Source organism: Lygodium microphyllum, chromosome 2 (assembly GCF_053477565.2).
Source record: "Lygodium microphyllum isolate KBCC chromosome 2, Lygodium_microphyllum_v1.1.10, whole genome shotgun sequence".
Taxonomy (NCBI): domain Eukaryota; kingdom Viridiplantae; phylum Streptophyta; class Polypodiopsida; order Schizaeales; family Lygodiaceae; genus Lygodium; species Lygodium microphyllum.
In genome coordinates, this window is record NC_141136.1 from 29478434 (window position 1) to 29622612 (window position 144179).

Here is a 144179-nt window from a genome sequence, read left to right on the forward strand (position 1 = left end):
GCACTACCAAGAGAGAACATGTATCCACTGGTAGATCTTCTCATTCATTGCTGCATCCCAATGAGGATGACCAACAGCCTCCTCAAAATATGTGGGCTCAATATCCTCAACTAGCATCACCATATAAGCATAATGGTGAGCTGCATAACCTTCAAAACCAAATCTTTTAACAGGATATTTGACCCTGCTAGATCTACGTACCACTAGATCACTCAATGGAGCCTTTACATTACTATGAACTCTCTGTACACCTGGTGTCCTGACAGAAGGAATACCAAGCTCATCATCCAAGCTCTCTGAGCCACTGGAGTCTCCATCAAGAACTACATCAATGCCATTTGTCACTTTATTCTTTCCTTTGTCTTTACCTGTAGTGCTACTAGATGCTTCTGAAGATGTAGAGGTACTCCTTAGTCTCCCACACCAAGAACTACCAGATGATTCTTTGGTCCACTAAGAGTCCTTGATTCTTGCTTTTCAGTCTGCACATGGGTGTCTGATCATCATCATCATCCAATGCATCACCACTAGATGCATACTAACTGCTCATTTCATCAAAGATGACATCCCTACTCACTCTGAACTTACATGTGACAGGGTTATAACAGTGATATCCTTTCTTCTCTAAAGAGTATCCAATAAAAGCACATTTTTCTGCCTTTGGATCAAGCTTCTTCCGTAGCTCATCTGGCACATGAACGTATGCAACACAGCCAAATACCTTCAAGTGCGATACATTAGGCTTCTTTCCAGTAAAGCATTCTTCAGGAGTCATCCCATTAACTGCAGCTGTGGGAGTTCTGTTCATAATATAAACAGCTGTATAAATAGCCTCAGACCAAAAATGCTTTAGCACATTCTTTTCAGCCATCAAGGCGCGTGCAACTTCTGCAATATGCCCATTTTTGCTTTCTGCAACCCCATTTTGCTGTGGGGTATATGTGTATGTGAACTGTCTCTTTATCCCATGAGACCTCAGAAAATCACTGAACTCATTCGAGAGGTACTCTCCCCCTCCATCTGACCTCAAGCACTTTACTTTCAAGCCTGTTTCTCTTTCAACTGCAGCCTTGAAAGTTCTAAAGTGATCAAACGATTCACTCTTTTCCTTCATAAAATATACCCACAGCTTTCTAAAACAATCATAAATGAATTTGACAAAGTATGAATTGCCTCCAAGAGATACATTTTGTTTGGGCCTCCAAATGTCTGTATGCACAACATCAAGGATATTTCTGCTTACATCTCTGTCATGTGAAAAGGGTTGTCTTGCCTGCTTACCAAACTGGCATGCTTTGCATACCTTATGAAATTCTGCACCTCTAAATGTAGGCAAACCTGTAACCAATCCTTTGGACTGCATTAATTTCAGCCTTTGTACATTTGCATGTCCAATGCGTTTGTGCCAAATTTCAATATCTGCAACAACACTTTTCCTTTAGCATACATAGCAGCATTCATAGTAGGAATTCCAGCATCCAGAGTAAATATATGTCTAGCTCTACTTCCCTTTGCTATCAACATGCACTTGTCATTGAAGTCTTCTACAAAGCAACCCTTTGTATTAAATCTGACTTGCAACCCTTGCTCTACCATTTGACCCACTGACACCAAGTTCTTTATAATAGATGGCATATGCAATATATTTGAAAAACTCTTTGTCTTACCATCATGCAAGGACAAGGGAGCTTTTCCAATGTGTAAAACTGGGTGGCATGAATCATCACCGGAATCATCACCCGTCTGCACATAACTTGCATTTTGCAAATCCTGTATCTCTCCAAACCATTCTGCATGGTTGGTCATATGATTGGATGCACCTGAATCAATATACCAAACATCATCATGTGTTCCCTTTCTTGTAATAGCATTCAACATATGCTGCATAACAAACATACATTCATTTTTGTCTTCATTCTCTCGTGAAGATGATGCATAGTTTCCTTGCTGCAACTTACCACTGTGAATATCATCTTTCTTAGCATAACATTGGGCTGCAATATGACCTGTTTTGCCATAGTAGTGACACACAATACCAGAGTTTTTAGAACCTCTCTTCTACCATTCACCTCTTCCTCTAAAGCTCCCCTTGCCTCTAAAGTTACCACAACCTTCTAAAACTTGCATATCTCCAAATTGCTGATTCAATCTCTTTTGCTGGTTGTCACTATCATGTCCCGTACCACGGCCTCTTGAAGAGAACCTGCCACGTTCCCTTCCTGAACTGGAGTAGAAATCTTGGACCTGTTCACCACTTCTTTCAGATATCTCACTCTGCATGTTGATCTCTTCAGTGGATCATAAGGGAGACCAACTCATCAAAATCTGGAAATGGCTTTCTGACATATAGGGAATTTACAAAAGACTTCCAAGCCTTTTCATTGTTAAATCCACCCAAGGTAGACGACACCAAATCATCATCGTCGGGCACTGCATCAATCACTGCCAATGCATCTACAATGCTCCTTACCTTTAGTGCGTACTCATTGATAGACATCTTCCCTTTTTTCAATGTATTCAACTCTTGCTTGAGTTGAATATTTCGTGCCTTTGTATTTACAGAAAACATACTTTCAAGTATGGTCCAAGCTGTGTATGAGTTCTCTGCATTTCTAATATGTCCTAGCATATTATTTTCAATTACTACAGACAGCCTTAGCTAACTTTGGCTATGATGTCTATCAAGTTTTTTTAACATAGACATGCTACATGCGTCTATTAGATAGCATTCTAAACATTGCCCAAACACAAACCTTTCACACAAGAGTGAACATAGATGTGATGGACTAGACTTATCTACTAGCTAACTTTGGCTATGATGTCTACCAAGTTTTGTGAACATAGACATGCTACATGCGTTTAGTAGATAACATTCTAAACATTGCCCAAACATAGATATAACAAATGTGTAAACTAGTTGATATGTTATATAGTGGCTAACTAAATAATAAAAACATGACAATCAATATCACTCAAAAAACACGAATATGTTATATTTCCTCACCCGTGGAAATATGTGTGTTGCTAGACAAAAGCATCATTAGGACATCTCACTTTGCAGAACTTCCAAAGACAACAAAACTCAATCATGTATTGTGCTAAGATAAACAAAAATACTTTCTATCCTCCTTTTTTCTTTTCTATGCTCCCACCATACTTTGAAATGCTTCCTATGAGGTGTTAATTTTTTGGAGACATTTCAAATCACATACGAGGAAGGTATCATCCTCATCAATGTCTATATCCATAGCTCCAATGGCAATCATGTAAAAGTGCCCTTTAAGAAAATGTGTCAAGTACTTGAAGCATACCTCATCATCATGATCAATTACCACACATAGGCATCCACTTTACATGGCTACATTCACGTAAGGTGGAGTTCAACCTACATGGTCAAGTCTCCATCCCTTTGGAGGCTACATAGCCTCCATAAAATACAATACATTGTTGGAAGTCACTAGCAAGAAGCAACACACAACCTCCATAAACTACAATAGTACATTGTTGGAAGTTACTAGAAACAAGTAATACAAACCACTATAGCCATTTTTCCATACAAGGAACCATCAAACCACAAAAATTAAAGCTATTATAGCCATTTTCCCATACAAGGAATCATCAAACCACAAAAAATGGGAGCTCATAAATCACTCAAGAATAGAAACTCCTTACAAAAGACCATGAAACTCTTCTTACAAAAACCTTATTCTACTGTTAATTTATAGAATGTACAATGGAGTGTGTGACTTTTTTACATCAACTTGTAACAAGGCAAGGGTGACTAGATTCTTAAATGAAAAACTCCCCTTTCAACAGAAACAGCCGGTACACCATAAACCACATTTGGCTAGGAAGGAAAGTCCAAGATGAGTATTCACTCATCTTAGAAGGATCATAAAAGCAAATCTACACTTGGAGGTCCTTACTCAATGTAATGTATTACATGAATCATGCTATTGGGTAAACTTGTAGAATAAGGTATTACATCAATTGTTTCATCGGGTAGGCTTGTAGGGACTACTATTTGAGTAGAGATTCTAATTACAATAAACCTATTGTAGGGCAAACAAGTCTCAAATATAACCTCAAAATAAATACCATTTACATGCACTTTTTGGACCCATGGATCTAGACATACTACATAAAACATAGACTTGCCTTTTCTCGGGAAGGACACTTTCTTCTTGAGACGTTAAAATGAACTCCACTTCTTACGCACCATTGTAAGTTGCAAGCTAGGGTTAAAGCACCATCTCTATATCTACTTATAGAAATTAGTTCACAGATCCAAAAAAAATAATGAATAAAAAGATGAACTTTCTTCAATTAAGCCTATGGAGTAGCCTTATCAACCATAACCTTTATACCATGCTTATAAACCTTCGACATAGGATCTTTATCTCCTCCTATGAGTATATATTGCTTTGAAAGAAGGCCTCCAAAGGTTCAAGCCACAATCATTGGACTCAAGAGGAGAATGTGGAACATGAGCTATTGAGCTCGAGAAAGTTACTATATGTATATCCTCTACATCATGTGCATTCAAGGCCTATTTATAAATATCCTTATTTGTGAATTTCCTTGAATAAAATATAATCCTTTTCTATTCAATGTGTAAATAAAGCCTTTATCTTATACCCTTTTGTATGTAAGAAATGTATAAAAATGGTATTTTAAGAATACATTATTTTGAACCCACATCATGCACACATATGTTCATGAGTAACTTACCCGAGATCTTGAGAAACAATGGGATGTCACCTTGGAGCACGTTGAGGTGCTTCAGAATCATCATTGTGAAAATTTGAATATGTGAAGGCAAAAGCAAAGTATTTATGGAATCACATTTGACATCTATCTATAATAGACGATGAAGTGTGGTATCATGCCTTCCTCCACTTCACCTTACTCGGGACTCCTCAATTCACACACGAAGAAGTCCTCGCACTTGAGATTGAGCATTTTTTGCTAAATTCATAGTGTAGAAGAAGCCCGCTATGGATCACAAAGATCGGTAGCAACAGAACATTACAGCCCATCACTCGAACATCAAACTACGCTTTGAGGTGGAGTAACTTATAGGAAAGCTAATATAGGTAGAGGACCTATCCTCTAAGCACATCATGTGCATTCACTCTCTCAAGGATAGTGCTACTTGCCAAACTGGCTAGATTGAACATCATGAGCAGTAGGTCGTGCTAGTAAGAGTGGAGCAGAATCGACTTCATCAAGCCATTCATATAGATGCCTACTAACTAGAAATTCTAGCTATTTAACTCTTCTTCGATAATATCCCAAACCTCCACACTGAAATCGCATGGATCCTTAGCTCCATTAGCACCATTTGAACTACAATCTACTCTAATCCCTACCACCACCATTATCACCTCCAAATCCTTGCCCAACCCACCCCCTCCTCCATTTCTGCCTCTACCACACAATCTGCCACTACTAGCTTCGCCCTTGGCCCTGACACTTGCACATGTAGTTGTACTCTAGGATGGACCCACTCTAAAAGATACAGAAGAAATCGAAGGATGAAGTCTTGTGAATTTCAGTCCATGGTGCATTCCATGTATTAGGCATAGGAGGATAGCACAGATTGGTGGTGGAGTAAGTGCCAATGAAAGATGACAATAGTAGTGCAACAATGAAAAGTAATGGTGTAGCTCAGGGTAATGGGAGGACTTCAAGCCACCGCAAGTGAAAGAGCTATATAAGGGGCACAAAGGAAGTGAAAAGGTTTCCAATTGACACAATCACAATGCCAATTCACCCCCATATATATGACTCTACGTACACATAGACACACACAAAGTTAGTTCCATTGTTGTGTTGTGATCACATCCATGGTTATCTAGCTTGTGCATTTTACTTTCAAGTGGTTAATCCTTTGAATATATCCATACTTTTGAGTCTTGCCATTTCTTGATGTTTTCTTTGAGAGATTCCATGATGCCTTGTGTGGACTATGTAAACAGATTTATTGGAATATATGAGTAGTCCCCCATTTATTGTCAATATTATCCATGGTCCTTTATTTAATATATTCTTGTTGATTTGCCTTGATTGATACATCTTCGATGTTAGCATATCTTTGTATAGGGTCTAAGTATGTTAGGACTTTGAGGTCTTGTAGACCTGGTGGAATTTCATTAAACTTTGATCTAATTGCCTGCATCAAGACTTGTACCAGATGGATGTAAAAATATATTTTCTACATGGAGACTTGCATGAAGACATTTATATGCAACAACTTAAGGTCTTTGAGAAAAATGATAGGGAATACCTAACATGCAAGTTGAGGAAGAGTTTGTATGGACTTAAGAAGGAACCTAGGGAATGGTATCATAAGTTTAATGTCTTTATGCATTCAAAGGGTTACTTTCATAGTGATATGGATCCATTTCTTTACATGAAAAATGCACGTGATAGTAGGCTTATCATTTTGGTACTATATGTTGATGGTGTATTGATTGCTAGAACCACTCGTGATGATCCAGAAACTTTGAAGAATCAACTCAAGAAGATCTATTAGATAAAGGACATAGGGCAAAGCCTCACATATACTTGGCATGCATATTATGCATAATCACTCTAAGGGACTTCTGTACTTATCACAAAAGAAGTACATTCATAAAGTCCTTAATGATTTCATATGTAGGTCGATAAGCCTATTGGGTGCCCTTTATCTTCTCATATGAAGGTTAGTCATAGAAAATTTTCCCAATCAGATGATGAAAGGGTTGAAATGGCCAAGATCTTTTATGCATCCACAGTGTGGTTTAATGTGTACCATGATAGCCATTTGATCTAATGTAGCATTTATAGTGGGAGTATGGAATATCAAATGACTACACTTGGCAAGAAACATTGGGACATCTTGAAGAGATATCTTAAAGGCACTACAAATATGTGCATTTTCTATGGTAGGCATGCTACAAGAGTTGTTTGTTACACTAACTCAAATTAAGTAGGATATGTAGATAGTACAAAGTCCAATGGTGGTGCTTCTTAGATGACTAGGGTGCAAAAATGCATAGCTTGGTCTACTACCTAGAAGGCCCTACTAAGGCTTACAAGGACGTTTCAACACCCACCGTGGCATGGATGAGAATTCCCGAATTTCTAGCACTAAGGAGGGTCATCTTTTGTATGTGGCTAAGGTCACTTGTGAACTACTGACAAGATGACTATGTTTGATAACTACAAGGGAAGAGGTCACATGAGGATGATGACAAGGAAGTATATGCCATCTAATTAGGGTGGAGATGAGGGGAGTGAAGATGAGCTATAAGTAGATGAGGATCATGTTTCCCTCAATGGGGAGCCACACTCTAATTGGGAGGAAGGAGAAGAAAGACCACACTCTAATCACCAATGGAGAAAGTGAGAGAATGAATGTTGAAATCAACTCCATTTTCTCTTCTTTTATCTTCTTATGTTGGTCTCTTCTTGGGGTGTAATCAACAAGCATGTTGGCCTACCCTTCAACACAATATTAGTGAGTTTGGGATTCTCAGGCCAATTCCCGTTTTTTGAATACTGAAAATGTGGCATTCGGATAACATGCCCATAAGTTTCGCAAAATCATATGATCTGACCTATCATTGGAAAGCCCTTAAAAAATGGAATCTATTAAGCTATAGAGTGCTCAATTTAGAGTTATAGTGTTCAAGTTATGACAAATCCAAAGATTTGACCACATGTCCCAAACTTATGGAAAATTCCCATATTCCCTAATATGGTGTTCTTCAAGATTGTGTTAATTTGGCCAATAATTTTTCTAATGACATAACATAAGAAAAAATTTAAATTATGTATTTCTTAATTTAGTATTTAAAGCAATTTTTATGACGATATGAATTTGAGCATTTCGAATTTATACTATAGATGTAACATATGTCACAAAGAGACATCGTCATTTTGAGTCTCTACCTTCTATTATCAACAGTACCATAAAGATGGAGTTGTGACACTTGTGGTTTAGCCATCAGAGTTGGCCACCTGATAGTAATTTGCACCAGGAAAATAAGATTTATTTAACAATATATGCTTTGAATATCAGTGAAATCTATGCTTACATGCCATGGGGAAATGCTCTTTAATCATGTGTATGCTTGACACTATGGGGCATGTATGGATATGCTCTCCTTTTGGCCTTGAGCTTTAATTCTAAGCTCTCTTATATTCATATCTATAGATGTTGCATGGTCTAGTGATCTCTTATTCATAGGCTTGGATGTTGATTCTATTTACTTGCTCTAAGATATATCATTTGGTACCTTTTCGAATGTTATGGCATGCATGTATTGAGCTTCCTTTTCTCTTGGATACTTCACTTTACTTCCAATGGGAGAACTTTCATATTTCATCTCAAAGCTTGGGTTTGAGAGATTGCACAAGTCTCTCATCTATACTGATTGGTTTATACCAACACCATCTTTGTAGTTATTAATCACTATGTGAGTTTTTTCACTTGATTTTTTGGTTGCCTAGTACTTCCTCTTTCAGGTACATTATCAGACCCATGGACACATGCTTCCTTGGTACTCGAATGTTATGATAATGCTTTGAGACGCTAGTTGGATTTTTAAGAGCTTGATTATCTCAGTTCTGAAAAGGTTTATTTCTATCATAATAGTTTGGACAACAAGCATACAACAGTGGACTCTATGCTTTGAATGCCCATTGTGTCTACATGATATTATAAGCATGCTATATGTCTACAGTGATGTCTAGGATTGATGTAAAAATCCAAATACAATTATAACATGCTTTGGCACTTGATTTTGAGTTACATTTGATGTACTTGGACTTTGGTTGGTTGCTTTGAGCTTCCGTACTTACTCACTTATGGGTATTGAAGCTTCAATTGGACACTTATGCTCCCATATATATTTGAGATGTGCTTCAACTTTCCAGATGCTTTTGTGTATATCTGTTGAGCTTTGCCTGCTCACTTTGCATTCAAGATTCTCTTCTAGATGGAGATGCTTATACTTAATTGGCAGAGCTTTGCTCTTTGAGACAATCCGACTCTTGGTTCATGTATATGTTCTCTTGTATGCTATCGGATGCATTCATCTCCACTTGGTGGGCTGATTTTATTTTCTCTTTTCTCAATAAGTTTTCATTCAACGACATTGCATATTTGTTATGTATTGAGCAACATTGCTCTTTGCTCACTCATCATGCATTTGGCCTCGGGTAAGCTACTTATGAGTATATGTGTGCATCACGTGGGTTCAAAATAATGTATTTATGCTCACTCAATGCTAGTTGCATTCCTTCTATCTCAGTTGCTACTCAGATATCTCTCGCAAAGTAGGCTTGCTTTCTCGGCTTTGTGCCCACATATATTGATGTCTTTATTTCAACATTGCTATAATTGCAGTTTTTAGCATTCGTTTAGAGAGTACACAAAAACTTTTGGTACTTTTTTCTTGCAATTGGTGGGCATATCTAGTCTCATTAGTTCCCACCCTTCTGGATTTGTTTTGCAAGCTATTTTGTTGAATTTACTATAGCCCATACTCTTGCTATTTGTGCTATCACTTGTAGTCATTATGGACAGTTCATATGCCAAGAATGCTATTTTCAATCTTCAAAATCTTGATGGAAATAGCTTCCAATATTGGACGACATAGGTATGCCAAGTGTTGGTACAAAAGAGGCAAGTTAAACCATTGAAGTTAGATAGCATAAAGCGTGAGATTTATGATATAGAGGGCTAGGAAAAACTTGATTATCTATGCAAATCTAGTGTCATTTTATCATTATCAAAGTAGGTGTATTTTAATAAGATTGGGATTGAGAATGGTGCTTATGCATAATAGAAAAAAAATTGATTTTTATGACAAACAAGGTCTTGCATCTCAATTATACTAGTTGAAGAGACTTGTAAACATTCACATGAAGGAGGGTACGGCTATATCCACTCATTTGAATGAAGTTCATTCCATTTTCAGCCAACTTATATCACAAGGCATTCAAATTAACAATAATATCAAGTCCTTTTTATTGCTTGTTACACTACCTGAGTCATGAAACACCTTTCATATTGCTATGAGTGCTCACCCTTCTAAGGTTGGTTTTAAATGTAGTGGTATAGAGAGTTCTATACTAATAGAAGAAGAAACTAGAAAAAACATTGATAAAAACATGTACTTTTTATGCGTTAATGATTAGAGGCAGAAATTTTAGTAATCACACTAATAAATATGGTAGAGAATCCTAGCCTAATAGGGGAAAGTCTTAGTCTCATAGGCAATCTTGCAATAAGTTTCGCAGATGTAGGTTCTCTTTGACATGTAATAAATTACATGTTACCCCACATGAGGATCGGTTTCATAACTATTGTGGTAATACAGGTTCTGTTGTGAGACTATGAAATGATACTACATTAGATATCATTTGCATTGGGGATGTTAGACTATAGTTTGATTCAAGCAGCTCTTTTGTTTTGGATAATGTACGTCATGTACTAGCTAGCAATCTCTATTCTTTGATTGTATCTAGGTTTATTGACCATGTATTGGGTGTGATGGATTTACCACATGCATTTTTAACTAGCTACACTCTCTTACAACAAGTGAAAATATAACTCAAATCTATGAAAGAGAAAAAAGATCTTATAGTAGCATCCATTTTACAAACCTCAAATTGAATAGTTAGATTCCACATGAAGGTAGCCTTCAAGGGATTAAAAGAAACAATTGGGAGGAGTCTCACTATTATAGTCAATCAGGTGCACGAGAGAGCTAATAGAGCTTATCATGAAATGCTCCAACAATTACTTTTACTGACTTCTCACATTCCCTTCACAAAGATTCCCATGTGAATAATCAACCTTTCACATTGTAGAAGCATATTTCAGCTTCAATTTCTTCATTGCTTTCTTACGCTTCCATTCCCATTTAAACCTTTGACCTTTTCTCAAGAGTTGTATTGTTATTGATTTTGTCATGAAATTCCTACTTGGTGATACCAAGTACCTCTTCCAAGGTAAATTCCACCCAATTGTTTAAAATTCACTCTTCAAGAACCTTCTTGAGATCCATGGCTATCCCAATATTAGGTTGTAGCTTATATCCTAGCTATTTGCCTTTCTTTTTCCCCTCTTGTTTGCTATCTTGTTTCGGTTGAGGCCCAACATCTTCCATAACAAGCTCCGAAGGTTATTGATTTGCAGCTTTAGGCTACTCCATACTTCTTTTTGTCACTCTCTTAGATGTCCCTATATTATCTTCATCTTTCTTCCAGTTCTCTTCCACAAGTATATGTGTGTTTTGCACTTTGCTAAATATGCAGATATTGAATATGCATCTACTTGTGATTCCTAGCTAGTCATGTCATGAATGTTTTTCCCTGCATGAGACATTTCACTATCAGTACCTTTCCTCTTTTTAGTTACATGCACATCATGCGTCCATATTGCAACCTTTGGACCAACCATCTTGTCCATGCATTCTATCCAATTGTAGACCAAAAGTAGCAACATGTATACTGGCATAAGCATTTTGAATGGCCAAGTCTTTCAACAACTTTTGCATATATTTCCTTCCAAATTTCAAAGCAAGAGGAAATCCAATTTCTTGTGCATGGATCTTGCCATCTTTTGGTGGGCATATCTAGTCTCATTAGTTCCCACCCTTTTGGATTTGTTTTGCGAGCTATTTTGTTGAATTTACTATAGCCCATACTATTGCTATTTGTGCTATCACTTGTAGTCATTATGGCAAGTTCATATGCCAATAATGCTATTTTCAATCTTCATAATCATGATGGAAATAACTTCCAATATTGGACGACATAGGTATACCAAGTGTTGGTACAAAAGAGGCAAGTTAAACCATTGAAGTTAGATAGCATAAAGCGTGAGCTTTATGATATAGAGGGTTATGCAAAACTTAATTATCTATGCAAATCTAGTATCATTTTATCATTATCAAAGTAGGTGTATTTTAATAACATTGGGATTGAGAGTAATTCTTATGCATAATAGAAAAAAATTGATTTATGAGAAACAAGGTCTTCAATCTCAACTATACTAGTTGACGAGACTTGTAAACATTCACATGAAGGAGGGTGTAGCTATATGATCCACTCATTTGAATGAATTTCATTCCATTTTCAGCCAACTTGTATCACAAGGCATTCAACTTGAAAATAATATCAAGTCCTTTTTCTTGCTTGTTACACTACCTAAGTCATGGGACACCTTTCATATTGCTATGAGTGCTCACCCTTCTAAGGGTGGTTTTAAATGTAGTGGTGTAGAGAGTTCTATACTAATAAAAGAAGAAAGTAGAAAAAACATTGATACAAACATGTACTTCTTATGCATTCATGATTAGAGGCAGAAAGTTTAGTAATCACACTAATAAATATGGTAGAGACTCCTGGCCTAATAGGGGCATGTCTTAGTCTCATAGACAATCTTGCATTAAGTTTCACAGATGTAAGTTCTCTTTGACATGTAACAAATTCCATGTTACCCCACATGAGGATTGGTCTCATAACTATTGTGGTAATACATGTTCTGTTTTAGACTGTGAAATGATACTGCATTAGATATCATTAGCATTGGGGATGTTAGACTATAGTTTGATTCAAGCAGCTCTATTGTTTTGGATAATGTACATCATGTACTAGCTAGCAATCTCTATTCTTTGACTGTAACTAGGTTTGTTGACCATGTATTGGGTGTGATCGATTTACCACATGTATTTTTAACTAGCTACACTCTCTTACAACAAGTGAAAATATAACTCAAATCTATGAAAGAGAAAAAAGATCTTATAGTAGCATCCATTTTACAAACCTCAAATTGGATAGTTAGATTCCACATGAAGGTAGCCTTCAAGGGATTACAAGAAACAATTGGGAGGAGTCTCATTATTATAGTCAATCAGGTGCAGGAGAGAGCTAATAGAGCTTATCATGAAATGCTCCAACAATTACTTTTACTGACTTGGTCCATTCCCTTCACAAAGATTCCCATTTGAATAATCAACCTTTCACATTGTAGAAGCAGATTTAAGCTTCAATTTCTTCATTGCTTTCTTACACTTTCGTTCCCATTTAAACCTTTGACCGTTTCTCAAGAGTTGTATTGTTAATGATTTTGTCATGAAATTCCTACTTGGTGATACCAAGTACCTCTTCCAAGGTAAATTCCACCCAATTGTTCAAAATTTGCTCTTTAAGAACCTTCTTGAGATCCATGGCTATCCCAATATAAGCCTGCAGCTTATATCCTAGCTATTTGCCCTTATTTTCCCCCTCTTGTTTGCTATCTTGTTTCTGTTGAGGCCCAACATCTTCCATAACATGCTCCGAAGGTTATTGATTTGCAGCTTTAGGCTACTCCATACTTCTTCTTGTCACTCTCTTAGATGTCCCTACATTATCTTTATCTTTCTTCTAGTTCTCTTCCACAAGTATATGTGTGTTTTGCACTTTGCTAAATATGCAAATATTGAATATGCATCTATTTGTGAGTCCTGGCCAGTCATGTCATGAATGTTTTTCCAAGCATGAGACATTTCACTATCAGTAGCTTTCATCTTTTTAGTTACATGCAAAGCATGCGTCCATATTGCAATGTTTGGACCCACCATCTTGTCCATGCGCTCTATCCAATTGTAGACCAAAAGTAGCAACATGTATACTGGCATAAGCATTTTGAATAGCCAAGTCTTTCAACAACTTTTGCATATCTTTCCTTCCAAAGTTCAAAGCAAGAGGAAATCCCATTTCTTTTGCATGGTTCTTGCCATCTTTGCAAAATATGAGCTATCATGCCAAGGCCTCTTGATAAGCAATAAAATCCTTCATTTCATATTGCAAACTATCACACCACATACATCTTTTTCCAATTCTAGGGACTGCTACCTATCCCCTTTTCCCTTGTTCTCTCTCATCCAATTTTGTGACCTTCAATTGAATATCCCACATGCCTTTAACCAATTGATGTAATACATCTTTCATAATACTGGAAACAATAGGTGCAGCCATAGGGTTAGCGACATAAACAAGTGGTTTACTAGATACATCATTTATTTTGCTCCTAATAGTGGGCAAGCTAGATAAACACAATATTTCCCTTTTTCTATGTTTTTGCACTAGTGTACTAGCAACATCCGTAAGATGACTCCACTCTGTTTTAAGCCTTGTCTCTATAGTCTAATCATCTAATAAATAGTCAAGATTCTCTTGAAGCTCTAGATTTGTCGCTTATAGAAACAATTCAATTTTTTGACTTGTAAGAGCTTGTTATTATGCAAAATCTAACTGCTCAAATTGACTTTCAAATTCTCTTAATAACTCTACAGCCACAAGACCCTTATTGGGTTTTAGAACCTATTCTTGGAAAGTCTTGCAAGTAATCAAACTAGTATCTCCAATGTTCAATTCTTCCTAGAGTGTCTACTTGAAAGCAACCCAATCATCAACATCCTAATTTACAATTTAGTAACTTGGGTTTCAATTCATGTACAATGACCCATACAAAATATTGGCTCTATGCAAGTCAAGCTATCCCAAATAACTCCATATTTTGAACATAGTTATACAAATATGCAAATACATTCATGCCATATTAAACAACTTCATATCATGCTCTATTGCTTGCACAACATTTAGTGAACATTTCTTACGGTAGTTTGTGTTTGAGCAAAAGCCTGCACCACCTCTAGTTGTTGTTGTACTTGCATAAGCATGTTCATATTCTACAATAACTACTCCAAAACATCACTAGAAAGTGTGCTTGAAGGTTCTCCCATGTTGCCTTTCCTTTCGACAACTTGCCACATCGGGTGGGTTTATGAATGTCGAAGAGGTTTTTGTCAAAACGTTGTATCCACTGGGGATCAAAGAGAGAAGGAAGTAGGGAATTGGAGATAAAATAGAAGTAAAATATAGGCAAGAGATTCAAATTAATCCCAAGAATGCTAGAAATCAAGTTGTCTTCAAGACATGTGCATACATTATGAACCAATCATAAAGCCTTTTACCATGTCTATCAACGTCTTTATATAAGATAAAGGCAAAGCTCGATGATTCAAACTCTATATGGATTACATGTAAACTTTGTTGTACATCCAAGGCAAAAAGTCTAAACAATCAAACTTTCAATAGGTTTACATGATTTCTTGGTAGGAGAAACCAAAGTACCTATCCCAGGAGCACTATGTATTGCTAAAACCTGAGAAAGGAAACAAAAGCATTGTATAAGACTCCAAACACACTTCAGCCCTATGTATTCGTGGTGATTACAATGATGGTTTGATGGCTAAATTCCCAGACAAAGGGTTCTTGGATTAGCTAGACAATGTCTACGACTACTCGAAAGTAATCTCCAAGCACTAGATGTCTTGAGGCTCCTTGTCATACTAAAAATGCGTACCAAACACTAGCTTCTTTCCTATTGCTCAAATGGAAAATGTGATGGTTTTCTTGACTTTGAAAGGGGGTAAGACCGTGGGATACTTATTTAAATTCTCCTAGATCACTCCTTCTCAGCTCTTCTTGTGTCCAGAGTGTTTTTTGCTGCTTGAAAATTGTGATTGCCTACCACCACGTGCTTCAAGAGTTGTTCTCTTATTATGAGATTTTCCAAAATTGGCTAAAAAGACACTTGATTTTTGTATATCACTCTACTCTAAAAGTTTACTAAACCTTTTGAGTATCTCTACAAGAAATAATGGCTAGAATATCAAAAATAGACTAAAATAGTCAAAAAATCCCGCATTTTTGAACCATTCATATTATGGACACTAATAATAATGAATAATATGAAATTGAATCTCTAGATTAATAAGAAAGTGAGATGGTGATACACCCCAAGGTTTTTCATAGTGTGTTTGCATAGCGGCATGACAACGCAATCTCAATGTAATGGAGTGGGATTTTGGGACTCCTAATGATCCCCATCCAATCAACTCTGTACAATATTATCTAATGATGAGTGTACAAACTATGTATCACTCCTACTATAGGAGTTTAGGGATAATTTGAATGGAGATATGGTGAATTGAAAGGGATTATCCCTACTATTTTCATGCACATGATCCCATTGAAAGAAGGTGGTAAGCCAGTAAGGCAAAAGGTTAGAAAAATGCCGTTTGAGTTGAGAGAGACACTCTTCTTAAGGATTTTAAACTTCCACAGAGTATAGTTTGTACCATCTAACATACCTTTATTAAAGATTGGTTGACAAATCATTAGTGTTTGAATAGGTAGTACAACACCACTGCCTCTAGAACTACTTCATGTGACAGAATCGCTCTTGTGGAAGTCAACATTGCTCCTGCTTGCTATCAAAGCCTTTGTCTCTCATGTACTCTTCAATCTCTAAACTCCCCTTGGTCCTAATACCCTATAAAAATTACACGGTGCACCAAACAAATAGATTTTGAGCAAGAGATAGAGAAAGATAGTACAAAACAAATAAGACGAGAACAAAAATTTTCTTTAACTCTAAACAAGCTGATACAAAGATGGCTATGTCCACCTGTGCACTTCTAATGTGAAGCTTAGATGGATATCTAGATAGAAGATAGGTGAAGAGCTTAAGGCTAGCTAGAATAACTCTGATTAAGTGAAAGGATGGATTATGAAGGTTGTGAAGGGGTCTACCTTCTATATCCTATGAAGGGGGTCATGATGGATGACCTTCCACATACACCAGTGTCTATTAACCTTCCATGTGCACATGTGTCTGTTGACCTTCCATGTGCACATGTGTCTATTGACCTTGCATATGTACATGTATCTATTGACCTTCCATATGCATGTGTATCTATTGACCTTCCATGTGCACCTCCACTAGTTTGCTAAGGGCTACTTCTAGAGGTCTCAAACCCGAGATAGGGGTTCTTGATAACTTCCTTATCTTGCAACTTGATGTAGTGTGCCTTGAGTTGCTAGCAACTTTAATTAATCTATCTAACACAAAGGCTAGACCTACAATGGTCACCTTTTGGCCACCCAGCACATAGATCTTATTTGACATATGAGTCAAGACCCACCAATGTCTAGGCTCACACATGGCTTCTCCTCATAATGGGGGCCTTACAAATTGGAGTACTGTGGATCATTGGTGGAACCTTATGAGGGTAGGGCATTGAGGCTATCTAACACAAGCAAGTAGCAACATACCCATCAAATGTGAAGTGCAGCCTTGGAAGCCACTCATGCCATCCCAGTCCACCTTTGCAATAGAGCCCTCCCCCCTAACTACAACAAGCTTAACTTCAAGTCTTATTGTGCTCTATTGATGTAAACATCCTACAGCCAAAAACATAGATGAGAGGAAGCTTTGTAGGCAAATAGTTAGCTTGTTGCCTACTGTTATTAAGAGTACCATCCAAATTGTCCCAAACTGTGCATCCTACCTCTATTGGCATCTCGATGGAATTTCATCCTAAAATTGCCTAGTTCTGCCTCACTCATATTGTAGCAATAATCTGTTGGCATTAGTAGATTCTCATGCTTCAAAAGAAAATGAAGATGTAGCAAGAGAATGTGGCACATGTAGTGTCATGTTGGGAAGTAGGGATAGGATTATTATTGCACACCTTCTAGCATGTCAAGAGGCCCATCTCGTATACCCTTTTGTATTTAAGAAATGTAAAAAAATGGTATTTTAAAAATACATTATTTTGAACCCACGTCATGCACACATATGTTCATGAGTAACTTACCCGAGCTCTTGAGAAACAATGGGATGTCACCTTGGAGCACGTTGAGGTGCTTCAGAATGATCATCACCAGATTTTGAACATGTGAAGGCAAAGGCAATTTATGGAATCACATTTGACATCTATCTATAGTAGATGATGAAGTGTGGTATCATGCCTTTCTCTTCTTTGCCTTACCGCGGACTCCTCAATTCACACACGAAGAATTCCTCGCACTTGAGATTGAGCATTTTTTGCTAAAGTCATAGTGTAGAAGAATCTCTCTATGGATCACAAAGACACAAGATTACAGCCCATCACTTGAACATCAAGCTACGCTTTGAGGTGGAGTAACACATAGGAAAGCTAATATAGGTAGAGGACCTATCCTCTAAGCGCATCATGTGCATTCACTCGCTCAAGGATAGTGCTACTTGGAAAAATAGCTAGATTGAACATCTTGAGCAATAGGTCATGTTAGTAAGAGTGGAGCAGAATTGACTTCATCAAGCCATTCATATAGGTGCCTACTAAATAGAAATTCTAGCTATTTAACTCTTCTTCCATAATATCCCCAGCCTCCACACTGAAATTGCATGGATCCTTAGCTCCATTAGCACCATTTCAAATACAATCTACTCTAATCCCTACCACCACCACTATCACCTCCAAATCCTTGCCCAGCCCACCCCCTCCTCCATTTCTGCCTCTTCCACACAATCTGCCACTACTAGCTTTGCCCTTGGCCATGACACTTACACATGTAGTAGTACTATAGGATGCACCCACTCTAAAAGATGCAGGAGAAATCAAAGGATGAAGTCTTGTGGATTTCACTCAATTGTGCATGCCATGCATATGAATTAGGCAAAGGAGGATAGCACAGATTGGTGGTGAAGTAAGTTCCAATGAAAGATGACAGTAGTAGAGCAACAATGAAAATTAATGGTGTAGGTGAGGGTAATGGCAGGACTTCAAGCTAGCGCAAGTTAAAGAGCTATATAAGGGGCACAAAGGAAGTCATAAGGTTTTCAATTGACAAAAACACAATGCCAATTCACCCCCATATATACGACTCTATGTACGCATAGACATACACAAAGTTAGTTCCGTTGTTGTCTTGTGATCACATCCATGGTTATCTAGCTTATTTATTGTACTTTCAAGTGGTTAATCCTTTGAATATATCCATACTTTTGAGTCTTGCCATTTCTTTATGTTGTCTTTGAGAGATACCATGATGCCTTTTGTGGACTGTGTAAACAAATTTATTGGAATATATGAGTAGTCCCCCATTTACTATCAATATTATCCATGGTCCTTTATTTAATATGTTCTTGTTGATATGCCTTGATTGATACATTTGCGATGCTAGCATATCTTTGTATAGCGTCTGAGTATGTTAGGACTTTGAAGTCTTGTAGAGTTGGTGGAATTTGACTAAACTTTGACCTAATTGCCTGCATCAAGACTTGTATGAGATGGATGTAGAAATAGCTTTTCTACATGGAGACTTGCATGAAGACATTTATATGCAACAACTTAAGGTCTTTGACAGAAATGATAGGGAATACCTAATATGCAAGTTGAGGAAGAGTTTGTATGGACTTAAGAAGGAACCTAGGGAATGGTATCATAAGTTTAATGTCTTTATGCATTCAAATGGTTACTTTCGTAGTGATATGGATCCATTTCTTTACATGAAAAAGGAACGTGATAGCAGGCTTATCATTTTGGTACTATATGTTGATGATATCGTGATTCCTAGAACCACTCATCATGATCTAGATGCCTTGAAGACTCAACTCAAGAAGATGTATTAGGTAAAGGACATAGCGCAAGCCTCACATATACTTGGCATGCATATTATGCATAATCACTCTAGGGAACTTCTCTATATTGAAGTTCAGAGAGAAAGAGAAGGAGACAAAGGCATAGGCACCAGGGCAGCAGACATGCTCCCTGTTAGTTCATTCTCCATTATCCACATACAGTCACACACTAGTCAACTGTATGTACCGCACACAAAAAGATCAACTGACCTAGATCTAATCATGGTTAAGTCAGTGTGACTTAACCTTATTCACTAAGGTAAACAAAATGAGCTTGAGTCTCAACACTCCCCCTCAAGCTCAAGTAGGATACTTGACTCCAAGTAACTCTCTGAAATACACAAACTTATCTTTACCTAATGACTTGGTAAAGATATCTGCAACTTGGTCTTCTGTCCTCACATGGACCAAATCAATGTCACCTACAATCACTTTTTCCCTGATGAAGTGATAGTGTACCTCAATGTGCTTAGTCCTAGCATGATAGACAGGATTACTGGCTAGGAGTACACTACTCATGTTGTCACAATAGAGTGTGACAGGCCTGACTTCCTGCATGCCCAAATCATCAAGAAGTTTCATGAGCCATGCTGCCTCACATGCAGCTAGTGCAGCACCTCTATACTCTGCCTCAGTACTAGAGAGTGCAACTGTAGGTTGCTTCTTACTGCTCCAACTGACCATACTACTACCAAGGGAAAATCCATACCCACTAGTAGATCTCCTGTCATAGATACTTCCTGCCCAGTCAGCATCTGTATATCCTGTAAGCTCCAAAGGCTTATCATGCTCATAGAATAGACCATAATCTGATGTAGCCTTTACATATCTCAAGATCCTCCTCACTGCATCCAAGTGTGGCTTCATAGGCTTCTGCATGAACTGACTAATCAGTCTAACTGAATAGCTAAGATCCGGTCTAGTAATGGTAAGGTAAATCAGGCTACCCACCATTTGTCTATACATAGTGACATTCTCAATCTCATGTCCAACATTTGCAAGTAGCTTAACATTTTGTTCCAATGGAGTGCTCAATGCTTTGCAATCCAACATACCATACTTGGTTAACATATCCTGTGCATACTGCTTCTGCAACAACCAAGTACCATGAGATGTAGAGATAACCTCAATCCCAAGGAAATACTTTAGATCTCCCAAATCTTTGACCTGAAATTCAGCATGTAACATTTCCTTGATCTCTCCAATTCCTGTGACATCATCACCTGTAATGATTAAGTCATCCACATAGATGACTAATACTACATAACCAGCTCTTGTCTTCTTTGTGAATAGGCTATGATCAGCCTTGCCCATAGTAAAGCCAAGTTTTTGTAAGCATGCACTTATCTTAGCATTCCAAGCTCTAGGTGCTTGCTTCAGCCCATATAATGGTTTCTTCAATCTACACACATATGTAGGAAAATCTGGATGTGTATAGCCCTCAGGCTGATCCATGTATACTTCCTCAACCAAATCACCATTGAGAAAAGCATTCTTCACATCCATCTGATACATACTCCATCCTTTAGATGCTGCCAAAGCAATCACTGTCCTCACGGTTGCCATTTTAGCAACAGGACTGAATGTTTCCTCATAATCAAGACCATATTGTTGTGCATACCCTTTTGCCACAAGTCTTGCCTTGTACCTTTCCAATGTGCCATCTGATTTGCATTTCACTTTGTATACCCATTTGCAACCAATGGCCATTTTTCCTTCAGGCAATTCAACCAAATCCCAAGTGTCATTTTCAGCCAATGCTGAATATTCCTCATCCATTGCCTTACACCAATGATCATCCAAAATAGCTTCAGAAAACTTTGTGGGTTCCTTGAAGCTAGTGACTTTTGCCATATATGCATAGTGTCTCACTGTGTAACCACTGTATGTAAGCCTATCCATAGGCTTCCTGACTCTTTCTGATCTCCTCAACTGAGGTGCAGTATGAGACTCTCCCCTCTCATGAGGTGGTGTATATCTATGTCTCACACCAGGAGTCACAACTGATGGAATACCAAACTCACTATCCAAGCTGTCAGTACCAGGTGAATCATAACCACAGGTGAGTGGCCTAGTAACATCATCAAGTTTTCCTTTGCCTTTATCCACATCTCTCCCCCTCACTGACATACCCGTGTCAGTGGACAAAGATGCTGAAGTCCTCAATCTACCTGTCCAAGGACTAACTGACGTAGTTGCATCTTTAGAAGGCCCAGAAATTGCTGCACTTTCATTTGTACCTGCATGTACATAAGGCTCGTGATAGCCATCCTCATCATTCATCACAGTGATCTTCTTCTCATGCCATGATTTTAGCTCATCAAATACCACATCTCTTGAGATCAATGTCTCATGAGTAGAAGGATTGTAGCATTTGTACGCTTTCCTATCTTGTGCATACCCAATAAAAATGGCCTTTTCTGCCTTTGGATCGAGCTTGCTCCTCTTTTCATCTGGAACATGTAATATGCCAAGCATCCAAAAACCTTAAGATGGCTGATGTCTGGCTTTATCCCATAAAGCCTCTCATAAGGAGTCACCTCATGTATACCTGCTGTTGGTGTACGATTCATGACATACACTGCAGTCATTACAGCCTCTGCCCAATATGCATTTGGTAGGCTTTTCTCATTCAACATGGCTCTAGCCGATTCCATGATCACCCTGTTTTTCCTTTCTGCCACACCATTTTGTTGTGGTGTGTACCTGCATGTCAATTGCCTTTTAATTCCATGAGCTGCCAAGAAGTGATCAAAGTCTTTAGAAACATATTCTCCACCACTATCAGATCTCAAGCATGAGATATAGCAAGCCAATTCTTTCTCCACATGTCTCTTAAAATCCTGAAAAACATCCATGACATCACTCTTGTGCTTTAGCACATACAACCATGTGTACCTACTATAGTCATCTATGAATGACACATAGTAACGTGATCCCCCAAGAGATGCATTCTGTGAGGGTCCCCATACATCAGAATGTACAAGCTGTAATGGTCTAGTAGTAGTGCTTACATGCCTCATAAATGGAAGCCTTGATTGCTTTCCAAATTGACAAGACTGACATACATGTCCCAATTCCGCATGCTTGAACTTAGGAAGTCCAAGTACAACTTGTTTATGCTGCATATTCTTCAACTTTTGAACATTTACATGTCCAATCCTTTTATGCCATATCTCAATGTCCCTTATTGCAGCATTTTCATGTGAGTACATAGCAGCATTCAATGCTGGAATTTTCGTATCCAATGTAAACATCCTGCCATTTCTTTTGCCTTTAGCAATGAGTTTGCATCCTTGACCATACTCTTCAATGTAGCATCCATCTCTATTGAATCTAACTTGTAGATTTTGTTCAGCCATTTGTCCCACAGAAAGCAAGTTTTTGGTTATGGAGGGTACATGCAATACATCATAAAGACTCTTTCTCCTGTCACCATGCATCATCAAGGGAACAGTACCTGTATGCATAATGTCATGTTGCGTATCATCCCCTGTGCAAACATATCCATGAGCACCTTCTACCAATGTGTCAAACCACTCTCCATGAGGAGTCATGTGGTTAGATGCCCCTGAGTCTATATACCATACATCATCTGCTTTGTCGTGTACAGGCAACCCTTTCTTCACATGTTGCATTGCAAACAACCTGTCATCCTCCTGCATACCACTAGAAGCAGCATAATTACCATGTTGCTTCCCTCTTGCTCTCTGATCATTTTGCTTTTTGTAGCAATCCTTAGCTACATGCCCGTATTTTCCACAATAATGGCAATCCTTATTTGTATTTGATTGCTGTCCATAACTCATTTGAGGCTGCTGCCAAGTGCCTCTTCCTCTAGGTGAATAACCTCCTCTTCCACGAGCATTTGAGGCACCTCTATTTGCTTGAGGCTGCCTATTTTGCCATCCAGTAGCTTGCTGTCCACGGGCTGCATATGCATTTCCAGCACCTCTTCCTCGAAAATTTGATCTTCCTCTTCGACCTCTACCTCTTTGATTTGAGTAGAAGACACTATCCCTACTGTTTTTAGACCCACTGAAACTTGTATTAAGTCCAAGTTTCACTTCTTCATGCAAAAGAAGTGCTACAAGTTCATCAAAGTCAGGCTGCTCCTGACGCACTGAAATGGAAGTATCAAACTGCTTATATTCTTGTCCAAGTCCATGGAGGGTAGTGGCTACCAGATCATCATCCTCAACTTCAGCTCCAATTGATCCTAGTTGTTCTGCAATGGATCTGATCTCACTGACATAGTCCTCAATAGACCTTCCATTCCTGGATATGTGGCTGAACTTTTGCTTCAGTTGTGTCTTTCTTGCATGAGTAACATGCCCATAATTCTTCATCAATAAGTCCCAAGCAGCTTTTGGGGAAGTACAATTTGCAATTTGCATAGCCTTTGTGTCTGACACACATAGTGACAACCAATGCAAGACTTTGCTGGACTTTTTCAACCAAGTCCTGTGTGCCTTCAATTGATCTTGTGTTGGAGGTCTATCTTTCGGTAGCTTGGGCTCATCTTCAAGACCTGTGACTAGATCCCAATATCCTCTTCCAATCAAAAAATTAGACATCCTAAATTTCCATAGAACGAAATTGTTATAGTCCAGCTTCTCACCAACTATCTGAGTGATAGTATCCTTCTCTCCTGTGTTTGCCATTTTAAAGCCTTAAGTTTTGCAAAACCAGTCAATTTTCCAAAAAATGCCAGCAGGCAATATACTTCAATAACTTGTAGTGCAACCAGTTTTTAATGTAAAAATGCATGTGCTTCTGTTTCCATTCAACTTCAGTTACAATGCATCAACAACTTTGCATAAGAGAACATCAAGTACAGATATTAAAATTTCACTTGATACATTCACTGTTGCTGCAGAATTTGTCTCCAACAAGGCTCTTACATGCATCAGCAATGGGTCTGTACCCACTGCACCTGCAGATATTACCCACTATGGCAGATTTGCAAGTATCCGTATTTAAAGTGCCAGACTGAGCACTGTTCAGCCAAGCATACATGACATGTATATTTCAAGTGTGCACTGAGAACCATGAGAAAAACTGCAATTCTTTCTTGCTCTGCATTCTTCTCTGAGTTCCTGTGCTCTTTCTTCCCTTCTCCCCAGAATGCAGAACGCGGAAGCTCTAGCTTCACAGATCTTTAACGGCCTTCCGTGAGAACGGTGCCCTTTGGGCTTACCAGTTTACCCTTTAGAGTTGCTTACAGTTTTGCTGGTCATGGACCAAGTGAAACAGATCAAGGTCATACATGATAAGTCTATCTGGGTTACCTGTCCTGGTCCAAGGGAGGTGATCGAGCATGCTGTGTTATTAAATATGCCATTTCTACAGGGTGACCAAGAAGCATGCACCCTGCAATCTCTGAGAAGCCCTGCTCTGTCAATGGAAAGAGGAGCCCAGGCAGTAAAATTTGCATTTATTTGAGCAATAAGGGCCCTTGCCGGTGACGATGGCCTGGACGAAGAAGCCGAACATGGAGAACATGAATTCTTCTTCACTTCTGCTACTACTTTTTGCATCAAGCTCTGCCTTCATTGCGCATTCTTGGGCACGAAGAAGCCACCCCCTGGCTTGCCATGACCCAAACAGAGTATGTTCAGCCTACCTCTACTACTTGCTAGCCTCCAATGAATCAAAGGCAGATGTTGCAAGCCTCTTCAATGTTGGGCCACAAGACTTGATCACAGATCCATTTAACAGAGGCCCTAACGGACAGGGCCTGTACATCCGGGTGAACTGCTCTTGCTTGGCTTCTAGCTACCAGGCCAATGCATCATATAACGCAACAACAGGCACCACTGTGGCGTCCATCATCAGGGACGAATATGCCAGACTCGCATGGGCAAGGAACTTCTCAGCCACGGTACCTGCTGGAACCTCTGTGCCCATTTCGCTCCTCTGTGGCTGCTTGGACAACACCCGAGAGTATGGGTCCTTACTTAACTATGTCGCACAACCCCAAGATAAGCTCTCAAAGCTCTCCGCTCATTTCAATTCATCCATTGAATCCATTGTGCCTGGCGAGCCAGCAGGAGCGGCAGAAGCCTCAGGAGCAGCCGATCGGGGAAAGCCAACTGCAACCAGGATGTCTACCGTGTCCCCCGATCTGCTCTGGCAGCTCGTCAAGAAGAACAACAAGTTCCTTGTGAAGAGGAACGGAAACTCCAATGCTTCTGTGCAGTTCACTAGCAAACCAAATAACCTTTACAATCTGAATAGCTTCAAGTATTCAGGGCTTGCAAACAAGAAGACTGTGTCTATTAGAGGAGCTGGGGACCTTTCTGTAGAGCTTGCTACAACAAAGACCAGGAGGACTAACAAGCCCAAGGATTCTGTCAACCGGTCCCTTCTGAAAAGAGATTTCCGTCGCATGGCCACTGTTGTTGTGAATCAGGTGTCTGAGAATGGTTATCGTCCAGACCTTAAGAATGCTGCCTTAGCTAGGCTAAGCTCTGATACCATATTAAAGTTCAGAGAGAAAGAGAAGGAGACAAAGGCATAGGCACCATGGCAGCAGACATGCTCCCTGTTAGTTCATTCTCCATTATCCACATACAGTCACACACTAGTCAACTGTATGTACCACACACAAAAAGATCAACTGACCTAGATCTAATCATGGTTAAGTCAGTGTGACTTAACCTTATTCACTAAGGTAAACAAAATGAGCTTGAGTCTCAACACTCTACTTATCACAGAAGGAGGACATTCATAAAGTCCTTGATGATTCCATATGTAGGTCGATAAGCGTATTGGGTGCCCTTTACCTTCTCATATGAAGGTTAGTCCTATAAAATTTTCCAAATTAGATGATGAAAGGGTTGAAATGTCCAAGATCTTGTATGCATCCATAATGGGTGGTTTAATGTATATCATAATAGCCATTTGATCTAATGTGGCATTTATAGTAGGAGCTATGGCATATTAGATGACTACACTTGGCAAGAAACATTGGGGAATCTTGAAGAGATACCTTAAAGGCACTACAAATATGTGCATTTTCTATGGTAGCCATGCTACAAGAGTTTTGTGCTACACTAACTCAAATTAAGTAGGACATGTAAATTGTAGAAAGTCCAATGGTGGTGCTTCTTGGATGACTAGGGTGCAAAAATGCATAGCTTGGTCTACTACCTAGAATGCCCTACTAAGGCTTGCAAGGACATTTCAGCACCCACCGTGGCATGGATGATAGTTCCCAAATTTCTAGCACTAAGGAGGGTCATCTTTTGACTATGGCCAAGGTCACTTGTGAACTACTATCAAGAAGACTATGTTTGATAACTACAGGGGGAAGAGGTCACATGAGGATGATGACAAGGATGCATATGCTATCTAATTAGGGTAGAGATGAGGAGAGTGAAGATGAGCTATAACTAGATGAGGAGCATGGTTCCCTCAATGGGGAGCCACACTCTAATTGGGAGGAAGGAGAAGAAAGACCACACTCTAATCACGAATGGAGGAAGTGAGAGAATGAATGCTGAAATCAACTCCATTTGCTCTTACTTTATCTTCTTATGTTGGTCTCTTCTTGGGGTGTAACCAACAAGCATGTTGGCCTACCCTTGAACACAATATTAGTGAGTTTGGGATTCTTCGACCAATTCCCATTTTTCGAATACTAAAAATGTGGCATTCAGATAACATACCCATAAGTTTCTCAAAACCATATGATGTCACCTATCATTGGAAAGCACTAGAAAAATGGAATCTATTGAGCTATAGAGCGCTCAATTTGGAGTTATAATGTTCAAGTTATGACAAATCCAAAGATTTGACCACGTGTCCCATTCCCATATTCCCTAATATGGTGTTCGTCAAGATTGTGTTAATTTGGCCAATAATTTTTGTAATGACATAACATAAGACAAAATTTAAATTATGTATTTTTTAATTTATTATTTAAAGCAGTTTTCATCATGATATGAATTTGAGCATTTCGAATCTATACTATAGATGTAACATATGTCACAAAGAGACATCGTCATTTTGAGTCTCTACCTTCTATTATCAACACTACCATAAAGATGGAGTTGTGACACTTGTGGTTTAGCCATCGGAGTTGGCCACCTGATAGTAATTTGCACCACGGAAATAAGATTTATTTAACAATACATGCACTTGCTTATGGTAGCATATACAAAGTTTTGAAAATGATAGTATCACCATGCATTTTCACTTTTGATATTGGGATGGGTTATAAGAGGGCATGCACACCAAGAGGATAAGAAAAAGCTCCATGAAATGATCATACTCAGATATTTTGGAAGATGGACTTATGCTCAAGGAACACACACTTTATGAACACTGTATGTAAAATCTAATGCATTACATATAATTTAAGAGTGCAACATAAGAAATGCTTGTATATTTTTACTTGATGTCAATGCAATGTATTAATCTTTGATAGAAATAGGTCAGAATATTGACGTTTTCCACTTTCTTTTACTATAGTGCACCATCTCAAAAGTAATTGTGTAATATTTGTAGCTTTTACTCCAGTTTTAGATATTATGCATTAAGGTTATACATAAGCATGTACAAATTATAGTCTTTGAAATCTCTCAAACTAATGCAATGCATCATTCATTTTAAAGATGTTTTAAAATTCCACAAATTCTATACATAATATAAATAAAAATATAACTAGGTTAAGCATATAAGGTAAATACAAGGAGTGGGGATTACTAATGAGCTAAACTTGAGTATATGTTGTGTTTTTGTTTGCACCTGCAATTGTATTAATGCCATGCAATAAGTTAAATTATGATTTTATTACAATATAGAAAAAAGTGAAGAATAATTTATTATTTTATTGAATTAAAAGAAAGACAATGAAGATGACACTTTTTTACACTTTCTTTTATTTATACTTCAAAATCTCAAGGTCATTTGCATAAGCTTAAAATTTTGGAAGCTAAATGTATGTGTGTGCGTGTGTGTGTGTGTGTGTGTGTGTGTGTGTGTATAGCATATCATCATAATTATACACTTGGATAATAAAACTATAAATTCTTAGGAAAGAACTTAGGTAAGTTACATATAATTTTGATCATTTATATATCCATTGAAGATAAAAAGTTATGAAAGAAGGGTATTTATGAAGATCCTTAATAAGTTTAGATTGTGTATCACAATCTAGGCTAGGTTGTTCAAATATTGTCTATAAAGTAGCGCAAATACCGGTAGCAACACAAGATTACAGCCCATCACTCGAACATCAAGCTACGCTTTGAGGTGGAGTAACTCATAGAAAAGCTAATATAGGTAGAAAACCCATCCTCTAAGTGCATCATGTGCATTCACTCTCTCAAGGATAGTGCTACTTGGAAAACTAGCTAGATTGAACATCTTGAGAAATAGGTCATGCTAGTAACACTGGAGCAGAATCAGCTTCATCAAGCCATTCATATAGGTGCCTACTAACTAGAAGTTCTAGCTAATTAACTCTTATTCCATAATATCCCCAACCTCCACACTGAAATCGCATGGATCCTTAGCTCCATTAGCACCATTTGAACTACAATCTACTCTAATCCCTACCACCACCACTATCACCTCCAAATCCTTGCCCAACCCACCCCCTCCTCCATTTTTGCCTCTTCCACATGTTCTGCCACTACTAGCTTCGCCCTTGGCCTTGTCACTTGCACATGTACTAGTACTCTAGGATGCACCCACTCTAAAAGATGCAAGAGAAATCAAAGGATGAAGTCTTGTGGATTTCAGTCCATTGTGCATGCCATGTATTAGTCATAGGAGGATAGCACAGATTGGTGGTGAAGTAACTGCCAATGAAAGATGACAGTAGTAGTGCAACAATGAAAAGTAATGGTGTAGTTGAGAGTAATGGCAGGACTTCAAGCCAGCGCAAGTGAAAGAGCTATATAAGGGGCACAAAGGAAGTGAAAAGGTTTCCAATTGACACAATCACAATGCCAATTCACCCCCATATATATGACTCTGCGTACACATAGACACACACAAAGTTAGTTCCATTGTTGTGTTGTGATCACATCCATGGTTATCTAGCTTATGCATTGTACCTTCAAGTGGTTAATCCTTTGAATATATCCATACTTATGAGTCTTGCCATTTCTTGATGTTGTCTTTGAGAGATACCATGATGCCTTGTGTGGACTGTGTAAACAGATTTATTGGAATATATGAGTAGTCCCCCATTTACTATCAATATTATCCATGGTCCTTTATTTTATATGTTCTTGTTGATATGCCTTGATTGATACATCTGCGATGTTAGCATATCTTTGTATAGGGTTTGAGTATGTTAAGACTTTGACGTCTTGTAGAGTTGGTGGAATTTCATTAAACTTTGACCTAATTTGCTGCATCAAGACTTGTACCAGATGGATGTAAAAATAGCTTTTCTACATGGAGACTTGCATGAAGACATTTATATGCAACAACTTAAGGTCTTTGAGAAAAATGATAGGAAATACCTAATATGCATGTTGAGGAAGAGTTTGTATGGACTTAAGAAGGAACCTAGGGCATGGTATCACAAGTTTAATGTCTATATGCATTCAAATGGTTACTTTTGTAGTGATATGGATCCATTTCTTTACATGAAAAAGACACGTGATAGTAGGCTTATCATTTTAGTACTATATGTTGATGATATATTGATTGCTAGAACCACTCATGATGATCTAGATGCCTTAAAGACTAAACTCAAGAAGATCTATTAGATAAAGGACATAGGGGAAGCCTCACATATACTTGGCATGTATATTATGCATAATCACTCTTAGGGTCTTCTCTACTTATCACAAAAGGATTACATTCACAAAGTCCTTGATGATTCCATATGTAGGCTCATAAGCCTATTGGATGCCCTTTACCTTCTCATATGAAGGTTAGTCATAGAAAATTTTCCAAATTAGATGATGAAAGGGTTGAAATGGCCAAGATCTTGTATGCATCCACAGTGGGTGGTTTAATGTATACCATGATAGCCATTTGATCTAATGTAGAATTTATAGTAGGAGCTATGGCATATCAGATGACTACACTTGGCAAGAAACATTGGGACATCTTGAAGAGATACCTTAAAGGCACTACAAATATTTGCATTTTCTATGGTAGCCATGCTACAAAAGTTGTGTGTTACAGTGACTCAAATGAAGTAGGACATGAAGATAGTAGAGGCTAGTCATACATTATGTGTGCTAGTTGTATACATTTGCAAATTTGTGCCAATTGATCGACATACTCAAGGCATGTACACCTAGATAGATAGAGAGAGGGACACGCACACACACACACACACACATAAATATATATATATATATGTATATATAGAGAGAGAGATCTTTGAGTTGTATATTAGATAGTGACTTGAGAGGTTACTTTTGATTCCCATAGGTTAATGTATGTTTGGGATGGGATATGCAAGTAAAACCTCAATTGTATATGTATAAAGATATAAACTTTCTCTCATGATTATGTTTGACATTCCCTTTTATTAGGCTAGACCTTCCTTAAAACGTTTGAACTAAGCTTTTATGTTAGCTCGGCACGCCGTTGTGTTTAGATCACCCTTTCTGTTACCTGCAAAATAGCCTTTTGTGTACGTGGGCGGGGGCGGCCTCGACCAGCCCGGGTTCCTGGGACTCCCTTCCACTCCATAACGTACCGACACACTTACTGTTAATACGAACTGTCTGAGGGGAATGACTCATGGCCCGCTAAACTACATCTGATGCGTGCCCCCTTCGGTGATGCGATACGTCACACCGCTTCGTGCCATGCATAGCCGCTCTGCTTTCCCTATATAACAAACAGGACGAGCATAGGGTACTACAACCGCAGCCTGCACAAACCCTCATCATCGACGTACCTGACGCATCGACTGAGCTGCTTCCGGCTAACCAGCAGTCGGCACGTCGAAAACACACAAGAAAATGAAGAAGAAGAAGAAGAAGAAGGAGCAGGAGGAGGAGGCAATCTCAGCGATATTGGCATGCTGAAGCCAACGCGGTCTCGACGTTAATGGCGTTGTTCTCTTATTAAAATAGCGGAACTTGACCATATCGAGTTTCCTCCAACTCTCGAAGCCTGATATCGTCCGTTTCCGTTATTTTTGATAGTATACAGCGCCATTGCAAAGGTGGAGGTCCCTGGCTGTATTCTCATCGTAGTGTGAATTCGATTATCCTCGGTGCCTAGAAATCTCTAGTTGTGTCAACTTTACAATCTAAAAGCCTCGAGCGAGTCTTTTCTAAAAGAGCATCATGTGTTTATGGTGGATGAATAGAAATGGTTTCAAGTAGTATTCACATCCAATCTGTGTGTATATTCTTGCAAGAATCTATTGTGTATATCATGCATGCACTTTGATGGGAGGATATTTAAAAGGGAAAACTAGCACAGGTAGATGTATGTTAAAGTGTGCATGAAAAAGAAGAATGTAAAATAAGTAGAGTATATTACTACAAGTATGCTGAAAGAATAACTATTTTTCACACAAGAGTGAACATACAGGAACCTTTCACACAAGGCTCTACATCTATGTATTGGACCGGACTTGTCTACTTAGCTAACTTTGGCTATGATGTCTACGAAGTTTTTTTAACATAGACATGCTACATGCGTCTATTAGATAGCATTCTAAACATTGCCCAACCACAAACCTTTCACACGAGTGAACATAGATGTGATGGACTAGACTTATCTACTAGCTAACTTTGGCTATGATGTCTACCAAGTTTTGTGAACATAGACATGCTACATGCATCTAGTAGATAACATTCTAAACATTGCCCAAACATAGATATAACAAATGTGTACACTAGTTGATATGTTATATAGTGGCCAACTAAATAAAAAAAACATGACAATCAATATCACTCAAAAAACACAAACATGTTATATTTCATCACCCATGGAAATATGTGTGTTGCTAGACAAAACCATCATTAGGACATCTCACTTTGTAGAACTTCCAAAGACAACAAAGCTCAATCATGTATTGTGCTATCATAAATAAAAATGCTTTTTATCCTCCTTTTTTTCTCTTCATTATGCTTGCGCCATACTTTGAAATGCTTCCTATGAGGTGTTAATTTTCTGGACACATTTCAAATCACATACAAGGAAGGTATCATCATCATCAATGTCTACATCCATAGCTCCAATGGCAATCATGTAAAAGTGCCCATTAAGAAAATGTGTCAAGTACTTAATGCATACCTCATCATCATTATCAATTACCACACATAGGCATCCACTTTGCATGGCTACATTCACATAAGGTGGAGTTCAACCTATATGGTCAAGTCTCCATCCCTTTGGAGGGTACATAGCCTCCATAAAATACAATACATTGTTGGAAGCCACTAGAAACAAGCAATACAAACCACTATAGCCTCCATAAACTACAGTACATTGTTGAAAGTCAATGTAAACAAGCAACACACAACCTCCATAAACTACAATAGTACATTGTTGGAAGTTACTAGAAACAAGGAATACAAACCACTATAGCCATTTTTCCATACAAGGAACCATCAAACCACAAAAATGAGAGCTACTATAGCCATTTTCCCATACAAGGAATCATCAAACCACAAAAAATGGGAGCTCATAAATCACTCAAGAATAGAAACTCCTTACAAAAGACCATGAAACTCTTCTTACAAAAACCTTATTCTACTATTAATTCATAGAATGTACAATGGAGTGTGTGACTTTTTTACATCAACATGTAACAAGGCAAGGGTGACTAGATTCTTAAATGAAAAACTCCCCTTTCAACAGAAAGGACCGGTACACCATAAACCACATTTGGATAGGAAGGAAAGTCCAAGATGAGTATTCAGTCATCTTAGAAAGATCATAAACACTTGGAGGTCCTTACTCAAGGTAATGCATTACATCAATCATGCTATTGGGTAAACTTGTAGAATAAGGTATTACATCAATTGTGTCATTTGAGTAGAGATTCTAATTACAATAAACCTATTGTAGGGCAAACAAGTTTCAAATATAACCTCAAAATAGATACCCTTTACATGCACTTTTTGGACCCATGGATCTAGACATACCACATAAAACATAGACTTGCCTTTTCTTGGGAAGGACACTTGCTTCTTGAGACTTTAAAATGAACTCCTTCTTACACCACCATTGTAAATTGGAAGCTAGGGTTAAAGTACCATCTCTATATCTTCTTATAGAAATGAGTTCACGGACCCATAAAAAATAATGAATAAAAAGATGAAATTTCTTCAATTAAGCCCATGGAGTAGCCTTATCAACCATAACCTTTATACCATGCTTATAAACCTTCGACATAGGATCTTTATCTCCTCCTTTGAGTATAGATTGCTTTGAAAGAAGGCCTCCAAAGATTTTACTTTGACAATGGTTTGAAATTAAGGTAAGAAATAAAAAGGAAGAAGACTTTGTCTACCATCATACTCTAAAAGAAAAGAAAAAGATGATGACTCATTATATCATATCATCCTCATGCCCCAACCCAAGCTATTAAAGCATACTATATAGATTTTTTAGCTCACTTGGAGTATTTGGCTACTAATAATTCCATCGCTAGATATAATACATGCAAAGCATCCACTCATCATTCCATTTGGTGAGACTCCTCCATAGCTTCCAAATTGAAAGTGTTAATCCATTGAGATAATAATTATATTGCATGTTTTATCATAGCAATAAAATGGAATGAGTTGCTAAATCATTCTATGGCCCTATCCATAGTCATGCCTAATGGCCCAACTATCCTTGGTATATGCTTATTAAGGCTTGTTGCAAACAAGCCTTTAATCAACTAAGGCTTGTAAAATTTAACTACGACTAGATCTATATCTTTGTCACATTCAAGCGAAGTTCTCTCCAAGAATTTAAGTGTCTTCCCTTCCCAATTCCATTAAGCATCAAAGACATTATTGTGCTACTTTAAATATATAGATTCCTTCATCATTTCATGAGCCCTAGATTTTGGTTTTGAAAATTCCTAACAAAGACACGGACTCCAAATTTGAAAAAGCCTAGCTTTTTTTATTTAAAAAATTCTTGTTTTGTCTACCTCTCTCATGCTTGAACCCTTATCTATATAATGTTTTCTATTAGGCCACACTGTGCACTAGATATCATTATACTTTTCCATTTTAAAGTGAATATACGCAATGGTATGTATCATTGTGTACTAGATCTTGTTGTAATACCTCCCTGGATTATGCAAGGAGTAGATTTGATCACTTAACTAGTAGTCTCTCCCAGCTTCAAAAAAACATATAAGCACATGCTACTACTATATTATGATGTATTCAGTAATTTTACTATTGAAGGAGCTCACATATCACATTTGAGGCTCTTGCTAATGTTATTGAAAGCTAGCACATTCAAAACTAGACTCTATGCATACAAAAGTGTCTAGAAATAGTTGGTTAGATGTAGGAAAATGGGTTTTTAATAGCCAAATTAAGTGGAATATAGAAAATCCTTATTGCTTGAAAGAGACTCTAGCCAGACAGTTCACTCTTTGTAAACCAAACATGTCACCTATGAGCTAAGAATCGTGGAAAACCCCTATCTAGGACTTGTGCAAGAGTCATATGACCCCACCCCCCTTTTTATACTTATATGATGTATCAATAAAATTTACTGTGAATTCTCTTTTTCACATATAAGATTGTATATTGTGTTTACTTCTTCCTCATATTGAATAATATTAAAAGACTAGAATATTTCTAATTTAAAAATTATGCATTGCACTTTAAAGGTGATACATTGTCGCATCACTCCAAATGTAGTATTTCATGATGGTGCATTGTCTTGGACACCAAAAATGTAGCATTTAAAAAACATAACAAATAAATCATCTTTCCCCTACCTCATTCATCTTCCTCCCCTCCCCCCATACCCCCTATTTTTATGGGTGAAGGGGAAAATTAATAGGGCCTATCCCTAATGTATATCCTTATACACTTTTTGAAAAAGAAAACCCTCCCTTGCACTTACATGGTTCCTTATGCACTTTTTGTGGAATAAACCCCTCTTTGGCACTTACAGGGTTTCCTAGATTATCCATGGCAAACTCCTCAAGAAACGCTATAATTTAAATTAATTGAATTAGGCTATGAATTCTCCCTTGACTATTGGAAAGCTCTTTGTAAATATGTATAATATGCATGTTTGCTCTTTGGATCCTAACTAGGAAGGTAGATAGAGAATAAAAACCCTCATTCATGCCCACAATGACCATTATCAGTGCTATCATTATATGCTCAAATGAAATTCTTTTATATAGGATCATCAAAGTATATGGAAGTAACTCAATAACCCGTAGTCCAAATGTTGCGGATTAAAGGCCACATGTGTCTAGCAAACTACATTTACCTTATACGTAGTGCCCACACAGTTGTAAACTACAAGTGGTGGCTACCCACCACTGTCATCTATATTCCTTATTCTTTACTATGATAGAATAATAAAGAGAAAGCAGGTCACACATTGTGACTGTTGAAGTTTCCACACACTAGTCTTACTCTTTTTCATTCAAAGCTCCATAGCCATTCCTCTTACTTCCCCTTGTGGTCTTCTCTCTCTCACTCTTTCTCAACCTTTCAAACTAATATTAGAGTAGGAATTCAAGGAGCTTCACCCATTCTACTTCAGCTTGGGAAAGAGAGCTTCAACCCCAACTTCCATGGCAGCTAGAGCTTCAATCATCTAAGGAAAATATCAAGTCCCCACCTTCTCCAACTCATTTCTCATCTTCAGCACAACCTTTGATCAGTGCCTAGTAAAGTCAAAGAGTTAGGGATAGTAGGAGAAGTCCCTAGAAATTATCCCGCAATTGATCATATATTTTTAGGGGGCTTCCCTACTCACTTCCCCTCACACATTTGGCTCGACAACTCTTCTAATTCTTATCTAGCTATTGAGGACTTCTTCTAACACTTTTGACTCTAACTTTGGGCATCATTTGAGAATACAAACTTACTATTCACAATTTTGGATAGCAAAGCATTTGAATGTTTATGCTTTACTAATGCTTATTCACATAGGTTTTAATGTTAGGATGATATATTGATCTTAAGGATGCTCTACAAATTGAATAGAGCTGATCAGTTTACTCAGCCATTGAAGGGATCTTTGTTCTCATAAATAATGGATAGAAATCATATGCTTTGAATATCAGTGAAATCTATGCTTACATGCCATGGGGAAATGATCTTTGATCATGTGTATGCTTGACACTATTGGGCATGTATGGATATGCTCTCCTTTTGGCCTTGAGCTTTAATTCTAAGCTCTCTTATATTCATATCTATAGAGGTTGCATGGTTCAGTGATCTCTTATTCATAGGCTTGGATAGTGATTCTATTTACATGATCTAGGACATATTATTTGGTACCTTGGGGCTTTCGAATGTTATGGCATGCATGTGTTGAGCTTCCTTTGCTCTTGGATAGTTCACTTTACTTCCAGTGGGAGAACTTTTATATTTCATCGCAAAGCTTGGGTTTGAGAGATTGCACAAGTCTCTCATCTATACTGATTGGTTTATGGAGACACCATCTTTGTAGTTATTAATCACTATGTGCTTTTCTTCATTTGATTTTTTGGTTGTCTAGTACTTCCTCTTTCAGGTACATTATCAGCCCCATGGACACATGCTTCCTTGGTACTCGAATGCTATGATAATGCTTTGAGATGCTAGTTGGATTTTTAAGAGCTTGATTATCTTTGTATTGAAGAGGTTTATTTCTATCATAATAGTTTGGACAACAAGCATACATTGGTGGACTATATGCTTTGAATGCCCATTGTGTCTACATGATATTTTAAGCATGCTATATGTCTACAGTGATGTTTAGGATTGATGTAAAAATCCAAATACAATTATAACATGCTTTGACACTTCATTTTGAGTTACATTTGATGTATTTGGACTTTGGCCAGTTTCTTTGAGCTTCTGTACTTACTCACTTATGGGTATTGAAGCTTCAATTGGACACTTATGCTCCCATATATATTTGAGATATGCTTCAACTTTCCAATTTATTTTGTGTATAAGACTTGAGATTTGCTTGCTCACTTTGCATTCAAGATTCTCTTCTAGATGGAGATGCTTATACTTAATTGGGAGGGCTTTGCTCTTTGAGACAATCCAACTCTTGGTTCATGTATATGTTCTCTTATATGCTATTGGATGCATTCACCTCCACTTGGTGGGCTGATTTTATTTTCTCTTTTCTCAATCATTTTACATTCAGCGACATTGCATATTTGTTATGTATTGAGCAACATTGCTCTTTGCTCACTCATCATGCATTTGGCCTCAGGTAAGTTACTCATGAATATATGTAAGCATGATGTGGGTTCAAAATAATGTATTTTTAAAATATCATATTTATATATTTTAAACATACAAAAGGGTGTAACATAGAGTGGTTATTTACAATATTAATAGAAAAGGGTTATGCTTTATTCAAGAAAAATTCCCAGATAAGGATATTTATAGATAGGTGCTGAACACATGTAATGTAGAGGATATACATATAGAAACTTCCCCAAGCATTTGGTAGATCTCTGTAGTTTCTCTTGAGATTTTCTACATGCATGATACATATGCTTATGGGATGTATGATCTACTGATATTTTGAGTTTGTGATAGTCTTCAATACCACAGCTTTATGCTCACTCACTGCTAGTTGCATTCCTTATATCTAGGTTGCTACTCGAATATCTCTCGCAATGTAGGCTTGCTTTCTTGGCTTTTTGCCCACATATACTGATGTCTTTATTTCGACATTGCTATAATTACAGTTTTTAGCATTCGTTTAGAGAGTACACAAAAACTTTTGGTACTTTTCTCTTGCAATTGGTGGGCATCTCTAGTCTCATTTGTTCCCACCCTTTTGGATTTGTTTTGTGGGCTATTTTGTTGAATTTACTATAGACCATACTCTTGCTATTTGTGCTAACACTTGTAGTCATTATGGCAAGTTCATATGCCAATAATGCTATTTTCCATCTTCAAAATCATGATGGAAATAACTTCCAATATTGGACTACATAGGTATGCCAAGTGTTGGTACAAAAGAGGCAAGTTAAACCATTGAAGTTAGATAGCATAAAGCGTGAGCTTTATGATATAGAGGGTTATGCAAAACTTGATTATCTATGCAAATCTAGTATCATTTTATCATTATCAAAGTAGGTGTATTTTGATAACATTGGGATTGAGAGTGATGCTTATGCATAATAGAAAAAAAATTGATTTTTATGAGAAGCAAGGTCTTGCATCTCAATTATACTAGTTGAAGAGACTTGTAAACATTTACATGAAGGAGGGTGTAGCTATATGATCCACTCATTTGAATGAATTTCATTCCATTTTCAGCCAACTTTTATCACAAGGCATTCAACTTGACAATAATATCAAGTTCTTTTTCTTTCTTGTTACACTACCTGAGTCATGGGACACCTTTCATATTGCTATGAGTACTCACCCTTCTAAGGGTGGTTTTAAATGTAGTGGTATAGAGAGTTCTATACTAATAGAAGAAGAAAGTAGAAAAATCATTGATACAAACATGTACTTCTTATGCATTCATGATTAGAGGTAGAAATTATAGTAATCACACTAATAAATATGGTAGAGACTCCTAGCTTGATAGGGGCAAGTCTTAGTCTCATAGACAATCTTGCATTAAGTTTCACAGAAGTAAGTTCTCTTTGACATGTAATAAATTCCATGTTACCCCACATGAGGATTTGTTTCATAACTATTGTGGTAATACAGGTTCTGTTTTAGACTGCGAAATGATACTGCATTCGATATCATTAGCATTGGGGATGTTAGACTATAGTTTGATTCAAGCAGCTCTATTGTTTTGGATAATGTACGTCATGTACTAGCTAGCAATCTCTATTCTTTGACTATATCTACGTTTGTTGACCATGTATTGGGTGTGATCGATTTACCACATGTATTTTTAACTAGCTACACTCTCTTACAACAAGTGATAATATAACTCAAATCTATGAAAGAGAAAAAAGATCTTATAGTAGCATCCATTTTACAAACCTCAAATTGGATATTTAGATTCCACATGAAGGTAGCCTTCAAGGGATTACAAGAAACAATTGGGAGGAGTCTCATTATTATAGTCAATCAGGTGCACGAGAGAGCTAATAGAGCTTATCATGAAATGCTCCAACAATTACTTTTACTGACTTGGTTCATTCTCTTCACAAAGATTACCATGTGAATAATCAACCTTTCACATTGTAGAAGCAGATTTAAGCTTCAATTTCTTCATTGCTTTCTTACGCTTCCGTTCCCATTTAAACCTTTGACCTTTTCTCAAGAGTTATATTGTTAATGATTTTGTCATGAAATTCCTACTTGGTGATATCAAGTACCTCTTCCAAGGTAAATTCCACCCAATTGTTTAAAATTTTCTCTTTAAGAACCTTCTTGAGATCCATGGCTATCCCAATATCAGGCTGCAACTTATATCCTAGCTATTTGCCCTTCTTTTTCCCCTCTTGTTTGCTATCTTCTTTTTGTTGAGGCCCAACATCTTCCATAACATGCTCCGAAGGTTATTGATTTGTAGCTTTAGGCTACTCCATACTTCTTCTTGTCACTCTCTTAGATGTCCCTACATTATCTTTATCTTTCTTCTAGTTCTCTTCCACAAGTATATGTGTGTTTTGCACTTTGCTAAATATGCATATATTGAATATGCATCTATTTTTTATTCCTAGCGAGTCATGTCATGAATGTTTTTCCATGCATGAGACATTTCACTATCAATAGCTTTCCTCTTTTTAGTTACATGCAAAGCATGCGTCCATATTGCAATGTTTGGACCAACCATCTTGTCCATGCATTCTATCCAATTGTAGACCAAAAGTAGCAACATGTATAGTGGCATAAGCATTTTGAATAGCCAAGTCTTTCAACAACTTTTGCATATCTTTCTTTCCAAAGTTCACAGCAAGAGGAAATCCCATTTCTTTTGCATGGTTCTTTCCATCTTTACAAAATATGAGCTATCATTCCAAGGCCTCTTGATAAGCAATAAAATCCTTCATTTCATATTGCAAACTATCACACCACATACATCTTTTTCCAATTCTAGGGACTACTACATGTCCCCTTTTCCCTTGTTCTCTCTCATCCAATTTTGTGACCTTCAATTGAAGATCCCACATGTCTTTAACCAATTCATCTAATACATCTTTCATAATACTAGAAACAATAGGTGCAACCATAGGGTTAGCCACATAAACAAGTGGGTTACTAGATACATCAACTGTTTTGCTCCTAATAGTGGGCAAGCTAGATAAATACAATATTTCCCTTCTTCTATGTTTTTGCACTAGTGTACTAGCAACATCCGTAAGATGACTCCACTCTATTTTAAGCCTTGTCTCTAGAGTCTAATCATCTAATAAATAGTCAAGATTCTCTTGAAGCTCTGGATTTGTCGCTTATAGAAACAATTCAAAATTTGACTTGTAAGAGCTTGTTATTATGCAAGATCTAATTGCTCAAACCAATTTTCAAATTCTCTTAATAACTCTATAGCCACAAGACCCTTATTGGGTTTTAGAACCCATTCTTGGAAAGTCTTGCAAGTAATCAAACTAGTATCTCCAAGGTAAAATTCTTCCTAGAGTGTCTTATTGAAAGCAACCCAATCATCAACATCCTAATGTACAATTTAGTAACTTGGGTTTCAATTCATGTACAATGACCCATACAAAATATTGGCTCTATACAAGTCAAGTTATCCCAAATAACTCCATATTTTGAGCATAGTTATGCGTATATGCAAATACATTCATGCCATTAAACAACTTCATATCATGCTCTATTGCTTGCAGAGCATTTATCACAATAGTTTTTGTTTGAGAAAAAGCCTACACGACCTGTTGTTGTTGTTGTACTTCCATAAACATGTTCATATTTTACAATAACTACTCCAAAACATCACTAGAAAGTGTGCTTGAAGGTTCTCCCATCTTTCCTTTCCTTTCGACAACTTGCCACATCAGGTGGATTTATGAATGTCGAAGAGGTTTTAGTCAAAATGTTGTATCCACCGGGGATCAAAGAGAGAAGGAAGTAGGGAATTGGAGATAGAATAGAAGTAAAAAATAGGCAGGAGATTCAAATTAATCCCAAGAATGCTAGAAATCAAATTGTCTTCAAGACATGTCCATACATTATGAATCAATCATAAAGCCTTTTGCCAATTCTATCAACGTCTTTATATAAGACAAAGGCAAAGCTTGATGATTCAAACTCTACATGTATTACATCTAAACTTTGTTGTACATCCAAGACAAGGAGTCCAAATAATCAAAATTTCAATAGGTTTACATGATTTCTTGGTAGAAGAAACCAAAGTACCTGTCCGATGAGCACTATGTATTGCTAAAACCCGAGAAAGGAAACAAAAGCGTTGTATGAGACTCCAAACACAATTCAGCCCTATGTATTCATGGTGATTACAATGATTGTCATACTAAAAATACGTACCAAACACTAGCTTCTTTCCTATTGCTCAGATGGAAAATGTGATGGTTTTGTTGACTCTAAAAGCGGGTAAAACCTTAGGATACTTGATCTAAATTCTCCTAGATCACTCCTTCTCAGCTCTTCTTGTGTCCAGAGTGTTGTTTGCTGCTTGAAAATTGTGATTGCCTACCACCACGTGCTTCAAGAGTTGTTCTCTTATTATGAGATTTTCCAAAATTGGCTAAAAAGACACTTGCTTTTTGTATATCACTCTACTCTAAAAGTTTACTAAACCTTTTGAGTATCTCTACAAGAAATAATGGCTAGAATATCAAAAATAGACTAAAACAGTAAAGAAATCCCGTATTTTTGAACCATTCATATTATGGACACTAATAATAATGCCTAATATGACATTGAATCTCTAGATGAATAAGAAAGTGAGATGGTGATACACCTCAATGTTTTTCATAGTGTGTCTACATAGCGGCATGACAACTCAATGTCAATGTAATGGAGTGGGATCTTGGGACTCCTAATGATCCCCATCCAATCAAACTCAGTATGATATTACCTAATGACGAGTATAAAAACTATGTATCACTCCTACTATAGGAGTTTAGGGATAATTTGCACAGAGATATGGTGAATTCAAAGGGATTCTCCCTACTATTTTCAAGCACATGATCCCATTGAAAGAAGGTAGTAAGCCAGTAAGGTAAAAGGTTAGAAAAATGCCTTTTGAGTTGAGAGAGACATTCTTCTTAAGGATTTTAAACTTTCACATAGTATAGTTTGTACCATCTAACATACCTTTATTGAAGATTGATTGACAAATCATTAGTGTTTGAATAGGTAATATGACACTACCACCTCTAGAACTACTTCATGTGCTAGAATCACTTGTGGAAGTCAATATTGCTCTTGCTTGCTATCGAAGCCTTTGTCTCTCATGTACTCTTCGATCTCTAGAGTCCCATTGGTCTGAATACCATGTAAAAATTACACAGTGCAGAAAACAAATAGATTTTAAGCAAGAGATAGAGAAAGATAGTACACAACAAATAAGAGGAGAACAAAAAATTTCTTTAACTCTAAACAAGCTTATAAAAAAACGGCCTTGTCCACCTCTGTGCTTCTAATGTGAAGCTTAGATGGATATCTAGATAGAAGATAGGTGAAGAGCTTAAGGCTAGCTAGAATATTTCTGATTGAGTGAAAGGATGGATTATGAAGGTTGTGAAGGGGTCTATCTTCTATAGCCTATGAAGGGGGTCATGATGGATGACCTTCCATATGCACCAGTGTCTACTGACCTTCCATGTGCACATGTGTCTGTTGACCTTCCATGTGCATGCACTTGTGTCTATTGACCTTGCATATATACATGTATCTATTGACCTTCCATATGCATGTGTATCTATTGGCCTTCCATGTGCACCTCCACTAGTTTGCTAAGGGCTACTTCTCAAGGTCTCAAACCCAAGATGGCGGTTCTTGATAACTTCCTTGTTTTGCAACTTGATGTAGTGTGCCTTGAGTTGCTAGCAGCTTTAACTACTCTATCTAACACAAAGGCTAGACCTACAATGGTCACCTTTTGGTCACCCAGCACATAGACCTTATCTAACATACGAGTCAAGACCCACCAATGTCTAGGCTCACATATGGCTTCTCCTCATAATGGGGGCCTTATAACTTTGAGCACTGTGGATCATTGGTGGAACCTTATGACGGTCGGGCATTGAGGCTATCTAACACAAGCAAGTAGCAACCTACCCATCAAATGTGAAGTGCAGCCTTGGAAGCAACTCATGCCGCCCCAGTCCACCTTTCCAATAGAGCCCTCTTCCCTAACTACAACAAGCTTAACTTCAATTCACATTGTGCTCTATTGGTGCAGACATCCTACAGCTAGAAACATAGATGAGAGGAAGCTTTGTAGGCAAATAGTCAGCTTGTTCGCCATTGTTATTAAGAGTACCATCCAAATTGTCCCAAACTGTGCATCCTACCTCTATTCGCATCTCGATGGAATTTCATCCTAGAACTGCCTAGTTGTGTCTCACTCATATGGCAGCAATAATCTGTTGGCACCAATAGATTCTCATGCTTCAAAAGAAAATGGAGATGTAGTAGGAGAATGTGGCACATGTAGTATCATGTGGGGAAGAAGGGATAGGATTATCATTGCACATCTTCTAGCATGTCAAGAGGCCCATCTCGACTTTGCATACTCCATTCGGAACCAACTCCATATTCCTATATGGACAAGTGGCAATAGTGGTGATGCCAAGAGGCATATTACACGGTGGATTCCGTGCCATGGTGGATCTCGTGAGGTTTTACGGTGGATTCCGTAAACTTTGTTGACTGGGGCTCATACACAAAGTGGATTCTTTGTGCGAGAAGTTGATGGGGACGCCTATCCTTTCCAGGCGTTTTGTTAATTTAGTGTGTACATGGGTGATTCCATAGCGGGTGATTCCGCAAAATACATATTAAATTAATAAACGTTTATGAGTTTAGAGTGTGCACTCGTGATAAATTAAGGTTAGGATTGATTTCTAACCAATTGATTTATTTATGTAGCTGAAGACTGCTAGGTATTCACTTTTGTCGGTTTAATTGTATTATTTTACTAAGGATTGTGAATGCTTTAGTTGATATGTAGAGATAGCAGCAGTGGCGAAGGAAAGCATTGGAGGATAGCGTGTATTCGAGCTATCACTTATATTTTGATGGGCGCATACCTTAGGCATGGCACCTATATTTTGTCGCGCCTATTTATTAAGGCATTATATATTTATTTATTATTTTGTATGCACATGGGCGCACGATTATGATATTTGTATTTGGGCATTGTACTAGGTATGCCCGACTCTTTGGGCACCCGCCTATTAGCTTTATTTCTATTTGGCACTAAAGCAAACTCAAAAGCCAAAAGCGTGCTATTTTGTAATTGGGGCTATTATTTGAGCTTGAAGATGATTAATACATAAAATACATGCTTTATGGAGCACTCACACAAGGCATGGGAGGAGATTGCACCTAATTGGTCTTTTGTTCATGTCGTGCATGCTTTCTACCTTGATTTTTGTGCAAAAAGTAGAGTTCTTTTGTTCTTGGGGACCTTCCGACACTCACTACACGAGCATACAGCATCCGATCTGTGCACCAAGTGGCTATTAATGTTGATGACTCCTTGCCCATCTATTGTGACATCTTGTAAGAGCTGCAAGAGTCTTTCTAGAGGAAAATATGTGAGAAGCTAGGGATGAAGGGATGTAGTGACTTTGGGCTGCCTTGGTGGATCCATGTATCCAACTACCATCTCTACCATTTTGTGATGATGATGATTTTGATGCATATGCGCAAACCCAACCTCTAACACAGTTGACACTGATTGTCCCTTCCTAGCTAGCCATTACTCTTTAGTAGGTGCTCGCTCTTCTTCGGCCTCTATCGCCTCTCCTCCTACAACAAGGTTAGTGGCCAAACTCTAGTAGGAGGCAAAGGTTTCCCAATATGTGCCCATAGAGATTGGTGAGGCAATAGTAACGTTGATGCCCATTTTGGTTGCCACAAATAATATAGCTTGTGGTAGGATGGGCCTAAAGCATATCTTAGTCCACAATCATTGGACTCAAGAGGAGAATGTGGAACATGAGCTCTTGAGCTCGAGGAAGTTACTATACGTATATCCTCTACATCACGTGCGTTCAAGGCCTATTTATAAATATCCTTATTTGTGAATTTTTCTTGAATATAATATAATGATTTTCTATTCAATCTGTAAATAACCCCTTTATATTATACCCTTTTGTATTATGTAAGAAATGTATAAAATTTGTATTTTAAAAATACATTATTTTGAACCCACATCATGCACACATATGTTCATGAGTAACTTACCCAAGCTCTTGAGAAAAAATGGGATGTCACATTGGAGAACTTTGAGGTGCCTCAGAAATATCATCTCCAAATTTTGAATATGTGAAGGCAAAAACAAAGTTTTTATGGAATCACATTTGACATCTATCTATAGTAGACGATGAAGTGTGGTATCATGCCTTCCTCTGCTTTGCCTTACCCCGGACTCCTCAATTCACACACGAAGAAGTCCTCGCACTTGAGAATGAGCATTTTTTGCTAAAGTTATAGTGTAGAAGAAGCCCACTATGGATCACAAAGACCGGTAGCAACACAAGATTACAGCCCATCACTCGAACATCAAGCTACGCTTTGAGGTGGAGTAACTCATAGGAAAGCTAATATGGGTAGAGAACCTATCCTCTAAGCGCATCATGTGCATTCACTCTCTCAAGGATAGTGCTACTTGGAAAACTAGCTAGATTGAACATCTTGAGAAATAGGTCGTGCTAGTAACACTGGAGCAGAATCGCCTTCAGCAAGCCATTCATATAGGTGCCTACTAACTAGAAGTTCTAGGTAATTAACTCTTCTTTCATAATATCCCCAACCTCCACACTGAAATCGCATGGATCCTTAGCTCCATTAGCACCATTTGAACTACAATCTACTCTAATCCCTAGCACCATCACTATCACCTCCAAATCCTTGCCCAACCCACCCCCTCCTCCATTTTTGCCTCTTCCACACAATCTGCCACTACTAGCTTCGCCCTTGGCCCTGTCACTTGCACATGTAGTAGTACTCTAGGATGCACCCACTCTAAAAGATGTAGGAGAAATTGAAGGATGAAGTCTTGTGGATTTCAGTCCATTGTGCATGCCATGTATTAGTCATAGGAGGATAGCACAGATTGGTGGTGAAGTAACTGCCAATGAAAGATGACAGTAGTAGTGCAACAATGAAAAGTAATGGTGTAGCTGAGAGTAATGGCAGGACTTCAAGCCAGCACAAGTGAAAGAGCTATATAAGGGGCACAAAGGAAGTGAAAAGGTTTCCAATTGACACAATCACAATGCCAATTCACCCCCATATATATGACTCTACGTACACATAGACACACACAAAGTTAGTTCCATTGTTGTGTTGTGATCACATCCATGGTTATCTAGCTTATGCATTGTACTTTCAAGTGGTTAATCCTTTGAATATATCCATACTTATGAGTCTTGCCATTTCTTGATGTTGTCTTAGAGAGATACCATGATGCCTTGTGTGCACCGTGTAAACAGATTTATTGGAATATATGAGTAGTCCCCCATTTACTATCAATATTATCCATGGTCCTTTATTTTATATGTTCTTGTTGATATGCCTTGATTGATACATCTGCGATGTTAACATATCTTTGTATAGGGTTTGAGTATGTTAAGACTTTGAGGTCTTGTAGAGTTGGTGGAATTTCATTAAACTTTGACCTAATTGCCTGCATCAAGACTTGTACCAGATGGATGTAAAAATAGATTTTCTACATGGAGACTTGCATGAAGACATTTATATGCAACAACTTAAGGTCTTTGAGAAAAATGATAGGGAATACCTAATATGCAAGTTGAGGAAGAGTTTGTATGGACTTAAGAAGGAACGTAGGGAATGGTATCACAAGTTTAATGTCTATATGCATTCAAATGTTTACTTTCGTAGTGATATGGATCCATTTCTTTACATTAAAAAGGCACGTGATAGTAGGCTTATCATTTTGGTACTATATGTTGATGATATCTTGATTGCTAGAACCACTCATGATGATCTAGATGCCTTAAAGACTCAACTCAAGAAGATCTATTAGATAAAGGACATTGGGCAAGCCTCACATATACTTGGCATGCATATTATGCATAATCACTCTAAGGTCTTCTCTACTTATAACAAAAGGAATATTTTCATAAAGTCCTTGATGATTCCATATGTAGGCTGATAAGCCTATTCGGTGCCCTTTACCTTCTCATATGAAGGTTAGTCATAGAAAATTTTCCAAATTAGATGATGAAAGGGTTGAAATGGCCAATATCTTGTATGCATCCATAGTGGGTGGTTTAATGTATACCATGATAGGCATTTGATCTAATGTAGAATTTATAGTAGGAGCTATGGTATATTAGATGACTACACTTGGCAAGAAACATTGGGACATCTTGAAGAGATACCTTAAAGGCACTATAAATATGTGCATTTTCTATGGTAGCCATGCTACAAAAGTTGTGTGTTATAGTGACTCAAATTAAGTGGGACGTGAAGATAGTACAAAGTCCAATGGTGGTGCTTCTTGGATGACTAGGGTGCAAAAATGCATAGCTTGGTCTACTACCTAGAATTCCCTACTAAGTCTTGCAAGGACATTTCAACACCCACCGTGGCATGGATGAGAATTCCCAAATTTCTAGCACTAAGGAGGGTCATCTTTTTTCTGTGGCCAAGGTCACTTGTGAACTACTGAGACAAGAAGACTATGTTTGATAACTACAGGGGAAGAGGTCACATGAGGATGATGACAAGGATGCATTGCAACACTCTAATTGGGAGGAAGGAGAAGAAAGACCACACTCTAATCACGAATGGAGGAAGTGAGAGAATGAATGCTGAAATCAACTCCATTTGCTCTTCCTTTATGTTCTTATGTTGGTCTGTTCTTGGGGTGTAACCAACAAGCATGTTGGCCTACCCTTGAACACAATATTAGTGCGTTTGGGATTCTTCGGCCAATTCCCATTTTTTAATACTAAAAAAGTGGCATTCGGATAACATGCCCATAAGTTTCTCAAAACCATATTATGTGCCCTACGATTGGAAAGCACTTGGAAAATGGAATCTATTGAGCTATAGAGTGCTCAATTTGGAGTTATAGTGTTCAAGTTATGACAAATCCAAATATTTGACCACGTTGTCGTGCTGCTGCGCATCCGAGCCGTAAACACCTCCATTTTTGTTGTGCATCTGTGTTATCTTTTTGCATGTGTTTGATTGTGTTTGATTACTGCATTATCGTTCCATCCTTTTCAATACCCGCATTCAATGTACATACTCCACTTGTGTGTTTATGTTTGTGTGTGTTTCTGTTTGTGTGCATGTTGTGTGTGTGTGTCAGAAAAATATGAAAAACTGATGCCAAAGAATATTATTATGCTGTCAATTTCAATGATGAATTCCAAGAAAAGTGTAGGAAACTGTGGAATCAAAGGAAGCTTACATTTAAGCTATGAAGATAAAGGTTGCACGTGAACAAGGCCAACGTAACATGCAGGATAAAAAATTCTTGAAGAAGAACATAGCCATGGGTTATGTAAGTTCAGGGAATCATAAGAATGGCACAAAATTGAAAGTTTCAGTCAGAGGCAAGATAAATGATGCTGTTGTTACAAAGATGCCATTTGCAGGGTTGGTCTAATAGCCACAGGGGCTCCTCCACATGGTCACTCAGAGATACTGGATGCTTCAGAGAAAGTTGTCGGAGAAGTTACCAGCGAAGGTTTTAGTCCATGCTAATAGGAGCAACTAAATTTGTTGGGCCTTTTTGGGAGGCTAGCCTATTCTGGTCAAAAGGGGGAGCTTTTTCTGGCTCGTTCTACTACCGTGAAGGGGCGCATTGCTATGGAATGATGGATCAAGCTATGGGGAGCTTGTGGTCATTGTCAATGTCATCAAGGAGATACAGATCATTGCAGTTTGTTGGGTTCCTTGATAGCGTCGCGAAAAATTCGTGGGCTCCGGTCTTTTATCCTGTCGGAGTCGTTGCAAATCGTGTGCAGTGATCCCTTTTCCGTCTACGGCTTGTTACAAGTATTGGGTCCGTTGATCACACAGGGAACAGAGGAGAACTTGTGGAAAACTATCGACAAGGAGGGAATCAAAGGAATCAGCAGAAGAGGAGGAGGAGGAAAAACGAGTGAGACAAAGGAGGCATAACACCTTTGCCCTCGGGACGTTGTGATCTCAGCTACTCAGAGGTCCAGACAGTTATTCATTTTTGAGTGGTGAGGATGGTCTAATGGGTCTAGAGACTGGCTGCTCTAGAAGATCAAAGAATTCAATCAAATCATCTTCTACGGTGCTCTGTGATCCTGTTGCATGTATTGAAGACTCGAAACAGCAAATCAAGGTCTTGACAGAGGAAGACAACGACTGTGAGTTTCCTTTACAGAGCAAAACAACAGAGGAACTGCGCCAAATAGGTGCTGAAAAGGTGGAATTTCTGAACCTGTGGCTATGGAGGATCATTATTTCTATTCCTTGAATTATATGCACTTTGGCTCTCCAAAGGCGTGGTATGGTGTGCCAAGCAGTGGTGCCCGTATCTTTGAGGAGGCTATGAAGCATCACTTGCCACATCTTTTCAAAGAACAACCTGATCTTCTTCATAAGCTGGTGACCCAGCTATCACCATCTATTTTGAGGGTATCAGGCGTTCCAATTTATAGAACAGTGCAAAGGGCTGGTGAATTTGTTGTGACTTTTCCTAGAGCTTAACATGATGGTTTTAAATGTGACTTCAATTGTGCGGAGGCTGTGAATGTTGCACCTATCGACTGGCTACCCTTTGGGCACAATGCAGTAAAGCTGTACAAAGAACAGAGACGTAAAAGCTTTGTTTCTCATGATAAGCTTCTATTAGGGGCTGTGAAGCAAGCTCTAAGGAGTGCATGCCATGGTCTACAAGACAGGAATGATGCAGTTGATAATGTGTGGCAAGAGCTCCTTGCTCAGTATGGAATTGTGTTGAAAGTCTTAAAGAATCGAGTGGATTTGGAACGTGTTAGACGTTTCAGGATAGCAAATACCATACAAACAAGGAAAATGGATACAAGTTTTAATGCAGTGGATGCAAGAGTGTGCCCTATATGCCATTATGGTCTGCATCTCTCTGCAATAGGCTGCTGACCTGAGCAGTATACATGTTTGGAGCCTATGCATGCACTTGTCAGATGTTTTATCCGTTGGACCTGGAGATTGAACAAGTTGTCTATGACTAAGTCCTGAATTTGGTTGAATTATTTGGTGCCCTGAAAAGCAAGCTCTTACGCTTTATTGTAAAAAAGTGAACAGATTGTAATGCTTTGTCATTTATTTTGACTCCATATCCATAAATCTTCAACACTGGTCTATGAAAAGAGCTTTATCAAAACTTTCTAGCTGACGAACGCTTAGCCTATGCAAATTCCTGCACAAGCTGGATGTTCAGAATGAGCACTTATGGATCTCTTGTAATTTACTTGACAAGCAACATAGTGATCTTTGGCATAAAAAATTGAGATCTTCTTATTAGCCTCTTTCCTTGCTGTATCTTGAACCCCGTGTTCTGCAGCTCTTGCATGAACTCTATGACATTTCTGGTGAACCCGACGTGAAAACGCTGTGTCAATTTTCAGCAAGATGGAGACTCGCAAGAAGAGATGACAGATGAGAATGTCATGAAGCATCTATTTCAGTCATTTACAACCTATATGCAGCAGCAAGCTCACGCGAAATGCGATATGATGCCATGGATGCCTTGAAAGCTGTCCAACAGGAGATGAAGCAGTTCAACGGCCAAAAAGTTTAAACTTACCTGCATTTGTATGAAGAAAAAATGAAGTTCTTTGGGGTTTCTCAAGATGTTTGGAGCCGCTACTTCTTGCGAATCGTGGTTCCCGCGCTTGAAGTCCGAATTTCAGAAATTCAAGCAACACATGCTGGTTGGACAGAGTTTAAGAAGGCATTAAAAGATGAATATTTCCTGGAGGATACAAGTTTTATGAACCGCATGAATTTCTTAGCATGGGTTTCTATGCCTAATAAGGGACTTTTAGTTACTGCCCTTCTGCGAGAGTTTGAGAGCCGCTATGATCAGTTGGATGGAACTGAGCAACAAGCTTTGGAGATGCAGAAAGTGGAATTATTTTTATAAGCTACTGATGCTGATTTACAGGAAAAGTTGGATGATCTTTGGAAGATCAAGCTACCGATTCAGGTTTAAAGACCGAGTGGAGACATGTCATTGATGCTGTGAATGTGCTTGTTAAGAAGCAGCGCAAAAGGATACGATTGCATCGTAATACAGGATCTGCTTCTGAAAAATCCTTGGAGACCTCTACTTCTACCCCTGCTGCAAGTTCTATGCCTAAGCCTGCTCCTCCTGTTGTAAATCCACCAGTTCTTGCTGCTCCATTGCCCTTATCAGTAGATGATGTTATTAAAGGCTTGGCAGATTTGACGATAGAGGCAATTAAAGCTGAAGTTGGGAAGTTAAAAGAGCAACTTATGTCAGTACCTAATGTAGCACCTGCTCCAGTGATTGCTTTTCTAGCTGGCCAAAGAAAAGAAAGACGATGTATTTGGTGCGATAGTACAGAGCACCAACACTACAGAGATTGTGATGCTTTTCAGGAAGCGCATAAGAAGAACGTAGTGTTTTGGGGACAAGATGGGAAGATATGGCTGACAGAGACTGGTGCTCCTCTTGACACGAACTTTGGTAAGGGAGGCATGAAGAAGCTCGTTGATGATATGGCTGCGCGATCAACTTATGTGAGTGTTAGAGGAGATGCTTCAGCTTATGGAGTCGAGCTTGAGCAGAAATCAGATGGAGACTCTGCCTTATGGTCCTCTGCCTTGGAGATAGCGAGAAGAGGAAAAGTTCAGGCATCCACTATGACTTGTGTGGACTCGAGCATCCGAGGAGAAACGCGATGGGATTCTCCTGTTGACAGGTATTTTATTTTTGCTTATATGGCGAAAACACAAGGTTTAGATGCCATGGTTGAGGAAAAGAGAAGAAGAGATGAGGAGGGTCTTAGCACCTCCAAAAAGACTAGAGGGGGTGACTTTGTTTCACCACCTATTACAGCTCCACCTATGACGAGTTCTCCAGCACAACCAGGTCCTGAACAACCTATGGGAGACAAAGAGATGAAAGAAAAGAGACAACCAAGAAAGGAGCCAGGATTCAAGCTCTTGTTAGACCTTGATATGTAGACGGATATGAGTAAGATTTTTCATAAAAGAATTTTAAATAGTGAAGTCACTTTTACTGTTGGTGAAGCTCTTGGGATTGCTAGAAGAGAAATACATGATCAGATGCAGGATCTTTTGCGGAGGAAACGACATGCAATGGAAGGACCTGCTTTACAGGGGTTATGGCATGGAGTTCTTGGGGAAGAGCATGATGATGCAATGATGGTTGAGGATGCTTCTGTCAATCCGCAGTTGGAGAAAATAGTTCAGCCTATGCAGTATGAGGATGATGATACCCCTATCCTCATTCCTCGCAGCCATTTTTCACGCCGTCATTGGGCTAGAGCAACCACTGAGATGGTGGTAAGGATTGGAGAGAAACAGATTCCTTTGGTTGCTTTAGTCGATCATGGTTCCGAGATTCATCTTATTGCTCGAGGTGTTTATGAGAGTGGCAAGTGGCCTATGGATGCAGAGCATGGCTGGCGCATGAGAGCAGCCAATAATACTTCTGGTGGTATGTATGCTGCTTGTCCGAGCATTAGAATTTCTATTGGAAATGTTGAAGAGGATTATCATTGCTTTGTTCAGGATTCTTACTCTTATTCGATTATTCTTGGACAACCTTTCATTACAGAAGCAAGAATGGAGACGAAAGTGATGGATGATGTCTTAGCCTATGCACGGATACGCAGTAAGGATGGTATGCAAGCTGTTCAGTTTATGACTGTTGGAGTAAATCATCCGAGAAACAGGGACTCCTTGCGTGAGGCACCACTACCTGCGAAGGAGTTGGATTTTCATTAGGTACCGCTGTCTTGTGAGACGCCAGTGGTACGGAGTGGAGAAAAGAGGAGATCTCACCTCTTGGCAGCCAGTCTTTCTCCACTAATTTTGTTGGTTTTTCTTCAGATAGTTCAGTGATTTATCAGAAAATTTCAGATTTGTCTAGAGCTGCCAGGCAGTACATTGGTCGTAAGGAGAAAGAGTTGAAGACTGCAGGTATTTTGCAAGCAGAAGAGCATGTGGATGGGATGTATAAAGGGATGTCTTATGCAGATACATTGTCTGAGATGGGAAATATGCTGAAAACTGATGTATGTAAGGGTTCAAGGATCATACCTGTGCAAACCTTGGATATGTATCAGGAAATTTCTGATTTTATGCTGAAAACAGAGTCAGAGGCTGAGAAAACTTAGCAAACCGAATCTATGGATAATCTTGATCAGCTTTCAGAGTTGCAGAGGGCTGAAACCTTTCAGCTAGCAGAGTTAAATGCTGGAAAAATTCAGCATATAGAGTATGAGGCTGCATCATGGCAGTCCATAGAGTAGAGGGCTGAAACCATTCAGCCAACAGAGTTTAATGCTGAAAAATTTCAGCATATAGAGTTTCAGGCTGCACCCATATAGTCCAATGCAGACACCTATTGGTTTTGTGAGGATGTGTACCTTGCCTCAAGGTGCCACCAACTCAGTTGCTCATATGATGAATGCTATGCATAGAGTTCTGCGAGACTATATTCCGCAGTATACCATGCCTTTCCTAAATGATGTGCCTATTAAGGGTTGTGCAGAAGAAGAAAAGAATGAGAGTCTTGATTTGCAAGGATGTAGACAGTTTATGGCTGAACACTTGGTTGCTTGTGAGCAAATATTGAAACGATTAGAGGAGGTAAATTTGACTCTTTCAAGGCTAAAATCTGTCTTTGGTGTTAATGAAGTCATCATAGTTGGGCATATGGTTGGTTATTATGGCAGGAAGCCTTCAACTGCAAAGGTGGATTCAATAAGTAGGATTGCACAGTATTTCTCGACTACTTCAGAGGTGTGGAGATTTGTGGGAGCTTGTGTATTTTACATGACTTGGATTCCTCATTTTGCTCACATCGCAGATGTTCTCTATCAGCTGCTTCGAAAGGGGCAGAAGTTTCATTGGGATGTGAAGCATTCGAAAGCCATGCGTAAACTCAATAAGTTGTTGCAGTCAACTCCTACTCTTCGTAAGGCGGATTATCAGTGTGGACGGCCAATCATGTTGATAGTTGATAACAGCCCTATTGGCATAGGATGGGCACTGGGACAGGATGATGTTGATGGAAACAGATATGCAATCCGCTTTGGAGCTAAAGCTCTTAATGAGCGGCAGAGAAGATATCTGCAGATTAAAAGAGAGTTGTGGGGAGTAGTCACTGCACTGAAGTGTGATAAAGGGTATTTTATTGGTGCTTCAGTTGTTGTGAAAACAGATTGCTTGGCTTTGCTTGGCATGATTACTAGCTGTTCGATCCAGATATAGCAATGCTTCGGTGGATTGCCTACATCAAATCATTGAATCTAGAATTTCGACACATAGCAGGAAAAGATAATCCAGTTGTTGCTGACATGCTGTCTAGAGCGAGATATGAGGATGAGGAGTCAATGCTTGCAGAAGATGATGAGACAGAGTTTGCAGCTTCTGTCCTTGTTCATGATTGTCATGTATCTACTGTTGAAGCCTTTAATAAAAAGAACTCTATGTTGACGAGTGGCTGCAAACTGGTCAGTATCTGAGTTCATTAACTCGAAGAGCTGATTCGACAGATGATGAATTCAAGAAAATCAGAAGAAAGGCTTATGGGATATAGCGATGCTTCGGTGGATTGCCTACATCAAATCATTGAATCTAGAATTTCGACACATAGCAGGAAAAGATAATCCAGTTGTTGCTGACATGCTGTCTAGAGCGAGATATGAGGATGAGGAGTCAATGCTTGCAGAAGATGATGAGACAGAGTTTGCAGCTTCTGTCCTTGTTCATGATTGTCATGTATCTACTGTTGAAGCCTTTAATAAAAAGAACTCTATGTTGACGAGTGGCTGCAAACTGGTCAGTATCTGAGTTCATTGACTCGAAGAGCTGATTCGACAGATGATGAATTCAAGAAAATCAGAAGAAAGGCTTATGGGTATTTCTTGAAAGATGGTTTTCTTTGGAAGCACCCAAAGAAGAGACGCGGCCTATCCTTGAGAGTAGTTTGTGAGGCAGCGATACAGATACAGATTATATGAGAGTTTCATGAGAGTTCTTGGGCTGGACATAGAGGTGTGTGGGCTACCTATGAGAAAATCAAACAAAGATACTGGTGGAAAGGGATGTATAAAGATGTTTTCCACTTTGTGGAGACTTGCAGGGACTGTCAGCTTTACTCTTTAGTGCGGCATCGTGATGAGTTGCATCCGACCTATCCACTATGTATGCATTATAAGTGGGTGGTAGACTTGGTTACTTTGCCAGTGGGACTTTGGCAGATGAGATATCTTGTCTTAGCTAGGGAGGATCTTACAAACTATGTTGAAGACAGATCTTTGCAGACGAAGACCACCACTACAGTATGTAAATTCTTGTTGGAAGAAATATTTTGCAGGTATGGATGTATAGGCAAGATTACAGATGATCGTGGAGAGCTAGATGCAGACGAAGCTAGAGAATTTTTCTCACGGCTTGGGATTAAGTTGGCTCTTACTACTGCCTATAATCCAGAGGGGAATGGCAAGAGCAAAAGAGGACATCTGCCGATAGTTAAGGCATTGGCAAAAGCTTGTAGAGGTCGGATTGGAGATTTGCCGAGATTACTACCTTTTGCATTGTGGGCACACCGCTCTACACATAGCCTAACTACTGGATATATGCCTACAGAGTTGATGTATGGGCAAAAACCTATCATGCCTACTGAAATTTGTGTTCTCACGTGGAGTGCTCTTCCATGGCATGAGAATTTATGAAGGGAGGAGCTTCTAGCTCTTCGGATTCATCAACTAGAGAGAAGGGCAGAAGATGTGTAGCTAGCAGTTGATCGTTTGAAGGCAGCCCGACTCAGAAACAAGGATAGGTTTGATTTGAGACATCGCTTGCAGCCTAGAGCCATAAAAGAGAGAGATTGGGTTCTAGTCTATGACAGTAGCCTAGAGAATCAGCATAGTATCATGAGAAAAATGGTTCAAAGGTGGTTTGGACCATATGAAGTGAAACAGGTTTTTCACAATGCTACCTATGAGTTGGCTGAATTGGATGGGACGGTATTGAGGGTCCCCATTGCTGGAAACCGAGTCAAAATTTTCAAGAGAAGAGAAGATGAAGAGTATGACTTGAAGTATTGGCAGAAGAAGAGCAGTCAGAAGAAATTCTAGTAGAAGAAGCAGAGAATATGGATGATGAAGCTGATGGAGAAACAGGTCTACCGGAGCGGATGTCCTCTTTCACTCTTGCCATTCCCCTCTGGATTATAGGCAGTAGTAAGAGCCAACTTAATCCCAAGCCGTGAGAAAAATTCTCTAGCTTCCTCTGCATCTAGCTCTCCACGATCAGCTGTAATCTTGCCTATACATCCATACATAGAAAATATTTCTTCCAACAAGAATTTACATACTATAGTGGTGGTCTTTGTCCGCAAAGATCTTTCTTCAACATAGTTTGTAAGATCCTCCCTAGCTAAGACAAGATATCTCATCTGCCAAAGTCCCACTGACAAAGTAACCAAGTCAACCACCCATTTATAATGCATACATAGCGGATAGGTCGGATTGGAGATTGGTCGAGATTACTACCTTTTGCGTTGTGGGCAGACCACTCTACACATAGCGTGACTACTGGATATATGCCTGCAGAGTTGATGTATGGGCAAAAACCTGTCATGCCTACTGAAATTTGTGTTCTCACGTGGAGTGCTCTTCCATGGCATGAGAATTTATGAAGGGAGGAGCTTCTAGCTCTTCGGATTCATCAACTAGAGAGAAGGGCAGAAGATGTGTAGCTAGCAGTTGATCGTTTGAAGGCAGCCCGACTCAGAAACAAGGATAGGTTTGATTTGAGACATCGCTTGCAGCCTAGAGCCATAAAAGAGAGAGATTGGGTTCTAGTCTATGACAGTAGCCTAGAGAATCAGCATAGTATCATGAGAAAAATGGTTCAAAGATGGTTTGGACCATATGAAGTGAAACAGGTTTTTCACAATGCTACCTATGAGTTGGCTGAATTGGATGGGACGGTATTGAGGGTCCCCATTGCTCGAAACCGAGTCAAGATTTTCAAGAGAAGAGAAGATGAAGAGTATGCACTTGAAGCATTGGCAGAAGAAGAGCAGTTAGAAGAAATTCTAGTAGAAGAAGCAGAGAATATGGATGATGAAGCTGATGGAGAAACAGGTCTACCGGAGCGGATGTCCTCTTTCACTCTTGCCATTCCCCTCTGGATTATAGGCAGTAGTAAGAGCCAACTTAATCCCAAGCCGTGAGAAAAATTCTCTAGCTTCCTCTGCATCTAGCTCTCCACGATCAGCTGTAATCTTGCCTATACATCCATACATAGAAAATATTTCTTCCAACAAGAATTTACATACTATAGTGGTGGTCTTCGTCCGCAAAGATCCTTCTTCAACATAGTTTGTAAGATCCTCCCTAGCTAAGACAAGATATCTCATCTGCCAAAGTCCCACTGACAAAGTAACCAAGTCAACCACCCATTTATAATGCATACATAGCGGATAGGTCGGATTGGAGATTGGTCGAGATTACTACCTTTTGCGTTGTGGGCAGACCACTCTACACATAGCGTGACTACTGGATATATGCCTGCAGAGTTGATGTATGGGCAAAAACCTGTCATGCCTACTGAAATTTGTGCTCTTACGTGGAGTGCTCTTCCTTGGCATGAGAATTTATCAAGAGAGGAGCTTCTAGCTCTTCGGATTCGTCAACTAGAGAGAAGGACAGAAGATGTGCAGCTAGCAGTTGATCGTTTGAAGGCAGCCCGACTCAGAAACAAGGATAGGTTTGATTTGAGGCATCGCTTGCGGCCTAGAGCCATAAAAGATGGAGATTGGGTTCTAGTCTACGACAGTAGCCTAGAGAATCAGCATAGTAGCATGAGAAAAATGGTTCAAAGATGGTTTGGACCATATGAGGTAAAACAGGTTTTTGACAATGCTACCTATGAGTTGGCTGAATTGGATGGGATGGTATTGAGGGTGCCCATTGCTGGAAAACGAGTCAAGATTTTCAAGAGAAGAGAAGATGAAGAGTATGCACTTGAAGCATTGGCTGAAGAAGAGCAGTCAGAAGAAATTCTAGCAGAAGAAGCAAAGAATATGGATGATGAAGCTGATGGAGAAACAGGTCTACCGGAGCGGATGTCATCTTTCACTCTTGCCATTCCCCTCTGGATTATAGGCAGTAGTAAGAGCCAACTTAATCCCAAGCCGTGAGAAAAATTCTCTAGCTTCCTCTGCATCTAGCTCTCCACGATCAGCTGTAATCTTGCATATACATCCATACATGCAAAATATTTCTTCCAACAAGAATTTACATACTGTAGTGGTGGTCTTCGTCCGCAAAGATCTGTCTTCAACATAGTTTGTAAGATCCTCCCTAGCTAAGACAAGATATCTCATCTGCCAAAGTCCCACTGGCAAAGTAACCAAGTCAACCACCCATTTATAATGCATACATAGCGGATAGGTTGGATTGGAGATTGGCCGAGATTATTACCTTTTGCGTTGTGGGCAGACAGCTCTACACATAGCGTGACTATTGGATATATGCCTGCAGAGTTGATTATGGGCAAAAACCTGTCATGCCTACTGAAATTTGTGCTCTTACGTGGAGTGCTCTTCCTTGGCATGAGAATTTATCAAGAGAGGAGCTTCTAGCTCTTCGGATTCGTCAACTAGAGAGAAGGACAAAAGATGTGCAGCTAGCAGTTGATTGTTTGAAGGCAGCCCGACTCAGAAACAAGGATAGGTTTGATTTGAGGCATCCTTGCGGCCTAGAGCCATAAAAGATGGAGATTGGGTTCTAGTCTACGACAGTAGCCTAGAGAATCAGCATAGTAGCATGAGAAAAATGGTTCAAAGATGGTTTGGACCATATGAGGTAAAGATGGAGATTGGGTTCTAGTCTACGACAGTAGCCTAGAGAATCAGCATAGTAGCATGAGAAAAATGGTTCAAAGATGGTTTGGACCATATGAGGTGAAACAGGTTTTTGACAATGCTACCTATGAGTTGGCTGAATTGGATGGGACGGTATTGAGGGTGCCCATTGCTGGAAAACGAGTCAAGATTTTCAAGAGAAGAGAAGATGAAGAGTATGCACTTGAAGCATTGGCTGAAGAAGAGTAGTCAGAAGAAATTCTAGCAGAAGAAGCAGAGAATATGGATGATGAAGCTGATGGAGAAACAGGTCTATCGGAAATTGATGAAGGACTGGACCTGTTTGTGGACTTGGATGATCATGGATAGTTGGCTCATCCGGAGGATGCGCAGGTTTAGAGGGGGTGGATGTCATGCTACTGTGCATCCGAGCCGTAAACACCTCCATTTTTGTTGTGCATATGTGTTATCTTTTCGTGTGTGTTTCATTGTGTTTGATTTCAGTATCCGCATCCAATGTACATACTCCACTTGTGTGTTTGTGTTTGTGTGTGTTTTTGTTTGTGTGCATGTTGTGTGTGTGTCAGAAAAATATGAAAAACTGATGCCAAAGAATAATATTATGTTGTCAATTTCAATGATGAATTCCAAGAAAAGTGCAGGAAACCGTGGAATCAAAGGAAGCTTTGTAGAAGTCGACATTTAAGCTATGAAGATAAAGGTTGCACGTGAACAAGGCCAACGTAATATGCAGGACAAAGCATTTTTGAAGAAGATACATTAGCACTACATGCCATGGAGAAGAAGGGTTCATATGCCTTTGCCTTTGATGGGAGGAATCTTTGCAACTGTCTCAAAGACTACAGCTGCTCCCATAGAACGTGTCAAGATTCGACAAGGATGGCTATTGGGCCTGGTTTGCTGGTAACCTAGTGTCTTCCCTCCTTCTTGTGTATTCCCTTGATTATGCTAGGACTCGCCTTGCCAATGCTGCGAAAGGTGCAAAGAAAGGAGGGAAACGTCAATTGAATGGACTCTTGGATGTCTACAAGAAGACTCTGAAGTCTGTTGGTCTTCAGGGCCCTAGTAATTTGTTTGTGATAGAAAGAGATCTGGAAATGATGGACAGAGAACTTGATCACTGGAACGGGACTGAGCTTTTGACAAGATAACTACGCTGGTGTATGGGCATTTTCCTACTTCATTTACTAGTGGCACAGAAAGGGGACATCGAGTAGAAACAATTTTTCTGTATATTTATGTAGACATTTACACTACCAGTTTGGAAGACAACTATTTAAGCACCACAAAGTTTCTTCCCCAGGGAAGGTTGGAGAATTTTGGGAATGGGAAGTGGGTGACTGGAAGGAGAACAAAGTGATGAGGATAGTTGGAATAGATGAGGGACACACATCCTTTCTAGACCTTGATTTGATTGCTCTAAATATTACATATGCTGATGACTTGCAAAACTTAAATCCGATTGTACTTGTGACTTTTCCCCTTGACTCTCAAAAGATGCAAAGGGCAATACCTTTTCCAGCACTAGTAGCTGAGAACTTAGTAAGAGCCCTTGTATTTTCTCAGAGACCTGTGATTTCAACAGTAGCTAGATTCTTTGACACGCGTGCCAGCCTTGTCATTCCTGCAGAAGATCTACAGATGCAACAATCATCGAAAATGAATGATAGAGTTCTGTACTTTATTGCAGATTGGAATGCTACCAAATATGTAGCTCCATGTCCCACACGTTATATGCTGCAAATTGTGGTTTCTAACAGTTTGGGAAACCAAGGAGCAAGTAACTTAGGACCCTTTTCTGCTAAAGGTGAAATGGGCAAAATAAAGTGGACTTGGAAGGAGTATTTTGTGATGGGCATAGTGTGGGATGCAGTCTTCACGATAACTTTTTGGCAAGCGTTTTGCTTGGCTGGAATATCACTACTGGTGTTGGCCTAGCCTATTCTTATCAGAAAATGAGCTTTTTTTTTGCTTTTTACCAGGCAATTAAGGAGGGAATCTTAACGAGTGTGGCGCCATCACTGAGGGCCGGAGCTTATGGAGAAGAGGACAGGATCGGAGAGCTGGACAGAAGAGGACGACACGCTGAAGGTGACGTCAAGGAAGACAAGCAAAAGACAGTGACATCAGAGAACAACGGAAGGGCACATTGGAGAACATCTGAAGCTGATGAAGATGACTAAAGTGACAAAGGCGATTAACGAGCTATTCAGAAGACGAAGGAGAAGGAGTGTTGCGTAAATGATGCTAACAAATCTCACGAATATTCAGCCAGCACCGCCTGCTTCAAAGCCTCAAAGCATCGATGATTCCTATTCCGTTTTTATTTTGGGGAAGATATGAAGGTACTGTCGGCCAGTGCTGTTTCTGGGGATTGAACCTCTGGGGCAAAATTTCAGGAATTTCGAAGCTTTGTCGTCATTCACCTATCCTATTGCCAGCTCCAAACTCGAATTCAGTCTTGGCTTACAAGCGCACACTGCTGAGAGGGGAGCACTGATTAGTCCGGAGGGGGGAAAGGCATGCTTTCTACACAAGCACTCGGATTATTACCTATGAGTAGTGGAGGCATACATACTCGAAAGATGAGAGAAACTCATCTCTTCCCAGACAAGCGCTTCTCGGTGGTGTATCTAGAATCATTGCACAGGTCTTTGTGCTAGAATATCTCGATTCAAGGCCATTACTAGCCCTGCAGATTTGGTTAAAGTTAGAATGCAATCAGATGGCCAGCTTGTAAGTCTTGGATTTCAGCCTCGCTTTCTTCGCACAGAAAGAATCACTGCATTCTGACTCCTCTCGCGGGATCCCCTGCCGATCTTAAGCAGCAGCACACATTACTTCTCATCAAAACACGCCTCCGATTCGCGCCTGCCATGGGAGAATACCGTTGGGAAGTTGTGGCACTTACATAACGTGCAGTGTTTGGCTTGCATTGGCCTTTGGAAAAGGCAGGTGCGATTATGCAGATGCTTGCTAGTGTTGGGTGTAATGAAACTGAAGCACAACTACTGCAATGGAATTTGTTCTAATCATAGAGGCATTGATGAATTTGCATAGCAGGGGTATGTTAGAATGATCAAAGAAAGACATAATATGACAAATCCTCAAGCCAGGTCCATTGAAGTATTTGCCAGCTGAGCCCTATTAGTCAAAGGGGTGGCATTGAGCTTCTTCATCCCACACTGCTGTTGATTTGTACACTACATAGAGTCATCCTGTGGCAAGGCATGGTAGCAGATGAATTACTAGAACTGAGATTTCGCCTTACTGATGTTGGTACAAATATTGGACCAAATAGATATGCACCTGCAACAACTGTTGCATCCTTAAAGGAAAGCATTCTTGCACAAGCTGGATATTCAGAATGAGCACTCATGGATCTCTTGTAATTTTTTTTGACAAGCAATATACTGAACTTTGGCATCAAAACTTGAGATCTTCTTGTTAGCCTCTTTCCTTGCTGTATCTTGAACCCCGTGTTCTGCAGCTCTTGCACGAACTCTATGACAACGTGTCCCAAACTTATGGGAAATTCCCATATTACCTAATATGTTGTTCTTCAAGATTGTGTTAATTTGGCCAACAATTTTTCTAATGGCATAACATAAGAAAAAAAATAAATTATGTATTTCTTAATTTAGTATTTAAAGAAGTTTTCATCACGATATGAATTTGAGCATTTCGAATCTATACTATAGATGTAACATATGTCACAAAGAGACATCGTCATTTTGAGTCTCTAGCTTCTATTATCAACACTACCATAAAGATGGAGTTGTGACACTTCTGGTTTAGCCATCAGAGCTGGCCACCTAATAGTAATTTGCACCACGGAAATAAGATTTATTTAACAATGCATGCACTTGCTTATGGTAGCACTTTTTTAACAATGCATGCACTTGCTTATGAAATGATCATACTCAGATATTTTGGAAGATGGACTTATGTTCAAGGAACACACACTTTATGAATACTATATGTAAAATCTAATGCATTACATCTAATTTAAGAGTGCAACATAATAAATGCTTGTATATTTTTACTTGATGTCAGTGCAATGTATTAATCCTTGATAGAAATAGGTCAAAATATTGACGTTTTCCACTTTCTTTCACTATAGTGCACCATCTCAAAAGTAATTGTGTAATATTTGTAGCTTTTACTCTAGTTTTAGATATTATGCATGAAGCTTATACATAAGTATGCAAACATTATAGTCTTTGAATTCTCTCAAATTAATGCAATGCATCATTCCTTAGAAAGATGTTTTAAAATTTGAGATGTTTTGCCATTGCTTTGATGCATTGCATTGAGTTACTAAAAATTTAAGCAAAAAACAATTCCACAAATTCTATACATAATCTAAATAAAAATATAACTAGGTTAAGCATATAAGGTAAATACAAGGAGTGGGGATTACTAATGAGCTAGGCCTAAGTATATGTTGTTTTTTTGTTTGCACCTGCAATTGTATTAATGCCATGCAATAAGTTAAATTATGATTTTGTTACAATATAGAAAAAAGTGAAGAATAACTTATTATTTTATTGAATTAAAATAAATACAATGAAGACGACACTTTTTTACACTTTCTTTCATTTATACTTCAAAATCTCAAGCTCATTTGCATAAGCTTAAAATTTTGGAAGCTAAATGTATATGTGTGTGTGTGTGTGTGTGTAGCATATCATCACAATTATACACTTGGATAATAAAACTATAAATTCTTAGGAAAGAACTTTGGTAAGTTACATATAATTTTGATAATTTATATATCCATTGAAGATAAAAAGTTATGGAAGAAGGGTATTTATGAAGATCCTTAATAAGTTTAGATTGTGTATCACAATCTAGGCCAGGTTGTTCAAATATTGTCTATAAAGTAGCATTATTTAAGCTGCATGATTTGAGCCATGCTTAATTTTATGCTACTAAAAGCATAAGTTGCTAAAACTATGGTGCTTGTTAAGAAATACAATGTTAGGAAAAAAAAAGATAAAATTTTCAATTTTAATCCACTCGCAATTATATACTTCTATTTGTCTTTTCAATGCATCAAAAAACAAGGATCTTAATTCATATTTTTAAGGTAATCTTAGGGAATTTCCTCGGGAGAATCGGTGACTATATATGCATAAGTCAATACTCAACTTCAATAAATTTTATTTGTAATGGCTATAGGAAAAGAGCTAGACTAATTTATGATTATTCTCATGCATACACTAGATATTAAAAGGTCTGTGAGTGAGTGCTATTGATCACATAATGCAATAGTGAGAAGCTAACTTTATCAAACCAACTTTTCCTATGGATGGAACAGTAGAGGCTAGTCATACATTATGTGTGCTAGTTGTATACATTTGCAAATTTGTGCCAATTGATCGACATACTCAAGGCATGTACACCTAGATAGATAGAGAGAGGGACACGCACACACACACACACATAAATATATATATATATATGTATATATAGAGAGAGAGATCTTTGAGTTGTATATTAGATAGTGACTTGAGAGGTTACTTTTGATTCCCATAGGTTAATGTATGTTTGAGATGGGATATGCAAGTAAAACCTCAATTGTATATGTATAAAGATATAAACTTTCTCTCATGATTATGTTTGACTTTCGCTTTTATTAGGCTAGACCTTCCTTAAAACCTTTGAACTAAGCTTTTATGTTAGCTCGGCACGCCGTTGTGTTTAGATCACCCTTTCTGTTACCTGCAAAATAGCCTTTTGTGTACGTGGGCGGGGGACGGCCTCGACCAGCCCGGGTTCCTGGGACTCCCTTCCACTCCATAACGTACCGACACAGTTACTGTTAATACGAACTGTCTGAGGGGAATGACTCATGGCCCGCTAAACTACATCTGATGCGTGCCCCCTTCGGTGATGCGATACGTCACACCGCTTCGTGCCATGCATAGCCGCTCTGCTTTCCCTATATAACAAACAGGACGAGCATAGGGTACTACAACCGCAGCCTACACAAACCCTCATCATCGACGTACCTGACGCATCGACTGAGCTGCTTCCGGCTAACCAGCAGTCGGCACGTCGAAAACACACAAGAAAATGAAGAAGAAGAAGAAGAAGAAGAAGAAGGAGGCAATCTCAGCGATATTGGCATGCTGAAGCCAACGCGGTCTCGACGTTAATGGCATTGTTCTCTTATTAAAATAGCGGAACTTGACCATATCGAGTTTCCTCCAACTGTCGAAGCCTGATATCGTCCGTTTCCGTTATTTTTGATAGTATACAGCGCCATTGCAAAGGTGGAGGTCCCTGGCTCTATTCTCATCGTAGTGTGAATTCGATTATCCTCGGTGCCTAGAAATCTCTAGTTATGAATATCACTCAAAAAACACAAACATGTTATATTTCCTCACCCATGGAAATATGCGTGTTGCTAGACAAAAGCATCATTAGGACATCTCACTTTGCAGAACTTCCAAAGACAACAAAACTCAATCATGTATTGTGCTATCATAAATAAAAATGCTTTTTATCCTCTTTTTTTCTCTTCATTATGCTTGCGCCATTCTTTGAAATGCTTCCTATGAGGTGTTAATTTTCTAGACACATTTCAAATCACATACGAGGAAGGTATCATCATCATCAATGTCTACATCCATAGCTCCAATGGCAATCATGTAAAAGTGCCCATTAAGAAAATGTGTCAAGTACTTAATGCATACCTCATCATCATTATCAATTACCACACATAGGCATCCACTTTGCATGGCTACATTCACATAAGGTGGAGTTCAACCTATATGGTCAAGTCTCCATCCCTTTGGAGGGTACATAGCCTCCATAAAATACAATACATTGTTGGAAGTCACTAGAAAGAAGCAACACACAACCTCCATAAACTACAATAGTACATTGTTGGAAGTTACTAGAAACAAGTAATACAAACCACTATAGCCATTTTTCCATACAAGGAACCATCAAACCACAAAAATGAAAGCTACTATAGCCATTTTCCCATACAAGGAATCATGAAACCACAAAAAATGGGAGCTCATAAATCACTCAAGAATAGAAACTCCTTACAAAAGACCATGAAACTCTTCTTACAAAAACCTTATTCTACTGTTAATTCATAGAATGTACAATAGAGTGTGTGACTTTTTTACATCAACTTGTAACAAGGCAAGGGTGACTAGATTCTTAAATGAAAAACTCCCCTTTCAACAGAAACAACCGGTACACCATAAACCACATTTGGATAGGAAGGAAAGTCCAAGATGAGTATTCACTCATCTTAGAAGGATCATAAAAGCAAATCTACACTTGGAGGTCCTTACTCAATGTAATGTATTACATGAATCATGCTATTGGGTAAACTTGTAGAATAAGGTATTACATCAATTGTGTCATCGGGTAGGCTTGTAGGGATTACTATTTGAGTAGAGATTCTAATTACAATAAACCTATTGTAGGGCAAACAAGTTTCAAATATAACCTCAAAATAAATACCATTTACATGCACTTTTTGGACCCATGGATCTAGACATACCACATAAAACATAGACTTGCCTTTTCTCGGGAAGGACACTTGCTTCTTGAGATGTTAAAATGAACTCCACTTCTTACACACCATTGTAAGTTGCAAGCTAGGGTTAAAGCACCATCTCTATATCTACTTATAGAAATTAGTTCACTGACCCATAAAAAATAATGAATAAAAAGATGAACTTTCTTCAATTAAGCCTATGCAGTAGCCTTATCAACCATAACCTTTATACCATCCTTATAAACCTTCGACATAGGATCTTTGTCTCCTCCTATGAGTATATATTGCTTTGAAAGAAGGCCTCCAAAGGTTCTACTTTGACGATGGTTTGAAATTAAGGTAAGAAATAAGAAGGAAGAAGACTTTGTCTACCATCATACTCTAAAAGAAAAGAAAGAGATGATGACTCATTATATCAGATCATCATCATGCCCCAACCCAAGCTATTAAAGCATACTATATAGATTTTTCAGCTCACTTGGAGTATTTGGCTACTATAATTCCATCGCTCGATATAATACATGCAAAGCATCCACTCATCATTCCATTTGGTGAGGCTCCTCCATAGCTTCCAAATTGAAAGTGCTAATCCACTGAGATAATAATCTTGCTATTTTTTATCATAGCAATAATATCAAACGAGTCACTAAATCATTCTATGGCCCTGTCCATAGTCATGCCTAATGGCCCAACTATCCTTGCTATATGCTTATTAAGGCTTGTTGCAAACAAGCCTTTAATCAACTAAGCCTCCCAAGCAATTCAAAAAAGACACACATAAATAGCATAATCTCCTCCCTTATACTGTAAGTATCTTGCTTGTAAATTTTAACTACCAGTAGATCTATATCTTTCTCACATTCAAGCCAAGTTCTCTCCAAGAATTTAAATATCTTCCCTTCCCAATTCCATTAAGCATCAAAGACATTATTGTGTCACTTTAAATATATAGATTCCTTCATCATTTCATGAGCCCGAGATTTTGGTTTTGAAATTTCTTGAAAAAGACATGGACTCCAAATTTGAAAATGTCTATCTTTTTTTATTAAAAAATTTATTGTTTTGTCTACCTCTCTCAAGCTTGAACCCTTGTCTATATAATGTTTTCTATTATACAACACCATGCACCACATATCATTATACTTTTCCATTTTAAGGTGAATATAAGCAATGGTATGTATCATTGTGTACTAGATCTTGTTGTAATACCTCCCTGGATTATGCAAGGAGTAGATTTGATCACTTAACTAGTAGTCTCTCCCAGCTTCAAAACACATAAGCACATGCTACTACTATATTATGATGTATTTAGTAATTTTACCATTGAAGGAGCTCACATATCACATTTTGGATTCTTCGTAACGTTATTGAAAGCTAGCATATTCAAAACTAGACTATATGCATACACAAGTGTCTAGAAATAGTTGGTTAGATGTAAGAAAATGGGTTTTAATAGCCAAATTAAGTGGAATATAGAAAGTCCTTATTGCTCGAAAGAGACTCTACCTAGGGAGTTCACTCTTTGTAAACCAAACATGTCACCTATGAGCAAAGAATCGTGGAAAACCCCTATCTACGGCTTGTGCAAGAGTCATATGACCCCACCCCCCTTTTTACACTTATATGATGTATCAATAAAATTTACTGGGAATTCTCTTTTTCACATATAAGATTGTATATTGTGTTTACTTCTTCCTCATATTGAATAATATTAAAAGACTAGAATATTTCTAATTTAGAAATTATGCATTGACTTTAAAGGTGATACATTGTCTCATCACTCCAAATGTAGTATTTCATGATGGTGCATTGTCTTTAACACAAAACCTGTAGTATTTATAAAATATAAAAAATAAATTATCTTTCCCCTCCCTCATTCATCTTCCTCCCCTCCCCCCCATACCCCCTATTTTTATGGGTGGAGGGGAAAATTAATAGGGCCTATCCCTAACGTATATCCTTCTGCACTTTTTGAAAAACAAAACCCTCCCTTGCACTTACATGGTTCCTTATGCACTTTTTGGGGAATAAACCCCTCTTTGGCACTTACATGGTTTCCTAAATTATCCATGTTTGCTCTTTCGATCTCAACTAGGAAGGGAGATAGAGAATAAAAACCCTCATTCATGACCACAATGATAATTATCAATGCTATCATTATATGCTCAAATGAAATTATTTTATATAGGAATATCATCAAAGTATATGGAAGTAACTCAATAACCTATAGTCCAAATGTTGCGGATGAAAGGCCACATGTGTCTAGCAAACTACATTTACCTTATACTTAGTGCCCACACAATTGTAAACTACAAGTGGTGGCTAACCACAATTGTCATCTATATTTGTTATTCTTTACTATGATAGAATAATAAAGAGAAGGTAGGTCACACATTTTGACTATTGAAGTTTCCACACACTAGTCTTACTCTTTTGCATTCAAACCTCCATAGCCATTCCTCTTACTTCCCCTTGTGTTCTTCTCTCTCTCACTCTTACTCACCCTTTCAAACTAATATTAGAGTAGGAATTCAAGGAGCTTCACCCATTCTACTTTAGCTTGGGAAAGAGAGCTTCAACCCCAACTTCCATGGAAACAAGAGCTTCAATCATTTAAGGAAAATATCAAATCCCCACCTTCTCCAACTCATTTCTCAGCTTCAGCACAACCTCTGGTCAGTGCCTAGTAAAGTCAAAGTGTTAGGGATAGTAGGAGAAGTCCCTAGAAATTATCCCACAGTTGGTCATATATTTTTAGGGGGCTTCCCTACTCACTTCCCCTCAAACATTTGACTCTACAATTCTTCTAATTCTTATCTAGCTATTGAGGACTTCTCTTAGCACTTTTGACTCTGACTTTTGGCATCATTTGAGAATACAAACTTACTATTCACAATTTTGGACAGCAAAGCATTTGAATTTTTATACTTTACTAATGCTTATTCACATAGGTTTTAATGCTAGGATGATATATTGATCTTAGGGACGCTCTACAAATTGAATAGAGCTAAGTTTACTCAACCATTGAAGGGATCTTTGTTCTGATAAATAGTGCATAGAAAGCATATGCTTTGAATATTAGTGAAATATATGCTTACATGCCATGGGGAAATGCTCTTTGATCATGTGTATGCTTGACACTATTGGGCATGTATGGATATGCTCTCCTTTTGGCCTTGAGCTTTAATTCTAAGCTCTCTTATATTCATATCTATAGAGGTTGCATGGTTCAGTGGTCTCTTATTCATAGGCTTGGATGTTGATTCTATTTACATGCTCTAGGACATATTATTTCGTACCTCCGGGCTTTCGAATGTTATGACATGCATGTATTGAGCTTCCTTTGCTCTTGGATACTTCACTTTACTTCCAATGGGAGAACTTTCATATTTCATCGCAAAGCTTGGGTTTGAGAGATTGCACAAGTCTCTCATCTATATTGATTGGTTTATGTAGACACCATCTTTGTAGTTATTAATCGCTATGTGATTTTTTTCATTTGATTTTTTGGTTGCCTAGTACTTCCTCTTTCAAGTACATTATCAGCCCATGGACACATGCTTCCTTGGTATTCGAATGTTATGATAATGCTTTGAGATGCTAGTTGGATTTTTAAGAGCTTGATTATCTCAGTTTTGAAGAGGTTTATTTCTATCATAATAGTTTGGACAACAAGCATACAAGAGTGGACTGTATGCTTTGAATGCCCATTGTGTCTACATGATATTTTAAGCATGCTATATGTCTACAGTGATGTCTAGGATTGATGTAAAAATCCAAATACAATTAAAACATGCTCTGGCACTTGATTTTGAGTTACATTTGATGTACTTCGACTTTGGTTCGTTGCTTTGAGCTTCCGTACTTACTCACTTATGGGTATTGAAGCTTCAATTGGACACTTATGCTCCCACATATATTTAAGATATGCTTCGGCTTTCCAGATGATTTTGTGTATATGTCTTGACCTTTGCCTGCTCACTTTGCATTCAAGATTTTCTTCTAGATGGAGATGCTTATACTTACTTGGCAGAGCTTTGCTCTTTGAGACAATCCAACTCTTGGTTCATATATATCTTCTCTTGTATGCTATTGGATGCATTCACCTCCACTTAGTGGGCTGATTTTATTTTCTCTTTTCTCAATCATTTTGCATTCAACAACATTGCATATTTGTTATGTATTGAGCAACATTGCTCTTTGTTCACTCATCATGCATTTGGCCTTGGGTAAGTTACTCATGAATATATGTGTGCATCACGTGGGTTCAAAATAATGTATTTTTAAAATATCATATTTATATATTTTAAACATACAAAAGGGTGTAATATAAAGTGGCTATTTACAAGTTTAATAGAAAAGGGTTATGTTTTATTCAAGAAAATTCCCAAATAAGGATATTTATTAATAGGCCCTGAACACACGTAATGTAGAGGACATACACATAGTAACTTCCCCGAGCATTTGGTAGATCTGTGTAGTTCCTCTTGACAGACCTACCTACAATCTTGGAGCCTGAGACGGAGGCAATGATCGATGCATTGATTTCCATGGATGTCGAGACTTCTGATTCGCTTAGAGAGGAAGCATCCATATCATTATATGATGGGTGCCGAGTATCTCGGTTGAAGACATTGCTTGCACTCTTAAGTATGCAAGCAAAGTACGGGTGGAGCAATACGAGTGTGATCGAATTGTTCAGGTACCTTGTACATACGCTTCATTGAATTTTTTTTTCGGCACTATTATTACAAACATTTGTGCTTTCTCAAGGTGTTTTATGATTTTTTTCAGGTTATTGAAATATCATATATTACCACCTGCAAATACCATGCCTGAGTCTTGTGATGATGACCGACATGTTTTACGAAGGCTTGACATGGACTACAATAACATCCATGCATGTATCAACAATTGTTGTCTGTTTCGAGGAGAATACGAGACTATGGAGACATGTACAAAGTGTGGTGCTCACAGGTATCGACAGGACTTGCAAGGGCAAACCATCCCTCAAAAATTTCTCAAACACTTTCCGCTTATCCCCCGCATAAACCACATGTTTCGTACGTCCGGCATGGCGAGCTTGACAACGTGGCATGTGCAGAATAGGTCCCCGGATGGAGTTCAACGAATATTAGAGGATTTGCGCGCATGGAGCCACATTGACTCTACCTTCCCAGGCTTTGCCCGAGAGCCAAGGAATCTTCGGCTCGGTCTCGCAATGGATGGCGTGAACCCATTCGGTCTGCGCTCAACTTCTTACAGTGTGTGGCCTATAGTCCTTGTTAACTACAATATCCCTCCATGGCTTTCTACGAAGAAAGGACATCTCATCCTTAGCTTGCTCATCCCAGGCCGCTACAAAGTAAAAAATATGGACGTGTATCTTCATCCATTAGTTGGTGAGCTTAAGATTTTGTGGGAGGAGGGGGTCACTGTGCAAGATATGAGCAGGCGTTGTCAAAGGGTTTCGAAAGCAATGTCGCAACTTCAGAAGTCCTTGATAAATTTCAGGATAGAAAATCAAGCAAAAGAACGTAGTCAAATTTGTACCAAAAATAGGAGATGTAAAGCTTTGTCCAGTAGAACTTAAGAATGATCAAAAACTGTTTGTATTGGTACCAATGACAGGGCTCAAGCAACTAAATACCCTCAAAAATGATACTCAGCATACATCTGTTCCACTTACTAACAAAGATCTTATTTGTTGAAACAATCAGACCCATATGACTATGAAGCTTTCCATATAATGCTGAAGTACTCCTGATTCCTCAGATTCCAAAACTCTTCATATATTTATACGTCTGATTCAAAACTGTATTTTGAGGGCTTTAAGACACCAATGTAGGGCAGGCAATGTCTCGCACAGTTCCGGAGTGGAGCTCTCATCAAATCTGAAACCAAGGTCAAAGCATCCCCTCAGCTCTTCAAAGTCATCATCAGTCAGGCTGCGTGTCTGACACCACCTCCGATTGCTTTCTTCATTGCCATCACTATTATCAGCATCATCATCATGTTTGAGATGCTGTCCTCGCTGCTGTGAGGCAGCACGCCCTACCTTGCAATGTGGAGGCAGGAATTTGCCACAGTATGAGATGCTTCTGCCCAGCTTCTCAAGCTTAGATCTGTCCTTCAAATCCCTGAGTTCCTCATGGAGCATCACTTCGCGTTTGCACTCCCATGCTTCAGCCAGCAAGATCTCTCTAACCGAAGAAGGATTCCTTCTCAGTTTTGATCCGGCAGCCCTTGGCACTAGCAAACTGCCCGCCAACAGACTGGTATCACCGACGAAGACCAGCCATCTGCTCCGCAAATTCTTTCTTCTCTTCCCTGACTCTCTCCGCTCTCTCTTTTTGAGGGGAGACTTGCCGCTGCAGACACAGAGCTATGCCCTCTCTGCTTGGTTAGGTCCTTTAGCACATGGTGCTTTTCTTCTTGAGTCTCTTCTAGCTGGCCGAAGAAGGAAACTTCTCCATGATCCTGGCAAGGGGACTCCGTGTGATTGGAAAGGCTCTTACTCGAATGGTGCTCTTCTTCTCGAGTTTTTTCTACCTGGCTGAAGAAGAAAGCTTTTCCACGATTCTGGCAGGGGTGCTCCGTGTGGTTGGAGAGGGGCTCATCTTTTTCTTCATTCAAATCTACCCGATCGATGAAGGAAGCTCCGCCATGGTCGTAGCAAATTCCTCTGATTCCGTAACAATGGTTTCATTGCAGTCTTCTAATCCTTAACGTGTTTCTGTTCTCCTGCGCTTCCAATCCTCTCCCGTACCCCCAAATTGCAGAGCTTTTTCCCGTTATAGCCTCGTCCTCCACAGCTAATGCCGTGCCAAACAGAGACTGGAATGACAAAAGGACGAGATATGTTGAAAGCGATCTTCCGAGAAAATCTGTCTGAGTGTATTCTTGGTGCCTTCTCTTCGACTACCCTGTCCCTGTGATCAAAATTCGTAGTTGCTCTCCCTTCCTTGTCCTGATCGAAGATTCTTTCATGCTCTCTCACCCTCCTCGTAGCTCCCTCCTCTTCATCGTTCCCTTCGCGCCGTTTTCATCCTTCCCCCCCTTTCCGAATTTCCCTCCAATCATTTTTGGTACCTTTTTCCATAATCAATCCTAAAAAAGACCGCCTTTGTTTTTAGCATACTCTATATAGAGAGTATTCACCGCAGCATACTCTATACAAAGAGTTTTAACCAAGTTCAATTTTTACTACAATACTCTGCATGTGGTGTATTGCACACAAATGAAAAGGAATAGGCTTAATGTTGTTCCCACTTGCCAAGCCAAAATCCTAGTAAGTCCACCATAGTGTCATATACCCTCATCATGGATGCAAATAGCTGAATTCCCTTGTCAACATAGCCAAGGATAAGGAAACTCCAAAAAATACTCATTACGTTGTGGTAAGCAGTCAAACATGTGCTGATCAAGCAAGCTCCCACATTTGGCATATTTATCCTCCAATGTACTTCGATTTGCATCTCTTGGAAATAGTTTAGTACTTCCTCACAAAACCCATAATCGGCATATCTTAAAATATATAAAAAAATCCCTGTTCTTCTCTGTCTTCAGCATAGAATGAAAGAGCAAACATAACAACTAAGTATGTACAAAGTATCAAATCACACGCACAACTTTTGGGTGGTTTTCACACCTCGAATGCGCAGCAATACGACATCCACCCCCTCTAATCCTGCGCATCCTCCGGATGGGCCAACTACCCATGATCATTATCATCAAGATCCACAAACAAATCAATCTCTTCGTTATGCATTTCCGGTAGATCAACAAGATTATCAGCCATATCATCTGTCTCTTCCATTGGAGTTTCTTGTCGTTGCTCTTCTCTTGAAAATTCTTCCAATGCATAATCCTCATCATCTCTTTTCTTGAAAATCTTGATTCTTTTTCCAGCAATAGGCACTCTAAGCACTGTTCCATCCAATTCTGTCAGCTCATATGTTGCATTATCAAAGACATGTCTGACTATGTATGGCCCAAACCATCTTTTCACCATCTTCCGAAGTGCAGTATGCTGATTTTCAAGGCTGCTATCAAAGACCAATACCCAATCTCCCTCTTCTATTTCTCTAGGCCGCAAGCAATGCCTGCTATCAAACCTGTCCTTGTTCCTTAGTCTAGCAACCTTCAACCTGTCAATAGCTAGCTGAATATCCTCAGGTCTCCTCTCCAACTGTCGAATCCGAAGAGCTAAGAGCTCCTCTCTCGTCAAATCCTCCTGCCAAGGTAAAACTGACCAAATCAAAGCACAAGTCTCAATCGGCATAACAGGTTTCTGACCATACATCAACTCTGCAGGCATATATCCTGTGGTAACACTATGAGTCGTACGATCAGCCCATAAAGCAAATGGTAAAAGTCTTGGCCATTCTCCAATCCGTCCTCTGCATGCTTTGGCTAATGCTTTCACTATCGGCGGATGCCCTCTTTCACTCTTTCCATTTCCCTCTGGATTATATGCTGTGGTTAGAGCCAATTTGATTCCTAGCTGAGAGAAAAACTCCCTAGCTTCATCTGCATCCAATTCACCACGATCCGCAGTGATCTTACCCACACAACCATACCTGCAGAAAATTTCCTCCAATAAGAACTTACACACTGCACTAGTGGTCTTCGTTCTCAAAGATCTGCCCTCAACATGATTAGAAAGATCCTCTCTAGCCAAAACAATGTATCTCATCTGCCATAGACCCATAGGCATGGTAACCAAATCAATTACCCACTTATAATGAATGCATAGTGGATAGGTCGGATGAAGCTCATCTCTATGACGCACTACTGAATACATCTGGCAATCTCTGCAAGTCTCAACAAAGTGAGAAACATCTCTGTACATGCCTTTCCACCAATATTTCTCCCTGATTTTCTCATAAGTAGCCCATACTCCTCTATGACCAGCCCAAGGACTCTCATGAAACTCCCTCATCACCTGCAACTGTGTCTCTCTATCGCAGACAACCCGCAAAGGTAATCCGCCTCTTTTCTTCGGATGCTTCCAAAGAAATCCGTCCTTGAGAAAATAACCATAGGCTTTCCTTCTGATCTTCTTGAACTCTTCATCTGTCCATTCATCTCTTTTGCTTAGTGTACTAAGGTACCTGCCAATCTGCAACCAATCTCCAACATAAAGTTCTTCTATGAAAGCCACAATATCATAGACATGACAAACATGATCAACCATAGTGGCTGAAATTTCTGCATCATCCTCTTCTGCAAGTAGAGTCTCCTCATCATCATATCTGGCTCTAGACAACATATCTGCTACTGGATTATCCTTCCCTGCTATGTGTTTAAATTCCGGATTTAATGACTTGATGTATGCAATCCATCTCAACATAGCTATATCCGGAGTAGAGCAACTCGTGATCATGCCAATCAATGGCAAGCAATCTGTCTCTACCACAACTGAAGCTCCAATAAAGTACTCCTTGTCACATTTGAGAGCCGTGACAATCCCCAATAACTCCCTCTTGATTTGCGGATATCTCCTCTGTCTCTCGTTTAGGACTTTCGCCCCAAACCGAATAGCATACCTATTTCCATCTGCATCATCTTGACCCACAGCCCAACCTATGCCAATTGGACTAGTGTCAACTGTCAATACAATAGGCCTATTACAATTATAATCCGCTTTCCTGAGAGTAGGAGCATTCTGCAATAACTTCTTCAATTTTCGCATGGCTCTAGTGTGGCTCTCATCCCAATAGAATTTCTGCCCCTTTCGAAGCAGCTGATACAAACAATCTGCTATGTGTGCAAAATGAGGTATCCAAATCATATAAAACACACAAGCACCAATGAATCTCCGTACCTCTGAAGTAGTAGAACAATACTCTGCAATCTTGCCTATAGCATTCACCTTATCAGGTGAGGGTTTCCTGCCATAATATCCACACATATGCCCAACAATGACAACCTCATTCACTCCAAAAACAGATTTTTGCCCTGAAAGTGTCAAGTTCACTTCTTCTAACCTGGCCAAAATCTTCTCACATGCTGAAATATGATCAGCCACAAAGTATCTGCATCCCTGCTCATTTAGGCTCTCATTCTTCTCTTCTTCTGCACACCCCTTAATGGGCACATCATCCAAGAAAGGCATAGTAAGCTGAGGTATGTAATCACGAAGGACCTTATGCATGGCATTTATCATATGCGCAACAGAATTAGTGGCACCTTGAGGCAAGGTACACATCCTCACAAGCCCAATAGGAGTTCTCATGGTGGTTATGTCCCTGCTTTCCAAAGCCAGCTAAAATTGATCATAACCTGAATACAAATCACCCAAAGAATAGATGGCACGTCCAACAAATGCCTCTGCAAACTCATCCACAACTGGACCTATACCAACATTCCTGAAGGTAACTCTGTTCACTGGCTGCATGTCCTGAATAAATCGAAGAGTACCATTCTTCTTTGGAACTGTAAACCACCTGTTTGAGTATGGTGCAGATGAAGGCTCAAGGATTCCCATCCTGATTTTCTCATTCAATAAATCAATCAACTTTGGCAAGTGTGCTTTAGGCACTGGAATAGGTCGGAGATTCCATGGGATATGAGGAATAGTAAAAATGACCATAGGAGCAACAATATCAGGATTCACACATCCAATCTCATGTGGCAAAAAAGCAAATCCCCTTCCATGACGCTCAAGCATATCCTGAAAGCATTGCTTCTCCATGGGTTACAAGAAATCACCATTTCCTATTTTCAATTCAGCAAGTGTCTCTGCTGAAAATTTATGACCAATATGCTCCGGATTCCTCAAAATTTGTTGTTTAGCAGCCCTCTCTATTTACTGATCACTGTCAGGTGGAAGCGTACAGCAACCGGCTTCACCTTCTTATCCACAGTTTTGTATTTCGTGTCAACCCTGGCTTCATTATGCTCTTCTACATTACATAAACCTTGCTGTAAATCAGCAATTCTGCACTCCAATGGCTGAATATTCTCAGCCCTCTGCTCTATGGACTGCATAGGAACAGCCCCAAACTCTGAATGCTGAAATATTTCAGCAGTAAACTCTGTTGGCTGAAAATTTTCAGCCCTCTGTCTCTCTGAAAGCTTATCATAACCAGCTGGAAACTCTGTTTGCTGAATTTCTTCAGCACTCAACACTCTTTGCTGAGTTACCTCAGCCTCTAACTCAATCTGTGACATAAAATCTGCAATTTCATGAAACATGTCCAGGGACTGCACTAATACATTACCATGACAATTCAGCATATCAGTTTTCAGCATATCTCCCATCTCTGCCATCGTATCTGCACAAATCACACTGTCATACATACCATCTATGTGCTCATCATCCTCCAAAATTCCTGCATTTTTCAAATTTTTCTCCTTCCTGCATATATACTGCCTGGCAGCTCTAGGCAACCTAGAAGTCTTCTGATAACTCATTGAACTGTTTGCTGAAATCCCAACATAACCGGAGGAGAAAACATCGCTGCCAGGAGGCGAGAACTCCAATCTCCTCTGCTTTGTACCACCGTTGTCTCGCGAAACGGCGGTACCTAATGAAAACCCGAATCCCTCACAGTGGGCAAGGGTGCATCTCTGAGAGTATCCCTGTTTCTAACATGGTTCACACATACAGTCATAAACTGAACTGCTCTCATACCATCTTTACTGCGAATCCGTGCATAAGCAGATCCATCATCCATGACCTTTGTTTCCATGCGCATCTCTGTAATGAATGGCTGACCAAGAATTATGGGATAAGAGCGTGAATCCTGCACAAAGAAATGAAAATCCTCCTCTACATCACCAATAGAAACCCTGACACTAGGGCAAGCAGCATATAAATCACCTGCAGTGTTATTGGCGGCTCTCATACGCCATCCATGCTCTACATCCATAGGCCATCTGTTACTCTCATAAAATCCACGAACTATGAGATTAATCTCTGAACCATGATCAACCAATGCAACATAAGGCACCTGTTTCTCTCCAATCTTTACCATCGTCTCTGTAGTTGCCCTAGCCCAATGGCTCCGCGAAAAGTGACTACGCGGTATCAAAACAGCCTCATCAATTTCAGCATAATGCATAGGCTGAACCCTCTTCTCTACCTGCGGCAAAACAGAAGCATTATCAACCATAACCTCATCATCATCCTCATCCAACTCTCCAATCAAAACTCCCTGTGTATCAGTGGTAGCCAATGCATGTCTTTTCCTCTTCAGGACCTCCTGAAACTGATCCTGAAACTCTCTTTTTGAGATGCCCAAAATCTCAGAAATAGTGAAAGTCACCTCACTGCCAAGTATCTTATCATTAAAGATTTTCTTCATATCTGTAGATGTCTCAATATCGGACATCAATCTGAATCCTGGCTGCTTTCTCTCTCTAGGCTCTTGCCTCTTTTCTCTCTTTTGAGCATCCTCCATCTGTCGATCTGGCCGTGGTCTTGAAGACGGTCCTGCAGTAGGTGGAGTAACAAACTCACCCCCTCTAGTCTTCTTAGCTGCACTTGGATTTTCTTCATCCCTCTTACGCTTCTCCTCAACAAATACATCTGCACCATGAGATTTAGCCAAATAAGCATAAATAGAATACCTGTCAACAGGCAAGTCCCAACCTGTCTCTGATCTGATGCTAGAGCCTGCACTAGTCAAAACAGTTTGCTGAATTTTCCCCTTGTTTGCAGTCTTCATAGCACAAGTCCATAGTGCGGACTGAGTCTCTGATCCCTTCTCAATCTGTACTCCATATGCAGAAGCATCACCTCTAGCTGTCACATAAGAAGTACGCGCAGCCATGTCCTCCACTAACTTCTTCATTCCACCTTTACCAAAGTTGGTAGCAAGTGGAGCTCCTGTCTCAGTCAACCAAATCTTACCATCTTGCCCCCAATATACCAAATTTTGCCTCCTTGCATCCTGGAAAGAGTCACAATCCCTGCAATGCTGATGCTCCGTACTATCACACCAAATACATCTCCGATCTCTCCTAGGTGCATTAGGAGCACTCCTAGGTGCAGTAGGAGCACTAGAAGAAGTAGTAGGCACAGATGAAGCAAACTGCTCCTTCAACTTACCCACCAACTCCGCTTTGACTGACTCAAGTGTCAAATCTGTGATGCCTTTGATTATATTATCAATAGAGGTAGGCACCGATGGAGCGGATGGTTTTGGAGCAGAAGGTGTAGGCATCGGTCATGGAACAGGAGGAATAGGTGGAGTGGAAATAGTAGGCACTGGCATAGGCCAAGAAACTGGCTGAGGAGGAGAAGAAATAACAGGGATAGAAGTAGGCATAGGAGCTGATAATGGTGTAGGTGTCATGGAACCATTCTGAAGGCGAGTCTTCCATATCCTCCTCTTGGTCAAAGTTGAGACTGCATCCTGAGCATCCTGCCAATCAGTTTTAAGACCCATAGGCTTCGTGCGATCTTCAAGAAGCTCACCCAATTCTTCTTGAAGAGAAGGATCTGCAACTTGCAAGAAAAGCTCAACTTTTTCAACATCCAATGCTCTTTGTTCAATAGCATCAAGCTGACTATACCTCTCTTCGAATTCTCGAATCAACTTCGAAGCAGCAAGACCGTTGTTTGGCATGTAGACCCACTCTCGGAATGACCGCCGAGTAGCCATACCAAAGTCCTCAAGGAAGTATTCTTCTTTTAGAGCCTTATTAAAATCTTGCCAATGTGTATTTTGAATAAAAAGATCAGTCACCTTTGTCCTCAAAGCAGGTGTGACAAGACGAAGGAAGTACTTACTCATAAGTCCAGTAGGAACTCCAAAAAACCCCATCTTGATCTCATATGTCTTCAAATATGCTGAAAATTACGCCCATCAAATAGCTTCTTCTCACTCTCAACTGCTTCAATAGCCTTAGTCGCGCTGTTTGCATTCTCCTGCTCCGAATAGAGTTGCCTTTGCTGAGACAACTGTTGTTGATGCAATTGTTGTTGCTGCTGCATATACATTTGTGTTTGCTGATTTTGGAGCTGCATATACATGGACATATTCTGCAAAATCTGTTTTAGATCCTCCGTTGAAGTACTTGACGCAGCAGTCATTGATGGAGCTGAAGTAGAGGCAGCTGGAGTTGTAGAGGAAGCTGAAATAGAGGCTGAAGTATCTCCCATCCTGAAATTTCAGCGACGCTTTCACGTTGGGTTCACCAAAGATGTCAAAGGGTTTCAAAAGCAATGTCGCAACTTCAGAAGTCCTTGATAAATTTCAGGATAGAAAATCAAGCAAAAGAACGTAGTCAAATTTGTACCAAAAATAGGAGATGTAAAGCTTCGTCCAGTAGAACTTAAGAATGATCAAAAACTGTTTGTATTGGTACCAATGACAGGGCTCAAGCAACTAAATACCCTCAAAAATGATACTCAGCATACATCTGTTCCACTTACTAACAAAGATCTTATTTGTTGAAACAATCAGACCCATATGACTATGAAGCTTTCCATATAATGCTGAAGTACTCCTGATTCCTCAGATTCCAAAACTCTTCATATATTTATACGTCTGATTCCAAACTGTATTTTGAGGGCTTTAAGACACCAATGTAGGGCAGGCAATGTCTCGCATTGTTCCGGAGTGGAGCTCTCATCAAATCTGAATACCAAGGTCAAAGCATCCCCTCAGCTCTTCAAAGTCATCATCAGTCAGGCTGCGTGTCTGACACCACCTCCGATTGCTTTCTTCATTGCCATCACTATTATCAGCATCATCATCATGTTTGAGATGCTGTCCTCGTTGCTGTGAGGCAGCACGCCCTACCTTGCAATGTGGAGGCAGGAATTTGCCACAGTATGAGATGCTTCTGCCCAGCTTCTCAAGCTTAGATCTGTCCTTCAAATCCCTGAGTTCCTCATGGAGCATCACTTCGCGTTTGCGCTCCCATGCTTCAGCCAGCAAGCTCTCTCTAACCGAAGAAGGATTCCTTCTCAGTTTTGATCCAGTAGCCCTTGGCACTAGCAAACTGCCCGCCAACAGACTGGTATCACCGACGAAGACCAGCCATCTGCTCCGCAAATTCTTTCTTCTCTTCCCTGACTCTCTCCGCTCTCTCTTTTTGAGGGGAGACTTGCCGCTGCAGACACAGAGCCCTCTCTGCTTGGTTAGGTCCTTTAGCACATGGTGCTCTTCTTCTTGAGTCTCTTCTAGCTGGCCGAAGAAGGAAACTTCTCCATGATCCTGGCAAGGGGACTCCGTGTGATTGGAAAGGCTCTTACTCGAATGGTGCTCTTCTTCTCGAGTTTTTTCTACCTGACTGAAGAAGAAAGCTTTTCCACGATCCTGGCAGGGGTGCTCCGTGTGGTTGGAGAGGGGCTCATCTTTTTCTTCATTCAAATCTACCCGATCGATGAAGGAAGCTCCGCCATGGTCGTAGCAAATTCCTCTGATTCCGTAACAATGGTTTCATTGCAGTCTTCTAATCCTTAACGTGTTTCTGTTCTCCTGCGCTTCCAATCCTCTCCCGTACCCCCAAATTGCAGAGCTTTTTCCCGTTGAAGCCTCGTCCTCCACAGCTGATGCCGTGCCAAACAGAGACTGGAATGACAAAAAGGTGAGATATGTTGAAAGCGATCTTCCGAGAAAATCTGTCTGAGTGTATTCTTGGTGCCTTCTCTTCGACTACCCTGTCCCTGTGATCAAAATTCGTAGTTGCTCTCCCTTCCTTGTCCTGATCGAAGATTCTTTCATGCTCTCTCACCCTCCTCGTAGCTCCCTCCTCTTCATCGTTCCCTTCGCGCCGTTTTTATCCTTCCCCCCCTTTCCGGATTTCCCTCCAATCATTTTTGGTACCTTTTTCCATAATCAATCCTAAAAAAGACCGCCTTTGTTTTTAGCATACTCTATATAGAGAGTATTCACCGCAGCATACTCTATACAAAGAGTTTTAACCAAGTTCAATTTTTACTACAATACTCTGCATGTGGTGTATTGCACACAAATGAAAAGGAATAGGCTTAATGTTGTTCCCACTTGCCAAGCCAAAATCCTAGTAAGTCCACCATAGTGTCATATACCCTCGTCATGGATGCAAATAGCTGAATTCCCTTGTCAACATAGCCAAGGATAAGGAAACTCCAAAAAATACTCATTACGTTGTGGTAAGCAGTCAAACATGTGCTGAACATCAAGCAAGCTCCCACATTTGGCATATTTATCCTCCAATGTACTTCGATTTGCATCTCTTGGAAATAGTTTAGTACTTCCTCACAAAACCCATAATCGGCATATCTTAAAATATAAAAAAAAAATCCCTGTTCTTCTCTGTCTTCAGCATAGAATGAAAGAGCAAACATAACAACTAAGTATGTACAAAGTATCAAATCACACGCACAACTTTTGGGTGGTTTTCACACCTCGAATGCGCAGCAATACGACAGCGTGATGGTCGGCGGTCAGCCAATATTCGAGCCATTCTCATGTAGAGGATGCATGACTTTTCGGGATTGGGAGAGTGCTTAGGTGAGTAGGCCTCCATTCTCACTGGTAATATCTATATTTTATCTCGTTCAATCAAGTATTCACTAGGTCATGGTGTTGGAACATGTCTAGTTACCTCACATTATCATGCATGTCCATTGTGCGGGCCACAGTTAGACTCCTGAAGGTCACGAACCATGAAGAAGATGGTATATCAAGGACACGCTGCTTTCTTGCCGGAGGATCATGAACTCAGGGAAGGTTTCCTTGGACGACCTCCAACACATATGAACGCCGCCAGCTGGTATGAGCTGAAAATGGTCCACGCGGAATCACATCCAAATGGAATGCGGCAGTTCTCGGTTTTCTACGAGTTGCCATATTGGACCCACTTACAGGTCAACCACTTGTTGGATCCCATGCATATTTTCAAGAATATGGCAGCTTATTATGGGACCACATCACAGGAAAGAGAGACACTATAGGGGCATGAATGGATTTGAAGGAGGTAGATAAGATGGAGGCGCTTTGGCCGTAGTCGAGTGCTGATGGTCGCGTGCAGCTTCCTCGCGCTCCTTGGGTTTTGTCCACTAAAGAAGAGCGCATTGTAAAGCAAGTAATCAAGTCTATCCGCACTCCGACACATATGATGTGTTCTCTTAGGTCCGCATTTTCTAAAGACGACCAATTATCAGGGCTTAAATCCCATGACTGGCATAAGATATGTTATGTTTGTACTACGAATGGATTGTAATTAGCGTGGGCATTTTGCTATTTGAAATTTAGCCATTATTCATAATGCTTTCTCATTTGTGGCAGTTTGTACTACCGATCGCGATCGCAAGATGTCTTACTCTAAAAATACACGGGGCTATTTACAAGTTGTAGACTTTGGTGCAATGGATCTCATAGAAGGAGATTAAGATGTCCTCTATTGAATCCGCGAGGCGGAGAGCAGTGGAGACGGTCTGTCTCTTTGAGAAATACGTGCCCATTAGCATGCTTACGATACAAATCCACCTTCTTGTGCATCTTGTGGATGAAGTGGAGATTGCTGGACCTGTCCATACACGATGGATGTTCTTCTTGGAGCGCTTCATGAAAACCTTGAAAGGCTTTGTGCGACAAAGAGCTCAGCTGGAAGGTAGCATGGGTGAAGGTTGGTTGGTGTCGGAGGCGCTAATGGATATTTCACAATGGCTACCAACGGTGGAACCAAACAATGAAATGCTATGGTCGTTGAAGAACGATGATAGACTGACTGGAGATGTGGTAGTTGGAAATGGGGTAGAAAAAATAATGGATGCCTCAATGGAAGAGAAAGTGAATTGCTTTTGTATGTTACACCATGCCTCTATGGAGACGTGGCTTGCCAAGTACGAGATCGCTAGGCAAGATCGAGAGGAAGCGCGAGCTAAATTCGGACATAGTACACATTATCGACCAATTTGATATCCCGAAGTCATGGAGGAGATGTTGCGGTTTATGTCAACGCGATGGTTGCATGGAGCTTTGACCGCAGCGTCTCGCGAAGGGACAGAGGTCTCAATGGAGGAGTGGGAATTCTCGAGGGGATGTAGTCCAAAGGTGATGAGGGGTTTAGAATCTGTCGTATCTAAATTTTATATGCGACATCTAATTTGAGTGTTTCAATGTACAGTACAAAATATATAGTACAGCGTGGTTGCGTGGACGGCATTTTTGCGTGGAGCGTATTTACAAAATGCGCTCCACAATGGACTATGGTATCATGGCAAGGTTCGAGCAAGAGAGCCGGCGATGAGCAAGGGATCCAAATACTGTTGTGGATGAGATGGAGTATTTTGGAAACTTGCAAAGTATTGTTACGGTGGATTACCATAGCTTCTCCATGATACTATTCGATGTGGAGTGGTTCAAAGTGGTACATCTGGATTTCTCGAAATAGATTCCGAAAAAAAATGGGCAGATTTGCATGACACCTTTGTGTTGCCGGCCCATTGTGAACAGGTGCATGGACTCATGTGCTTGCTAATTGTATTACGACATGGTTTATGTCACAATGGTTTGAACTCTCTTGTATGTGTTTGTGAACATGTAATCTTCTATCCAAACTCCGGACAACCTCGATGGTGGTATGTTATACCTTCAACTCCCCGAAGTGCGAGAGTATATGATCAAAGCGATGTTCCAAGCATAGATGAAGATAATATGCAAATAGAGGGGTCGATATTGCAAGGGGGGGAGGCCGTCGAAAGCTTAGAGCTGGCATCAGCTAACAATGATGGAAATACAAGAGTCTAAGAATTCTTTGAGAACGAGGCAGACTCATTCTTTTGTGGTGACATGTCTATCGACCTTCTAGAGTATGTGGAGTTGTGTCAGGAGATTAACATGGGACCATAGGATACTTCATACTTGGAGCATCCACTTACTCAATTCATTGACCAATCACTTATAAGGATACATAAGATATGCATTTTAAGTGAGATTTTTTTTAAATGATTTATATTACTGTGCTTTGTATGATTTAAATTGATTATTCTAACATCAATTTTGTCTGTGCAGGTTACATTTTTAGGATAAGTCGAGGGATGAGTGATGAGGAGTTACAAGACATCTTCGCATGCATGTCTCCAAACCAGATCGCCAGATTCAGAGAGATGGCACACCAAGTGCTGACTCGGTCTTCCTCAGGGCGCTCTGCTAGATCTGCTTCAGCGCGATCAGATGCTTCGGCTTCGAGCAGACGATCTCGACACTCACGACTTGGGTCAGGGGGAGGGAGTGCATCGGGATCAGGGGCATGCTGCAGAGATACAGAGACAGTGAGCCCGCGGTCGACATGGGATACAGGTGCGACTCCTCGCTCTCGTGGCTCAGGTGGATGCTGTGGAGACACAGACGCGGTGTCTTCGTCTCATTGTTCAACTGGAGCTGTGTCACCTCTATGGCTCGCATGAGAGAGTTGTACCAATAAGTTTTTCAGCACAACATCTTGGATCATTGGAAGAACATACCGGAGGGGAGCAAGGACTACATAGTAGCAGCCTTGCACGAGGAGTTTCCCGTGCTAGTCGCAGTAGATAGATTCTCTACGAGCTGGATGATGGATTGCATGCGTGCATACATGTCACATAAACGATCCGACACATGCAAGGCAATCAAGAGTGGGGTTGCAAAGCCCGAGTGGTTAGATGCAGATGACTGGCACCGACTGAGGGAGGAGGCTATAGATTCTCCAAGATGTTGGAGTCAGCAGCGCAAGGCGGCGAGGGCACGACTCAAGGCTAGAGTGGTCCATCATCTTGGGAGTGGCAGCCATAGGACATATTTGGAGGACTTTATAAGTTTTTCTTTTATTTTACTTGTTTTTTTTTGAAATATTCTTTGTACTGACAATCATGTTTCTAACAGTTAGTATTTTGTTTTTTTTGCAGCACTCCATTACAAATCGCGATCCGACTGGCCTTGAGACTTGATATGTAGAGAGGTACGGTCTCAGGGCATTGATCGAATGATTGTATAGATGCGGCGGCATTGTAAGTCACTCATATTTCTTGTCCGTAGTTACCATGAGATATTTGAATGCATTATTGTATGGTGAACTGATGTGTTGTTTCTTTTTCTGCAGAGTCCGTTCGATGCTCCTTTACGGTGGGACGAGCTTTCGGGGGACGAGGATGCGTAGCTCGCTCTTGGATCCCTGGAGCTCACACACCTTTATTTTTGAGTCGCCTAATCTATGTAGACATTTTCTAAGTATTAGTGATATCCTGTCATGATTGTACCAATCGCTTTTTATGCAATCATGTATTTATTTCATGTATCAGTTTTATGATTTCAGTATACATTGTTTTTGTTTGCAAGTGCATTGTACACAGTAGTGCAGAAACTATTTTGTATGGCTCTCATAAAGCACACAGTGCTATATGTGGCACGACAGCTTGCTACCCTGCCACAATATTTTTGTTTTTCCATGTTACCGTCGCTATTAGCGTCGCAAATTTTACTGCTCGCATCGCTATTAGCGTCGTTATGCACCAATACTGACGCTTATAGCGACGGTCTGCGACATGCATAACGATGCTAATAGCGACTCCAATACCGATGTTCTATGGCGTCGCCAATAATGACGCTTTTTGCAACGACGGGGGCAAATTTTGTTATTTGCATTTTCGTCGCTTTAAACTTCGGTATAAGCCCTATATCTTGTAGTGTGCACACATGTGCATACTCAAGAATCAATAGTCAAGTTTAAAGCTAAATTGAATTTTCCATAATAAAAAGGAAGTATTTTTTTCAAGTAGAGAAATTACAAGATACATGCAATGCTTGCTACTAATTGTATAATAAGGTTTGTGTCGCTTGCCACTAATTACTTATATCAGGCTTTGCTTGTCAACTCAAGGAACTGCCATTCATTAGAGAGAAATGCAAAAATCATTATTAACTCTGGGTTTTTTATTATATTAAGTCCGATTTCACGTGGTTAAATAATTACGCGTCTAAAAACGCGTCTATATTCGCATCTATTTGCGCGGATATATAGAGGTGAATTTCACGTCTATTTATACGCTCTTTTACATGCACATATAGACGCAATGATGGACGCGCCCGACTTTGCGTGTCTAACATGCACGTCTTTGCCTCGTTTCTGTTGTGGTGTCAGATGGTAGTAATAATCTGTTGGCACTAGTAGATTCTCATGCTTCAAAAGAAAATGGAGATGTGGCACATGTAGTGTCATGTGGGGAAGAAGGGATAGGATTATCATTGCACACCTTCTAGCATGTCAAGAGGCCCATCTCAACTTTGCAAACTCCATTCGGAACCAACTCCATATTCCTATATGGACAAGTGGCAATAGTGGCTACTAATGTTGATGACTCCCTGCCCATATCTTGTGACATCATGTAAGAGCTCCAAGAGTCTTTCTAGAGGAAAATATGTGAGAAGCTAGGGATGAAACGGTGCAGTGACTTTGGGCTGCCTTGGTGGATCCATGTATCCAACTAGCACCTCTACCATTTTGTGATGATGACGATTTTGAAGCATATGTGCAAACCTAACCTCTAACACAGTTAGCACTGATTGTCCCTTCCTAGCTAGCCATTACTCTTGAGTAGGTGCTCACTCTTCTTCGGCCTCTATCGCCTCTCCTTCTACAACAAGGTTAGTGGCCAAACTCTAGTAGGAGGCAAAGGTTTCCCAAGATGTGCCCATAGAGATGGGCGAGGCAATAGTAATGTTGATGCCCATTTTGGTTGCCACAATAATATAGCTCATAGTAGGATGGGCCTAAAGCGTATCTTTTAAGTCCACAATCATTGGACTCAAGAGGAGAATGTGGAACATAAGCTCTTGAGCTCGAGGAAGTTACTATATGTATATCCTCTACATCACGTCAAAAACACAGAAGAAAATGAAGAAGAAGAAGAAGAAGAAGAAGAAGAAGAAGAAGCAGTCGGCTCGTCAAAAACACGGAAGAAAATGAAGAAGAAGAAGAAGAAGAAGAAGGAGGCAATCTCAGTGATATTGGCATGCTGAAGCCAATGCGGTCTCAATGTTAATGGCATTGTTCTCTTATTAAAATAACGGAACATGACCATATCGAGTTTCCTCCAACTGTCAAAGCCTGATATCGTGCGTTTCATACACCGCCATTGCAAAGATGGAGGTCCCTGGCTTTATTCTCATCGTAGTGTGAATTCGATTATACTCGATGCCTAGAAATCTCTAGTTGTGTCAACTTTACAATTTAAAAGCCTCGAGTGAGTCTTTTCTAAAAGAACATCATGTGTTTATGGTGGATGAATAGAAATGGTTTCAAGTGGTATCACATCCAATCTGTGTGTATATTGTTGCAAGAATCTATTGTGTATACCATGCGTGCACTTTGATGGGAGGATATTTTAAAGGGAAAACTAGCACAAGTGGATGTATGCATAACGTGTGCATGAAAAAGAAGAATGTAAAATAAGTAGAGTATATTACTACAAGTATACTGAAAGAATAATTATTTTTCACACAAGGCTTTACATATATGTATTGGACTGGACTTGTCTACTAGCTAACTCTGGCTATGATGTCTACCAAGTTTTTTTAACATAGACATGCTACATGCATCTATTAGATAGCATTCTAAACATTGCCCAAACACAAACCTTTCACACAAGAGTGAACATAGATGTGATGGACTAGACTTATCTACTAGCTAACTTTGGCTATGATGTCTACCAAGTTTTCTGAGCATAGCCATGCTACATGCGTCTAGTAGATAACATTCTAAACATTGCCCAAACATAGATATAACAAATGTGTAAACTAGTTGATATGTTATATAGTGGCCAACTTAACAATAAAAACATGACAATCAATATCACTTAAAAAACACGAACATGTTATATTTCCTCACCCATGGAAATATGTGTGTTGCTAGACAAAAGCATCATTAGGACATCTCAGTTTGCAGAACTTCTAAAGACAGCAAAACTCACTCATGTATTGTGCTATCATAAATAAAAATACTTTTTATCCTCCTTTTATTCTCTTCATTATGCTCACGCCATACTTTGAAATACTACCTATGAGGTGTTTATTTTCTGGACACATTTCAAATCACATACGAGGAAGGTATCATCATCATCAATGTCTACATCCATAGCTCCAATGGCAATCATGTAAAAGTGCCCATTAATAAAATGTGTCAAGTACTTAATGCATATCTCATCATTATTATCAATTACCACACATAGGCATCCACTTTGCATGGCTACATTCATGTAAGGTGGAGTTCAACCTATATGGTCAAGTCTCCATCCCTGTGGAGGGTACATAGCCTCCATAAAATACAATACATTGTTGGAAGTCACTAGAAAGAAGCAATACAAATCACTATAGCCTCCATAAACTACAATACATTGTTGAAAGTCAATATAAACAAGCAACACACAACCTCCATAAACTACAATAGTACATTGTTGGAAGTTACTAGAAACAAGTAATACAAACCACTATAGCCATTTTTCCATACAAGGAACCATCAAACCACAAAAATGAGAGCTACTATAGCCATTTTCCCATACAAGGAATCATCAAACCACAAAAAATGGGAGCTCATAAATCACTCAAGAATAGAAAATCCTTACAAAAGACCATGAAACTCTTCTTACAAAAACCTTATTCTACTGTTAATTCATAGAATGTACAATGGAGTGTGTGAGTTTTTTACATCAACTTGTAACAAGGCAAGGGTGACTAGATTCTTAAATGAAAAACTCCCCTTTCAACAGAAAGGACCGGTACACCATAAACCACATTTGGATAGGAACGAAAGTCCAAGACGAGTATTCACTCATCTTAGAAGGATCATAAAAGAAAATCTACACTTGGAGGTCCTTACTCAATGTAATGTTTTACATGAATCATGCTATTGGGTAAACTTGTAGAATAAGGTATTACATCAATTGTGTCATCGGGTAGGCTTGTAGGGATTACTATGGGCCAATGGCCACGAGACTGATCTACGGTTCTCTTGCGTCTAGGCTTGGTCTCAGCGGCACTGCTTGTGGCACAGTGGCTTCGGCCGACTTAGGTTGAGGCGGTGACATTGGCATACTTATGCTAGGGAGATCATCGATCTCGTCCTCTATGATGGGTTCAACATCTTTGAGATGTTGTTGAGCCTCCCTCACCCATTCCTTCACCTTTTCTATGGCCTCTAATTGTCTCTTTGGATATGGGTATTCCCCTATCTTAGCGCTTCCCGTTTCGGCTGTCTTAGGGGCTGAAGTCTCTGCCTCCGCGTTTGAGACTTTCTTCCCAGTAGGTAAAGTCGTAGCATTCTCCGTCTTTAATGCAACCTTAGCTTCCAATCTCTTCTTTTTCTGCCTGCGGCTTTTCTTTCCTATTGAGGTTGCGTCAAGATTGCTAGGTCCTGGAAGAGAGATGCCAGCTTGCTTTGTTTGGGCTCGGATCATAACTCGCAAGGGAATAGGTGTGGCCTCCCCATCAGGGTTTTTCGATACCAAACAACCCCAATGGGACGGATGGCAAATTAGCTGAGCTAGAGGACGCCTTCCGCTTTGAGCAGTCAATGAAAAGATGGGTGATTCCGCACTCTGCGCACCTTTGGTCAACCTTGTCCCTGTTTTGCTGCTCTCTTTCAGGGCAGCATGATGAGACATGACCGGGGTGTCTGCAAGTCCAACAAGTGACTGGATCCTGTGGCTGCCCTCCTAGACCTCTACCCTGTCCTCGTCCTAACACCATCACCGGCACGGGTCGATAATCCATGAGGACTGCGTTGCCCTCATCGTCATGCGAGACGTAAGGGTATATGTAGGTCTCTTCATCATTCGAATCCTCCACATAATGTACTAGAGCGTCACTTGGTGGGTGGGTCACATAAGGACCAGGCGGTCTAGGAATGCTTGTGGGATCTATGTCCATTCTAAGGACGACTGGTTTCATATTGTTAGGCACGGGTAGAGCCAATGGGGCTCCCCTTCCGAAGAATGGCTGTGGCCTGTTAGCTAGATAAGGCTGGCCGTAGGGTTGCAAGTATGGAAGCCTTCTTGGTAGTCTGCAATGTGCGATATCGTGGCCGAACCTACCGAGTTAGCACAAGGTCTTGACCTAGGGTCTTGACACTCGGCCGGCAAGTGGTTTCTGCCATAGTACACGCACTGGATGTGCGGGCGCATTGGTCATCTCAACATGTCTTGTATCTTGGCTAATTCCATCTTGACCTCAACCAAGCCTTGGTCTGTCTCGGTGGCCTTCCCCTTATCTTGGGATGATGGGTTTGACCGCTCACTAGAGGCTGACGTTCTCTCTAAGCTTCACGGGTTGGTCTCTTCTAGATTTGAGCTCCTAGAGCTCAGATCTTTCAGCTGGTCATCGACTCTGATGGCTTCCTAAAAAAATCTAGCCACCACGTCCCGCTGCAAGCTTGAATTGCCTGCCAATGCCTTATATAACTCCTCGTCTCTAGTTCCGCTGATGAATACAGTTGAAACTGCTCTATCAGTCGGTCGCTCACCTAGAGGGATTCTCTTAAAGAGACTTCTCACATGGGTCACGTAGTCGCGGATGTCCTCCTTCTCTTTCTGCTTGACATTCATCAAGCGTACGAGCAGGTTATCGGAGTATCGAGGCTCGGCGAGCCTTTTGACGAAGAGATCCTTGAGATTATGTTGGCTCATTCCACGGCATCCAGGCTTGTATACCACGTCCTACCCTTGTCGCCTAAGCAAAGCCCGAATGCTTGCAAATGTTGAGTCTGGTCCTTGAGGCCGTTGGCTTCGCAGACTTGCTCAAACTGCTCAACAAAGCTGTAAGGATCGTCATGCGGTTGGTACTTGTCGAGTTGCTTGGCAACAATCGGTATTTTGGCTTGGCTCTTTGAGCCATGGTTTGCCCCTAATCCTGTAAGTAGAGACGTCGCTAGTGCAGTGGCACTCTGCTCTACTGCGGTGTTATCGAGCAGCCATTTCATGAGGAGCTCGCTCAATGTCAGGTCTCCTTCTAGCGCTCTCTCATGGTCTGTTCGGTTTCGGCCAGCCAAGTTCAGCACTCGCTGCACCTCATGCAGCTCCATGCTTTGCCTTTGGCTCCTAGCCTATTGATCCCTATTATAATCAGCTATGCCGTGCAATGCCTTGTGGGCTAGCCTTCTCTCCTCCTCTAGGTCTGCAATGATTATGTCTGCCATCCTGCTGCGGTGCTCGTACCGGGCATGCGTGTCGTAACTTCTCACCATCTTCTATATAGCATCTGGGAATACACTCAAATCGAGCTCCTCATTAGATAGATGGTCTGAGCTTTCTTCCGTCATGGTCGAATTCTTGCGCCCCGCTGCGCTGTCGATCAAGTTGAATAGTCGTGACAGATCCTCATCGTTGGTGCTCCCTGCTTGGTTCTACCCTGTGCTTCACTTGTTTGTCTATGTCTTGGGTCCTCTCCTATTGGTGGGTTCCTTGAGTGATTTATCTGAGTTTCTTTTTTAAGTGTGCTTCAAGTGCGGAAATTCAATGTGAGTGCCGCAAGCAATTCCTCGGTGTCTTACTCACTCTCACTCGTTTCGGGCCTGATAGGCTTTGTTGCTCAAGTCCTGGCCATTCTAGTGGGTTCTAGGGTCTGCGTTGCTTCTTACCATTCACTAGGGGGTAGGTCACTGGGGAGTGCTCCAGCACTGTCCCTTGGTCTTGACTCCTATGTCGAGAACTACCTACAAGGCGTTCATCATGTCATCCTGGAGCAGGTTGCGCTTCCAATCGCTCGTGGGGGTCAAGTTTTGATGTTTTTTCCCTTCTTTTTTTTCGTGTGTCTGACTCTGGGAATCGGACGTCCGATTTACCAGTGGTCCAATTCTAGGAATCGGACTAGGTGGGTCCGAGTTTGAGTAGTCCGAGTCTCAGAATAAGACGGGGGTTAGGTGTCCGATTTTAGAAAATCGGACAAGTGGTCCGATCAGATGGGGTTGGTCTGAGTGTCCGATTCTGGGTGGTCCGATTATGGGTTGGTCCGATTCTGGGAATCAGACCACCGGACAGGGTGGTCCGATTGCTGACGTGTCCTAATTCATCTGAACAGACGAAGTTGGTCCGAGTCCGAGTGTCCGAGTCAGAGTGTCCAAGTCCGAGCGTCCGAGTCCAAGTGTCCGATTTCGAGTGTCCGAGTCGGAGGGGTTGGTTTACCAGTAATGATGTTGGAGTGGTGGGGGAGATATCTATGTACCTGGGGATCGCCGAATGCAACGTCACTCCGTGCCCTGATCAATCGAGACGGTTGCCCAAGCTCTCTCTCTCTCTCTCTCCCTCAACTGGTTGCAAATGAGGATTCCCTTGCCCTTCCAGAACTCATAACCCTGCTGGTCATTCCCTGGATGCTACAGATCATTCTCCTAGCGATTCCTACACATTCAAATGCGCATTTCCTCGATTTTTCCCCTGTTTTCCCCGATTTTCTCCTTGTTTTACACCAGCAAACCCTCTGCCTCTCAGGTGTGATTTCCTACTGTTAACCTACTCTAAACACAACATAAATCGAAAGCAAAACACTGAACTAATTTCTCCATGTTTTCCAATCATCAAACAACTAGAATATCCCAAAATACTTACATGTTTTGAAGATCAAAAACACCCAACTTCCTACCTATCTCAAGCTCTGTTTCGGAGATGAATACCCTACTTCGATGCTCGATATGAGGTGCGCAAGTGCTCAAGCTTGAATCTGTTGGTCCCGGTAACGGAACCAAAATGTGGGAGCTTTCGCTCAAACGCCAAGACCCATGGACTGCTTATTGTTCAAGCGTTCCAAGCCAAGCTCTAATGGCTATCTCTCACCTAGTCGACGTGCCGTCGATCCTACGAGTGTAGTGAGCTTACCTTGAGGCTTGATCAAGTACCCTCCTCTCCCTTGCACTTCGATAGCTCCACGATTCTTGATGCTAGCTCAAGCATCCTCAAGCCTCCTCCACCTCCAAGCTCCATCCTCCATAGCTATGCGCGCAAGAGAATAGAAGAGAAGAAGAGAAGAGGAGATGGTGAAGAGCTTCACCCTCTTGATCCCTCACTCTCACACACACTCACTCCCTCACACTCTCACACTCCCTCTCTCAAGAGCACACACAAGCAAGAAGGAGAGAAGAAGAGAGGAAGAAGAAGACTCTTTTTGCCACACACCAAAGAATGATCTTCTCATTCACTTTTCAACTTTATATACAAAGCCCTAAATCCTTTTTGGGCGGTCATCCCCTTTTCCCTCTTTTACATGGCCAGCCGTAGCCTAGGCCCTTTTTCCCATTTCCCACCATTCTAATTTATCATATTCCCAACTAATGCGTACACTTTGCACAGGAGCGAGCCTGGCACTCTTTTACAAAGATTCGGGGGTGCTCCCACATTTTAATGGTGTGCCCTTTTTCTCTTTTGTTGTCTCGGGCCAACACCGAGGCTTTCTGAGGGTCGTGCCCGAACATTTAAATTTTTTAGGGTCGTGCCTTTTTCTGCTTTTATCCTGCGCCTTTTTTGCTATTTTCATTTTTTCCATTTTCCGCTCCTCTGTGCTGCGGGAAACACGGTAACATGAGGTCAGACATAGCTTAGGTTAATTTCAACTAATCTTCCCTTTACTTTGAAAACAAAATTCATGCTAAATAAGCAACATTTTACTTGATAATTTATGCAATTGACAAACGATAATTTCATAGAGTTTATGCATCATAAGAATCATTTCATGCTTTGCACTTTTCATGATGATTCATTGCGAAGAGGATATGGGTTAATAGTGCGAGATGCAGTTTATACTTCTAGGCTTAACCGAAGTATACCATTTGAATGGATAATAATCTAGCTTATAATTCATTTCAATGCTTAAAGCTATTTCCTAGAAATGCATTTATGCTTTCTTTATTTTGCATGTTTCATTAAAAGTATTAATGACTAAGTTCCTTCATCGTGAACAACTAGGAAAAAATATATATTCTATTTCTAACAATTAACCTTGCATGATAGAATTACAACAATATCAAATAAAAATTAGGAAGGAAAACCTGGGCTTGGGGTGAGATATCCACATGGATGCTGGGAGACGACCCTCCTACGGATGCCCCTTGGACTTTCTTAGGAGGCATCGCAATTGTAGTCTTTCAGACGTGGAAGCAACTTTACAACTCCTCTTTGGAATTCCACCGTTGCTCCCTTGCATCGTCCGTCGAAAGTAGTTTTAGAAGGCTCCCTCCTCGAAGTAGGGATTTCGGAAGGGGGTGCTTCAAAATTTCTCACGACTAAGACCCATTGAAGCCATGGGGAAGGCTTAATGGCCTTTGTAAACTTGCACAAACGGGGAATAGAAAGGTATCGAAAAGAAACAAGGTGCGGGAGAGCTCCAAGGGTTATTTTTGCATGGCTTAAGGGGGATTTTTAACAAAACATGGGGGGAAAAGGAAAGGTTATTTGGAGTAACCTTTTATGGGGGAAAACCCTAAGGGGGAAACTCCAAGGGAAAATAATAACTGTAAAGGTTATAAGTAAGGGTCTAAGGACCCTTAGGGCAATTTCGAGGAAAGTGGTTTCAATACGCCACAAAGGAAGGGAACTAGAGAAGGTTTAAACACAGGGGGAAAAGGGGTGGTTCGAAAGCCCAAGGGAAGGGCTTAAGGGTTTTAAACACGGAGGGGAAAAGGGGTGATTTCAAAGCCCAAGGGAAAGGGGGTTTATAGGGGTTTAAGACCATGGGGGGGGGTTCCAACTATGGGAAGGGGGCTTAAGGGGGGAAAGGGAGGCTTATGAAGCTCCTTTCTAGAAGCTTTAAGAAGCTTCTACGTGTGGTAGGGGGGAGAGTGCAGTTGACGCGGCCGGCCCTTAAGGCTGGCATAGGGCTTCAGCAGCGGGGCGAACTCGATGGCGGCGGCCTGCTTGACCTTCCTTCCTCTCTACAGCAGCAGCGGCAATGCCGATAATGGCAGCCCCTCTGTCTAGCGTCACGGCAGCCCACACCCTCTACCTCCTCCTTCACGGCAACGGCCCCCTTTTGGTTAAATAGGGGAGGGGAGGGGGATCCTCCCTCTCCTATGTGTCGACTTGCATGGCCTCAAGTGTGAGCAAGCTCCAGCAAGGAGCTTGCTGGACCTTCTATTCCCCTCTCCCCCTCCAGCACGACCGTCGGCCACGGGGGGATAAGGAAAAAAATTTTCCCATTATCCTTAGTAAATTTTTAAAAATTGCTATATCATTATCCTTATTTCCTATAAGAGGTAGTTCATGTGAAGAAAATTTTAGAACATTACATTCTCTCCCCCTTGGAGGAATCGAGATGTCCTTATCTTGAGGTAAACTGGGGATATTGATGGTTGAGAGTGCCTTTATCTATCCAAGTGGCATCCTCTTCGAGATAATCTTTCCACTAGACGAGGCATTCTCTCAAGGTTCTGGATCTTAATTGTCTCTCCCTAACGTCTAAGATCCTACTAGGCCTTAGTTCAAGGACTCCTTCACTAGGCATTACAACTTGTTGGTCGTCAAATACATGGTTAGGATTAGGTACATACTTTTTCAATAGGCTGATATGGAATACATTATGAACCTTTAGGTTCTCAGGGAGTTGCAGTTTGTAAGCATTAGGTCCTAGGCATTTGAGGATCTTGTACGGTCCACAATACCTTGGACTTAGCTTCTTGCAATCTCTAAAGGATAGGGAACTCTTCTTTGGGCGTACGTGAATGAATACCATGTATCCTTCTTCGAAGATTCTATCTTGACGCTTCAAATCCGCGTGTACCTTCTGTTTATCCTTGGCCGCTTGGATGTCCTGTCTTATTGACTTTATTAGGTTATCCATCTCTTCCAATATCTGCCTTGAAGCTTCAACCCTTAAAGTTGGATCTGAGAAGTTTAGGGGAATTCGACAGTCATGACCATACAATGCTTGGAAAGGGATCATCTGAATGCTTTGTTGGTAAGAAGCATTGTAGGCAAATTCAACCAAAGGCAAGTATTGAATCCACCTCTTCGACTCACGACAGTAGTATGCCCTAAGCATGTCTTCCATGACTTGATTTACTCGCTCTGTTTGGCCATCAGTTTGGGGATGGTAAGTGCTAAAGCATAGTTGAGTCCCAATAGCTTCAAAGATAGCTCTCCAGAAGTGTGACGTGAAGAGAGAATCACGATCACTAATGATTCTTCTAGGTAACCCATGTAGCTTGAATATCTCCTTGATAAACAATCTTGCAATGTCTGAGGCTCTATAGTTTGTCTTTACTAGAATAAGGTGTGCAACCTTAGTAAGCATGTCAAACACAACCATGATGGAGTTGTATCCTCCCTGGACTTGGGGTAGGCCTACAACAAAATCCATACTGATGAATTCCCATTTCATTTGGGGAATGTCAAGCGGTTGCAGTTTCCCTGGCATCTTGACATGTTCGGCTTTGATACGTTGACAAGACAAACACTTGGTGACATATTTGAGAATGTCACCTTTGAGCCTCTCCCAATGGTAGCTCTTCCTAACTGCATTAAGAGTCTTGGCATAGCCATGGTGTCCTGAGAAAGGGGAATCATAAGCTTTCCACAATATCTTCTGCTTAAGTGACTGGCTTGTTGGTATACACAGCCTTGTTCTGTAGTAGACAAGCCCACTATTGATAGAAAATTCATGATACTTAGCATGCAGCTTTTGATTCTGATCCTTGATAGAGATATCCCTTAGCATTGTTTGATAGGCCGGATCATGGCATGTATCCTCTCTAGCCAGCTCAAGTATAGGGTTGTTTGGCATAGATACTTTTGTAGCTAGAGATCTGGTTGTTGATGGATTTTGCAAGATTAGGGAATTAAGGAATGCCTTGCGACTAAGTGCATCGGCAACTACATTCTCTTTTCCTGGTCGGTACTTGATTTCAAAGTCATATTCCTCCAACACTTCAATCCACCGATGTTGCCTCATGTTAAGCTCGTTCTGGGTAAAGATCCATTTGAGACTCTTATGGTCAGTTACTAGAGTAAACTTGTTACCCAACAGGTAGTGTCTCCAAAGCTTTAGAGAATGGATGACAGCTAGCAATTCCAGATCATGCGTAGCATAATTCTTTTCATGACTCTTTAGTTTCCTTGAAGAGTATGCTACAGGATGACCTTCCTGCATGAGCACACATCCCAAACCAAGTATGCTAGCATCAGTTACTACCTCAAACTCTTTATTGAGGATAGAAGTTTTAGGATAGGTGCTGATACCAAACTTTGCTTCAATCTGTCGAAGCTATTTTGTTCAAGAGTTGACCATGCAATGGAAGTTTGCTTCTTTAGTAAGTCCGTTAGAGGTGCTACAATCAAAGTATAGTTTTTTATGAAGACCCTATACCATCCTATCAATCCAAGAAAGTTGCGTATCTCTTCGACGGATGTTGGTATTGGCCACTCAAGCACATATCTGACCTTGGCTGGGTCCATTGAGATTCCTTCCACTGATACTATGATCCTAGGTATTCAATCTGGCATTTGAAGAATGCACACTTTTTCATCTTATCATACAGCTTATGCGACCTCATTGTCTCAAGGACAATCGAAAGTTGGGGTTCATGATCTTCTTCATGTTTAGAATAGACTAAAGTGTCATCGAAGAAGAGAAGCACGAAATCATCAAGATATGGTCTAAAGATATCCTGCATTAACCTGTTGAAGGTGCATTTGTAAGTCCAAATGACATAACTAGGGACTCAAAGTGCCCATATCTTGTATTGAAGGCTGTCTTGGGGATATCTTCTTCCTTGATCCTTATCTAATAATAACCTGATCTGAGATCAATCTTGGAGAAGATCTTTGCACCCTGAAGACGATCAAGAAGCTCATCTATTCTAGGAATAGGATACTTGTTTTTTACCGTTGATTGATTCAACCCTCGGTAATCAATACATAGTCAAAGTATTCCATCTTTCTTTTTCTGGAATAGTACTGGAGCTCCCCATAGTGAACTGCTAGGTTGGATGTAGCCCTCATCTAGTAGTTGCTTGAGTTGTTCCTTCAGCTCAATTGCTTCTGGTATGGACATTCTATAAGGTCTCTTTGCAATTGGCGCAGCTCCTGGTACTAACCTAATCTCACGATCTACTTCTCTTTGAGGCGGGAGTTCTGTCAACTCTTCAGGGAATACGTCTGTGTATTCCTTTAGCCAAGAAGGTCCTTCATTAGACTCTTGCTTCTTATCTAACTTGTTGAGTTTAATCAAGTAGACAGGTAATCCTTTTCTGACTCCTTTTATGATCCGAGATACTTTGGCCAATTGGATTCTTGGCACTCCAGCCTCACCTTGAGTTGTGACTAATTCCCTTTCAGAGTTCTGAAAGGAAACTTGACCCTTTCCACAATGAATCATGTGGGCGTCGTTAGGCTTAAGCCAACAATCCATTCCGAGTAGACACTTATGGATACCTAAATTCATGAATCTAAATTTGATCGAAGTCTTCTTTCCTCCCAGAAAGAATTCCACCTTAGCAGTTTTCTTGGTACAGGTAACCTCACGACCATTTCCCAATTCCACAAGCAGGGTAGGTGCTTCTATTGTGGCTATTCCTAATCTTTTTGCACATGCTGGTGAGATAAAGGAATGTGGACTGCCACAATCAATCAAGCTCTTGAAAATTTTACCTTGATAGTCTGACGGTGTTTGAATCACTGAGAACTGGCGATTCGGCCATTTCTTGTGTAGAGCGGCATGGACCGTTGCCCTTTCAAACTCTGCTTCCATTGTCGGATCTTCTTCTTCTTCTTCTTCGCACATTTGCTTATTGGCAATGCAGGCGGTTCTTCATCTGCCTTGGGTAGCGGCTCCTTGACCATGGCCCGTTCCTTGGAAAGGCGCTTAGCAATGTCCTCCCCCAAGTTTGGGACATTGCCTCTTGAAATGAGCGTGCCCGTTGCAGTGGAAACAACGGAGATTTCAGCCATTACTTTGAGTAGGAACAAAGTTGTTCACGTTGTTAGTCCTTGCTTTCTTTCTTTATCCTTGATTATAACCTTGAACTCTCTTTATCTAAGGTCTGAATGCTCCTCTGTTCGGGTCATTACAAGACCAAGCGTTGTTACCCCTTGGTCTAGACTGCACCTCCTGAATTATAGGCGCCGCTCGAATGAGTGCATCCTGAAGATCTGATGGATGCATAGATTTGAGACGGGTATTGACTAATGGATTTAAACCAGCACAGAATTTGGACACCTGTTGTGTCATGTCCATCTGCGGTGCATACTTAAGAAGTGAGACAAATTTAGAATAGTATGCATCAAGCGTGAGCCCCAGCTATTTTAGCTCGTAGAACTCATTCATTTTCTACGTGCGATATGCAGGTAGCAAGTATCTTCCCTGCACGTCTTTCTTCAGCTTCTCCTAGGTAAGGGATCCCTCCGCGATCCCTTGATCCCTGCACCATTGCTTCCACCAAAGCCTAGCTTCACTAGTGAGCTTGAGCTTGGTGAGCATAGCCTAATTGGCGGGTGCAGTAGTGACTTCTTTGAAGTAATCCTCCATGGATTCAATCCAAATTTCAGCATCTGCTTGGACAGACCTGCCATTCTCGTCAAACTCGGGCGATTTGATCTGCTTGAGAAGAAACTTATTTTCCTGGATTACAACAGTACTTGATGTAGAAGGTGAACTAGGAACTTGTACCTGGGGTTGTGCTTGGATAAAGGTTTCTTTATTATACGATAATCGTGATTGATTACATCTTCAATTCTGCCATCACGTAAGCAATGTAGCTACTTAATTTTTTAGCAATTCTCATGGACAATCAGACATTGATATAGGGAAGTCTTATTCGTATTTATATGGGCATAGACCTTTTGGAATACAACATTTCTTGAGATGATAAGCCAACTGTTACATTTAGTTTGGGGAGAACAACGTTGTATTACATTTATCTATAGGAATTGTATAGTAGTATGTTTTCGGGTCATGGATCTTTAGGAATCGGTAAATCATTGGAAGTTCAAGGTATCCTTTTCTTTGGAACCCATTCTTTTCATAGCACCCTAACACTTTAATCCTGTCGGCAGGGATTTAACGAGTTACTTCCTCATATACATATCAGTTCATCTCAACCCTCCGACCTCTAATATGTAAAGTTGAGTTTACGTGAGCTTCCACAAAAATGAACAGCTTCACGACTTTCAAGTCTTCCAACCAATTGATCCTCTTTAGGTTGGTTTCTAGGTAAGAAAACCGGTGGGCGGCTATATAGTAGATTCCTGAGACACCAGTCCATCTTCGTTCCATGTACAAGGGTGATGGATTATAGACTTGCTCGAGGATGTTCATCATCCCAACCCTTTGTCGATAATGCGGAGAATGCATTGCGGTCATAAACATGATTGAAAATACTAAGAACTTGTTCCACGCTTCGTAATTCTGCAAGACAACATTGAAGGTAACGAATTGTTTGGAACATCAACATTTGCTTTACTTCTTCTTATTAAGATTTCATAAAAACAATTCTATTGTTGGTTGGCTCTGATACCAACTGTAACGTGTCCACTTGTATCTTCACGACACATCTTAGCAGTCCCTCAGAAAGGGTGTCTAGAAAGCTCTGCCCGGCACTCCCATGGAATGTTATGGGGTTTGCGATCTAGGGCTTTCTGCGTCTGCCAGTAGCGGAAGTATTCCAATCGTTCCCACTTAGGATCGACCTGAATTAGGGTTTTCCTTATTGGTCATTTCCTAATGGCAACTAGCGTCGGACCCAAGCAAATTACTTTACACAGAAACGCCAGGTCCGAAGTGGATTCAGACTGCACTTGGTTCAAGGAGAATGGGAAACTAGAGGAATACAAAGCTCAACCTCTCTACCATAAGGCATAGTCCCATTCCGTTCCCCTAAAACAACGTAAATCAGTTTTAATCATAACTCTAGGTCAACACTTTTGTTGTTCCTATTCTTTGACGATCTTCCTGATGTCCATCGTGATTTGAGAAAAGTTCCCGGCCCACCGGGACCACCCATCCATAAGACGGACCTATGGCCCATCCTCCGCACTTTCCTCGGTTTGTTTTAGTTATTTAATTACCTAACACATTCGTTGGACATGTAACAACCAGCTTCTTTAATTAACCCGTTAGGCAATGGTTCCTTCACGTAATCTTATCACTTGACATAGAAAAACAATATCAAACAAGTTCCTTATTAACAAGTTATCATATTTATCTTTGAAATACAAAGAGTCGAGCCTGTAGGCTTATCCACAATCCGCTCGAAGACTATCCAACAATCCACAGGGATCATTAGTCCAAGTTTCCACCCGTAGACTAGTATGCGGGCCTCGAGATCCAATCCCGAGTCATGTTAGCCTCTTGTGTAGGGCCCGGAAGGCGAGGGATTTACGGCCAGAGTCCCCCCTGGCACCCAAGTTTCCTCCTGCTCCAAGTAGCGCTCAACGGAGAGACCTCTCATGGCGGGTTCGGTCCACTTTCTCGGTGTGGTCAACAACCCCCTTGGTTAGGGTTAGGCAGGCAGTCGGGGGTAACTGAAGCTGTCTCTCCCTTCAAGCCTTCAACCTGAAGTATAGATATCCATTTATCTTTTAATTCATTGATCAAACAAAGCCAAACAGTGCTCTAAAATCTGTAGCAAGCACAAACATTTCCATTGATCATTTTTGTTGGCAAACTGCTAAGGAATGAATCCTTCCTTTTGAATGCATCCAGCACTCGATCGAGGATGACTTGCAACTTGGCAAGATCCCCTATATCCTGGGTTAGGGCGTACCCTATTAACCCAACTTGGTCAAACCTTAAGTTCATTGGTTACTTCAATTTATCGGCTAGTCTTTAGTTTCCAATCAATCTTCTTTACTCAAGAAAGACCACTAAATTAGGATGATTATTCATCCTCTTGCAAGATAACTTGCGTAAGGACATGCCAAGTTCATTGCGAGAACTTGGCCATTCCCTTGTGATCCAATCACAAGATCATATGACTCCGCACTTGTTGCACAAGTGTCGCATCGAACCATGAGACAATGGAGTCACGAAACAATCTGTTTCAGGTTACTAGGTTGACCTCGTTAGACCTAGGGTTTCCAAGTTTCATCTTATAAGATTCTTAGGGACAAACCCTAGCTCACTTTCCAATTACATTTTCACTGTCCCTACATTCAATGAATGTGGGCAAGTATTTAACGTATAGGAATATCAATTTTAATAATACGTACGATTAGGTCACGTATTAAATTCCCTAGTGAATTCCAAAATTGTAGAAAAAGGGGGATTTCTAACAAAACATTGGGGGGGGGGGGAAAGGAAAGGTTATTTATGCTAATTTTTGCATAAATCTAAAACGAAATTTTTGCATGGCCTAAGGGGGATTTCTAACAAAACATTGGGGGGGGGGGGGAAAGGAAAGGTTATTTGGAGTAACCTTTTATGGGGGAAAACCCTAAGGGGGAAACTCCAAGGGAAAATAATAACCATAAAGGTTATAAGTAAGGGCAATTTCGAGGAAAGTGGTTTCAATACGCCACAAAGGAAGGGGGCTAGAGAAGGTTTAAACACAGGGGGAAAAGGGGTGGTTCCAAATCCCAAGGGAAGGGCTTAAGGGTTTTAAACATGGAGGGGAAAAGGGGTGGTTCCAAAGCCCAAGGGAAAGGGGGCTTATAGGGGTTTAAGACTGGGGGGGGGGGGGGGGGATTTGGGGTTCCAACTATGGGAAGGGGGCTTAAGGGGGGAAAGGGGGGCTTATGAAGCTCCTTTCTAGAAGCTTCTAGAAGCTTCTACGTGTGGTAGGGGGAGAGCACAGTCGGCGGCCGGCCCTTAAGGCTAGCGTAGGGCCTTAGCGGCGGGGCGAAGTCCATGGCGGCGGCCGGCTTGACCTCCCTCCCTCTTTGCAGTAGCAACGGCAACGCCGATAATGGCAGCCCCTCTGTCTAGTGTCACGGCAGCCCACAACCTCTACCTCCTCCTTCACGGCAGCAGCCCCCTTCTGGTTAAATAGGGGAGGGGAGGGGGATCTTCCCTCTCCTATGTGTCGACTTACATGACCTCAAGTGCGAGCAAGCTCCAGCAAGGAGCTTGCTGGACCTTCTATTCCCCTCTCCCCCTCGAGCACGACTGTCGGCTGGAGGGGGATAAGGAAAAAAAATTCCCATTATCCTTAGTAATTTTTAAAAAATTGCTATATCATTATCCTTATTTCCTATAAGAGGTATTTCACGCAAAGAAAATTTTAGAACGTTACATGTCTTTAGAAGTTCTGCAAAGTGAGATGTCCTAATTATGCTTTTGTCTAGCAACACATATATTTCCATGGGTGAGGAAATATAACATGTTCGTGTTTTTTGAGTGATATTGATTGTCATGTTTTTATTATTTAGTTGGCGACTATATAACATATCAACTAGTTTACACATTTGTTATATCTATGTTTGGGCAATGTTTAGAATGTTATCTACTAGACACATGTAGCATGTAGCATGTCTATGCTAAAAAAACTTGGTAGACATCATAGCCAAAGTTAGCTAAGTAGACAAGTCCAGTCCAATACATAGATGTAGAGCCTTGTGTGAAAGGTTCCTGTATGTTCACTCTTGTGTGAAAAATAGTTATTCTTTCAGTATATTTGTAGTAATATACTCTACTTATTTTACATTCTTCTTTTTCATGCACACTTTAACATACATCTACCGGTGCTAGTTTTCCCTTTAAAATATCCTCCCATCAAAGTGCAAGCATGACATACACAATAGATTCTTGCAAGAATATACACACAAATTGGATGTGAATACTAGTTGAAACCATTTCTATTCATCCACCATAAACACATCATGCTCTTTTAGAAAAGACTCGCTCGAGGCTTGTAGATTGTAAAGTTGACACAACTGTAGATTTCTAGGCACCGAGGATAATCGAATTCACACTACGATGAGAATACAGCCAGGGACCTCCATCTTTGCAATGGCGCTGTATACTATCAAAAATAAGGGAAACGGACGATATCAAGCTTCGACAGTTGGAGGAAACTCGATATGGTCAGGTTCCGTTACTTTAGTAAGAGAACAACGCCATTAACGTCGAGATCGCGTTGGCTTCAACATGCCAATATCGCTGAGATTGCCTTCTTCTTCTTCTTCTTCTTCTTCTTCTTCTTCTTCTTCTTCTTCTGTGTTTTCGACGTGCTGACTGCTGGTTAGCCGGAAGCAGCTCAGACGATGCGTCAGGTACGTCGATGATGAGGGTTTGTGCAGGCTGCGGTTGTAGTACCCTACATGCTCGTCCTGTTTGTTATATAGGGAAAGCAGAGCGGCTATGCATGGCACGAAGCGGTGTGACGTATCGCATCACCGAAGGGGGCATGCATCATATGTAGTTTAGCGGGCCATGAGTCATTCCCCTCAGACAGTTCGTATTAACAGTAAGTGTGTCGGTACGTTATGGAGTGGAAGGGAGTCCCAGGAACCCAGGCTGGTCGAGGCTGCCCCCACCCACGTACACAAAAGGCTATTTTGCAGGTAACAGAAATGGCGATCTAAACACAAGGGCGTGCCGAGCTAACATAAAAGCTTAGTTCAAAGGTTTTAAGGAAGGTCTAGCCTAATAAAAGGGAATGTCAAACATAATCATGAGAGAAAGTTTATATCTTTATACATATACAATTGAGGTTTTACTTGCATATGCCATCCCAAACATACATTAACCTATGGGAATCAAAAGTAACCTCTCAAGTCACTATCTAATATACAACTCAAAGATCTCTCTCTATATATACATATATATATATATATATTTATGTGTTTGTGTGTGCGCGTGTCCCTCTCTCTATCTATCTAGGTGTACATGCCTTGAGTATGTCAATCAATTGGCACAAATTTGCAAATGTATACAACTAGCACACATAATGTAGGACTAGCCTCTACTGTTCCATCCATAGGAAAAGTTCGTTTGATAAAGTTAGCTTCTCACTATTGCATTATGTGATCAATTGCACTCACTCACAGACCTTTTAATATCTTCTTCGTTGTCTATATTAGTTTCTAGTGTATGCTTGAGGATAATCGTAAATTAGTCTAGCTCTTTTCCTATAGCCATTACAAATAAAATTTATTGAAGTTGAGTATTGACTTATGCATATATACGCTAATAAGCAACATAGTTACAAACCTTTTGGGTAAGTCACCGATTCTCCCGAGGAGATTCCCTAAAATTACCTTAAGAATATGAATTAAGATCCTTGTTTTTTGATGCATTTGAAAAAACAAATAGAAGTATATAATTGGGAGTGAATTAAAATTGAAAATTTTATCATACTATTTTTTTCTAACATTATATTTCTTAACAAGCACCTTAGTTTTAGCAACTTATGCTTTTAGTAGCATAAAATTAAGCATGGCTAAAATCATGCATCTTAAATAATGCTACACTACAAGAGAAAGGCCCTATAGACGTGCACTGTACATGCGAACAAGCGGGCGCATTTATAAGCGCGTGTATCAGCGCCTCTATTCACGCTAGTATAAAAAACGTGTCTATATATCCGCGTTTATAAACGCGCTTATAGATGCGAAAATAAACGCACATATTTTTCATTTCTCATAAAGTCCCTGAATATGACCAAACCTCTTAACAACTAGTATTTGTTTGAATAGGGCATGATTGGATGTATATACGACATAATTACACCTGGATCATAAGCTAGGACATGATATACATGTATACGATCATACGGACATGATATACATGTATATACGACATGATATACATGTATAGGGCATATACATGTATAGGACATGATATACATTACCAAATTTACTTCTTTCTGAGTATTACAAATATACATCCAATCATTCAAAGCTAATTATATATATGTGATTTCATGCCCTATATACATCCAATCATGTCCTATACAAATGTGATTGCATAGGGCATGATGATTTGATGTATATATAGATCAAAGGTTGACTTGTGCATTTGCAATATATATATATATATATATATATATATATATATATAGAGAGAGAGCGAGAGAGAACTGATCAATACACTCACATGTCTCATTTGTTGTGCACTTAACCTAGCCATGCATGCCAATTCATAGCATGAGTAGATTGATGTAAATCAGTTGGCTTGTGCATGTTCAAGCTATTCCAATCATGTCAAGGTGCACTTATAGCTCACATATAATTTTAGATAAGGTGGACCACATGTAGCCAATGTGCACATGTCCTCTTTTCATCATCTTTAGCCAGTGTGTCCACTTGTTGGTGACTAAAATAGATCACTGTAAGAATACTTTGCAATACCAACAAGCCAACTATAAATCTCTTATCTATGAAATGTATAAGTAAATTGACTTGGTTAATTTGATGAGGTCAAGTTTTCCTTCCGTAGACAGTGTGGTTGGCTATATTCTACTTCAAGGTTATAGGAACTTACAGAAGTCAATGGAGCATCCTAAAAATGACGATACTCTAATTACTATATCAAGTCACTTCATGTACATATCTTTGATTGATTGATGGATAATATGTCTTTCTCTATCTCTTTTTTATACACCTTCATTGCATTATCTCTCTCTAGCTAAAAACCATTCGTGCTTTATCCACCTATTGATACTTGCATGCAATTGTAAGTGGGATGGTCTACTAGGTCACCACATATGTGCCAATTGACTTGCCAATGTGTTATCTCTTATCCTCAAGCTTTGTTATATATGTCACCACATAGGTCAATTGATTCCCTAAATGCATGCATTGATACTTACAACATGGAGGCAAACGTTTTGATATTGAAAGACTAGGAAAGTCATGTCATGTCGATCCAAAAACAACAAAAAGATAGCATCTCATCAGTTTAATTGTTCCTGCGTGTCTATAAGCGCGTGTAATAGGCATTATCTACGCATATACACGCGCAATTACACGCGCTTACAGACGTGCCACGTAGGTATAGAAATTTTTTAAAAAAAAGTTGTGGCTTTCTTTTTAAACCTGTGCTTTCTTATGTTTTTTGCGCGTTTTCTGCAGTTCGAGCTCGACATCACTATTCATGTCTATCTATCACTTCATGAAGACAATGAGGCAAGGAAATAAGAGTAAAAAGAGGACAGGAGGAAAGAAGAGCCAAAGAGTAAATAACAAGAGCCAAACAGCAAGGAAGAGAAGAAGATTCACGCAACTTACCAAGGGAAGGGAGAAGGAGGACAAGGAGCTTGCAACCTAGCCGCCACCCATTGGAACAAGCAAAGAAGGTGAGTTCTTCTTCTCTCTCTCAACCTTGTTTGCTTTCTCTGTCTGTTTGTCTCTCTCTTCTCTCTCTTCACATGCTGGATCCTCTCATCTATGGAGGTTTTTTTGCACGTTTTTTAACCAAGTTTGAAAAGAAATGGTCCGACTGTGCGCGTCTGTCAGCGCGTCCAGATGACAATGTAGATGCAGGTATAGACACGGAAATAGACGTGCTGATAGACGCATACAGAGACACAGATATAGATGCAGCATGTAATATTTTTTATCTGCACAGGGTGATATGATTTTTCTTGTGTAGATGTGGAATCCTGGATCCTCCAGCACCCCATTCAACAAGGAGCAATTCATGGGGGAGATGACCAATTATCTTGGTTTCCCTTCCACTGCAGAGGAGGTTTTCAGTGTGATGTTTGGGACACCTATCACATCTTTGTTTACACATGGATCAGCTGAGGTACATGGATCGGCCGAAGCACGTGCATCTGCAGAAGCACGTGTATCGAGTGAGGTAGAGGGTAGTGCCTGTCGAGGGAGGAGGGAGAGTCGTGCGGGAGGACGAGAAGGTCGAGGGCTTTGTGGGGGTTGCCTAGGTGGTGGCTCGCGATCACCGTCACCGGAAAATGAGAGAGGTGAGCCTCCACAAATGTGTTACTCTGTCACTGATGTTGGTGGTATCTTGCATGACTCTGAGGGGAGGGAAGTGATAGCCTACTTGAGGAGTGTCGTGCATGCCACGTACAAAGATTGCATGATTCCCTTCAAGCACCAAAAAAATGGTTTGTGACAAAGAGGTGCTGCGGGTAGTACATAGAAGGTATCCTAATCCTGAGAATTCACGATTCTCAGATGATTAGGGACGGTCAAAGGTGAGAGATGCGCTTCATAACAAGAGGTCTCACCTTATGACACGCGCCAAGGAATCATTGCAGAGACAAGAGCAGGGGCGCCCTGGATATGGCCAACCACCCAATTGCCACCGCAAGGAGTGGAAAGAGTCCAAGAAGAGAGCAGCGGAGAAAATGACAAGTCGACAGCATGCAGAGGCGCAACGTATCCAGATGGCAACCATGGGATCGTCGCATTATGGATCGGGTGGCAGAGAGTCATGGGAGGCTGAGTTTGTAAGTATTATTTGATTTTTTTTAAAAAATTAAATTTTGTAATTTGTTTCACTTAATTATGTAATATGTTTTAATACGTTGTATGTTCAAATTGTTTTGTAGTATCATATCGTTGGTAGGATGCCTACTCCTAGAGAGGTAGGCTACCATCGAGGTCATAACCGGGCATCCACTTGGCAGCATTTCTACGAGGAGGGACTCATCATGGAGAAGCAATATAATCGTGCCATGAGGATTCCACCACCAGAAGAGAGAGAGAGAGAGAGAGAGAGAGAGAGAGAGAACTGATCAATACACTCACATGTCTCATTTGTTGTGCACTTAACCTAGCCATGCATGCCAATTCATAGCATGAGTAGATTGATGTAAATCAGTTGGCTTGTGCATGTTCAAGCTATTCCAATCATGTCAAGGTGCACTTATAGCTCACATATAATTTTAGATAAGGTGGACCACACGTAGCCAATGTGCACATGTCCTCTTTTCATCATCTTTAGCCAGTGTGTCCACTTGTTGGTGACTAAAATAGATCACTGTAAGAATACTTTGCAATACCAACAAGCCAACTATAAATCTCTTATCTATGAAATGTATAAGTAAATTGACTTGGTTAATTTGATGAGGTCAAGTTTTCCTTCCGTAGACAGTGTGGTTGGCTATATTCTACTTCAAGGTTATAGGAACTTACAGAAGTCAATGGAGCATCCTAAAAATGACGATACTCTAATTACTATATCGTCACTTCATGTACATATCTTTGATTGATTGATGGATAATATGTCTTTCTCTATCTATTTTTTATACACCTTCATTGCATTATCTCTCTCTAGCTAAAAACCATTCGTGCTTTATCCACCTATTGATACTTGAATGCAATTGTAAGTGGGATGGTCTACTAAGTCACCACATATGTGCCAATTGACTTGCTAATGTGTTATCTCTTATCCTCAAGCTTTGTTATATATGTCACCACATAGGTCAATTGATTCCCTAAATGCATGCATTGATACTTACAACATGTAGGCAAACGTTTTGATATTGAAAGACTAGGAAAGTCATGTCATGTTGATCCAAAAACAACAAAAAGATAGCATCTCATCAGTTTAATTGTTCCTGCATGTCTATAAGCGCGTGTAATAGGCATTATCTATGCATATACACGTGCAATTACACGCGCTTACAGACGTGCCACGTAGGTATAGAATTTTTTTAAAAAAAAGTTGTGGCTTTCTTTTTAAACCTGTGCTTTCTTACGTTTTTTGTGCGTTTTCTGCAGTTCGAGCTCGACATCACTATTCATGTCTATCTATCACTTCATGAAGACAATGAGGCAAGGAAATAAGAGTAAAAAGAGGACAGGAGGAAAGAAGAGCCAAAGAGTAAATAACAAGAGCCAAACAGCAAGGAAGAGAAGAAGATTCACGCAACTTACCAAGGGAAGGGAGAAGGAGGACAAGGAGCTTGCAACCTAGCCGCCACCCATTGGAACAAGCAAAGAAGGTGAGTTCTTCTTCTCTCTCTCAATCTTGTTTGCTTTCTCTGTCTGTTTGTCTCTCTCTTCTCTCTCTTCACATGCTGGATCCTGTCATCTATGGAGGTTTTTTTGCACGTTTTTTAACCAAGTTTGAAAAGAAATGGTCCGATTGTGCGCGTCTGTCAGCGCGTCCAGATGACAGTGTAGACGCAGGTATAGACACGGAAATAGACGTGCTGATAGACGCATACAAAGACACAGATATAGATGCAGCATGTAATATTTTTTATCTGCACAGGGTGATATGATTTTTCTTGTGTAGATGTGGAATCCTGGATCCTCCAGCACCCCATTCAACAAGGAGCAATTCATGGGGGAGATGACCAATTATCTTGGTCGCCCTTCCACTGCAGAGGAGGTTTTCAGTGTGATGTTTGGGACACCTATCACATCTTTGCCTACACATGGATCAGCTGAGGTACATGGATCGGCCGAAGCACGTGCATCTGCAGAAGCACGTGTATCGAGTGAGGTAGAGGGTAGTGCCTGTCGAGGGAGGAGGGAGAGTCGTGCGGGAGGACGAGAAGGTCGAGGGCTTTGTGGGGGTTGCCTAGGTGGTGGCTCGCGATCACCGTCACCGGAAAATGAGAGAGGTGAGCCTCCACAAATGTGTTACTCTGTCACTGATGTTGGTGGTATCTTGCATGAATCTGAGGGGAGGGAAGTGATAGCCTACTTGAGGAGTGTCGTGCATGCCACGTACAAAGATTGCATGATTCCCTTCAAGCACCAAAAAAATGGTTTGTGACAAAGAGGTGCTGCGGGTAGTACATAGAAGGTATCCTAATCCTGAGAATTCACGATTCTCAGATGATTAGGGACGGTCAAAGGTGAGAGATGCGCTTCATAACAAGAGGTCTCACCTTATGACACGCGCCAAGGAATCATTGCAGAGACAAGAGCAGGGGCGCCCTGGATATGGCCAACCACCCAATTGCCACCGCAAGGAGTGGAAAGAGTCCAAGAAGAGAGCAGCGGAGAAAATGACAAGTCGACAGCATGCAGAGGCGCGACGTATCCAGATGGCAACCATGGGATCGTCGCATTATGGATCGGGTGGCAGAGAGTCATGGGAGGCTGAGTTTGTAAGTATTATTTGATTTCTTTTTTTAAATTAAATTTTGTAATTTGTTTCACTTCATTATGTAGTGTGTTTTAATACGTTGTATGTTCAAATTGTTTTGTAGTATCATATCGTTGGTAGGATGCCTACTCCTAGAGAGGTAGGCTACCATCGAGGTCATAACCGGGCATCCACTTGGCAGCATTTCTACGAGGAGGGACTCATCATGGAGAAGCAATATAATCGTGCCATGAGGATTCCACCACCAGAAGAGAGAGAGAGAGAGAGAGAGAGAGAGAGAGAACTGATCAATACACTCACATGTCTCATTTGTTGTGCACTTAACCTAGCCATGCATGCCAATTCATAGCATGAGTAGATTGATGTAAATCAGTTGGCTTGTGCATGTTCAAGCTATTCAAATCATGTCAAGGTGCACTTATAGCTCACATATAATTTTAGATAAGGTGGACCACATGTAGCCAATGTGCACATGTCCTCTTTTCATCATCTTTAGCCAGTGTGTCCACTTGTTGGTGACTAAAATAGATCACTGTAAGAATACTTTGCAATACCAACAAGCCAACTATAAATCTCTTATCTATGAAATGTATAAGTAAATTGACTTGGTTAATTTGATGAGGTCAAGTTTTCCTTCCGTAGACAGTGTGGTTGGCTATATTCTACTTCAAGGTTATAGGAACTTACAGAAGTCAATGGAGCATCCTAAAAATGACGATACTCTAATTACTATATCGTCACTTCATGTACATATCTTTGATTGATTGATGGATAATATGTCTTTCTCTATCTCTTTTTTATACACCTTCATTGCATTATCTCTCTCTAGCTAAAAACCATTCGTGCTTTATCCACCTATTGATACTTGAATGCAATTGTAAGTGGGATGGTCTACTAAGTCACCACATATGTGCCAATTGACTTGCCAATGTGTTATCTCTTATTATCAAGCTTTGTTATATATGTCACCACATAGGTCAATTGATTCCCTAAATGCATGCATTGATACTTACAACATGGAGGCAAACGTTTTGATATTGAAAGACTAGGAAAGTCATGTCATGTTGATCCAAAAACAACAAAAAGATAGCATCTCATCAGTTCAATTGTTCCTGCATGTCTATAAGCGCGTGTAATAGGCATTATCTACGCATATACACGCGCAATTACACGCGCTTACAGACGTGCCGTGTAGGTATAGAAATTTTTTTAAAAAAAGTTGTGGCTTTCTTTTTAAACCTGTGCTTTCTTACGTTTTTTGCGCGTTTTCTGCAGTTCGAGCTCGACATCACTATTCATGTCTATCTATCACTTCATGAAGACAATGAGGCAAGGAAATAAGAGTAAAAAGAGGACAGGAGGAAAGAAGAGCCAAAGAGTAAATAACAAGAGCCAAACAGCAAGGAAGAGAAGAAGATTCACGCAACTTACCAAGGGAAGGGAGAAGGAGGACAAGGAGCTTGCAACCTAGCCGCCACCCATTGGAACAAGCAAAGAAGGTGAGTTCTTCTTCTCTCTCTCAATCTTGTTTGCTTTCTCTGTCTGTTTGTCTCTCTCTTCTCTCTCTTCACACGCTGGATCTTGTCATCTATGGAGGTGTTTTTGCACGTTTTTTAACCAAGTTTGAAAAGAAATGGTCCGACTGTGCGCGTCTGTCAGCGCGTCCAGATGACAGTGTAGACGCAGGTATAGACACGGAAATAGACGTGCTGATAGACGCATACAGAGACACAGATATAGATGCAGCATGTAATATTTTTTATTTGCACAGGGTGATATGATTTTTCTTGTGTAGATGTGGAATCCTGGATCCTCCAGCACCCCATTCAACAAGGAGCAATTCATGGGGGAGATGACCAATTATCTTGGTCGCCCTTCCACTGCAGAGGAGGTTTTCAGTGTGATGTTTGGGACACCTATCACATCTTTACCTACACATGGATCAGCTGAGGTACATGGATCGGCCGAAGCACGTGCATCTGCAGAAGCACGTGTATCGAGTGAGGTAGAGGGTAGTGCCTGTCGAGGGAGGAGGGAGAGTCGTGCGGGAGGACGAGAAGGTCGAGGGCTTTGTGGGGGTTGCCTAGGTGGTGGCTCGCGATCACCGTCACCGGAAAATGAGAGAGGTGAGCCTCCACAAATGTGTTACTCTGTCACTGATGTTGGTGGTATCTTGCATGACTCTGAGGGGAGGGAAGTGATAGCCTACTTGAGGAGTGTCGTGCATGCCACGTACAAAGATTGCATGATTCCCTTCAAGCACCAAAAAAATGGTTTGTGACAAAGAGGTGCTGCGGGTAGTACATAGAAGGTATCCTAATCCTGAGAATTCACGATTCTCAGATGATTAGGGACGGTCAAAGGTGAGAGATGCGCTTCATAACAAGAGGTCTCACCTTATGACACGCGCCAAGGAATCATTGCAGAGACAAGAGCAGGGGCGCCCTGGATATGGCCAACCACCCAATTGCCACCGCAAGGAGTGGAAAGAGTCCAAGAAGAGAGCAGCGGAGAAAATGACAAGTCGACAGCATGCAGAGGCGCGACGTATCCAGATGGCAACCATGGGATCGTCGCATTATGGATCGGGTGGCAGAGAGTCATGGGAGGCTGAGTTTGTAAGTATTATTTGATTTCTTTTTTTAAATTAAATTTTGTAATTTGTTTCACTTCATTATGTAGTGTGTTTTAATACGTTGTATGTTCAAATTGTTTTGTAGTATCATATCGTTGGTAGGATGCCTACTCCTAGAGAGGTAGGCTACCATCGAGGTCATAATCGGGCATCCACTTGGCAGCATTTCTACGAGGAGGGACTCATCATGGAGAAGCAATATAATCGTGCCATGAGGATTCCACCACCAGAAGAGATATGTTTTGTTTTTTACATGAAAAGTATAGATAACTCTAATTTATTGTTTGTAATGGTATTTATATACCTTAATCCTTTGTGTAGGTGAACCCTGATGCAGTTGAGGATAGCGAAGGGGGGACTAGCAGTAACGGTGGCGGCAACGGCAACGGCACAAGCAGCGATGGTAGTAGCGATGATGATGCCTCTTCTGAGGAGGTATAGAGGAGCCCCATGCATGTATGCCTCCCCTTAGCTTGTAATTTTCATTTTTAATATGTATTACTTTCAGCTAATACTTGTGACCATGACCATACTTGAGGTCACAAGCACTAGAACTCATAATGTAAAAAGGTTTCATCTATATATATGAAATTTTGTGTTCTACATACATTGTTTTGTTTTCAGTATCCAATCTTTGAAATAATCTTTCTCTGTTTTCCCTAAGCATACAATTTGATGTTCTCTCGTTTTTTTTCAAACCTCTGTTTTGCGCATCTATCAGTGCGTCTAAATTGCAGGATAAATGCGCATCTGTTCTCATAAAAAACTCACAGAGTAAACGCTTTTTTAGACATGTAGATACACACGTGTATAGATGCACAATATGAATATATCCACTTTTTTATAAATATGATTATATATTTACGTAGCGCATCAATACGCGCATCTATATGCACGTCTACATGGGCATGTAACTCTGACTATAAGCATGATTTTAGACGCGATACTGTAGACGCAGAGGTAGACGCGGTAATAAACGCACTCGACATTTTATTTCACAGTTCAAATATTGCGTCTACAAGCGCGTCTATGGAGCCTTTTTGTTGTAATGTTACTTTATAGACAATATTTGAACAACCTAGCCTAGATTGTGATACACAATCTAAACTTATTAAGGATCTTCATAAATACCCTTCTTCCATAACTTTTTATCTTCAATTGCCGGTGCAAACAAAAACACAACATATACTCAGGCTTAGCTCATTAGTAATCCCCACTCCTTGTATTTACCTTATATCCTTAACATAGTTATATTTTTATTTATATTATGTATAGAATTTGTGGAATTTTAAAACATCTTTATAAGGAATGATGCATTGCATTAATTTGAGAGATTTCAAATACTATAATTTTTATATACTTATGTATGTAACAATTCTGATCTCAAAACCGCACTTCTCACGAGAACCTCCTCTTACTAAAAATTCAAATGATTAAATTGTTAGTATTATGGAATTTTTTTAAAAATTATTCCCTCCTTCCCCCAGCCGACTGTTGTGCTAGGGGAAAGGGAGGGAAGGCAGGATGACTAAGCATCCGTGTTGGATGCGTGAGGGGGGGGTGAACCCATGCACGATGCCGCGTGGGGGAGGGAGGATTCCCTCCCCTCACTTATATAAATCTTGTGGGGGGGGAGTGAAGGGAGAGAGCCACAATGCTTCCATGGAGGAGGGCCCTGCCGTGGAGTAGGGCCAGAACGCCGCCAGGCCGAGAGAAGGAGAGGGGGAGCTGAGATCGGCATGCTACCGGCTGGAGAACTGCAGCCCTGAAGGAGGGGTTGGTCGTGTGAAGGAGTAGGGAGCCGTGACGCTACAGTCGCCAGGTCGGAGGGTAACGCAGACTGAGAAGAAGAGAGGGAGGGGAAATTGATGCTGTGAGAGAAAGAGGATCCTGAGAAGAAGGGGGCCATAAGCCGCTGGCCGTGACGAGTGAGAGTGAGGGAAGTCTGCACCTTGAAAACTGGTGCCTAGGATCCCAAGTTGCTGCCATCAACATCTCCTTTCCTCCCACGTGGTGAATTCACCCTCCAAAAGCTTTGGAAGCTTCTTGGGATTCCAAAGCCCTTAGGAAGCCCCCTTTCTTGTGGGCTTCCTTAAAGCCTTCCAAAGTGAGTTTAATAACACCCCCCCTCCCCCCCCGAGATCCAAATCCTCCACTTCCCATAGCTTTATTAGGCCTTCCTCTTGAAGTTCTTCATAACCTCTTTCCCACTCCCTGGGATTTAATCCCTTCACCGGCGACTCTTACATCTTTTTTCCCCCTTTTTTTTCCACCAAGTGAATTTTAAAACCTCCACTCCTCGGGATTTAAAACCTTTCCGATTGTACACCCACAAGCCCCCTAGCCCGGGCTTGGAAGAGAAGAAGGGGAAGCCTATAAGCCCCTTCCCACCAATCACCCACAAGGCCGGCCCTAGGATTTTAGGGAAGGAGAAGAAGAACTCTCAAGCCTCCATTTCCGCAAGGCCCGTTCACAAGAACCCTTTTCCGAACCCCCTCTTTTTCAAAATAAAGAAGGCCCAAGCCTAAAACCCTAAGGCCTTCCATAAGCCAAATTTCGCAAGTCGGTACTTCTGTCAAGGATCCGTACTTCCAAGGGGATCTCTGCGTATGGATATCTCACCGAGCCCACAAGTCCAGGTTTTCTTCCCATTTTTGATTTACGTAGAAGTATTGCAATTATGCATGGTTATTTCATGGAACTAGGATGCACTTACGCTTGTCAAATCCACCTAGCTAAATGCGATATAAATAAATTGGCTATTTGAAATTTACTTGAAGTAACTCACGATACGAAGTTCGTCATTTGTACTTTCAAGGGAATGAACGAAAAAGAACATAAGGTGTCTATGCATTTTTAGCAAGCTGCCTTTGTGCATTGCAAAGTGACAAGTCTAGAACAACTAATGACTATCATTACAAAGTCCAAATTATTATTGTACACTTTGATTATGCATGGAAAGAAAACATCGCATGTCACATTATTAGGCATCTTTCCTTCGAAATGATTCATTAAAAGAAGGTTGCTAATAATCTGTAGGAATTTTCAAGACATGGAAATGGTTCTTAAAACTACGTAAAGTAAATTAATATCTAGTCAATTGGCTTAAATCTCAATCAACTACGTAAATAGTTACAAATGGTTGTACAATGCTTATTCAGCATACAAAAATCTCATTTAGAAAAGAAGTTAGAAAAAGGTTGCATGGTTCATATAAAACCCTATCACTTAGTAGCATGAATCTTAAATGCATCAATAGAAGTTATGTCGTAACTTGGCATATGCTTTGGTTTTAACCAGAAAAGTAGGATTTGTAAATATACTCATATGTAGGAAATGAATCATGTGATTACGAGAATGGTATCGTAAATATCCTCAAGAGTAGACAAGTAAATTGGTATTACCCTAAACACCTAAACCCCGAGGGACACGCTTAGAAATGGTTAAATCTAAGCAACATATCCCAAGTGCTAACTAGGATTTAGAACGTTGAGGACGTAACCTAGTTGTTCTTATTGCCAAGTTGAAACTCTCATACCCTAAAGACCTGCCCACATTCACGAAATGCATCGAAAATAGGACACACTTGCGAGAAACGATCTAGGTTTTTTACCCTAAGGATCCCTCGCTAAAAGAATGAAACCCGATTTGGATTTGGACCTTTAGGACCGACAATGCCGGCCTAGTGCAATCAAGAACGGATTGGATATGAAGACACCCTAACCCTATTTGCTATCTAATCATGATTCTGTGATTAGAAGACACCGTTTGATGAGTAAAATAGTCCCATGGATTAGATGCGACACTTCTGCAACAAGTTGCAGAGTCGCATGATCTTGTGGTTTGATCACAAGGGAACGGCCAATTCCTCGGAATAAGATTGGCAGATTCTCACGCAAGTTTATCTTGCAAGAGGAGAAATAATCGTCGTGATATAGTACCTTTCTTGGGTAAAGTAACCAAGATACAAGGATTAGATATTTGCTTGGAAGCAAAATACCAATTAGTAAATTGGAATAACATATTTACTGCTAATAGAACTTAAGGTATTGGTTAAGTTGGATTAGTAGGGCACGGCCCTAACCCAAGGATATAGGGTTAACAAACAAACCCTTGGGGATCTTGGCAAGTCGCAATTGATCCTGGATTGAGTGCTAGATGCATTCAGAGAGAAAGATTCACTCCTTAGCAATTGGCCAAATAAACGACCACTGGAATTGATTGTGCTTGTAACAGTTTTGAAAGCACTGTTTTCATTGTTTGCTCAAGGAACTAAAGGATGAAAAGATATCTAATGCTTCAGGTTGAAGTCGTGAAGGGATAGGCAGCTTCAGTTACCCCCGACTGCCTGCCTGACCCTAACCAAGGGGGTTGTTGACGGCGCCGGGAACGTGGACCGAACCCGCCGCGAGAGGTCTCTCCGTTGAGTTCTACTTGGAGCAGGAGGACGCTTGGGTGCCAGGGGGGGCTCTGGCCATAAATCCCTCGCCTTCCGGGTCCTGCACAAGAGGCTAACGTGACTCGGGATTGGATCTCGAGGCCTGCATACTAGTTTACGGGCGGAAGCTTGGAATAGTGATCCCTGTGGATTACTGGATAGCCTTCGGGGAGATTATGGACAAGCCTACGGGCAGAACTCCTTGTATTTCAAAGATAAAATGATGAAATGTTAAAAAAGAACTTGCTTGATATTGTTTTCTATGTCACGTGATAAGATTACGTGAAGGAACCAGTGCTTAACAGGATTAATTAAAGAAGCTGATTGTTATATGTCAAATTAATGTGTTAGATAATTACATAACTAAAACAAACCGAGGAAAGTGCGGAGGATGGGCCATGGGTCCGTCCTACGGTTGGGTGGTCCCGGTTAGCCGGGATTTTTTTCTCAAAAATCTCGAAGAACAGCGGGATGATCATCATCATCAAAACGAATAACGAGAGCGATGACCTAGAGTTACGTCTTACCCGATTTACGCTGTTTTAGGGGAACGGAATGGGACTATGCCTTCTGGCAGAGAGGTTGAGCCTTGCATCCCTCTCGTTTCCCATTCTCCTTGAACCAAGTGCAGCGTGAATCCGCTTCGGACCTGGCGTTTCTGCGTAAAGTAGTTCGCTCGGGTCTGACGCTAGTTGCTGTTAGCTAAATGACCAATCAGGAAAACCCAAATTCCGGTCGATCCTAAGTGGGAATGGCCAGGATACTTCCGCTACATGGCAGATGCGGGAAGACCTAGATAGCAAAACCCGTAACATTCCATGGGAGTGCCGGGTGGAGTTTTCTAGACATCCTTTCCGATGGACTGCTAAGATCTGTCTTGGATGATACTAGCGGACACGTTACAATGTATAAGCTTAATGCATAATATCTAAAACTAGAGTAAAAGCTACAAATATTACACAATTAGTTTTGAGATGGTGCACTATAGTGAAAGAAAGTGGAAAACGTAAATATTTTGACCTATTTCTATCAAGGATTAATACATTGCACTGACATCAAGTAAAAATATACAAGCATTTATTATGTTACACTCTTAAATTAGATGTAATGCATTAGATTTTACATACAGTGTTCATAAAGTGTGTGTTCCTTGAACATAAGTCCATCTTCCATAATATCTAAGTATGATCATTTCATGGACACTACAACAAAAAGGCTCCATAGACGTGCTTGTAGATGCAATATTTGAACTATGTTCAAAAATGTCGGGCGTGTTTATTACCGCGTCTACTACTGCGTCTAAAATTTCGCGTCTAAAAGCACGCTTATAGTTAGAGTTACACGCCATAGATGCGCATATTGACGTGTTACACAAATATATAATCATATATTATAAAAAAGTGGATATATTCAATATGTGCATCTATACACGCGTGTATCTGCGCGTCTAAAAAAACGTTTACTCTGCAAGTTTTTGACGAGAATAGATGCGCATTTATCTTGCAATTTAGACGTGCAAAACAGAGGTGTGAAAAAAAACTAGAGAGTGTGCTCTCTGGTTTTTTTTCCCCCATCAACATCAAATTGTATGCTTAGGGAAAACAGAGAAAGATTATTTCAAATATTGGATACTAAAAACAAAACAATGTATGTAGAACATGAAATTTTATATATATAGATGAAACGTTTTTACATGATGAGTTCTAGTGCTTGTGACCTCAAGCATGGTCATGGTCGTCGCAAGCACTAGCAAAAAGTAATACATATCAAAAATGAAAACTACAAGCCAAGGGGAGGCATGCATGCATGGGGCTCCTCTACATCTCCTCAGAAGAGGCATCATCATCGCTACCACCACCGCTGCGTGTGTCGCTACCATTGCCGCCATCGCTACTGCTAGTCCCCCCTTCGCTATCCTCAAATACATTAGGGTTCGTCCACACAAAGGATTAAGGTATATAAATACCATTACAAACAATAAATTAGAGTTACCTATACTTTTCATGTAAAAAATAAAACATACCTCTTCTAGTTGTGGAATCCTCATGGCACGATTATATTGCTCCTCTGTGATGAGTCCCTCCTCATAGAAATGCTGCCAAGTGGATGCCCGGTTATGACCTCGATGGTAGCCTACCTCTCTAGGAGTATGCATCCTACCAACGATATGATACTACAAAACAATTTAAACATACAACGTATTAGAACACATTACATAATGAAGTGAAAAAAATTACAAAATTTAATTTAAAAAAAATCAAATAATACTTACAAACTCAGCCTCCCATGACCCTTTGCCACCTAATCCATAATGCCACGATCCCATGGTTGCCATCTGGATATGTCGTGCCTCTACATGCTGGCGACTTGTCATTTTCTCTACTGCTCTCTTCTTGGCCTCTTTCCACTCCCTGCAGTGGCAATTGGGTAGTTGGCTATATTCAGGGCACCCCTACTCTTGTCTCCGCAGTGACTCCTTGGCGCGCATCATAAGGTGAGACCTCTTGTTATGAAGCACGTCTCTCACCTTTGACCGTCACCAATCATCTGAGAATCGTGAATTCTCAGGATTAGGATACCTTCTATGTACTGCCCGCAGCACCTCTTGCCACAAACCATTTTTTGGTGCTTGAAGGGAACCATGCAATCTTTGTATGTGGCATGCATGACACTCCTCAAGTAGACTATCACTTCCCTCCGCTCAGAGTCAAACAAGATACCACCAACATCAGTGATAGAGTAGTACATTTGTGGAGGCTCACCTCTCTCATTTCCCGGTGAGGGTGATCGAGAGCCACCTCCTAGGCAACCCCCCCAAAGCCCTCGATCTCCTCGTCCTCCCGCACGACTCTTCCTCCTCCCTCGATAATCACTACCCTCTATCTAACTAGATGCACATGCTTTGGCCGATCCATGTACTTCAGCTGATTCCTATGCATCAGCTGATCTGTGTGTATGCATAGTGCGTTGAGTACTTGTTAGTAGAGGTGTGCCAAGGTTTGGTGTTTGTGCGGTAGTGCTAGGCAAAGATGTGATAGATATCCTAGACATCACATTGAAAACCTCCTCTGCAATGGCAGGGCGACCAAGCCAATTGGTCATCTCCCCCATAAATTGCTTCTTTTTTGAAAAACCTCAAAAAAAGCTACTAACACCTCTAGAAAACTCCGCTAAGGTGTTGTTTATGCATTCCAACTCAGAATCAGTGCTGGAAGATCCAAGATTCTACATCTAGGATTCCACATCTACATATTATATGCCGCATCTATATCTGCGTCTCTGTGTGCGTCTATCAGCGCGTCTATTTCCGCATCTATACCTGTGTCTACACTGTCATCTAGACGCGCTAACAGACACACACACTCGGACCATTTTTTCCAAACTTGGTTAAAAAAAGCGGAAAAAAACCTTCATAGATGACAGTCTATAGCATGTAAAGAGAGAGAGAGAGAGACAAATAGACAGAGAAAGCAAACAAGATTGAGAGAGAGAAGACGAACTCACCTTCTTTGCTTATTTTGACGGGTGGCGGCTAGGTTGCAAGCTCCTTGTCCTCCTTCTCCCTTCTCTTGGTAAGTTGCTTGAATCTTCTTCTCTTCCTTGCTATTTGGCTCTTGTTCTTTACTCTTTGGCTCTTCTTTCCTCCTATCCTCTTTTTACTCTTATTTCCTTCCCTCATTGTCTTCATGAAGTGATAGATAGACATGAGTAGTAATGTCGAGCTCGAACTGCAGAAAACACACAAAAAATGCAAGAAAGCACTGGTTTGAAAAGAAAGCCACAACTTTTTTACAAAAAAATTAATATTTGCGTAGCGCGTCTGTAAGCGCATGTAATTGCACGTGTATATGCGCAAATAATACCTATTACACGCACTGATAGATGCTCAGTAACAATTAAACTGATTAGATGCTAGCTTTTGGTTGTTTTTGGATCAACATGACATGACTTTCCTAGTATTTCAATATCAAAATGTTTGCCTCCATGTTGTAAGTATCAAAATCCTCGTCCTTGCTTCCCAATAAAGGCTGGACCAATACAACGTAATAGAGAGCGAATTTGAGTTTCTTCTTTGCCCTAATCGCTTTGTATTGGTAGATTCCAACATAATCAGAAGCATGAATTCCCTGGTCGCAGTAGTGAAGACCGATACGATGCGATTTAGGATGTTGCAAAAGTGTTGATGAATGATATCACACTGTTTCGAAGTTTTGAGCACCATACGACGCGATGAAGGTTCTTGCTTAAGTTGCTAAAGTATTCTATCGCGTTGTTTCGGACAATTCAACAGCTTTTGATGCCACTAATGTTGGACGTACAGGACCTCTATTGATTGAATACGTTAGAGTTTTCGGACGAATGGCAGTCATGACGTAAGGTGGGAAATTGCATTTACACCAACTGAGAAGTTCTTATATACTCACGGGCGCTGATCTCCACATGTCATATTCTCATTGGCCATTTGATTAGGGTTTCTCGAATATTCCTTCCTCCTACCCTTGCACCTATTTAAGGAAACCCAAATTTTTTCGTGCACTTTTCTTCTCCATTTCCTCGTGTGTCGAACCATCTCCATCACCCCCTCTATCGACCCCTACATGACCCCCTCCACCTCCTAATTCATCAATGACACCCCCTCTGTCACCCCCTACATCACCTTCTCTGTCACCTCCTCTTGCATCACCCCCTCTGTCACCCCCCTACATCACCTCCTCTGTCACCCCCTTTGTCTCCTCCTGCATCACTTGTTGCATCACCCCCCTTCGTCCATACTCCGTCACCCCCCTACGTCTTCAATCTCCACGTCACCCCCCTGTGTCCAGACTCCGTCACCCCCCTCCATCAAGATCATCCTCACTGTAGGCACAATAATATCACATTGTATTCCTAGCTCATCCTATTCCATATCGTCCGACACAGTGCGAAAAGATAAATAGAAAGATTTTGATTTTCTTCCTATCACATCATATTGATGACTCGTCCAACACTCATTTTCCTACTCTCGTGGAAACAGCATGATCTTGCTGTTCCAAGATTCCAAAAGGCTCTTATTCGTGTCATATTCCTAAATCCTCCAACACGGAGCGAGTGCATCACTTCAAAAGGATTATACCTTGATATTCACATTGTATAGGCAAGCAATCTAGAGCTATTGAATCTCAAGAAGATGTCTGGTACAGAGATGTCACACATGTCTGCCTCAACATCTATGAAGAGGAAAAGAGTCCTTGATCCCACAATGACAAAGGAGTCAGTTGGCTCAGATATTTCAATAGCATCTCATATGTCTACGACAACTGAAGGTTCAAGCAAGGATTCAAAGAAGGGAAAGGATTCAAAGTCTCCTATGAGGATCCCAGCACTGTCTCAAATTATAGATGTCATAGCCTCTGAGAAGCTTTTGGATTTTCTCACAGAAAACAATATTGACATTGGTTTCTATCCAACAGCTAGAGAGATTTTCAATCCACGGTGGGACCTTGATCAAGTTCTCAATTTCTCAAATGATTTTATCAAGGAACATTTTGTAGAGTTTGAAGAGTTGGCATATCCTGTTGTTCAGTTTGATTCCAAGGAGTATGTTCACACCCTAGTTGGAAGGTCAGGCCCTGAGAAGTCCTTGTTTACCAAGAAATGTGGTTATCATTCTCTTGATAGATTTTATGCACCTAAGTTATGTTGTTTATGCCCAAAAAAATGCAAGCTTATGCTTAAGTCTACCGCATTCATTGTATTTGCCCTTGTGAAATACCCTCTAAGATCTCATGAAAAGTATAAAGAAACCTCAAAATTATCTAGTTGTTGCCTTCTTAAAGAGATTGTAGATGAAGTTGATGTTGAGGAGCAACTAGACACCCAGATGGAAGCATTGGGTGCAAAGGACCTGAATGTTGCTAAATTCAGAGCAGATAGAGTAATTGAAGAGACCATTATAGAGGTTGATGAGCCATTTGACACTCCTTCAAGCCTTATTGTTCCATCTTTGCCTACATTCCCAATTAAAGACAAGGAGTACATATTACTGTCTAATCTCAAAATTCTTTTCAATTTGAGAGAAGATTATTGATTGGAAATTATTGCAAAGGCATCTGTAGATGCAAAAGGCATAGTGGATGTCGAAAATGAATCCAAGGAGGACTTACTCAAATTAGATACTCAAATGTCTGATGATAAGTTTATAGATGCATCAAATGGTTTTTCCCTATGTTTAAGAAAGGTTAAAAGAGATGAGTCAGAATATATAAAGGAGCTCAAGGATGTCAAGGAGACATCAATTAGATTATGGAATCCATGCAAACTTGAGAGTGATGAAAATCAAATGGTAAATGCATTCTTTTGTTTTTGTGGAACCACATACATTTTTTCATTTTTTTCATTCTAACTATTGCTTTTACAGTTGGAGATTGCAGATGAGGATAATTTCTTGGGAAGAGCCAAAGAATCAAGAGTTGGTGGTAGTTCCCTAAAGGATGTTGCATTTGGGCATTATATAGCAAAGATTGATCCCAATATTCTTTTGGTTTTTCATAGCACAATTGTCTATGTTAAAGAACTTACAAGTATTCTTGGATACTCAGGTTTGTAGTACAATGCGCACAAAGTTATGTTTTTGGAAAAGACAACAGCCATCTGAATATTTGGTTATCAAATAAAATAGATATCAAATCCATAGCTAGATACAATAGAGGAAAGTTTTTTACGTTATAGAGGAAAAATGGCTGAGGAGGACAAGGATGTAAAGGCTCTTAAAAGCTAGCAATGTATATAATATTTAGAAAATAGTATTAGTATTTTAGATTACATTGCATTTATTGTGTTCTCGATCTTTGAAGTTATCTTTGAGAAAACCAATTGAATAACTCCTAAAGGGCATTGGTTTTTGTTGGTCCTCCTCCATGTCTGGTGCTCCGAAAGAAACACATGCATGTTTGGCAATGAGATTTCTCCATACCTTGGTTATTGTAAGCTTCTAGGGGCCCTTGGTCTTCCACAAAATAAGGCCCCATGAACAAGAAGAATATGCTGTGACAACCCAACAAGCGATAATCAATTTGAATCATTAAACCTTGTTTTCAAAGTAAAAAGGTTCAAATTTATGTCTATCTTACCAAGTAGAAAGTAATATCCTTTTCTCCCCAAGCTTCCTTAATTGCTCGAACAAGATTCACAATTGAACGTTTGCACTCTTCCAAATAGTTAGATGTTATATTTTGTTCCCTGAGCATTTTTTAAAATATGTCAATGTGTCTCCAAACCTCCATTCGTAGGAATGCAATTCGTGGTGTGCTAGCTAGAGTTTTTGTGATTGCACACAACTCTCTCCAACATTCCCACAATGCGTTCATTTGTTTACGAGTATGATTTCTTAGAGATTGTCTAGCTTTTGCGTCCCCCATAGAGACATCTGCTGAGACCTATCCTGTTTTCCCTAGGGCTATTGGATCCTTTCTCAAGTGAACTTGACCTCTATGAAAACCCATTTTTGATAGTAAAGTCTCACATTTATTAATGCAATCATCTGACAAAGATACTGGTTTGATTGAATATGCATAGTCAAGATGTAATCTAAGCAACTTATCAGTTATTCTAATCTTTGCATGTAATGTACAAATATGAACATTTCTTAGAGATATTGAGAGAATAGGATCCCACAAGCCATCCACATTTTTGAACTTGCTCAAATCTATAGAGTTTTGATTCGGGGCTCTTCTTGCTAGCCGCAAAGTACTCCATTCTTTGGATCCCAAACTGTCCATGCAATAAATACAAGGATATTTTGCATTGGCCCCATTACTTAATCCAAGCATACATTTGATACTTTTTAATTCAGCACTCATATGCCATTCAACATTAAAACTACCAACACCATTGCTAGGGGGGGGTCACTCATGAATATATGTATATATAACGTGAGTTCGAAATAAGGGATTTTTAAAACACCATTTTTTATAAAAATGTTACATATAGAAGGGTGTCATATAAAGGGGTTATTTACAGATTGAATAGAAAAGGATTGTGTTTTATTTAAGAAAAATTCATAGATCAGGATATTTATAAATAAGCCATGAATGCACATTATATAGAGAATACATATATAGTGAACCCCCCGAGCACCATTGACTATCAACATTTCACCTTTACTTTGAGACTTAATATATCAGGAATACCTGTATGAGAACACCATTTCAAGATTTCATGACTTTCAGTTGGTACTTGGGCCGCACCAATCCACCAAAGCTCCATCTCAGATTATATCTTAAACAATTGCTCTTTCCCCTTACCAGTACTGTAATCCAATGCCCTGTTCATGATACACATGATGACTCTTTCTATCTTTTGTCCCTTTTGAATATATGATTAATCCAATTTTAGTGCGAACTTCAAAATACCACCACATTCTTGAACAATAAATTTATACATATGAACCATTGCAATCTGGACTCTTTTAAGATCAATCCAAATATTATTAAATGTGTTGTATTCAAAAAAGCCTTTGTTTTATGTTTTTCATAGGGCATAGATCTTTCTATATGGATATACTCTCCAAAAACATCAGGAATCTTATGATTCATAGCTATCCTAGCAATTGAAACTACAAGAGGCCAAGGCAAACCAAATGCACTTATTCTATGACATTTAAGATTTGTAAAAACCATAATTTAGAGAGAGCACAATAACCTCTACGATTGATACCCATACTGTCACATGTCTCCACTATTTCATTTGGTTTAACTGTTCCTTTTAAATCTTTCACTAACTCTTTCAGAGTTTGGCTTCTCAAGTCTATATTTTAAGGTGATTTAAGAACCCTTATAATGTCCTTTCTTTGTCATAGTTTCTTTAATAATATTAATCCTCTCATCATTCTCTCGAATATTAATATCTGAAATATTAGAGACACATCTCTTTGCAAGATTTAGTCTCCTTTTCTTCACCCAACTACACAAGTCCATTATATTTTTAAGTGGTCTTTTTCTCTATCCAAATCCTATTGGAGTTTATTTCAAGGGCAATAATTTATCTTGCAATGACTGATTAGAGTTTTCTAGATTATCAACCTTGTCCGTTCTCTATCTAAATCCCATCACAACCATCTCCAACATACCTTATGAAGTCGTGAATATTGTAAAAAGGAGGATGTTTACCTATAGAAGGGTCTGGATGATAAATATTTCCATCCATCCATGAGTCTACATGCTTGTTTCCTTGTAATCGCAACGTGTTAGCTTCATCCTTATCCAACAATGCTTAATGGTGTATAATCCTCCAAGATAAATAGACAGGATCTAACTAAATAGTAAGTTTATACTTGCGTGGTGGGGCTACACTTGTATTTCTAGAAGAGGTACTGGTAAACATTTTGGTGGGGAATCCTAAATAGGGCAACAATATCACAGACAAGGAAATAGAACCATAAGAAAGAGAGGTGTAGAAAATGAACGTCGAGGAATAAACAAGCGGCATCTTTTGGTGCAAAAATTCAAAAAATATAAGATTTTGCAATTTCCAAGAGAATAAGACTAAAAAGTTAACACTTATCGTCGATTAAAGATTGATTATATTTAATATCCGACCTCTTAAATGAATCATACATTCTCTCATTAATCACATTCAAACAGTCAAATTTGGAGGGTTCTCTTCTAAACTTCTTCTAATTAGCAACTTAATCATTTTCTTACGAGTTCCATTTTGAAACTTTTTTTGCCCTAATGGGCTAAAATTGTCCAAAAATATTGTATTTTTGAACCATCCATACTATGGACACTAACATTAATAACTAATATGACATTGACTCTCTAGATTAATAAGAAAGCTAGATGATGATGCACTCCAAGATTTTTCATACTGTGTGCAATAATCCTAGTTGTCACCACATTCAAAGACTTCCTTATCCTTTGCAACCATATCCTTTGCTTTTTCATCTTTCATATATTCCTTGCTACCCTTTGTATCATTGCGACTATTTTCATCGAGTTTTGGCAACTCATAGTTAGTAGATTCCCATTTCTTGAATAATTTGATTCTTTTTCCCGCTACAGGAATTCTTATGGCTATCCCATCTAGCTCATTTAATGCACATATAGCATTATTAGACACATGTCTTACCACGTAGAGTCCAAACCATTGTTTGGAGGCTTTACACATGTCATAATGCTAGCATTATCAAACACGTGTCTTACCACGTAGGGTCCAAACCATTGTTTGGAGACTTTACACATGGCACAATGCTAGTTTTCCAAACTGTTGTTATAAACCAATATCCAATCCCCATCTTGTATGGTTCTTGGCCTCAATCTATGTCTTTTGTCTAATTGTTTCTTATTATGTATCCATGCTTCCCTTAACTTTTGAAGTGCTATCTCTATGTCTTTAGACTTCCTTTCCAATTATCCAATACGTAATAAGGCCAACAACTCCTCTAGACTAACCTTCTCTTCCCAAGGTAGCACACTCCATGTCTCCCAAAAAAATTTCTACACAATATACATAGCATTTAAAGAGTTTTCTCTTTGTTATCCAAGATTCTATGAGTGGTATAGTAACTCTCTCGATTACTGAATCACTATTACAACACTTGTACTTGACAAGCAAGTTGTTGTACTTAATGTATTTAATATTATCCTTACATTAATGAGAGTTGTTTCTATAATTATAGTAACTCCCAATTCAATTTCACCAATAAAGAGCAATAAAGTCATGTTCTTCCTCCTCATCATCATGCCATCTTCATTCTCATAGCATACATGAGATAACATATCTACCATCAGGTTATCTCTTGCTACAATATACTGAAATTCACGATTCAAAGATTTGATGTATAAAATCTACTAAAGCTTAGCAATGTCTAGGGTAGCACACCTAGTAATCATACCCAATACCATTTAGTCTCAATGACTACACAAGCATCCATAAAATACTCCTTATCACATTTAAGGAGTGTCCCAATTCCCCATAATTTTCTTTCTAATTGTGGATACCTTATTAGCCGTTTCGTCAATACTTTTTCACCAAACTAAATTGCATATCTTTGTCGGTCCTCATCATCTTACCCAATGGTCCATCCAATCCTGATTGGGCTTATATCTATAGTAATAATAATAGGCTTCCCATGTGAATAATCAACCTTTCTCAATGTAGGAGATGATTTCAAGAGACCGCTTCAATTTCTTCATTGCTTTCTTATGCTTCCTTTCCCATTCAAGCCTCTAACCTTTTCTCAAGAGTTCTATTGCCAATTATTTTGTCATGAAATTCCTACCTGGTGATACGAAGCACCTCTCCCAAGGTAAATTCCACCCAATCATTTAAAATTTGTTCTTCAAGAACCTTCTTGAGATCTGTGGCTCTCTCAATATCACACTACAGCTTATATCCCAGTTATTTGCCTTTCTTTTTGCCCTCTTATTTGCTATCTTGTTTTTCCTGAGGTCCAACATCTTGCATAACATGCTCCAGAGGTGGTTGATTTGCAACTTTAGCCTACTCCACACTTCTTCTTGTCACTCTCTTAAATATCCCTACATTATCTTAATCTCTCTTTCTTTTCTCTTCCATAAGTATATGCGTGTATTGCACTTTGCCAATATGCAGACATTGAATATGTGTCCACTTGTGATTTCTAGCCAGTCATGTCACAAATGTTTTCCCCTGCATGAGGCATTTCACTATCAATATCTTTCCTCTTTCAGTTACATTCAAAGTATGTGTCCATATTGCAACGTTTGGACCCGGCCATGCATTCTATCCAATTGTAGACCAAAAGTATCAGCATGTATAGTTACATAATCATTTCGAATAGCCAAGTCTTTCAACAACTTTTACATATCTTTCTTTCCAAAATTCAAAGCAAGAGGGAATCCCATTTCTTGTGCATGGATATTGCTATCTTTCCAAAAGATGAGCTACCATGTCAAGGCCTCTTGATGAGCAACACAATCCTTCATTTCATATTGCAAAATATCACACCACATACATCTTTTTCATAGTTTAGGGAGTGTTGCCTATCCCCTTTTCCCTTGTCCTCTCTCATCCAATTTTGTGACCTTAAATTGAAGGTCCCACGTGTCTTTAACCAAATCATCTAATACATCTTTCTTAACAGTGGGAACAATAGGTGCAGCCATAGGGATAGTCACATAAGCAAGTGGCTTACTAGATACATCAACTGTTTTGCTTGTAATAGTGGGAAAGCTAGATAAATACAATCTTTTTCTTCTTCTACATTTTTTCCCTAGTGTATTAACAACATCCTTAGCATGCCTCCTTTCTATTTTAAGCCATGTCTCTGTAGTCTATCATCAAGTTTCTCTTGAAGCTCCAGATCTGTCGCTTGTAGAAACAATTCAATTTTTTGACTTGTAAGAGCTTACTATTCGGAAAGATCTAACGGCTCAAACCGACTTTCAAATTCTCTTAATAACTCTACAATCATCACAAGACCCTTATTGGGTTTAATTAGAACCCACTCTTGGAAAGTCTTACAAGTAATCGAACTGGTATCTTCAATGTAAAATTCTTCCTAGAGTGTCTTCTTAAAGGCAGCCCAATCAACACATTGCTTGTACAATTTTGATGCCAGGAGGCATATTCCACAGTGGATTCCGTGAAGTTTTACGGTGGATTCCGTAAACTTAGATGACCGGGGCTCATACATAAAGAGGATTCTTTGTGCAAGAAGTTGATGGGGACGCCTGTCCTTTTCGGGCGTTTCATTAATTTAGTGTGTACGTGGGTGATTCCATAGCGGGTGATTCCGCAAAATGCATATTAAATTAATAAACGTTTATGAGTTTAGAGTGCGCACTCGTAATAAATTAAGGTTAGGATTTATTTCTAACCAGTTGATTTATTTATGTAGCTGAAGACTGCTAGGTATTCACTTTTGTCGGTTTAATTGTATTATTTTACTAACGATTGTGAATGCTTCAGTTGATGTGTAGAGATAGCAGCAGTGGCGGGGGAAAGCATTGGAGTCTAGTGAGTATTCGACCTTTGGATTATATTTTGATAGGCGCCACGCCTATATTTTGTTATGTCTATCGAGACATTGATTATTGATTATTATTTTGTATGCGCCTATGCGCACGGATATGTTATTTCTATTTGGGACATTGTGTTGGGCGTGCCAGATTCCATGGGCACCGTCCATTAGCTTTATTTCCTATTTTTATAGAAAGCAAACTCAAAAGCTAAAAGCTTGTTATATTTTTGTAAATTGGGCTATTATTGAACATGAAGATGGAAATATACATAAAATACATGCTTTGTGAAGCGCTCACACAAGGCATGGGGGAGATTGAACCCAATTGGTCGCTTGCTTCTTGTCGTTCATGCTTTTACATTGTTTTTTGTGCAAAAAGGTAGAGTTCATTGTTCTTGGGGACCTTCCGGGATTCACTACGTGAGCATACTGCGACCGATTTGCGCACCAGTGGTATCAGAGCGGAGCTGAGATCAAGAGCTTCCAATCGCTACCAATCTCGGGTGAAGGCGGAGCTCCAGGAATGATCGGGCTCTACAGTCAATCTCGTTGCGAACCGCCGATACAGGCAGACTTCTGGCGATCAAGAACCCCTGTTTCTACTGTCAGATCGCGAAGGACCAGGCTGTGCAGGCGGAGGACCATGCATCCATCTCCTTCATCAAGTCGTCAAGAAACAGTGAGAAAACTTATAATCCATCTTTTCAAAAGCTTAATTGTAAAGCTTATGAGCTTTAAAGAAGCTTAATAGCTTTAAATTTCCTAATCGAGGTCTCAGAGGGGCCTCCGATTTTTTCGTGCGGTGAAAAAAACGGCCTCCCCCCCCACGAAATCAGACGACGACTGATCATTAAGCGTTTTAAGCTTAATTCCCTTAAGTCAAGCCAAGCTATTCAAGTCACACAGGGCAAGAAAGTCACCAAACTCTGGGTCCTGCGCAACAGAAGTCAAGTTCTGCAAGTCGACTGGAATCAAGTCCTGCAAGTTCATCAAGTCGGCCTAAGTTGTGCAAGTCTGCAACTCTGCAAGTCGGCTAAGTCTGCAACTCTGCAAGTCAGACTAGTCAACTGGAGTCAGAACTGACTAGTGCTCAAAACTCCTGGAAGGCTTGTTCCTACGCAAAAACTATGAACTGGAAAGTTGTTTGTGGCAAAGTGTTCTACCTATCTACAGGTTCACTGAAGTATTTTCAGCAAACGAAGACGGAAATATTGCAGATTTTTTGAAAATTGACGAAGAAATACCCAAAAATACATAGCCTTGTAACCCCGAATTTGAGCTACGCTCATCCCGCTAACCTGATTTTGAGTGAGAAAGGTTTATTGAGTTTTACAGGATGACCACCCCACATATGGATGATCTTATGGCTGAAGACGACTTACCTGAGCCTACCATGGAACAAAAGCTGGATCTAATCATGCTACAATTGGAAGAAGAGCAAAGGGCTAGGCAAGCATTGCAAGCGCAATTGACAAAATTACAAAGAGCCTCTACCGACAAAGAAGAACCTCAAGCTGAAGATTTGATTCGATGTACCATTGACGCCACTCTTGAAGCTCAAACTATTCGCAAGGAATCAAAGATAAGTAAACGAAGTTTCAAATTTCGCACTTTCAATGGCATACGAGAAGGAAAGACTGTTTTATTATTCATTAGCCAGTTTGATGACTATTTCCATGAGGAAACTTATCTAGAAAAAGATAAAATCAAGTGTGTTACTAATCATTTGGTAGACAGAGCATCACTTTGGTGGACTGTAGTACGCAAGAGCATAGAATGTCCTGCTACTTGGGAAGATTTCAAGAAGAAGTTCATGCAGAATTTCCTTCCACCGCAATTTCATGAGAAGGCTATCAAGCAATGGGATCTACTTCAACAATGGGATCGTGAGACTATTCCACAGTATACAGAGCGTTTTTGGAATGCACTCCTACAGCTACGCATGCTTGAAGATGTACCAGAGACGACACATAAGCGGAAGTATATGTCTGGACTTCTTGGACATTACTACACTGAAGTGAACATGTTCAAGCCTGCTACCCTTGAAGACGCCATCTCACTAGCTCACGACACTGAAGATAAGTTACGCGGAAGAGACAGACGACCACAGCAATTTCAAGCCAATGGTAATTATGGATCTAAACAATTCAATTCCAATTTTAAAAGGTTTAATCCAGGTCGTTTCTCATCACCATCTTTCCGCAAGAATTGGGCTAAACCACCTGCATTACCATCCAATGTCAATCCAAATCCTAAGCCTATTCCACAAGCACCTCCAAATGTACCCAGACTTCCAGCCATTGCAAATAATGTAACCAAAGCCAAGCCAATAGTATGCTATAAATTTCACCAGCCAGGGCATCTCGCAGCAAATTGTCATTCAAAGAAGCCACCAGCACATATCAACTATCTTGGAGCCATGGACGAAGACGAGCATGAGGATATGCCTGATTTCACTGAAGATGAGGATGATACTACTACTACTTCCGACACTTTACCAGGTATGCCTACTCCACATTCATTATTGACTATGAAATGTTTGGTGCAAGGCATGATGACGGTAGTACTCATGACTTTATTTCAGCAAAATTGGTAAAGGAATTGAAATTACATACTGTACCTACACATTATCGCATAAAAGCTGCATTTTTAGGCACTAGGTACAATGGCACACAAGAAGTACAAGATTTAGAGATTCAAATTGGTTCATACACTGAAAGAAGAAATTTCTTAGTTGTTCCATTACAGTCAAGCGACATTATTTTAGGAATGCCTTGGAGACACCAGCATAATCCAAATATAGATTATTCCACACACACAATGAATATTAATTTTCAAGGAAAATCTATTACATTATATGGTATGCATGCATCTAGTATTTTTCCACTGCTTTCGCATACTCAAGCAAAACGTGCATTACGCAAGAGTACTAAATCATATCTCATTTGGGTGAATGAATTGCACGCAAAGAAAAATCATATGCACCCTAGGCATAAGGAATTTCTTGCATATTTTAAGGACTGTTTTGCAGAAGACCTACCACCAGGTTTACCACCTTCACGACCAGAAGACCATAAGATTGATTTAATCTCTGGCACACAACCACCTTGCAAAAGGTATGATGCTAGGAGGCATATTCCACGGTGAGTTCCGTGAGGTTTTACGGTGGATTCCGTAAACTTAGATGACCGGGGCTCATACACAAAGAGGATTCTTTGTGCGAGAAGTTGATGGGGACGCCTGTCCTTTTCGGGCGTTTCATTAATTTAGTGTGTACGTGGGTGATTCCATAGCGGGTGATTCCGCAAAATGCATATTAAATTAATAAACGTTTATGAGTTTAGAGTACGCACTCGTAATAAACTAAGGTTAGGATTTATTTCTAACCAGTTGATTTATTTATGTAGCTGAAGACTGCTAGGTATTCACTTTTGTCGGTTTAATTGTATTATTTTACTAACGATTGTGAATGCTTCAGTTGATGTGTAGAGATAGCAGCAGTGGCGGAGGAAAGCATTGGAGTCTAGCGAGTATTCGACCTTTGGATTATATTTTGATAGGCGCCACGCCTATATTTTGTTATGTCTATCGAGAAATTGATTATTGATTATTATTTTGTATACGCCTATGCGCACGGATATGTTATTTCTATTTGGGACATTGTGTTGGGCGTGCCAGATTCCATGGGCACCGTCCATTAGCTTTATTTCCTATTTTTGTAGAAAGCAAACTCAAAAGCTAAAAGCTTGTCATATTTTTGTAAATTGGGCTATTATTGAGCATGAAGATGGAAATATACATAAAATACATGCTTTGTGAAGCGCTCACACAAGACATGGGGGAGATTGAACCCAATTGGTCTCTTGCTTCTTGTCGTTCATGCTTTTACATTGTTTTTTGTGCAAAAAGGTAGAGTTCATTGTTCTTGGGGACCTTTCGGGATTTACTACGTGAGCATACTGCGACCGATCTGTGCACCAAATTTAGTAACTTGGGATTTCAATTCATGTACAGTGACTTGTACAAAATATTTGCTCTATGCAAGTCAATCCATCCCAAATAACTCCATCTTTTGAGCATAGATATGCAAATATGCAAATACATTCATGTCATTAAACAACTTCATGTCATGCTCTATTCCTTGCAGAGTGTTTATCACAATAGTTTCTATTTGAGAAAAAGCCTACACAACCTATTGTTGTTGTTCTACCTACATAAGCATGTTCATATTCTATGCTAACTCTAATCCAAAACATCACTAGAAACTATGCTTAAAGGTTCTCCCATCTTGCCTTTCCTTTCGACAACCTAGCACATTGAGTTTATGAATGTGGAAGAGGTTTTAGTCAAAATGTTGTATCCACTGCGGATCAAAGAGAGAATGAAGTAGGAAATAGGAGATATAAGAGAAGAAAAGAAATAGATAGCAGATTTTCCAAAATTGGCTAAAAAACCACTTGCTTTCTGTATGTCACTCTATTCTAAAAGTTTACTACACCTTTTACGCATCTATACAAGAAATAATGGCTAGAATATCAAAAATAGACTAAAATGGTCCAAAAATCCCGTATTTTTAAACCATCCATATTATGGATACTAACACTAATGACTAATATGACATTGAATCTCTAGATTAATAAGAAAGTGAGATGGTGATGCACCTCAAGGTTTTTCATAATGTGTCTGCATAGTGGCATGACAATGCAATGTCAACGTAATAGAGTTGAATCTTGGGACTCCTAATAATCCCCATTCAATCAAACTCAGTACTATATTATCCAGTGATGACTGTACAAACTATGTATCACTCCCACTATAGGAGTTTAGGGATAATTTGCATGGAGCTATGGCGAATTGAAAGGAATTCTCCCTACTATTGTCATGCACATGATCCCATTGAAAGAAGGCAGTAAACCAGTAAGGCAAATGGTTAGAAAATTTTCTTTTGAGTTGAGAGAGACACTCTTCTTAAGAATTGATGCATCTCTTGAGGATAGATCTGATCTTTCTTATTAAACACTGAATGGTGCTCACCGATTGTGATAAGGAAGAAGGAGAACAATCAAATCCACCTATGCATAGATTTGAAAGAGCTGAATAAGTAGTTAGTAAAGGACTACTATCCTCTACCCTTTATTGACAGAATTTTAGATCAATTGGCACAGTGAGAAATGTGCTCCTTCATGTTTTGCTTCATGGGCTATGATCAAATGGTTGGAAATGATGTTCGCTAGAGTCTTTGTTATCTTTGCATACCATATCATGGCTCTTGGTCCATGCAATGCTCCTAGGTCTTGGCTAAGAATGACAAATAAGATGTTCACCAATATCTCTCCTGAATGAAGAACTTAGGGTTTTTATAGATGATTTGGAGGGAGCTACTACAATCTGTGATGGAAAACTTATTGTTTTACATAAGTGCTTTGAGCATTGTTGTAAGTACTGCATAGTATTAACTCTTTAGAAATCTATACTCAGGGTTCCTAGGGCTTTGCTATCATGTTGTGAGTGCAACTCGCATTGCTATTGATCCTAAGAAAGTAGTGTTTGTGTCCATGAGCCCACCCAACTAGCTTTAGAGAGGTTCACATCTTTGTTTTGTTTATGAGTTATTATTGTCAATTTGTTAATGCATTGGCCGAGCGCTCATTACCTTTGATGAAATCTCCTAGTGCACAACCATGTTTTTGAATGGATTGAATCTTGTGCAATGGTTTTTGAGGATGTTCAGATGGAATTATCCAATATGCTAGTGTTGAAATGTCCAAAAAGAAGTAAGATTTTCTACATCTTTATGGCTACAACAAGGCATAGTATCAATTGTTGCATATCCTAGATTTGGGAGGTGCAACTTTATCATTAGATCACTTTTGCAAGCCAAAAATTAGGGGTTTTGGAGCTTCATTATAGTTATTTAGAAAAAGTGTATTTGGTTATGGTGTTTGCAACCAAGAAGTCTAGACATCACATTCTTTATGAGAAGGTAGTATTTTTTTGCCAAGGTTGAGGGTCCATGCTTATTGTTGAACAAGCTTTAATCCCATGATTTCCTAGCCAAGTGGTTGATTTCTTTGCAATATTTTGACAATAAAATTCGAAGTAAGCTACCAAGATTTTAGGAAATTATCAAATGTTTAGTGGATTTCCTTGAGCCTAAGGAAGAGTGGGCTAGTATAAGTGACTGCAAGGATCTATGCAAGATTGATGTAGCCTCAATCCTATCATGTTGTAGGTCTACTATGCATTATCTATCCATAGATAACCTAGTGGAAACACTTTCCAATCTAAGAAGAGAAGATTAAGCAACAAGAACTTCACATTTCCATTATAATTGGTGTCTTCTACAAAAGGGGAGTGGATGAGGTATATCAATGTTACATTACGCTTGATAAGATGCCATTCATTCTAGATAAATGCCATGATTCAATATAGGGGGGTCATTTTGTTGGACGGTGTCGTATTGCTGCGCATTCGAGGTGTGAAATCCACCCAAAAATTGTGTGTGTGGGATTTGATACTTTGTACATACTTAGTTGTGTTTGCATTTTGTTCTGCATGGGTAGTATAGTAGAGAGAGGGGTCTTTTACTACCTTTTCTTTCAGCTGGGGTTGCACCTGATAGGTCCTCCTTCAATAATGGTGGGCATGATGGGATGCTTTCAGTCTATGTTGAGCAGGGTCAAGGTGAGAAGGCATTATAATTATACAAACAGATGCTAGAAGAGGGCTGTTAGAAACAGATCATCTTGTAGGCACTGCAATGGTTCATATGTACTGCAAGTGTGGCTCACTCGATAGAGCGCAGGAAGTTTTTAACAAGCTCCCATTCTGGGACATCATTTCCTGGAATTCACTCATTACAGGATATGCTGAACACGGGTATGGTGAGGAAGCATTGAACTGCTTTGAACTTATGCAACGTGAGGATGTCTCACCAGATGCTTTCACCTATTCATCTATCTTCAAAGCATGTAGCAGCATAGGAGCCACTGACAAGGGTCATCAGAAATAATTGCTCTGCAGATAAAGCTAGTGGAGAGCTACCAGTTAATGGTAGAAATAGTAGATCATGAATCGCCAAAGATGAGCTGGGAAGGCTGAAGAGGGAGCGGACTGGATTGCTTTTCTCGAAAACAAAAGGTCGCTTTTCGAGCGCCTATTGAGGAAGGACTATTTTTGAAAAGAGGAGTTTTTGGGGCAAAAGGAAATCGGAGGAAGCGCGCAAGAACAGGAACACGAGAAGAGGAGGAAGAACAAAAACATTGCTGTGATAGAGGAAAATGAAGGGAGGGCCTTATTATGGACGGTAACCTTTAAGACAGTTGATGGCTTCTCTAAAGCACGAGACAAAAAACAAGTAGTCTTGAAGGATGTGGTGGACGAAATCGAGCAGGTGTCGAAATAGATCAAGTTTTCAAGAGTGGAGGAAGACATTGTAGAAGGACTCTCAGAGCAGGATTTGTCAGACACTTGTGATGAAGATGACGAAGACATAGCCGCTCCTGAGTACAGTGAGTGTGAATCACCAATAGAGCAGAGGATGGTGCAGAGTAGTGATAAAGACACCCCTTTCAACACAAAAAATTCGGTCATATTAAAGAGTGTGCCTCCTTTAGTCACAACCAAAGACATTAGAGAAGCTTTTGCAGATTGTGGGGAAATTGTCAGTTGTAATGTTTTTCATATGTCTATTTATCGTAATTCACCAAAGGGAGAGCTGGGGACGAAGCAAGGAATCAGCAATGCTGTTGCAATAGAGAAGCTAGAGGGAGGATGATTGGAGGCTGTGTTGAACTAGAGAAGTCGGTGTTCAAGACAGCGCTATGATGAAGTTATCAGCGCATAATCCGCCAAGCTATCCACGATCATGATAACCTCTTCATTGTCGCTGAGGCCATCCATGCCATTGGCATCCTTGTGCTGGTTCACAAATTGACGAAGGAGAAAACCTGCACAGAGGTGAACAGGATCCTTTGGGCATTTGTGTGTACTTGGAGGCTATTTCTGTCCTTCCTCAGCTGCGGGTCATGCAAAATGCCAAGGTATTGGATAATCGAGGATACTTGTTGACAGCACTGGGACATGGATTGTAGCCTTCAAATGGTACCTGTCTTATCAAAAGCTCCCATACTACCAATCCAAAGCTGTAAATATCTGCTTTCCTAGAACAAGGCTTATCACTGAACATTTCAGGTGCCATCCAGCGAGAAATTTCAATATCATCACTCCTTAAACAATATCACTCTGACTCAAAACAAGCTACCTCAAAATCTGTGATCTTCACAGTCAGGTCCTCTGCCAAGAACAGATTCTGTGACTTCAAATTCCGATGCAGCACACCTTGAGAATACAGATACCTCATATCACGAGCTATATCAAGAGCCATGTTGAAAACCAATTTCAATGAAATGAAAAATGTTGGTTGTTTATATTGCAAATAGGCCTTTTTTAGATCCAGAGGAAGGTACTCTGTAATGATGCAGCATACTGGTGGCTTTCTCCATGCTCCAACAAACTTCACTATGATTCTGTGATGAACTCTCAAACTATTATAATGCCAAATTGAGAAGTTTGCTATTCAGAAAAGGGATCCTTGATTTTGGTCCAATGTTATTGGATTTTTGTATAAATCCTTTACAGTACTGGACATTATTATGATCTGCACTAAAACTGTTTCCTAAACCTCTTGTATACACCTCTGACGATCTTCCGTACTCGTCCTTTATTGCTGCTGTAGCTATTCTGAAGACTGAGACATACAAAATTGTTGACTTAAATTGGATCAGGATTCTCAAAGGTTGTGGATGTGAATATAGACAATAATTACCTGTCTGAATCATAAGAATAAGCTATTATAACAGAGTTCAGCTTCTCTGATGTAAAAGAGGGAGTTGCTAAGCTAATAAGCTGTTTGTCTCATCAATCTTCTGAGGAGTTGTTGAAATATAAATATGATTCTTTGTGGAGGCCGCCACTATTGACCTTCTATCCTGAAATTATTCAAAGTCCTTGTGGTCGTGACTTTGCTTTCGAAAACCCTTCGACATCTTTGGTGAACCCGATGTGAAAGCATCACATAAATTTCAGGATGGGAGATACTTCAGCATCATTTTCAGCCTCTTCTACGATTCCTGCTGCGTCCTCTACTTCAGCTCCATCATTCATTGCTACGTCAAGTACTTCAACGGATGATCTAAAGCACATTTTGCAAAATATGTCTATGTATATGCAACTTCAAAATCAGCAGACACAATTGTATATGCAGCAGCAACAGCAATTGTATCAACAACAGTTGTCTCAGCAAAGGCAACTATATTCGGAGCAGGAGAATGCAATCAGCGCGACTAAGGCAATTAGTTGAGAATGAGAAGAAGCTATTTGATGGCCATAATGTTTCAGCATATTTGAAGACATATGAGATCAAGATGGGGTTTTTGGAGTTCCAACTGGACTTATGAGTAAGTATTTCCTTCGTCTTGTCACACCCGCCTTGAGGGCAAAAGTGACTGATCTTTTTATTCAAAATTCGCATTGGCAAGATTCTAAGAAGGCCCTGAAAGAAGAGGATTTCCTTGAGGACTTTGGGATGGCTACATGGCGGTCATTCCAAGAGTGGGTCTACATGCCAAACAAAGGTCTAGCTGCTTCAGAGTTGATATGAGAATTTGAAGAAAGGTATAGTCAACTTGATGCCATTGAACAAAGAGCATTGGATGTTGAGAAAGTTGAGCTTTTCTTGCAAGCTGCAGATCCTACGCTTTAGGAAGAATTGGGAGAGCTTCTTGAGGATCGCACGAAGCCTATGGGACTTAAAACGGATTGGAAAGATGCCCAGGATGCAATCTCGACTTTGACTAAGAGGAGGATATGGAAGACCCGCCTACAGAATGGTTCTATGACACCGACGCCATCTTCTGCTCTTATGCCTGCTTCTATCCCTATTATTTCTTCTCCTCCTCAGCCAGTTTCATGGCCTATACCAGTGCCTACTGTTTCTACTCCTTCTATTCCTCCTGCTCCAAGACCGATGCCGGCTCCTTCTGCTCCAAAACCATCCACTCCGTCGGTGCCTACCTCTCTTGATGATATAATCAAAGGCATAACAGATTTGACACTGGAGTCAGTTAAAGTAGAATTGGTGGGAAAATTGAAAGAGCAGTTTTCTTCGACTGCGCCTACTATTTCTTCTAGTGCTCCTACTGCACCTAGGAGTGCTCCTAGTGCACCTAGGAGAGATCGAAGATGTATTTGGTGCGATAGTATGGACCATCAGAATTGTAGGGATTGTGAATCTTTTCAGGATGCAAGGAGGAAGAATTTGGTATTTTGGGGACAAAATGGTAAGATTTGGTTGACTGAAACACGAGCTACGCTTGCTACCAACTTTGGGAAAGGCGGAATGAAGAAATTAGTGGATGACATGGCTGCGCGTACTTCTTATGTGGCAGCTAGAGGAGATGCTTCTGCATATGGAGTCAAAATTGAGAAAGGATCAGAGAATCAGTTAGCATTATGGACTTATGATATGGAGACAGCAAACAAGGGAAAAATTCAGCAAACTGTTTTGAGTAGTGCAGGCTCTAGCATCATATCTGAGACAGGTTGGGATTCGCCTGTTGACAGGTACTCTATTTATGCCTACTTGGCTAAGTCTCAGGGAGCAAAAGCATAAGAGGGATGAAGAAAATCCGAGTGCAGCTAAAAAGACTAGAGGGGGTGAGTTTGTTACTCCACCTACTACAGGACCGTCTTTGAGACTAGGGCCAGAACGAGAGATGGAAGATGCTCAAAAGAAAGAAAAGAGGCAAGAGAAAGCAGCCAGGGTTTAGATTGATGTCCGATATTGAGACATCTACAGACATGAAGA

The 144179-nt window shown here is 40.1% G+C and overlaps 1 pseudogene; it reads left to right on the forward strand.

Annotated features, from left to right (window-relative positions):
• Window positions 1-25549: 25549 nt before the first annotated feature.
• On the forward strand, window positions 25550-26042 carry LOC148039574 (large ribosomal subunit protein eL28y pseudogene; annotated as a pseudogene).
• Window positions 26043-144179: the final 118137 nt, after the last annotated feature.